At 38.4% G+C, this 133104-nt stretch overlaps 1 protein-coding gene and 1 long non-coding RNA gene across 5 annotated transcripts; one reads left to right on the forward strand and one right to left on the reverse strand.

The window, feature by feature from the left end:
- Positions 1 to 11416: 11416 nt before the first annotated feature.
- Positions 11417 to 16025, reverse strand: LOC135419854 (uncharacterized). Its single transcript, XR_010433188.1, has 2 exons — positions 15928 to 16025; positions 11417 to 14824 (listed from the first exon to the last, which is right to left on the reverse strand). It is a non-coding gene; the product is annotated as an uncharacterized LOC135419854 (long non-coding RNA).
- Positions 16026 to 16154: 129 nt separating this feature from the next.
- On the forward strand, positions 16155 to 88634 carry TPPP (tubulin polymerization promoting protein). Of its 4 annotated transcripts, none has more exons than XM_064666702.1 (5): positions 16155 to 16669; positions 28683 to 28937; positions 57196 to 57349; positions 69141 to 69331; positions 88501 to 88634. In XM_064666702.1, the coding sequence occupies exons 1-5, from the start codon at positions 16170 to 16172 to the stop codon at positions 88514 to 88516; spliced, it is 1116 nt and encodes a 371-aa protein (XP_064522772.1). In that variant the 5' UTR covers positions 16155 to 16169; the 3' UTR covers positions 88517 to 88634. The 4 variants fall into 4 exon arrangements, with proteins under 4 accessions (XP_064522772.1, XP_064522762.1, XP_064522782.1 ...); XM_064666692.1 differs by lacking the exon at positions 88501 to 88634 and adding an exon at positions 84277 to 84563; XM_064666712.1 differs by lacking the exon at positions 88501 to 88634 and adding an exon at positions 84277 to 84563 and having other exon boundaries at positions 16526 to 16701.
- The last annotated feature ends 44470 nt before the right edge of the window (positions 88635 to 133104 follow it).

Genomic DNA, 133104 nt, shown 5'->3' on the forward strand with positions numbered 1-133104 from the left:
GTAGCTGGGGTTTTCTACTAAATAGCGTCCGGAAGTGGATTGTTGTGGAATGTATGTAAAGATAATGATGATTTCTCTATAATGATTAATAATGAGTCCACCTAACTGTCTGTTCCTGCTTTGTGTGTTCACGATGTAAAGAAATGATGAATTTTTTTGAATGCCTTGTAAAAACACTAGCCTCTATTCTGCACCAACCCCTGATGGCTTGCCCTTCACTTACTCAATTGTTCGGGTTATGTTTACTAGTCTTTATTGACCTCTTTGTTAACATAGCTACTGTTGACCTCATTCCTTATCCAACAGAGATAAGGCCTTGTGTTCGGTTGCATCGTTATGGGGCAGCTTTCCAAGTCCAAATTGTTCATCTGTATTTGAAATATTTGTCTTTTGAGCTTTGTAATGAGACTTGTTTACATGGGGGAGGGGAGGAGAAAAATCTCTCTAAATGAATGCAGTAATCTCAGTAAAAAAAACTCCCAATAATTCAGTAAGAAAATAAGGAGAATGTGTTTTCCAACTGCTGTTTGTAGATTCCTGTTGCTAGGGTGCTTGATAATCACAGAGTATAACCCTGTCCCATGGTTACGGTTTGCCTATCTTTGCTTTTCTTGACAACGGGGTTAAAGACTATACCCTCATCACTTATCTGATTAGAACTGGCTAAGAAAATTAATGGTAAGAGAAAAAAAATCTTATGCAGTCCATATAATCATCAGGATGTTGGATTTCATTAATGAACTGTTAAACCTGTGAATGACTCATCGGAGGGGTGGACATGAAAACTCGCCTTACTTGCACTCATTTTATTGACTTTAATTAGGGGAAACATGTCCTTCAGTGTGATAACTTGCTGCTGTAAGAACTATGTTGTTGAAGAAAAGGGAAGCTTTTGCTCTTTAGAACAAGGCTGGCTGTTTGCTTCTTGCATTAAAAGAATCAGCCATTTAACCATGTAGTCACTGGACAACCAGACCATGCATCTCATTGCCCTCATCTGTATTACTAGGTTGTAGAAGACTGCTTCTTCTCAGTTCACTCGAACAGCTCTTTCATACTGATTAGCCAGTGTCAAAATGCATCCTAGGAGCTGCAGAAAGCAAGAGTTTTTCTTGAAAAATCCCTATGCTCTGTGCTTGAAACAAATAAAACAACAAAAAGGAAGAAGATAACACACTAACACCCGTGTCTGGAGGAAAAGAAAGCAGAGGTCAGAGAATACGTGACAGGTTTATTTACAAGTTACCAAAATGCTCCTTTGGCTTCTATTTTTCTCTACTTGATAATTATGTTGCCTGTCTTCAACCTTGTTTGCTCATGAGCTGAATCAATCCTCCCCGATCTCATTAGTCCAGCTGTTGGCTGTATTCTAAGCTATGTGGCTACTTAGTTGCATTTGACATGCTGTTCTTTCTTTTTTCTTCCAGCAGTCAGGACCAGAACAGCTCACAGGGCTTTAAACTCCCAAAGAAATCCAACTGCTGTTAGTCTGGGCTCTAAATCCCCTGGCTTGTTGTAATCACTGTGTAGTGGCATGCACAGTACTTGAAGCCCTGAAATGCCAAGGCTGTGGCTTTTATGAAGCTGAGAAATATACAAGAAATCAGCCTTTTTAAGATGGGATATTTTGATGCACTACCATTAAGATACAGAATTTTCATCAATGAATTAGCATTCGTTGAAAGATACTATCTCAAAAGGAGACTGAATAACATCTTTCAGTTACCTTGCCATGGCTTCTCTGTTCTTGGAGATATATTGGCCCCAAATTCATGGTTTGTGATTAAGCAATCTCAGGATTATTCTTGTTTTTTTACATGAGTAATAAGTGCTCTAGAAATGGCTGTTAAGAATTGTTTGGCTGTTATGCCTCTTTGGCAGCGCTTACTCCTTTTTTATGCTTATGTCCAAGCATAAGGCAGGAATGAAAAAATAAGATGCAGCTGGTCATCTGCTGGTCACCTTTCAAGGAGTGACTTTCTTCACTAGAGTTAAGGTAGTTAATCTGCTCCATATGATTGGTATAAAGGGCAGCTAGCACGAAACTGTTAATAAAGTTAATTACTGCTAACTACAGTTGTGAATCTATCATTCTGAGCACATTTTGGTTAGAGAACACCATTGATCATTTGACTCCGTTTGCTTGGGCAACTAAGCAATTTGAAGGGATGAATTACAGACTACAGTCATAATGTGACCTACATATGAATGACCAAACAGCATGGTCCCATTTCAGTGGGGACTTGAAAGAAAAAGACTTTAATGGACAAGCACAGGGTCCAACTTCCACTACTATCAGTAACTTATCCATTACCTGTTTTAGATAAATGTAAAATGCCTGTAAATGAGCTTCAAACATTCACTTAGCTGTATGTGAATTATACCCATGTTGAAATATGAAGGTAAATTTAAAAATTAAATGACAGTGCTAAGGAGGCAGAATATTAGTCCAGGAGGATCATTCTCTGGTTTGACAGGAATTAACTGAAGGGTATCAAGGAACACCAAAGTGAGTATTCCACCACAAAGATGCTCTAACCACTCCCAATGTCACAATATTCATTCTTTTAAAAATACTCTTCTGAAAAAGTAGAGATTGAAAGAACCACCATCAAAAACTAAGCAGTTCTGTAAGAAGGCTATTCCTATAATTTCCTTGAAATCCTTAGCCTTAAAATGGTCCAATTTGTTATGATCAGTCCTGTCTCAAATCATACAGTAACAGTGGTAAGTTACCAAGTTCAATTCCAAAAGACCTCCTGTCTGTACAGTTGTGGCTAAAAATAGCCAACATTACCACTTCTTAGTCTTACCAGGAATTTTTTTGTCAAACTAAACTCTAGATGTGAGAGAATCCATATCTGTTCCTGTAGGCTCGTGGTGCCAACATGACATTTCTGTGAAATTCCTTGGTTTGTCAGTTGGATTTTCTCTTTCCATGCCAGTACCATAATTTTCTTCCCTGTTTAACTGTTGTTTGTAACATTTTTCTGTTTATAAAAGGTTGTAAATATACTGGATTTATGGATGATCCAGTATATTTACCACCTTGGTCAGCTGCAGTGTTGCCTAGCTGAGTCTTGTAAACTTCCAGCGTTAGAGATATCAAACATCTCTGGCAATCTGGCTAAACAACCCCTCCTAGGCCAAGCTTGTCCTGATGTTTTTCCCAACTTCCATCATGAAAGTGTCAAAGCAGGACCTGTGTACTTCATCTTGGAACAAGTTTACAGCTCTAAAATAGCACATAAAAATGCAAGACATTTTTCTTCAAAAGATGTCCAACTATCTGTATTTCAAAGGGGAAGAAGTGTGACTTATTTCACAGCAACATTTATGCAACTAAACAAGGTGAGAATTTGTACCAGTTTGAAAAGTGAGCATAGCACATTATTTTTGCTAATTTCTTGCAGTGAAAATCCAGCAATCCTGAAAATGGAAATTTACTTTCTTTTCTCCTGCTCTCCTACCTGCTGCCTTTTGTTTAAGAATTTTCCAGACACATTCATGGCTGTCCCTCTAGGACTGGTTGGAAAGAGCATGCAGACTTCCATAAGAACATTATTAATGTCCACTGATAAAGGATTGCTCTATAAGGAACTGTATAATTCACGTAAAAGAGTTTGAAGACCTTAAGTAGTTTTAACTTTAGAAATATTGTTGTAGAAAAGCACACTATTTTTTTCCACAAGCAAGATACTTCTTCACTTCCCCATCTTCCCTTTTTCCTTAAAATCCTTGCTCACACTGCCTTTGAGAGGAGCATCATGAATTTGTGCCAGGCTGCATGTTCTTTGTTCTTAGAAATGACAGAAAGATTTTGTTGAGCTCTGTCAACCCCCTTCAAGTCACTATGTGAGAGAAAAATGTTGCCTTCTATTTGCAGTGTTGTCTTTGTGGGTTTAATGGGGATTTTCATGAGTTCTGTGGGGAAGTATTAAACATGGGTTTGTATGTTTATTTTATTACTGAACATTAGTATGCTAAGGGCACAATGAAGCAGATGATACCCTCTGCTTTGTTGCCTTTGGGAAGGACTCAGACTGTCACAGACTGGCAGCCAAACAGTTTGTTAGAACAGCAGCTTTAGAGTATGACATAATGTGCTTTTGAATCACTTCTGAGTTGAGTCAAAGGAAAAAAAAACAGCAAAAAATGAGTGATTGACCATGAATTGCCCTGGAGAGAGGGGATCTGCCTGACTGTCAGGCTGCTGAGGGGCTCTGGCCTAGATATAAGTGGACTGTGGCTTTTTCTTTCCAGTTTGTACAAAAGCATTTCTAGAGAGGATTCTACTTCCAATCTGAAGTGCGCTTCGGCACTGCTTCTGGGACGGGATCCATAACCCTTGTCTGTTCTCACCTAAAGCTTCATTTTGCTTTATTTGTAAGCTTAGTCTTCTGAATAATTTTAGTGTGGGTGAGCAACTGCGAAACTGCTAGATTACTTAATTCTTCTGCAAGTAATCCAGCAACTACTAACACAGTGTCTGTAAATGGATTCCTTGTGACTGTAGAAGTGAAACAGTGATGGAAATCAAGCACCTATCAGAAATGCCCAGGTGGTGCTTTGCCTTCTGCTAATTCTTCTGTAAAACAGCTTTCAACTTCATTGCTAAGCTTTGACTGTATATTTTAACCTCTTGATTGATTAGCTAAGTATAGCCTCAGTGTTTTCAAGAAGAGAGCTCTTAGCCATTCAATGTTTTCACATGAAGCCCAAAAGCTCTTGGAGAAGTGCTAATGTTCATGGGATTTTCATTCTCATTTCAGGCCAGGATTTCTGGAAATCCATCACCTTACTGTGCTGATTTGCAGATTTGTTTTCCCTCTGGAGCTCAGCTGAAAACTCTAAAACTTTTGTACCCTGTTGAACTCCCATTTGATCCAAGGAGGAGACTGGTGGGAGGTGATGGGGAGGCCGACCAGTATACCAGGAATGAAATTCAGCTGTAAATGAAGTGAGAGGGTGAATTTGGTCATACACACCAGGCAGGCTCTGGCCTTGTGTAAATGCAGCTCTTCCTTGCTGCTGTCAGGGGTTTTTTATGTATTTAAAAGAGAAGTAAATTTGAAATGGCTCAAGATATTTATATTCCTTGTTCAAGCAGAACATTGAAGGCACTGTAGATGGTATCATGCAAGAATTGCCTGGGATTTCTGATCTATTCCTTATTCACTAGAATTGCCTGACATACTCCTGGCCGGCAGGGAATGGCATAGGCATCACTGCTGTATTTTGGTCACTGTCTAGGGTTCTCCATATGTGAAATTTCATCCTGACCTTTCTTTAAAGTTTTTCCTTGATTGACAAAGTACTAGTTGTAATTATATTTAACTATATAAGTGTAATTTTTTATTTCATTAGTCTCTCTTGTGGACACCCGGTCTGAATACAAAGTTTTAAGAATGTTTTGTCTTCTAGTGTTTGTGGTTAGGTTTGTTTAAGTTCTAGAAATGTGAACTTTTGTATTCCAGGTCCTGAATATAAAGCTGTATAGACAAACTTCCAAATGGAATAGCTTCCCAGAGAAATTAGATGAAGGGAGAGTATTTAAGCACTGGAACAGATTCCACAGTGAGGTCTGTCTTTGGAGATAGCAGAGAAGTTGACTGAATAAAACTGAGCACTGAGCTTAGCCCTGCTTTTGCCATAAATGTGGAATGAGATGATCTCAAGAAGTCCCTTCCAGCCTAAGTTGTTTTATGATTGTTCTGAATACACCCTATTATTAAATAATAGAAATTTCTATTATTAAATAATAGAAATTTAATTTCTATTATTTTCACCATAACATTTTTTTGTGGGGGGAGGGGTGTTTAGCAGACTTCTCAAATTCTCAACCTTCTGAGAAAGTTGCCATTTAAAAATGCAAAGAATTGAAATTAATGGGCTGGTATTGATTGCAAAGTGAAACTGAATTTCTTTTACTGCTGTTCAGAAGTCTTTTTACATTTTAAAAATGTAAGTTAGTATTTAGAGAGAGAGGATATGTTCAAATTTATTTAAAATCTTTTTGATTTTCCTGTTCTATTAAGCTTGAGTTTATGAAATGGAATATTGGCATTTTATATTCTTAAGAAATCCATTTAGTAGTTAGTAGAAATTCTAATCACTCTTGTACCGGTTATCCTCTCCATTTGATCTTGTGCAATATTTCTATATCTTATTTTATATCTTCTTAACATTCTGATTATAGTGTATATTTTAAAAAGCTTTCATCCAAAGAGGAGTACCTAAAGAGGGCTTATGTGGAGTCTGGAGACAAATTTCGCACAAGGGCATTTAGTAATGGGACAACAGAGAATAATGGCCTTAAGCTGAAAGAGGATAGGTTTAGATTACATATTAGGAAAAAATCCTTTACTGAGAGGGTGGTAGGACACTAGAACAGATTGCACAGAGAGGTCGTGGACTCCTCATCCATGGAGGTGTTCCAAGGTAAGGCTGGATAGGGCTCTGAGCAACCTGGTCTAGTAAAAGAATGGTACTGTGCATCACTTGTTGCTCTTGTGTTTTATTGCTCTCTGTGTTTTTGTTATTTCTCTTTTCATTATTATTATAATTATTATAATATTTAAATTTATTTAAGTTATTAAACTGTTCTGCCCATGGGTTTTACCTTTTTCTGGTTCTCCTACCCATCATGGCATGGGGGAAGGGGAGTGAGTGAGTGGCTACATGGTGCTCTGTTGCCAGCTGGGGTTAAACCACAACATACCAAAACAAGGAGCACTGGTTACTAAGTCCTCAGCATGCCTCCTGGATTATTCTTGATCAGTAAGAATTCTCTAAACAGGTTTTCAGTGAGGTTCTCTGGACATACCTTTTCTACCTTTCTGAGTTCACAGTGATTTTTATCTTTTGTTTTTTCCTCATGTCCTACTTCTGAGGGTTATTAGACAACATCACTATTTTATTAATTATCCTTTTGCCTCCTTTTCTGAAAATAGTCTGTCCTTTGTTTTTCTAAACTAGGTACCTTGACAAGCTGGATGTTTATGTGCTGAGACTGTGATGACCTGCTGTTCTGCACCAAGGTCTAGGGTGTGGGTGACGTGAGAGGAGATCGTGCAGGGCTCTTTCTGCAGATTGATAAGAAAGATCTGACAACAAATGGCTTAATAAAATAGCTGTTTTAAGAAGACAGAATAAATAAGACAGAATTAAAAGAGGAATATAGGTAGTGGGTAAACCTTTTGTTCCTTCTGATGCTGAGAAGCACACAGCAGCATCAGATGGACTCTGGATGGGTTTTTCCACTGTATGCTATGCAGAAACCACCTGTGGAGACTATTTCCTCCACTTTGGTGCTTTGAAATAATGAACAATTTTCTTACAAGAAAGCAGCTCTACTCCTGAGGGTTGTTGAGGTGAGAACTTCTGGATGCACTGTTGGACATGGGCAAGGATGTTGAGGTGGTTCAGTGGAAGGGCTGCCTGTGGGCTCCTCTGTTGCAACCAGCTGCTGAGGTGATCCTGTGGCCACGGGACATGCACAGCACAGCCAGATGGCCACACTGGATGCACAGTGCAGATCTGCATCTGCTCATGTGGGCTGAGATGTGGATCACTAGCTCCTCTAACTACAGCAAGTCCTTTTTCAGTCAGGATCAGTACTCCCACTGATCTAGGTGTTACCAGCACTTGTGGTTTGTTTTTTCCCCCTCTGCATTCACTCTTACATACTTCCATTTATACTTAATTCATACCAGTCCCAATGTTTCTGTTTCTCTGCAATACTACATTTGTATGCTGCTCCAGGAAGTATAGTGAAAAATGCTGGCTCTTTCACTCCATGTTTTTCTCCCCTTTGACTCAAAAAAGATATGTGATCACGAGTTTTCCTTTGAAAGGGTTTACTTGAAAAAATACCTATTTGTGAAATCAGATCTCCTTTAAATTAAAACTCACTAAAATCCAATATACAGAGCTGCATCACTCAGCATACCCATCTTTCCCTCTTGCCATCAGAGGAACCGTAGGACTGGGTTATCTGTCTGGTGGCCATGAAACACAGTGCTCTCATTTGTTATACAAAATACTATCCTGGACATGAACTGACAGAACTGTTCTGAGACAGTCATTATGTAACCTGGATTTTCTTTTAGTTTCTCCTGGGTGTAGTTCAATATACGAAGAATGCCAGGGCAAAATTTAGTGGCTTTATTGCTGACTTACTTTGTAATGAAAAAAGTAGTTGGTGTTATATACTGTAAAACTTTTCCAAATATTTTTCACAGAGATTTCTCTCTGTAATGCATGATTTTTTTTTTTTAACTCTTGTATTTCATTTTGGCTTTTTGCATAGCAGTTTTCTGCTTTACCCAACTGGTAGACAAATAGTGCTTTAAAAAAATATTTTCCATTTGTACTTAATAAACCAAATGAATATCATGTTAAGCCAATTACTTATGAATCATTGACTTACAGGAGAATGTAAGAATTCACAGAGCCAGAGCTTCTGAAACTGAACTATAGAGCTCAGCTGAGATGGTAGCTGCTAAATCACAGCTTTCAGTACATTGCAGTCACTTGCCTTAAGGACTTTGATATCCTTAGAAACCTGAAGAGGTTGCTTCTCTGATTTCAGTTATTTTCACATCTCTCTGTCTTATGAGACGAATTAATTTTTCTGGGTCATATTAGAGGTTCTTCTGCTGTAACAAAAGAGTGTAGGAGCATATTAAGCAAATTTCCAATGTTGACACTTATTTTGAATGATAATTTAGTACTAATGGGTGGATTTTTTGTTGATGTTTGTGGTTTTTTCTCTTCCAGCACATCAACTATTTTTCCTCTGCATCTCTGATGTAGATTGTTCTTCTCCTAAATAGGTTATATTCAACATGAAAGTACAAAACTGACAAAATATGTCATGTTTGCTCTAGGTAACTCAACTGACATGATTTTAGAGATCATTTGACCAGGAGCATTTAAATGTGATCTGAGACTATTCTAGGAGAAGCCTGATCCCATGCTGAGGTCTGGTAATGCAAACAGTATAGTTTTGTTGTTTGTCAGACATGACGTAGCTGCTCCATGTGCGCACACACAAAAAAGAAAAAAAGAGAAAAAAGAGAAAGCAAGGACATAGTAAACCTCAAGATTTGAGGCTTTGAATGTCCTCTAGCAATTCATGCCTGATTAAACCCCATTTTAATGCCTGAGTTCTTTTCCTCCTTATTTGCTCTTGTTCACTGCAGGAGTTTTACACTCCTAGAACAAAAGTAGCAGAGCATGTTTCCCGATATATCCCAGGTATGCCCATTTGTAATCTGACACAAAATAACCTACCTGTAGCAGCACTTTGACACATGAGAGTATGAAATTACCTGTTGGAGATGTGGACAAATACTCCACTCCAACATCCTGTTATAATGGTGGTAAAAGTGGAAGAAGTCTATTCTAAACACCTGAATACAAGGATATCATGATTAACTTCAGCAAAATTTGAAAGAGAATATGTCTGTGCCTCTTAGTGTGGAAAGAATAGTCTCTACGTCTGGCAGGTAACAGGAAGCATTCTTGTATTAGCTCAAATTATTGACCAGAAAAGACTCTTATTTTACTCTAGTTGACCGATTCATATTTTGTAGTTGCTTGGCTTTTGTTTGCAACAGATGAATACTGAAATCAAGAGTGGGACTCAGCTATTCCAATACTTCTAAGGAATAAGCACTAAGTGGCCAACAGGACATCAGACCTAAATCAAATAACAGCACAGAATATGGGAACCTTTATTGTATTTGACCCTTTGCTTCATGTTGAACCACATGCTTCCTAAGCAGTACAGAGCAGATGATATTTTGGTGTGGTTTGTCTTAGTGTGGTTTAGTTTTAATCCGACTTTTCTATGGTTTTATTTAGTAACAGTAAATAAGAAAGTAAAGGAATCACAAATGAAATGCTAACTCCTTTTATGTCAATGGTAAAGCTCTCAAATTTAATGGGGGTAGAACTTCACATGTCAATTTTAGGCTGAATTACACTAAGTCCAAGTGTGGTGACAGCATATATTCATGCTGATGGGATGAGCTCTGACAAAGATCCGTTTGTCTTAACACCACTAGAAAACATAAAATATCACAACTAAATCTGTTGGATAGCCTCATTGTTTTGTCTGTAGCCAAGAAAAATAGTGACATGTGGTAGCTGCTTGGATAACACTTAACACAAATCTACATTTCTTATCACTCCATTTCGTAATCAATGAACACTTGTTAACAATAGTCTGTGACAAAATGTCACAGTAAAGGAACTCTTATTTTTACACAAAGAAAATAGGAATTTAGTGCCAGGGGCAGTCAACAACATTTGAGATGAACAAAAAGGTGACTTTAAGAAATGCTTCATACATTTTCATATCTGCTGACACAAAGTAATTTAGGCTAAACTGAACAAAATAGTACCCAGCTTCTTAGATGCCAGCAGCTAATTGCTGAGAGTACCTCTTCAGGTAGCTTCTTCTATACTGTGACCAGTCTAGGTAAAGTTTTCATCTTTTATTTTGACTTTTCCACCTCTCCTTGAAGCATTTGAGAATGTAGGTCACTAAAGGCAAAGCAGTGATGAAAAAGCCTTGCTCTAAGGAAACAGCATGGCATGGCCATTTCCATATAAATGCCTTTAAGTTTTGTTTATTCTCTTAAATGCAATGCTGACTCTTAGGTATTAGACTTCACTGATGCCTACCCTCTCTGCAATTTCAAGGTTCACTTCCTGGCCACTTCCCCTCCTGTCAAAAAGAGAAGTGCGATTTATATCTCCTCCTGAGAGTATTTTAAGGCTCTGAGATAACAAATATAGAGTATAATTGGGACTATATGTGATAAGTTGAATAAACTATCAAAAAAGAGACAGCAAAATGCTTTCAATGGTAAATTGAGGGAGAAAAAACCCAGAGAATTAATAAGACTGCAGCAACTACTTTCGTCTTTGTCTATTGTGTGGAATTATATAGAATATAGATACTTAGAAATGGCTAAGTGCTACAGGCTTTTGAATGTGCCATCTTTAACTAAAAAGTCAGTGGCTTTAACTACAAAGTCACTTCACATATAGCTAAGATATTCAATGAATGAAGGACATGCTTCTTGTCAAAGTCTTCACATCACTGAACGCTTCTCTCATAAAGACCTTTTTTCCTTTTAAGTAATGACTTCGTGCTACAACATTTCTATGTCGCTCAGATTTCTTACTGCAAAATGGATTATTCCCAATTTATGTCTGCAAAATATACACAGAGTGAAACTGAATATGTTGATAGCTCTCCATGGGAAGCCTGTACAAAATACACTAGTGGAATCCATATTTCTGGAATGTTGGTCCAAAGTAGTGGATGTGCTGCAAAATTTATCCTTTTCTAGAGCTGTTCTGCATTGTCCTAATTTTTATTCATTTTCATGTTTTGGTAGGACTGGGGAAGAGAATATAATAGAGGTTGGAACAGCATTCCATCTGAAAAAAAAGATCATGTGATGAGTTATTCCCAAAAAGGGTTAGCGTGCAACAGAGAAGAGTGACTGAGAAAGGGTGTTTTTAACTTTACACCTTTGAAGCTCTGTGTGCTCTGATTGAAGTTTAACTTTTGATTATAATTTTTGATCAAAGGTTTGGCAAATAAAAATTCTATCATTTTCAGTCATTTGCAGGTCTATGCTCTGTACTGAGTGACCAAGTTATTTCATTAATACATGTGCACATCTCCTGAAGTCTGACTTCTACATCTGCGTGATTTTAGTATTAATTTATATTTCAGTAAAATAGATGAGCAGTCCTGATTCCATAAATGCAATTGGATTAATTGCTATACAGTGTTACAGGCCTGCATATTGCAAAATACAGAATGTTCTAAGTCAAACTTTCTGTGCATGAGAATGGCCCTTTATGTTTGGCTACCTACTTGAAGTTCTGTCACATTGTTTATGCAATTAAATATTCTTTGCAATGTCATATATTAAAAAATGTATTGGTACTGCTAGTGGGTATCTGGCAGGCAGCTAGTTTTGCCCTCCTGTAAGTGACTAAGACTATACATGTGGCTGTACATAAATTGATAAAAAACATAATATGACATATTGACCGCATGTATGTTGCACATATAATGCAAATGGCAATGTTTATGACACTTGGTGTAACTTGCGAAACTGTACTTAGTTTTCACAAGATGGAAGACTGGAATAGGCTTGATTGATTTTTAATTTCTGTAACTATTCCAAGAAGTGATTAAAACAAGTTAAAAACTGAACAACAAACAACCCCTATTTTTATAAATGAAGAGACCACCTGGCACTTAAAAATTATTCCACAATTTTGATGGTAGTTTCAACAAAATTCTTTGATTTGCACAAATTTTCTAATTAAAATTTAGCATGTTTGAAAATTACAAGTGAACTAAAGTGACCTTTTATAATAATAATGTGATCTTGGTGATATATTTCCCTACCCAGGCCTGATGGCTTCAGAAATCCTTTTATTTACTATTTAATACTTCTGGCTCAAGACAGGATGCTGATTCACTGAGCACCCAGTGTTTATGCCATCTACCATTCTGTCAGCGTTGCATCTCATCTCTCTCAATCTAGGAACTAATGTTGGCCAGAAAGTTTTCCAATTCTGGTGGAACGGCCTTAATGTATTAGCAAAGGAGCTGCCTAAGCAGGAAAGAATTGTAAAGAACCAGGGAAGGAGGGAAGAAAAGCAAAAAAGTATTTAAAACAGCAAAACTTTTGAACAGAATTCATATGAGGATAAACGTTATAGAAACGACAGGGATGGGCAGCAAGTATAGAAGCTTGAAAAGAAGCTGTGTCAACTGCAGGAAACAGATCTGCATCCCTCCCAGAAGACTTTGTCTTGAAGTAAAAGAAGAACTGGTATGTTAGCTGATGGAGAGAATGAAGCAGGGAAGTATTTACAGTTTTATTTTTAATAGATCTGTGTACTTCTTGTAGTGTTGATTAAAATCAGTAACAATCTGGAATTCAGCATGAAATCTGTTTGTGCTTTTATTGTGTAGCTCTGGAAAGGATAACTGTAGAGCCAGTTTTCTGCTCTCTGTTGCCATCAGCCCAGAGGCAAGAAAGCTCATCCTTAAACTGCAGCTTGTAGGAATTTTGCATTCTCAAAGTCCCAGTGGGACCCAGGATATGGGCAGTACCAGCACTCTGCTCCCTTCCTGGGTTCTAAGGATAAGTACTGCTGCTGCAGTGGCTTGAGAGCATTTAACAAGAGTGTGTTAGAGAGAATTACATTTGATCAATCATATTTTCAGACGTCTATTTAGTAGAGCAAAAGGGAATTTAAAATGCTAGGTCACATTGAAAAATCATCAGGTCAGGTCTCATGGGAACTCACACAATGGCCTGTGCCAAGAAGAAAAGACGGTATCCTTCAGCCACAGTGAGAGCCTACAAACACAGCTGTACTAACCTCCTCGGGAAATGCAGCCAATCTTAGGATAAGACAGTGAGGTCTCGAGGTCATGGTCAAGGGTCTTTTTCTCTTGCAAGAGAATAGACTTCCAAAAGAGACCAAGATAATCAAGGGTTGGACTACTATCTGAATTTCTGTGAGGTCCTGTTCTGTGGCAGAGCACTGCTGTCTCATCAGTGTAAAACTGAATAGATTCTTTTCTGGACTGAGAAAAATCATTCTTTGTGCAAGGATAAGAGAGGACTTCTGGGAACTCAAGAGAATTAATTGTAAAAGTGTGACTGTATCGTGTAAAATAAGTGTACTGAGTGCTGAAGAAATCCACAACATAGAGGCATGTTCACAATCACATTATTTGGTTTTTCAAAAAAATGTCCAAGGCACACATAGGACCCAGTGACAACATTCCTGAGCTAAAAAATGAAAATAAATGCAGACAAAGAAGAACTGCCAAATTTACTTTAAAATATGGAAGAAGTTAATTTCCACACAGGATTAAGATGAATCTAGAGTTATATTACTTTATTAAGGTGGTGTGATAATATGCTATGTTGACCTTGGCTAGCCTGATAGGTGCCCACCTACCAATTCCCTGCCTCAACAGGAGATGTGACAAAAGGCTCGTGGGTCAAGACAAGGACAGGGATATGACTCAGTAATAACCATCACAGGCAAAACAGAGTCAGTGTGGGGAATTAATTTAATTTATTGCAAATCAAAAGGACAGAGTAGGATGACAGGAAATAAAACCAAATCTTAAAACACATTTCCCACACTGGTCCTTTCTTTCCAGGCTCAGCTTTACTCTTGACTTCTTTATCTCCTCCTCCCAAGCAGTGCAGAGGGATGGGGAATAGGGGTTCAGGTCAGCTCATAATGCTTTGTCTGCCGTACCTTTGTTCTCATACTCATCCCCTAGCATAGAGTCCCTCCCATGGGAGACAGTCTTTCACAAACCTATACAATATAGGTCCTTCCCATGGATTGCAGTTCTTCATGAACTGCTCCACTATGGGTCTTTTCCATGGGATGCAGTCCTTTAGGGAACAGACTGCTCCAGTGTGGGTCCCCAGATGGGATCACAGGTCCTGCCAGAAAGCCTGCTTCATCATAGCCTCCTCTCCATGGGGTCACAGGTCCTGTCAGGAGCCGGCTCCGGCATGGGCTTTTTCTTCATAGGTTCACAGTTTCCTTCAGGGAGCACCCACCTGCTCCAACATGGGGTCTTCCACAGGCTGCAGGATGGTTATCTGCTCCATGGGCTGCAGTAGCACATCCTGCCTCACCGTGGTCTTCACCACTAGCAGCAGGAGAATCTCTGCTCTGGTGCCTGGAGCACTTCCTTGCCCTCCTTCTTCAATGATCCTGGAGTCTGTGTGGGAGGCAGCTGGGGAGAACAATGATCTAGGCTGGAAGGACAGCCTATCTAACACACTGGGTGCCGTGTGCCCAGGAAAGATCCAGTGTGCATGTTTATGTGCTGCTATGTGCAAGGAAATCTGAAGCAGCAGCTGGAATGGGACTGGTTGGTCTGGGGAGCAGTGTGTGCAGGTGTCAGCAACTGGGGAGATCTGGGATCCATGGTCATTACTGGACAGGCTGCACATCTAAGCCAAACTACTGAGAGAACTGTAGTGCATATGAGTGAGGAGATCTGTACCAGGCACTGGAGTGGGGGCCATATGTCTAGGGTACAGCTGCAGAGGAGATCAGAGATCCAGGTATCAGCCAATGCATAGTGTGTGTCTGTGAGTGTGGTCTGTAAGAGCAACCAGAGTGGGATTGCAAGTCTTGGGAGCTTAGACGTCCAGGGTACAGCAGTGGGGGACACTGCGGATCCAGGTTTAGACTGAGTATCTAAGCTCAGCTATCAGAGAGATGCACATTATATGTATGCATATATTTCCTACTAATGGACTTGCATCCTGATTAGCCAAAGGGCAACAAGATGAGGCCATTGGTGCTGTTTCTGTGAGTGCTGAGTATTTCTGGCTGTAGTGACCTGTATAGCTGTCTATGTGTGTATATGCACACACGTGTTTCAGAAATGGGTTTGAATGTGCCTACCAAGAATACATGTTTAGTCTCACGACCAAGTACCAAGACAGGCTGGGGCATGAAGAGATTGAGAGCAGCCCTGCAGAGAAGGACTTGGCAGTGTTTGTGGATGATTTTGTTTTGTGCTCTTATGAGAGATCACAAGTGCATTTACCCACCTCTACCACAAAACCTCCATTGGTAGTACAGCTAATCTCAATCCTAATATGAAGGTGCCTTTAGAGCTCCTTTATGACATTCTGGGTCATTTCAATAATTGCCTTAAGTTGCTGAAATCAGAGTTCATAAGCTAGTTCCATAATAGTTTGCAAACTATTGTTAAGCAAGGACAGGTATATGACCAATTAAAAAAATTAGCCATATATCTCTTCTGCATTTGAAAAATCGAGACTCTCTTGCACACCAACATTTTGCTTTCCTCCTCTCCCTCACCTTTGCAGGTAGATTGTTTTAACTTTATTACAGCCCACCAAGCTCTGCGGGGTCATTGGACTCTGGCTACAAACCCACGAATGAGGATGCACAAGCGTTCATCAGATTTCTGCTGACTCCTGAACTGTCTCTGCGCTCTAGGATTTGGGATGGGATTGCTCTAGGCTAGGTTGGTGGCTGCGCCTCTCCGCTGTGCCAGCCCAGGCAAGCAGGCAAACTGAGGGAAGGCGAGGTTTTATGGAATGCCCACTGCGCCACACAGCCCAGCCTTTCACACGGTTTTCAGCTACGTCGACAACCCCAGCTTCAAGCACGAGCGGAAACCCGGCCCGAAACCTGCAGGACACAGAGGCCCCTGGCGCCCCTGGGTGTCTCGGGAAGGGGGCACAGGGTGCTCGGGGCGGCCGAGGCTCCACCTGCCGCCGCGCACCTGCCGCCGCGCGCCGGGCACCGCGCGGGGCCCAGGGACGGGCGCGGCGGCCCATGTAAGGCAGCAACGGCGGCAGCCCCCGCGCGCCGCCTCGGTCCGGGCGCGGGGCGGGCGCGGCCTCTCCCCGAACGGGCCGCGCGCGGCCTATGGGCGCTCGCGGCGGGCGGCGCCGGGCGCCCGCCAATGCCCGCACGGGGGGGGCGGTGCCGCCGCAACCGCCGCGCCAGCCCCGAGAGCAGCGGCCGCTGCCCACAGCGCCGGACGCAGCCCGGGCGAGAGCCCCAGAGACCTGCCGCCCCTCTACAGCCGGCGGTGAGTGCGGGGCCGGCTCTCCCGGGGGCGAGGCGAGCCCCGCGCTGCTGGGGGTGGGTGGGGTGCGTGTCCTGTGTCATGTCCACTGTGCCCGCTCCCTCCTTCGTATCGCGCCGGTGATCGATCGCCGCTCGCTTATCGAGGGCGCGAGGGTAGGAGGTGATGCCGGGGGGCTGCCGGCCCCGGTGCCCCCAAGCCGATGCTCGTCCCCATCGGAGGGGCGCCCAGCGCAGCCCAACCCGCCACCGCCTTTGCCGTTATGTAACGGCCGCGGGGGGCTGTGTGCGCCGCTCCCCTCCTTGGGCTTCATCCCCGCGCTGCCACCCCGATCTTCGGCGTGTCCCCCGCTCCCCTCCGGTCGCCGCGGGGAGGGAGCTGGCGGGGAGAGGGGCTGGGCGCGGGGCTGCACACCTTCCCCTGCCATCGGAGTGGGCTCCGCCAGCCGCATCCCCCGGTCGCCATCGCGAGGGACGCGCGGCCGCAGCCCCGTGGGGCCCGGGAGCGGCTTCACCGCTCATGGCAGGTCCATGATGGAGGTTGGCTGCGGGCGGGTGCCGAGCCCGGCGCTGCCGCCGCGGGCATCTCCCGGAGGAGCCGGGGAAGGAGCCACCTTGCGCACCACACACCGAACGCTCCGCTGCGCTCCGGAGCCGACAACAAAGCCTCGGCCGCCGTCGCTGCTGCTGCTGCTGCGTGCGCTTGTGTAGAGGCAGCAGTCCCCTTTTATGGAGACCAATGGGTAGAGGCGACTTGCCTTTCTTTTTTTTTTTTCCCCTTTAAATGATGAAGGAGCTCTGTCTCCGAGAGCTTCTCCTGTATAGCGTCCTCCGCGAAAAGCAGCATCAGGTGTGGAAGACTATTTAGGGGCTGAAGGGTAACACCCGCAGGTATATAGCCGAGTACGGTACTTCGGGGTGGAAAACAAGGACGGGACAAAATCCTGTGAATTAATCTGTAACCCTGGCTAGCTCGTTTGAAAATAAATACACCTTCTACTTGCCCGCCCCCCTCCTCCGGTTGCAAATAGTTCTCCAATCCTGGGTAAAAGCTCTTGTACCTTGGTGAAATTATTCCGAAGGGAAGTTGGATGTGCGCTACGAGGTGCTGAACACACATGTGAAAAGCGTCTTAAACGCTGACAGCTTCGATTCTTGCAGGAGATGCTGCTGACAACCAGTTTCCCTGTTCGTGTTTTGCAGGCTCTGCATGGGTAGTTCTGGGAGGGGGCAGTTTTTTTCGGGTTTTACCCAGGATTGCATAACTGCTCATGTTTATTTGAAAAGGAAAGGAGGAGCAAACCCAACCCCCAACCTGAAATGAAATACATGATGTATGTCTTTTACTGAGCCTTCACACTGTTTTCTCAACTAGCATTAAATATCATGTTTTAGATGGTTGGAAAGGGTTAGCATGATAATGTAACATTAAGGCTTGGTTTTATTTTTCCCTCTAGTGCTGTGAAAATTTGGGGAAAACTGGAGAGATACCTATATACCTTCATAGTTTCAGGCTTAAAATAGCATGGCTGTTTATCAAATGTGTACGACTTGTTTTTAAAATGATAATGACCATTTTTTCTTCCTTTAGCAATGAGCCACTTTTTAATGTTTTTATAGGCCCTACCCCAATGCAACCTTGCCTCTCCACAGTCCATAATAAAATGATGTTTTGAATGCTTTTGTACATCTTTGGGTCACAGTCAAATGCTTTTAAATAGTCTATCATTTGTAACTGCTGAAGTGTATGTCCAGTATTAAATTATAGTACAGTGTAATGCTTAGACAGCATGCTATGCAAGGATCAAATTGCAGATAAAGTTCACATAGGAATCTCCTGCAGTGCTTGCACTTGACTCTTGTAAATCTAAGAAAAGATATTTATAAATGGAAATATACATCCAGCAAGTAGTTGTTTCTGTGTCCAATTTAATCTGTGGATTGACTGTGGTCAAAAATAATGTCTTTTTATTTAATTTAATTTTTAGTAGATATATTCATTCCAGTTACTTTCTGTAGGCAACTGTATGATAGAAGTTATTTTTGCTTCTTGTATCTTGAGCTTAATTTGAAAAAAAAAAAAGGATTTTTTAAGGAGAGAGGGAGACGGTTATGTCAACTTATGTTAACATTACTGTGTTCTCATTGTAGGTAGAAGCAATTAATTGTAGTTAGTCTATCTCATAGTGCTTCAGAGAATAAGCCATACAATGGTTAAACTTGATAACTTTCTCTAGGATGATAAACTAGAATACAAATTAAAATAATATCAGATATTCTTCTTGCTTATAACACTTTGATTATGTAAGTCTTCAGTGTGAGGATGTTACTGTATTCACAAGCCTCTCTCTATATATTTATATACTATTATATATATTTCATATATGATAACAAGAACAGCCATTCTGTGGTGTAGTCAGTCACTCAGTGATGTCATGTCCTTTCTTTTTGTACATGCCTGCTGGTTGCAGGCTTGCATAAATGGAATGGACTCTTTTCAGCAAGCAACAAAGTTTGGGGTTTTTTGTCCCCCCAAAATCCATTTTTATACTATGCATAGCTGAAGTTAAATGCAGGTATACAGTTTTCACCCCTACTGTTTCTCTGCCATGCTGCCATGACCACTATGGGCATTAGTGCTTTTAGGTGCCTCTGCTAGTTAGTTGAAACATTTTGCTTATTGTTTGTATTGCATAGTGTCTGGGAGCTGTGGTCAGGGACCTTAACTAATGATTATGTCCGATATAACCATGGAATAAAAGCTTGAGCCCAGCCTCCAAAATATTATGATCCAAAATACAGAATAAGTGATGCAAAAAAGGAGTCAGGTTAAGAAGGATACACTGGTACATTTGTGCATTATTCAGCTGTGTACTTTCTCATTCTCATATGTTAGAGCAAAGGGAATTGTAGAACTAAATGTAATACTTGCACCATTCTCTGAGGGGCATTCTTGGAACATGTGAATGGCTTGTTTGTAGGGGATCTTAAAATGTGTTTGACTTGACTAAATTCTGAAACTATGCAAAAAAATCTACATCAACCCAATATGAAAAAAGTTATCTTCAGACTACTTAATTTTCACAATTTTTAAAATTTAAGGTAATATTTTAAAATTTTGAAATGGAGTTTTCATTTCAAATTCAAAGTCTTGTATGGGAAAAATCACATTATTTTGCCTTCTCCCAGTGTTTTCTAGCTGCTAGCTCTTTCTTCCTCTCATCCCCCTCATGTGCCGAAACCTCCACAAAATACATAATAACAAATATACCCTCAGCTGTAAGAAATTTCTGAGTGAATGCATCATTCTGCCCATCCCAAATTGCCCAAACATAGAAGTACTGCAAGAATTTGCTATTTCATTGTAGTCTGGTTATTGGAATACTTTGAAATAGTAGTGAAGATAACTGTACATTGAGAGGATGTTATTGGTAAAATCCCCCTGTATAAATATGGTCTTTAAGTACCCGGGGCCTGTACATGTGTTACAGGACAAGTGTGCGTATCCTGCTCAGGTTTTAGGACATCATTCTGAGTGGGTGTTTATCTCAAGTGCTGACAGAGCAGAACAGACTGATTTTTCTGCTACTCATTTTTCTTGACTCACAGTGGTATGTCCATCAAAACAGATGGGAAGTTTTTCTTTATTGTTAGTTGTTACGTGTAGTGGGTGGGCAATTCACTTGGCTGCTGCTAAGAGGGGTTCTTAACTGTGTCAGGATTCTGAGGCAGCTGTGAAGAAGCTTAGGCTCTTAGTCTTGCTAGTTGTCTTAAGGTTCCCTCTTCTTTTTCTTTTCCTTCTCATCTTTCTCCTGCCTCATGGTATTCTGAGGTATGATTTGAGTTTACCTTGCCCTGTATAGAAACCAAAGAGCTAGCAACCAAGAGTGTACAGACCAAAGTTACAATGCATTATGTAGGAGATGAAAAGACAAAAATGAATTTGCAGTATAACTGTTCTAAATAATCTTATGAAGTTAATTCCTGCCCAGTTTGACTAATCTCAAGATTAGCCAATATGCTAATGTGTCAGTGTTCACATATTGGAGCATTTGGCAAAATGAGCATAGAGAAGCTTGAAAAAAAAATCAAGGATGTAGCAGTTTTTGCTTGAATCTCTGAGGGTTGCACTCCTCCTTCAAGGTCTTAAATGGTGTTTTATTGGATCAATGCTAATGAAATTCTTGCAATGGAAATGAAAATACTAAGAGGTCTTGCTCAGAAAATTATTATTTCCTTGTTGTTTACTCTGTTCATTTTTAATTTAAAAACAAATATGTTTCTGCCTGTTTCATCTGATGTCACTATTAGAAGGACTAGTACCCAAATATTTCATCTTAGAGGAGCTTATAGATGTGAAAGAACTTACTGATGATTTAGCAAAGGAAATAATTAATTCTTATTTTATATCAAGCTGTGGGTAGTTGAAAAAATTCTGTACTTAAAGGTTGGTTTATTTTCTTGGATTTAGACAAAACTGAGTAGCAGACTTTAAGAACATAAGGGATCTTTGGACAATCTAATCTGATTCATGCATTGGTTATTTTCAGTTAGTTATCTGGGAGCAATAACCTACACTAATAGAAGTCTGTCTTTCAGAGATGTTTGATGAAGTGTATCTTCTGTATTAAATGAAGTCTAACGTGGAGACATGAGGACGTGAAGTATTTGCAGCTATTCTTGGAAGTTCCCTTTAGTATCTGGCATGGTTGATTGTCCTTCCTAAGGAAGTCATATTTCTAATTTGCACTGGCATGCCCTGAATTTTCAGCTGTTGAGTTTTTTTGAGTTCTTTGACAGTAAAGAGCTATTTAGTATGTGATAACCATTTAGTATGTGATTCAATTTCTCTACAAAGGTATTTGGATCTCTCATTCAAGTGACTTCTGTCACTTAAAGAATTCCACCAATGTAATTTGTAAAGTCTCTTCCGGTAAAACATCTTGTCTCATGATTTTGGAGCTCTTATATCATCTCCAGTTCTTTGATCAGAGGTGATGCTTTCAAGTCTGTAAGTCTCTGTTAGCTCAAATATATCTAATGCTGTCCCTGTCAATAGCATCAGTCTTGTTCTCTAGATACTTTTTACCTGTACCATCTTGCTGGAGTTTGAAGTGCTCTTGCTGTATAATCTCTGATGTCCTTTCATGGAGTGGATCTTCATTACTCATGGCTTTTCCAGAAATATTTTGAAAGGATTCTGTGGAAGTTCAGGTTAGTAATCTGATCTGGGTGGGAGTGATGTGAAGATACAATGTACAGAGTCTGAAGAAATGAGGCTAAGCAAGCTCTATGATTGTAGTGGAACCTGTACTCAACTAATCCTAAAGTGATGACAGGTCCAGCGTGTTATTTGGAGCTGTAAATTAATTGTATGGCTAACTACTGTGGAGAGCAGCTGTTGTCATCCGCTCTTGTTGAATCTGTGATTCCCAAGTCTTTTTTTGATGCACTGTGAAAAAAGACCTCATCTAAACAGTTGAGTCTCCTCTTTTGCTGTACTTTAATTGGTGTTGTATTCCCTTTCTTCTGTGAAGGCTGTTCTAGACACTGGCTTGTATCCCTGCCTGTGTGTGAAATTGCAGAATGTTTGTGTCCGAGTTATTCATATACCAGTGACTGCTGTCTGCTTAGGAAGAGTACCTAGTAAGTGGAACCCTCAAGTGGAATAGTGGCATAATGGAAAAAAAATGCATAATAAGAGTTCACCACTACATATATATTTAGTGGATGCCTGTATTTATACTTTTATCTTCATAGTTGAAACCTTGTGTGAGTGACAGTAACAATAATTTGTCAGCAGTCGAGCTAATCTCAGTGCTTGATAATATGTTTTCTAAATTTGTTCCTTTAATGGCATGTGTCATGGCATTTGTTCACAGTCTGAAATACTGTTTTGCTAAGGAGAAACATTGGACAGCTTGAGTAGCCACCTTTTTTGTTACTCTGTATGTGTTCTCCTGAAGATCATAATATAGCTGTATGATCTGCCCAGCCTTGCCCTTGTCCACAGTGCTAGATTCCCATACATTGTTATGAGAGCTTGAAGTTCAGACATGCAGTTTCCCATAAAACCCAGGGAAGCATTTATGTAAGTTAAAATGGGTTTAAATGCAGATAGAGTTGTGTTAGCTTTGCTTGTTTGGCAGTGTTCTCTGCTCATTTGCCTTCTGTGTTATTAGGGAAAATAGATGGCTCTCATTCACTTCAGCGTCATATGAGGAGGAATATACCCAGAACAGATCTCTGAAGAAAGTGCCTTAACTCTAGTTTCTGCAGGTAGATGTGAAGGAAGCTTTAAGAGCATTGTCTAAAGCATTGCATTTTCTTAGGAGGGTATTGCATTTCTCCATCTGTTTATTCTTTCCCTCAGCTTGAATGTTTATGCAAAAATGTGGGAAAAAAAGATTCCAACTGTTGTACTTTGTCTCTGCTGTTTTTATTTGGCATAAATAATTACAGACAGAAAATTAATGAGAATTCTCCTTCAATGCAATTTTGTAACATTTTTAAAACAAGGGGAAGATAGATCAAGTACTAAAATAAACCAGATGCAGTCAGACAAATGCCTTACACAGTTTCATAAGGTTATGAATCCAATTCACTCATAAAAATAGCACCTTCTATGCTCATTGAAAAGTTGTTTTCTTTTTTTGCTTGGATTGGCTGGAAGGTCCTAAGAAATTTTGGATGGCAACTATTTGTGGTGCAGTGGATAGGTTTTTACCAACAGTGCAGAAGCAGATTCTGATAAAAAATTGTACCCTAAGCACTTGCATGCTTATCAACACTTGATGTGCAGGAAAGATTAGCAGGAGAATGGAAGGTAAAAACAGGTAACACTTGACATAAACCTACTAGGTTATGTGCCTGTGGGCAGAATGCTTTTAGTATGCCAATTTTCTGAAAGCCAGGGACCTGTCAGGTTTAAGACTATCTAGAAAATATCTTTAGGAAGGCTGATAGTTTGGCTAGGCTAAGGATCTGAAAATGTAAACATGAAGAGGCTCATGCATTTATAAGGGAATGGCATAGAAATAGGAAGCTTATTGAAGCTTATTGTGGTTAAAACAAAAGTAAAATTGTTAATGTTAAAAACACGTGGTTCTTCAGGCCTTTTTGTAATACCAGACTTAACTTGCTGGCTGTGTTATCTGCCTTGTGAGGGGTCCACTATCTCTCTTTTTTGCCTACTCTATTTCTAATTCTCACTAAATCGTTAGATTCCTCTCTACTGTTTTGTTGAGCATTCATTCAAATGTAATCATATGCATGAGAGATTCTATCTGACTGAATAGAGAATCCCATTTTTCTTGGCCAGCTAAGTAGATGTATAGATGCTATTGCAGATTAATTGGTAATATTTCCCCCCTTTTGGAAGGTGAGGGTGCAAGCAAGACCAGTTGTACGAAATTTGCCTATCAGCTAGGGAATTTTTTGGTCTGAATGCCCATTGTGAAGAGCAAGAGTGTTGTAAAGCCTGCATGCTCATACTCGACTTAAAGACCAGTATAAATAGAACAGTGTTTCAAAGATACATTTTTTAACCTGCTGGTGACATTTTGCAGATAGTAGAGCAGTGTCTTTATTTATATTGCTGAGTGGCAAGGATGTTGCAGAAAGACTGGGGAACCTCCATTTTGGATTATATCTTGGTGGATATTTAGGGTACAGCTAGGGTACCATCTCATTCTACACTGTGGCCAAAGCTTTATTCTGACTAAGCAAAGCAGAACCTTGGACTTTGTGTAAAAACGACAGCAAAAGGAATTAAGGAACAGAAGGAAGTCAGGGATATAATTTGTAAATTTTTGCTGTTTAATTGTCTGGGGGATATGGTAGAAGCAATTAAGAAATTAGGGCTACCGTTGAGAACCTAAGCAGATAGTGCATTTTAGGGTGTAGAAGCCTTAGGAATTTACACTGCAGACTTTGGATGTTAGCTGGAGGATGACATTGATTCTCAGTGTAAATGTAACTTTGGGGTCTTGTGTAGTCGTGTTGCAAGTTGCGATGGAGCTGGGTGTTATGCCTGAGAAGTAAGACTGGCATATGCAAAGGTGAGCATTACTGGAAAGAGTAGATGTTAGTAGTACTATTATTGCATTGCAACTGTGCACTTGTGCTGTCATATCTTTTCTGCAAATTCATCAATCTCAGCAATCTCCCAAACAGAGGTGTGCTTGATGCTTGAATGATTCAGCTGCTAAAAATTTTGAACTGGAACTTTCCCTTAGTTCACAGGACTTTTGACCTTGTTTTAGCCATTCTTGGTTGATAAATATTCTAAAGAACAAACAAGTTTTAAAATAAGCTGCCTTTTTCATTAACATGAATGTATCTGAGACTGTAATAAGTATCTGCTGTAGTGTTCTAGTTGTGCTGTCTTAAACAATTACACTCATATAATTTCTGTGGCAGTTAATGCTGCAAGATGACTTCCATTAAAAGATGTGTTTTAATACTTTTTAATACCTGCTGCAAATGAAAGCAATTCAACTTATATTGGGACACTATATTCTTAGTGTGCTAGTCGCAAGCTAGACAAGGCAGATGAGAAAGTACGTGGTATAACCAAAAAAAAAAGCATTCAGATTTTTATATCCTTTTGATTTATTTTTTTTTTTTTTAGGAAAACATCTTCTGATATGGAGATCCTAAACTGGTTTAATAGATTTGCAGCTAGTGAAACTATATTTATATTTCCTTTATAGAGTCAGAGAATGTGCTCTTTAGAGCACTCCTTACACTGCTGTACCTGCTTTCTGTGGCTTCAATAATTAAAGCAGTGTAGAGTATGGGTCCCAGGATCCTCATTACGTTCTGAACTCCGGCAGCAAAACAGATATTTCTTCATCCCTCTGCTTTGGTTTCTCTGTGCCATGGCAGTGATGCTAACTTCTCTGACAAATATTGAATTGTCTACAACTCCTGAGCGGATAAGCCATGAATTAGTTCTCGGGGACAGGGCAGAAAAGGTGCCATGGTGAATTCTGACCAGGTAGGATACATGCATATTCATAGAGTTGCATAAGCTGAAATTGTTGGGAAAAATACTGTAGGTTCTAGTAAGTCTTCAGATCATCCTTGTTAGTGCTGATAAATGGATTCTTCTAAGAGCAATTCCCACAAATCTAAATCAAAGCTATACCAGAATTCCTGCAATATGTTGACACCTGGAGAGGATATGGATAAGCAAAAGAGTATAAATTAATATAATCTTTCAGTAGAGTTTACAGTTGGCTTTGGGCCTATTTATATGTACCTGATATTCTCACAGCTATAGAAAATCGATAACTGCAATTCACAGAAACAATAACTTCTTGTCCCTTCCTTTTTGGGAAGAATTCGGATTAATACATGACTCTATCTAGTGGAGTTTTCCCAGCTGTCTATCTGCAGAGGAGTATATATATTGTAGTCTCTGGCTGAAAGGCAGTTTGATGAAATTAGAAAACTTTTTCTAATGGGTTAGGCATGTGCTGAGAACACAGATCTGCACTTTCAGTCTCTTTTAGCATGAGTTAGTAATGACATCAGTGACTAACATCAGTTAGTTTGATCCCTAGCTTAATCTCTGTATAATGTGCTGTATTATTTACCTACTGCAGAGTGAAGGGAGGGACAAGAACTGTTTTTTCATGGTACTAAAGGAGTACTGCATGACAGACTGTAGCAGTTCATAACACATCACCTAATTGTCTAAGTATTCTGTGGGTTTCTGAAACTCCAGGGGTTTTTTGGGACAGTTGTTCTTTCACAAACCTGCTGAACTCTAGCATTTGCTTATACCCGTTTCTTATAGGGCTGCTTTTGGTGATGTGGACCTGCTAGGTTAGAGCCAGCAGTATTTGGAAAGGACGGGATTGGTGGCTAGTCTCACCTTTCTTCCTTCTACTGGCTTTGGAAATTAATATTATCTAGTTGTGTACATATTAGACTTTTTGGACGGTGATGAAAGGCATTTTTGGTTAGCTGTAGTTGTTATAGTTGGCATCTACACAGCTCACGCTTTTGAACAGCGGCTTAATTTTGTTTTAGTGAATTTTAGAATTGGTATTTTAGAGTAGTCACTTTCTTTTATCACTATCATCTTGCTGTGGCCGTGCAGCAAATTACTGCTAATCTTTACTTCTAGCAGAATCTAGCAAGAGCCTTTTGATCCCTTTATCCAGGAAAAAAGGGTAAAGAAGACTCAAAATGGCATTTGATCTTGAATTTTTGTCAAACAAGTTATTCTGTATTTCTATTGGAGAGATCATTTCTCCAATATGGCATGATGTCCTTCCTTGTCTCTAAAAATTGCTGTTCTTTGGAGAGTAGGCAGGGTGCAAAAGAAATAGAAATGGGAATTGGTTACTTTTTTAACTTTTTAATTAACTTGACATTTTCAAACTGGTTTTCCTCCCTTTCTGCTTTTCTTTTTATTTCATAGGTGCACATATAATTCTCAGGCTACAGTTAGTAAATTCCTGTCACATTAATTTTAATTTAGCATTTTGGTTTGTTGACCAAAACTCATGCTGACAGTGTAAAAAACCCAGAAAGATCCCCAGGCTTAAGATATAACAAGGTTTTTAAACATTTACTTGGATGTTTTCAAAATGGGCAATAGTGCTTTGACCAGCTCCATTTGCTCTAGCGTAAAGGACAAAGGTCCATTTGTGTATTTTTTATTAAAAGATTCTTTCTAATCACAAAGCTTAACAATAGCTGCTGCATAGCAAGTAGCTATGGTTAGTTCTGTTGTAGTGTGCAGAAAAGGGTATGCTGTAGTTATTCAAGTGACAGAGGTTAAACAGTATTGGAAGAGGTAGAATTTTAGAACCTTCCATTGCTAAGGTGTTTGTGTTGATGTATAGTATATAAGCAAAGGAACTTTTTATCAGATGCAGAAATAAAACCCTAACTAGAAATACATACCAATCTCTGCATATGTTAATCACATCCCATGTACAGCTCGGAGTTTAGAAGAAAGGCCAAAGTAAGTATGGTGGACTTATTTAATATTTGCCAAATTTCTGATACCTGAAGCACCTCTTTATGGGTTAAAATTTGTAGCAGCACCACAGATGCGAGTCTGGCAACAGTCTGCATGCAGCTGTTGGGACACGCAGACAGTGTACCCTATGCCTAGACTTTTTAGTGCCTCCTACTTCTGCCAAGTGAAGAGTGCATGGGCAGAAGGCAGAGGTTTCTGTGACTTGCTTCTGGCACGTTAGGGTTTTTTTGTTTGTTTATGAAGACACCTGAAAATAGCATTGGTGTTCTGTTGCTCAGTTTTAGATTTCATTTAAAAGACAAACCTACCCTACATGTACATAGGGTAGTCTGAAAGTTCTTCTCTGCAGTAATACCATCCCTTCTCAGAGCTCCTGCATCGTGGATGTGTTCCTTCCAAATGAATTCCACAGCTGCAGTTCTTTGTGCCTAAACTTGAGAATTGAATGTTTTTGTTAACAAGAGAGCCTTGCCTAAGCATTTCTGAGGCCGCCTTACTTGTTAGTCCTTACATAAAATAACATTAATATTTTTGTTACACTTTCAAAATATTTAATTTTTCAGTTTACAAAAAAAAAAAAGCCACAGTCCAGAAAATAAAGGGATGTTTATTCTTCCTTCAGAAAGACAAGTTGATAGTAATGCCTACAATGTAAAGGGCATACTTTTATTCAAATCAGTGGAGTGACTGTGGTGATTGCCATTTAAGAAAAAAAAAGGAAGCAAACGTGTTCTCTTGTTGGCTGATGCAATGATGGTGAAACTAGGTTTGTGCTCGATTTTGGAACGTTCTTTCCCTATCTTTTTTTTTAATATGCTAGAATTTTTTCTACATGGGCAGAGAGTTACCTAGTTCTATGTTTAGGCTGATGTTTGGTGATAGAGGGCAGTGAGTTCTTGCTAACTTTATAGACCATTTATTTTGCATACGTTGTGACATGACTGTAGCGTGTAGATTGACAGAAAGTAAACTAGTGCAAATTAATGTAATGAGTTTGCCCTCCTCTTCTTTGTAGCACAATGGCTGACAAATCAACCAAGCCAGCAAAACGCTTATCCACCGATTCAACCAACTCTCATGAGGGAGCTACGGCAGGAGAAATAAGTGCTCTGGAAGAGGCCTTCAGAAAATTTGCTGTCCATGGTGATACGAGAGCCACAGGAAAAGAAATGCACGGGAAGAACTGGTCAAAGCTGTGTAAAGACTGTCATGTGATAGATGGGAAGAACGTAACAACCACAGATGTTGACATCGTCTTCAGTAAAATCAAGTAAGTGCTTTTCTGCCATAATTTCCTTGTCTCCCCCACATTTTGTAGATATCATCTAAATTTACCTTCTGTTGCTTACAGATGTTGTGAGACACTGTTTGTCTTTGTCAAAATTGATCTCTTTCATGTTCCTTTACAAAATTTTATTGCTTTGTCTGAAAATATGGCTTTCAGCTTATGACCTGCTATTTTAAATTGACTGCAGTTTCACAGGTGTTATACTATACAAGCAGGTATGGTGTGATCAGGACAAATGCAGGCTATTCCAAGAAACTGCAGTAAGTGCTGTCGGTGTTTTCTGAAGGATATCTGAATGAAGTCAGGATGATCTTGCCAAAGCTTGGCCTCAGAGGACTGAGGCTAAAGTGGAATATGTGCTAAAAGTCAATATTCTAACAAGAGTCCTGATGTCCAGCACAGTGCTAACTCAAATTTGAAGTGTAGGGCTATGCCAAGCTGATGGTGAATTTTGGTGGAGACCGATGGCTGTGATGAATTGATTAAGATTGTCTTTGTGGTCTATGCTTATTCTTGTGACCAGACTGGCACTTTAGTGAATCTTTCTCTGAAGCCTGAAAACCTAGGCAAGCTTGGTCAGAAACTCATCAAATCTAAGAGAAGGTATTAATCTGTTCTGGCATATTCTGTATGAAGCCCAAATAATTTTTCTAGTTTTGTTTTATATGTAGAATTGGATTATTTTTACCTTCCCCGTTCCCCTGTTATCTGATATAATAATCTTGTCTTTTTTGCTTTTTGTTACCACAGTAGCTGTTTAAATTGTCTCACACCTCATTGTGTTGAGGGTCATGCTTTTTAAAAGAGTCCCTTAATTGTACTTGTAGCTTGTAGTAACACTTACTTGGCTTGTGCTCTCAACTGTGTTGTAGTGCTGGGGAGGATATGCAAACTGAGCTGCTTACAAGGGTAGTTGGAAAATCTTGCTACAATCACTGGCCCTTTTGAGTGCATCAAAGCGGAGAAAGGCAGAGAAGAAAAGACAGTCTTGGAAGTTGTCCAGTGTAACATACACAGAATGACTTTTTTGATTGATTTCTTTCTTTGTTTCTTTTCTCCTTGGGGATCTTATCTAGGCAATTGAAGACACTATATATCCACATTCTTACTCAGTAAGAATGTATCTTGTATCAGTCCACTTTCACTTTGAGACCGTACTCATATTTTCTTGGAAGTTGTGTTGCCGGAATTAGATATACTATCAGTGAACTGGTTTATTTGAAATGTATGTTTAGGCTGTAGAGTTTTGTTTCTTTCTTGATCTATGATAGGCAACGTTGGCATTTATTTTCAAATGTTCTTTGACTTTCATCAGCTTAAGAATTTGTCTTATTATTTCCTTTAATGATAGATATGATCTTAGTGCTATTTTCTCAAATCAGCTTCTGGGCATGCTAGTGATAAGACGACCCCATGATATAGCATTAAAAATGTGCAACATTAGCAGATAGAAAGAAGTATTGGTTTTTGTGACTGTTGGGGTAGAAGGAATCCAGTCCTGTTTCACAGGAGTGAGTTCTGAGGTGGCAGGTACCTGAGGCTCCAGGGGAATGTCAGCATATGCCCTTGCTGCTTTTCAGCAGTCTCAACTCAGCTCCGGGCTTCTTATCTCTGTCTCTGGGGAGAGTGCTAGCTCAGCAGTTTCTCAGACCTCTCTCCTGTGACCACTGTCTCGTAAGATGGACTTCATCCTGGGATTCTTATGGTCAGTGAGATGGGGCTGGTGGATTTTGGCAGTTGTAGTCTGGCCAGGGAACACAACAAAGACAAGATGTGTTTGTCAAACCCAACTACAGTTGCCATTTAGCACTGTGTTAAAACTTTCATATGTATTTTCTGTTGGTTCTTATCAACAGGGTTTGTTTTCTAGCCAGCTGTACTTGGAGTTTAAGACAATGGCATTTGTTGTTCAGACACTAGAAAATAATTAATCTAGTAGAAATTCTTTGGGTTTATGAGTTACTGTGTATGAAGCCTACTTTTGTCTTGCTAACTTTCCCAGTCTTTATTTATTATTATGCTACAGATACTGGCAAAATAGGTAGGAACTACATGTTGCTGATAGCCAGGGTAAAGTAACAAGGAAATTAATAAGAGATATGTTTACCTAAGAGCTACTGAAAGATAATGTTGTATTCTCTGATTGGTAACTTTCTCTGCTCCAGGAGAGATTTTATCTCTGAAGTAATGAACATTTTTGTAGACTTAACATCCCCTCTCCAGCTCCACCAAAGCAGGTGAACAAAACTTCTGAAACTTTTGAGCAGTCCTTGATACTTCTTCAAAGCTGTGTCTATCTTTCAGAGATTAGTTAAGTTTAATGTTGTTATAAAAGTTGAAAAAATTCCAGTGAGCCTTTGGTACAGATAAGAAAAGAAGTTTTTTCCTTCTGTGTGAAGATGTCAGGTCAGGCTGAAATGTAATTTGTCTATTTATCTTGCATAAAAGGTCCACTGAAACCTTCATGTATGCACAACATTTATATGTACTTCAGGATAAGAAGAACAAATGCAAAGAATCCACAGTAGTACACATGAAAGAATTATTGCTAGAATTGCATTCTTTGGTAAGAAAACATGCAAACTGGGTGATCTCTTCCCTCACTGCAAGGATTTTTGTTTAACAGTAATTTGTAAGTTCTTAAGGGTCTCATAAATCCTTTGAATTTAGTGGATTGTAATATAAGTTGTTGTTTGTTAAAAATTGATTTAATGGATTCTTTTTCTGCCTAATTTTTTTCTTTTCTATTTTAAAAACTTTCTATTGTCAACACAGAAAATACGAGAAGTGAAGCAACAACGAATTTTGCAATGGAATTACTTGAAATGAAAAGCTACTTGTGAGAGTAGCCACATGTATGAATATTTATAATTTGCATCCCTAGAGAGTGGAGAAAATACACCTACATTTATGCCAAATGTTTGGATTGCATTAATACAGTTGGGATAGACTGCAGTTTCTGTAATAAGTAGAAGAGTAATTTATTTTCTTTTTAGGTTATAAAACATACAGTAAAGACATCTCTTACAATATTGCTAACTTTCTATGCATGTTGCACCTGGAAAAGCAAAAGAAATTGTGAAGAGTGAATTACAAAGTTCTGCCATATCTTATAGAATGAAATCTGTAAAAAAATGCAGCAACAAAAGTGTACATTACTGTAAATGTAATTATGCAGTAACTTTTTGTAGTTTCACATTCAACACTTGAGATGATGTACTCCTTCCTTCGTATGTTCATTGGACTTCGTAATACAGTAACACTGGTTGCAGGGTAGATTTTAATTTCAAAGCAGTTACTTGCTTAAAGTTATGCAAAAATCTCTTTTGCTGATTGGTACCAGGATAACTCTTTCTCTTTAAATGGCGAAAATGAAGCAACCTCTTCTCTGAAAATCCTGCTCATATGATTGTTAAAAAAAAGCCTGAAAATACTTCCTAGGAAACTTTTAACTGGTCCATATATTTACTGCCATACTTGAAGACAAGGATAAGTCACAGTTATATTCTATGAGAATGGAAGTTTTCATGAATTACTGTATCTGAAGTTTGCATGACAGTGCCGAAAGTGGTACTCCCACTTTTTTTCGTAATGATAATATCTTCAATTTCCCTGTAGCTCAGGTTTCTGCTAAAATATAGGGGTTTAGTATAAGTATTTTAGTAATATTAGATCATTCTAAACATTGATTTTTCACATACTATCTGAACGTTATATAGACATCTTTTATATTTTGCAAATGAAGAGTGATAATGCCATCTGGGCCTACTGTGTTTAGAAGCATGCAGACATACAATAGCATTTGAAAATTCATGGGTTTCAAGAAAGTGGGTATTCCATGGATATGTTTTTAGTAGCTGAAACACTTACCTGCCTTCTTGGAAAATTTCTTCATTAACTAACCATTTTTTTTCTGGTACTCTTCCAGAGTTGCAAAAATTTGTAGGCTGTTTGTTTTGTATTGCTCTTGCAGAGTGCAAATATGGATTTAGTGAATCTTGTTGCCTTGGAGAAAGCAGGTACATTGGTGACACGGGAGAAGGGCACTGAAGGATTCTGTATTTGGTATGAAAAGCAACACGTGGCTGAATTCTTATTCTAGCAAGACAGTGAGACACAACAGTCTAAGAACTTTGGGATTTTTGTATTAAGGAAAGTAGAATACCCAAGAATAATAGATGCTACGGATCTCTGACTAGCATTCCAGCGTGTTGCCTTAGGAACTTAGATTTCTTTGTTTAGTGGGGTCAACAACTGCTCTGGGAAATTTGATATGTTAGCTATGCCATACACATACTCCACTTGTTGTATATAGTGAACATGGTAATAGTAATAGCCCTGATATAAATACCTCTGCTCTTATTTTAGAAGTGTTACCACTCAGCACTGCAAGAATATGTTTTAAGCACTGCCATAAAACTGCTGATTCTATGACATTATTAGATAGAAAAATAAAAATATTTCTGTTTATACTGGCATGTTACTATGGTTGCAGGCACGACTGGATGACGTCACGCTTTGGATCCATTGTGAGCATTTATTTAGGTAGTTGTCTCCATGGAAACATTTGTTTGTTTTGATGTTACTATGTGTTAAATTTTAAACAAATTTTTGTGGTTCTATACTGCATTGTTATTGAAGACTAGTTAAGCTACAGAAGCTTTGTAAATATACCTTACTCCCTAGCCTCTAAAATATTCTTGGTAAAAGATCAAGTGAAAGCATAATTGTCCTCTGAAATTCCATTAATAGTTCCTGATGTTGCTTTGACATGTTTTCTTGTTGCTGAGGAAGCCATGTATTCTAAAGGCCAGAAAACTCTCCTCCATCTTTTTGAGTAAGAAAGGTTTTGTTCCCATGGAGAATCATCACAACACACTGTATTGTGCCCTGAGTTTTGAGCAGTCCCACCCGTCTGTCCTCACAATGTCTTGCACACTTAGCTGCTTAGCCTGGTTCCCACAGCCTGGATCAGTGAGGTCTCTACAGGAGTGCTTCCACCTGAGACCAGCTGGGCCTTAATTCAGCAGTAGTTCACTATTGCTGCAAGACTGTGAAAGAATTGAAATGGATAATGTTTGCCCTGAGAAGCTGGCAAGAAAACTCTTGGCAGGAATGGTACATGCTTTCCCTATTTGTCAATTGTAATGTAATTGTTGTCTTTTCATTGTATTGAACAATTATAATACTTCTTGCTTTCTTAATATATTTGAAAGGACAAGTACTTTGACACCTGAGCTCATTCAAAACAAATATCTGTCCAAATATCACATTTCTCTGAAGTAAATTGTTTTTAGCAGAGATTTTACTGAAGCCTTTCTTAAATTTTTTAAATATGTAAATAGGTATGAAGTGGTCTTTATAAATAAAGGAAGCACATAGTAGTTTTGAGATGCTCTTCTCCCCCTTCTGCCAAGAGGCATAAATTCTAAACTAAAACAGTGATTGCATATGAGAAGGAAGATGGTTTTAAATTCACTTGCTGTTACACAGGTTTGTTTTGTGCATGTGTAACGGGTGAATTCTGTACTCCTAATGATGTATGCTAATTTTGATTTTGAAAACATTGTTTTTTGTGAGCAGACATCACATGAAAACCTATAGATACAGTGGTGGGCGATTCATTTCCCAGCTGATATGGAATGCTGCATGATGTTATACACAGTGCTATATATAGCTGCTTGTTTGATATTTGCCACAGTTTGTAGCATATTCCACTCATGTGCTGCAAGAACTTCTAGTGGGTTAAAGCAGAAGTAGGTCTTCTTGAGTTTTTTTGCATGTCAGCCTTATTTAATCATATTGCACCATTATTTAAAAATACCTGTTTTTCATTTATAAAAGCAGCCATGTGAAATCTGTGTTAGTTTTACTGATTAACAAGCAAGTGTTTTCTAGAATGTTAAATATCACTGTAGACTTTGATCTCATGGATTGAAGTAGATGATGATAAAGGTGTAGAGGATGAGGCAGCCTTGTCTGCAGCAACCACGTGACTGCAGAGTTTAAGATCATTAGATTAACAGCAGAATTACAAACCTGAACTTCAGAAGGGCAGATCTCAGCCTGATGAGTTTCTCATTGGAAACTGCACTGGAGACCGGAGGCACCCAGGAGGAGGAGGTTGATCTTCAAGGCATCTTCATCAGAGCACAAGAACAATCCATTCCCATGTGCAGGAAGTCAAGCAGGCATGGCAGCGGGTTAGCGTGGATATACATGGAGCTTCTGACGGAGCTCAACCACAAGAAGGATGTACACAAGAGGTGGAAGCAGGGAGAACCTATGTGGGAGGAATATAGCCCATGCATGAAGAAACTGCATGAGGAAAGCCAAGGCTCATGCCAATCAGTATAACTTCAGTGCCCATGGAGGTTGTGAAGAAAATCCTTTTGGAAATCCTTTCTCAATACACAAAGGACAAGAAGCCAGTGTGGATTTGCCAAGGACAAGTCATGCCTGATTGACCTAATTTCTTTCTCTGTGAAATGACTGGCACTGTGGGTAAAGGGGTGTAGTACACAGTGATTATGGCAAGGACTTGACCCCAGTCACATCACACAAAATTGGTAATATATGGGCTGGAGAGCAGGTCAACAGTCTTAAGAGGCAGCTCTGGAGGTGGTGATGTCAGTGTCACAGTTTAACCCCAACTGGAAAATAAACACCCTACAGCCACTCACTCACCTCCCTAACGTGGGATGGAGAAGAGAATCAGAAGAGTAAAAGTGAAAAAATTCATGGGTTGAGAGAAAGACAGTTCAATAGGAAAAGCAAATATTGCTCACACAAGCAAAGCAAGACAAGGAATTCATTCATCGCTTCCCATTGGCAGGCAGGTGTTCAGCCATCCCCAGGACACTAGGGCTCTATCACATGAAACAGTGACCTGGGAAGACAAACACCATCACTCTGAACATCCCCTCCTTTCTCCTTCCCCAGGCTTATATGCTGAGCATAATGTCATATGGTATGGAATATACCATGGATCAGTTGGGGTCAGGTGTCCTGGCTGTGTCCCTTCCCAACTCCTTGTGCACCCCCAGCCTCCTGGCTGGAGGAACAGTGGGAGAAGCAGAAAGGCCTTGGCTCTGTGTAAGTGCTGCTCAGTAACAAAAACATCTCTGTATTATCAACACTGTTTTCAGTACAAGTCCAAACCAGCTCTTTGTACTAGTCACTGTGAAGAAAATAAACTCTACTCCAGCCAAAACCAGAACAGATGAACAAACCTTTGAATGTGAGGTGACAGCAGTCCTTGCATTGAGTGAGTTGTAGCAGCAAGGAAGGATAGCTGCATAAGTCAGTGAGTAGCTAGCAGGTCTAGGGAAGGGATCCTTCCCTTCAGCTTGGGCTGGTGAGACGGTGTCTAGTGCTGCGCCCAGTCTGGGGATGCCCAGTGCAAGAAAGATACCGATACACTGGAACAATCCCAGTGCAGGGCCGCCAACATGGTCAGGGGCCTGGTCATGGTGTATGGTGACTTGTGGAAGAAAAATAATGAAGTTTCTCTATGTTCCTGTGTAGGCAATAGAAATTAACTTGTTCTGAAGTTAGAGAATTTTATAGGAAAAAAGTCTGTTTATATGTATGTTGTTTGACTCCTAAAATACAGACATGAGCTAGAAATCCTCCATCTGGTAAAGAGGATTAATATATTATAACTGTTGTAATTAAGATATATTTAATCTGCCTATGTGTATAAAGCTACTAAAAGAATTAAGATGTTGTCTGCTTAGAATGTGATGGTGGTGAATGTTATCTAGAAGTTTAGGAGGTCTATTTTATGACTGAATTGAAACAAGTCTCATTACTGAATGATTGTAACGTTAAATTCAAAAAGGATTCAACAACATCCCAGCTTAAAAAAGAGAATGTGGATTTGTACTGTCTTCCCTTCTCTGTTGTGTCTTCACCAGCAATAAGAATGTAAGACTTCTCCTCAGAGAAGTGTTAATACATTGTTTTCAACTTTGTGGAAGACTGTGGTAATCAGGCTGTTAGACTTGGGGGCTAATCTTGGAGAGAAGGAAAGAAAAGGGGCCCTTGTAAATGCCAAGTGGGCAACACCTGATCTGCCCTTAAGGCTGGGCGCTACATGGTCTTGATGGAGTTAGACCTGGGCCAGGCAGGTTTGACATATTAATTTGAATTTGTTGCTGGAAGTGATGTCACATACAAGGCACCTTCTTGATATCTTTTGCTCTGGCTCTGGCTGGACTCCTGGCTGATGAGAAGGTTTAGGTGCTGTATATAGAGTTCGGACTTGCAGTTTTAAATGACCTGAGTGGTGTTACTGGGAACCACTCCTTTGAAAGTCATCACCAGGATTAATGAACTGCTTTCTGGCTTTATTGAAGTGGAGTTGCTTATCACTTTCTTCTGTGTATGTGTCTGTGCATGTGCTAAAATGAAGGAACATGAATGAAACCCCAGTTTTTCTTTGAACCTTGATCTCTCTTTCTGACTTTGTGCAGATTTTTACTGCATGTGTATGTATTCCCATGAACTTAAAACCAAAATAAATATAATTATGGTATGGAGCTCTGGTATAATCCCTCTTCCCCTCAAAAGGAAAACCTTTCCCTTTGAGATTTTTTCCCCCATTTTATAGTCAGCTTTAGGTTCTCATTTTTGCAAAGGTTGTAGATGACCTTGCTAAGATTACAGGTGTTGGTGCTGATTCCTAAGGATCTCAGAACATGGCAACTTTTTCTAGGAAGATATGCTGTTAGATACCGAAGTTTTATGGCTGAAGGAGCAAATATAGGAAACCATTCAGCTTCAGTGAGGAAGGATGACTACAGTTGACAGTGTAGACAGGAATACTGTGGCTAAGATGTCTACTCTTCTGGTGAAGAGTAACAAGAGCACCTCACCTCCTGCCTATCACCAGCATTTTCAACAGTGCAGATGCTCTCAGCACTGGTTATTAAAAAGACACACTGCCTCAGGCAGGAAGGGAGAGTTTCTGTACTATTTTATTTGTGCCTGATATTTGTAATTCAGGCACAGAAACCTCAGAAAACCTAACTGCAGGGTTTAGCATCAAGGCAGTAAGTTTCTGCCTAAGCTGTGGAACAGCTTTAAATCAAACCTGAATCTTTGTGAGTGGTGGCAAGCAGTGGAAAATATCCTCAGGCAAAATTGTTTCAGTGGAGCCACGAGTTCATTGTGAAAACCAATGCACTCCATGTCTGTTTTGAACGTTTGATATTCCTGGAGTCCAGTAGCTTTTCTTGCTGCTTTTACTTCCCAGTAATTGGTTCTGGAGATCCTTTTGGGAATGGTGCCATGTTCTGCGCAGAGCCGCACGGCACACGGGTATTGAGAGCTTGGCAGGGGCTGTGCTGGCTGCTGAAAGGAGAACTGTGCAGCTGCAAGTGTGTGGTGGTGCACTGACCTGCTTGTCCAGCCCTTTGCATTGTGCAAGGTGGATGCTCCAGCTTCCTTGGCATTCACTTGGTGCTTCAAACTATGTGCTTTGTAAAAGGGATGGCAATGCACGCTGACAGCAATTGGAGAACACTACCTTAGCAGCACCGAATCGTCTTCCTTCTTCTTTGCCTCACCTTTGTTCTGGAAGGAAGAGTCCTGAAAGTGTGGGAAATCTTGTATTCTTACACTGTTAGCTTATTTTCATGATTGTAGCACTAGCTTCATAGGATGCTCACAAAAGCAAAAAGCTTTCTAGATTTCTCCTTCTGTGGGCAGAAACAGAATACTGTAAAGAAAAGGATAAGCCACCACCATAATCTGTTGAGTAGGAGTTAGTCCTGCAGACCTGTTCATCTCTTTGTTTCTGCTGATACAGCAGAGCATTGTGTACCACTCAGTGCGATTTATGATCATGGGCACTAGCAGCTGCAGAACAGTGGTAATCTTTGGCACCAGGCTGTGACTGTCATGACACATGACAGCACTTGCTTCATTGTCCAGATGTCTTGGGTCTTTATTCTATGTCCTCCAGTTGCAAATAGTGTTTAAAAATAAAAGTAAGCTAACAAATTGTTATTTTGCTATCAATGGCTGTAGGTTTTTTATGCTATGTAAAAGATGCAACTGATAGCTTTCATATAATTATAATACTTTGTACAAGATAAGTTGTTTTTCTTTCAGTTAACAACAGATAATACAGTGATACTGTAACATGATAGTTCATTACATCACAACTGAAAAATTAGTATGAGAAAACAAGATGGGTCTGTGCTTATTGTCTGGAATCTCACTCAGTTATACAAGATCTCCAGATAAACTCATTGCAATTCCCAGTCCAGTACCAATTAACCCTGGATTTGTCTGCTTCATGATATTCAAGTGTTTGTTACTCAGCGTGGGGTGATGTTTGTTAAGCTTCTGAATGGAATTGGCAGTGCTGAGAATGGAGAGTTTATCTGACCCAGACCAGTGTGAGAGTAATATGAGGCTACTGATGAGAGGACATAGAGGAGAGGGTGGGCAGCTCTTATCATCATATGCAGCCTGTATTTCACAAAAATGCGTTGTGTGTGTTCGCTTCTGCAAGAACAAGCCTCTGTGGCATGGGTTAGCTTAAAAGTAATGACTGCAGTGTTTATCATTCCTATCCAATCACTCCCCTGTGCACAGCAACTGCTACTGCTACAGCCTCAGCTAGTTTGTGTCACTAGGGGAACATAAGGAACTCTGTTTTGAAACTCCTTATGTGCAGTTTTCCTGCGACTCAATTTGAAACAGGTAGTAACCTTTCTTCCAAATTTAAGTTGTTTACATTTTCTTCCTGTGATGCATGCTGTATGGAAATAGATGCCTGGAGCAGTTGTAATCCAGTGGAGATCAGCATGTGTCATACTGTTCTCATTTGGCATGGTGCCAATGGAAGGTTTTGTAGGTTTGTAAGCATTGATTAGTGTTTACAGTTCTACAAGAGTGTCTAGAGGAGGACGTTTTATGTGATTTTTTGGGTGCCTTTTTTTTAGCAGAAGAAATTAACAGGTGAGCTGATATTCTTAAAAGAACCAATAGATAGGAAAAGTGAGAAAAAGGGAGTAATTTGGCATTTATAGGTTTTGATTTTTTTTTAGTCCAAAGTGCTTTGTAAGTTGGTATATAGGTTTCAAGCCTAAGAGAAAAATAGGAGAAGGTACTGAAAGATAGCTATGGTGAAAGAAAATATATACCCCATATAGCAGCTGATAGCCACTCTATTAAGTGATAGTTTTGTGTATATCCAGAAATAAGGAATTTTGATTCTAGGTGTCAAATGTGATTTGAGCTTAGGACATTTTTAATGCTAATAATTAAAGATAATGAGTGGTGTGAATGCAAATCTGAGGTCAATGACTGTAATCTGATTAGATTTTTGCTCCCAGTAAGTCCTGGTACTAGTTTAAGAAGAACAGTGAAGAGTATTCAGTTTAGTAATTACTTGAAGGGATCAATGCATTTGCCATATGTTTCAGCAGTTCATCCTTTATTAACAAAATATAAGTAACTAAGATTTCATAGTAAAAATGAATAGAAATTATTTCCTTACTTTTACAGAAAAATTGGAACTGTGGTTTCCACTTTCCAGACAGGTTACTTTTCTTCCATCACTTCACCTAATCTGAGAGTACTGGAAAAGCTTTACATTATGCTGAAGTGGAAAACTGCTGAACTAAAATGCATAGAGCTAGTTTAATCTTCTTTTTTTTTTTCCCAAGACGTCAGACTGTGACCCTACTGGGTCTCCTCTAACCAGATGAAGAAAGGTATAGAAAGGATACTGGGCAGTTAAATAAACTCCTTCTGTACTGGTAAGGTGAACTCTGTGTGCTGATTTAACAGTCTGGTTTTGTTTGATCTGCAAATCCAGCTGACTGCAACTTCAGTCAGCATTTGGCATTTTGAACAGTTTGTCTGGTTTTGATAATTCCTTTTCTGATGAAGTTCTGTGTTCTGTGCTCAACAACAGAGTATCTCATGCATGCTTGGGAGATTGTTTCTTTTATTCTCATTTTAGATGCTACATTGTGTCACCCAGTCATTGGCTATTTTATGTTCTAGTTTTACATCTTCAAGTACTAATCTGTGAAAGGCACAGTGCAGATCGACAGTGAAGTGACCGTCACCTGAGGTAAACAGTAGAGCTATCAGACTTCAGGACTACCCATAGAGAACTGGATTTCTTTAATGTTAGAGACACTGACTTGATGTTATCTAACATGACACTTCCACTTTTTGAAAGTTTTTCAACTTCATTCGTCAAAGCCTTGAGATGAAGAGGATGACAAGATATACTTTCTGAAGATAGTTGTCCAAATAACTTATGCCAAGTGTTGATTAGATTCCTATATGTGCTTGCTTCAAATATAATCTCCTAATCTTGGAGAAGTCATTTGCTGAACAACACAGCTTCTGCAAGATACGTGGTGATTTTTAGAGGAGTTACTGTATTGACTAACCTCTCAACAGCATTATTCATTGTCATAAGCTGTTGTTTAAGAAAATGAAGCATATAGAGTGTGCCTGATTTGCATGTAGTCAGAAGAATTCTAGCCAGCATTTCTGCTTGTCATCTTTGTTGAGCTCCATTTGAAAATCTGAGGGGCTTTTTGGAACTTGGAAGAGTGAGCAGATTTGACTTCTGATGCCTCTAAAGGAATGGACGCCCTACCTCTGCTGCAGGTTAGAAAGGCACAAAGCGATGCTAGTTTTTGTAGCTGTGGTAATCACAGAACTTTGTTGACTTTTGTAGGTGTAGGATACTCTGTAGGTGTAGGATAAGATGTTCAGGAGTGCATAAAGCTTGCTTTGATTGTATTCTACCCTATCAAGCTGTGTTTAGTAATTGAAGTAGAGCACTGGCCTGAAACATTTGCTGTTGAATTCCTCCTGGAATTTGCTATCCTTACTGTGAGATGTTAACTATAAATACATGCATGAAGTACCTAAGCTAGTTTTAAATTAACTACTTGTATAAACATTCCTCTTATAGAAGGTTTGTGATAAAAATGACCAGCACGTAACCCTGCAAAAATGTTTGTCAGTTGCTTGTTTTGGGAGGTTTCAGAGAAGACCTGCACAGGCTGGTATATGCAGTGCAGCACATAGAGCTAAACAGTGTGTAGGTACATGGCATTGTCCTAATCTATTGGTTTTGTATCATCCTTTTTTCCTGCAAAAAAGGAAAAAAGTGATCTACCCTACTGGCAGCACTGCTGGAATGTGAGAGACCATATGGTGAATGAGATCCCATGGAAATTCATCAGTGGTCCTCATTCAGAAGATTTTATATCACAAATAAATTAGTATGTACCTGGAAGGTAAGACAGTTTTCTAATATATGCACTGGAGTAAGAACACAGAAGTCTAATACTAATTGCACCATTAACTGTCTCATGGCTGGGCTTGGCGAACGAAGATTAGGGAAGGCTCTATCCACATTTGTTGCAGGCATGCTGGTGGCTTATGAGGCCAATACGTGACAGCCTTGTGCGACTGCATTGGAAGAAGATGCCCGTTGGCCTGTGGTTAACCAACCAGGTGAAAGTGGAGATGAGCTTTGTTTAGGCCACCTTTTCTAGTCCCCTCTCCGAGTGGAGCAAGCAGTGCTGTCCTTGAAAAGGCTGCTTGGTTGTTCAGGGTGCTGCCCCAAGAGACTGTCATCTCCAGTCAGTCTCAAATGACCAATATCCTGAACCACCTGTATGCAGGGTTGGGTCTGCGGCTGCCACTGCACCTTTCACCTGCCGTTTCGACCCTCGCCCGTCACTACAGGACTTTTTGCATGTGGGTAAAGCCTTCAAACCTGCGCAATGGATTTTTTAGGTGAGACACAGTATGCGTGGAACTGAACCCACCCTTTAATCCTAAGGTTCATCTACCAGGGCCGAGCAAGCTTGGACGGTGGCAGCAAGGTCCTCAGGACGTAGGTTTGATTAGAGTGACCTTCTCTTAGATGGATGGCCTTACAGGGCTAAACGAGCTCCATCTGCCCAGGTTTGGGATTAGAGTTGTCCTTCTCCTAGGATGACTGCCAGAAGGCTAGTGAGCTCATCCTGCCCAAGAAATTAACTGTCTACTATTTAGAAAACTTACTGTCCCATACCAAAGACTGTGGGAGTGGATACGCTGAATATTCTTGCATCAAAATACCATTCTCAGCAAATGACATTTTGAGGCAATACTTGACTTGTTGCCTCTGCTGGTGAAATCAGAAGAAGAAAACATTAGCTTCAGAATTGAGAGAGTAATTCAGGAAAAAAAAGGATGTGAAGTCTTAGTTACATTCAGTAAATAAGAACTGCTAGAGATGGCTAGTGTAAGAATGTACTAATTCCTGTTTGGAAACGAAACAAAGCAGAAATCAAGAGAGCAGCATATCTTACCCAGCCCTGGCTTGATACCTTCTTTCAGTAGCTGTTGATCTAAATAAATTACAGATTTCCAAAAGAATGCACACTTGTTCTTTCATAGTCTCCTTGTTGCTTTCACAAGTCATTGCAACATATTGGAGTCTTCCCAATTATTTCTTGGCATTTTGGTTTGTGATGATGATGTCCGCAACATGGAAAGCTGTGTGGGAACCTCCATTTGTTGTAAACTTTTGCATCTTTTGAATAGAGAAGTATGATGTAAATGAGAGAAGATCTATATTGGTGTTAACTGTCATAATTTTCTGCCTTTCTTTGGATTGGTTTCAGATGCACATGAGTCAGCAGTGTAAAAACTGAGACACAGATCTTTAACAGGGGAGGTGATAGATTCCCATACAGAATTTGGTCATTGTCTGTTTATAGCTTTCACAAAGTGCCAAGACATTATTGGCATGGACTGTTCTGCAGATTCTGTGGTACAACTGAGGATTCCAGTAGGAAAAGATGTTCCCCTCTTTGGACACAGAGAGAGGATCAATCTCTCTCACCCAAGGAGGACTGCATCAGAATCAAAATGGCTTCTTTCTGAAGCTGTATGTAGCTTTATTGTAACTACTTGTTTGGCAGACTATCTCTAGAGTTAGGATTTTTAACTTCAGCTTAGATTTTTTTATCAGGAGATGGATAAAACTCCATGCTTTGCAAACCCTCTGTTTTTTTCTCTTCAATCTCTGCTTTGCCTGTGTTGAATTGTTTAGGTCTCAAAGCTCAAGGGCATGCTCTTATTATCTGTGAGGTATATTGGGCTTTCTGCAGATGTTCTTGGTTATGATTAGTAGGGTAATCTTCATTCAGATTGATGATTGCCTTGTCAGTTGCTGCAACCTTCTGTTGAGATGGAAAGTACATAGAGATAGATAGATAGCTCTTTTGAGGTATACAAAATCAGTAAGTAGGCAGATACATTCGCTATTTTTTCCCTAGGATGTACAAAGGTAGATATATATTTCCACAAGATATGGTAAGGAGAAATGATAGAGGCATAGTAGAGGAACTTACTAAAGAATATTCTCTGCATTGGCAATAGTATACATATGGAATTATCTTTAGACATGTGAGCTGTAGAAGAAACGAGGCACCACTTTTCTCAAGTGTTACTTGGCTTTTGCTGCTGTATAATTTAGCCTGAACATTTTCCAGGTTTAGATGCATTTTTTAAAATAGTTTGGTTCTCTTCAGGTGAATTTACTCTCCTACTCTCATTGTAAATTGTTTGAGAGACTGTTTGTCCACAGTCTACCTATTTTTCTGTCTTGCTTTTTGTTTTGTAAAATGGGAATGAGACTGCTGGCACTGCAAACAATTGGATCCATAACTGCTCTTTCAGAAGACATGAAGATAAGAGAGATAGGGGGAGCTGAATGTTGTTGTGAATTTTAGAGTTTTAACATAGATTGAAATCTCCTTTACAAGGAACACACATAGAATGGGAGGTTGAGGTTGCACAAGACAGGAGACTGTCTGCATATTTAGAACTTTACTGTGACAATCCAATTTTCCCTTTCATATGGGAAGGCAGTCTTCCAGTAGGGGGTGAATATGCTTTCTCCTCATTCTTTTGGTTATATTTTTGTTTTGTTTGAAAGAGAAAATGTGCTGTTTCTGCTGTGTGCATATGTGCAGTCTGAATTCACCTTTCTTGAAGGCTATGATTTGGTCCTTGGCTATTGGTTATGACAAACGGATATTCTTGTGGCTTTCTCTGAATATGACCTCTGGATATGTACTGATATTGTGGTTAGTGTTTCTCTTTCACTTGATGTGTCATTCTTGATTTCACACCTTTCTATCTCCAACTGTGGTCAGTGATTCCTATAGAGTGAGATTGTGCTGGTGTCAGTTAACGCCAGCTGTCTATTTTTAATGCTGCCAAAAAATGTTAGCTGATATACATACATCCATGTTTTTTCCCTGTAATCAGGATCACTGAAACAACCCCTCCTACATACACACAATTTTTTACTTACCTGAATATATCTGACCACACAGGAGAATTCGCTATTATTGAGCTGTCACTGAGTTCAGAAATTTCTTTTGTGGTTGTATGTGATATGACATGGAAAAACATCCAACCTTGTGAAATTTTGAAAAACTGGAATTTTGCTGTTGTAAAGCCATCTGACAATGATGTTTTCTTACTGAGACAATCTGATAAAACTCTCTTGGTTTTATATTCTGTGGAATTAATATCTAAAGGAAAGTTCCACCCTGGATTAGATGAGACTGATGCTCTGGCTGCCATAGTAAAATTTTTGTAAGCAATGAGTTGCTTACTGCTGAGATGCAGTTCCCAAATACATCAAGCTGTGTCACTTAATGTTTATATTTCAGAAATAGCTATGTGTGGCAGGAAGAATGTAGCAAGGTATTATGGGAGATGTAGTCTTTGGTGCTCTCACGCATGCTCAGTAGAGTGCTTGAATGTTTTTGGTTGAGATATCATGTGACACGTTTTGAGCGCTGTGCTTAAACCCCTGCCTTTTGTAATAAAGTTTAATTCTGCTCTTGCACTCGATGGAGTAAGGAGCGGAGTTCGTGCCCATACAAGCACCTCAGCTATGCAAAACTGTTTCTGAAACATATGTATAGTATTTCTTACCTATAGTATTAAATGATATTACACTTTTCTCTCAAAAAAACCCCACCCCAAACCAGTCTGTAACTGGAAATACTTACTTGGAGGGTAGGGAGCTATGTCCTGGAGCTGGCTACCTCAGCTCTCAGTCAGTGCTTTCTAAATTTCTTGGCTAAGAAATACAAGTAAACTTGCTGTGTCTTGCAGTATGGTCATTAACAAACAGCTGCCGTGCCTGAATAGTAGAATGAATATGCTCTATTTGAGTTCAAGGTTGCTTTATTCATCCCTTTCCCTTCATTTTTCTTTTCTTCAGCCAGGGAGTTTTTTCCTTTAAATTTACCACTGTAATTTCTGAATGGGAGTTTTGTTGGAGCCCTCACTGAAACAGTGTTGCACATATCTTTCCCCACAGGAACAAGTTTCAGATGCACTTGCAGTTTTACTTGAGCTTCATAGTGACTTAAAAACATATCCCCACAATACTCACCCTTTGCCTTGCCCCTGTTTTACATTGTTCTTTTCATGTTGCTCTGATGTGGATTGGCCCAATGTAGGCAAAATGGCCATTTTGGTAGCTATAAAATTCCTGCCCGGGAATTAAAAATCCCTCATAATATTAGACATTTTATAGATACAGAGCTAGTCTTTTTGCTGAAACATCACAAAATCTCAGGAGGAAAACAAGAAAGAAATTCTAGGAAAGTTTGCAGCACATAAAAGTGGGTGTTTTTTTTAATGTAACTTTAAGGAAAAACTGAAAGGAGAAAAAATTTTGGATGATACGTTGCTAGAAAGAAACTTGGATCCTCAGTGTTATTCCAATAATAAAGACTTGGATTCATTTATTATTCTGTTCCTTGTCAATGGTTTACTTTCAAGGTCCAATTCAGTTCTTAATGAAAGCATAATTTAAGTTCTAATATCTTGAGACTTAGTGAGTTAAGATCTTACTACGTCTAGTCCTATTTAATAATGCCATTGTTCTTTGACCCCTTGTGTTTGAATTTTCTCTAAATCGAGTCAGATGTCATACCATGTAATCATTCAATATCTAGTTCTTAGTGAGATACTGAGCTTTTCTGTTCTGAGTCTCATTAATAAAATCAGCACTGTCTTATGAGACTCTTTGTTTTCTGGTGTGGAGATTTCATTTTTCTTTCTTCTATCAAATGTCATGTCCTGTTCTTGGTTAACTGGTCTCATCAAAAGAGGCAACGTCTTCCCTGAATGTCAACACAGTGAAAACATTGATACTGTATGTAGAGAGAAAGCAGGCAAAAGCCTGAGGAGACTGAGTGCTAACATGAAAGTTCACTGTTATGTCTCTTTTTCTGTCTTGAGTGTCATGTATTTATATGAATTCAGGTTAATAATGTAAGTCCTGAAAAATAGCTAGTAATCTGAAAGCTTTGTTCTAGTCATGCTTATGAACAATTTTGTATAGTTTCTATGGATTAATTGTTTGGGATCAAATGCATTCACTTTTTCTTAGAGGATATTGGGCCATGCAGCATTGGCCTTGCCCACAGTCATGGCTTGCAACAAATGGTGTTCTAGTTTTCTTTCAACAGTTTTTGTGTTGGATATTGTTTCATTGTATGTTGATTGGTCTCATTTCTAACAAAATATTTTCACACTAAGTGTAAAATCAAGAAAGTGAATCAAAATAAACATAGCTGCTGGGGTTTTTTTAGTTCTGGGACATGAATAAGGCATGTTAGCTCACATGGGATTGCTGGTGAGCTCTAGAAGGATGCTTTATCTGTTTATCTGATTTTTCATTCCCTGGGTTATCAGACAGTAAGTTCATGGCACTGCTTTAAATTGCAGAGAAAGTACAGGTGATGGTGGTTCTTTGCCCTGTCCTCTCAGTGGTAATGCCTTTGCTGTAAGCCCCTGCACTTCAACAGCAGAAAGAGCTTTTGAAACTGTAGTGGCTGTGTCAGCTTCTTCAGCTTTCTGAAGATAAAATGGTAAGTATTATTATGTGACAATAGCTTACCATTAGTTTGTGTAGTACACTCAGCCTGGGAAAGACTGCCAGATTAAATGATTAGCTATTGAGAACTCTTAGTAAATCTTCAGCTATCCTTAGATGCTTTCATTTATTTGTATGAGGCTGACTTAATGAGTACTGTGAGATCATCCTCTTGGATTTTTTTATTTTGGATGGTTCAGCAGTGTCTCTGGTATGTGATCTGTATTGGGTTGTTATACTGTGGTTAGTTTCTGCTCCATTCCCCTATAATCTGCGTATGTGCCTAGCCTAGTGCATATCTTTAAGATGACAAGAACCAAAGAGAACAACAAATAAATTGAGTCCTCTGGAGAAGAAACGAGCATATATATGCCAGAACCCTGATTGTGAGGCATTGTCTTTCTGCTTCAGCTCTAGTTTGTCCCCTACCATTTGGGTCTAAGACCTGTCTCCAGCCTCTTGTTTTAATTGCTCTGAATTTCCTACATCTTTGTGTAGTTTGGCTAACCTTTCTGCTGATGTCACTTGCCCCTGGCATGTCCTTTATTGTCTTAACTTCCACCAAGTTGTGCTGACAAATAGTGCCAGTCCTTCATGCACCTAAACAATGGATTTCTGTGTTACTGAATGACATTATCTGTAAGTTGCATATCACTTACTGTATTCTTTCACAGGAGTACACAGCATTCCAAGCAGTGATACAATTACTGTCTTTTATTAGTTGTGTGTGTACAGTTTTTACATTCTTTACGTTGAGTCCAGGGGATCGACAACCAAAAAAAGATCTCTCTTCTATAAAAAGAAAAGTTGAAATACTCCCAGAGTACTTGGTAGCACCTGCTTCTATCTCTTTTCAAATTCAGGTACAATGTCTGTCACGTGAAATACACTTGCAATACCTTCGATGTAAGTTGGGGCATGTGCTTTTTTCAGGATTCACAGAGTTTTTCTTATACTTCTTTTGGAGCTTTTTATCAATAGATAACGATCACACAGATCTTAATTTTTAAATATTCAAATGTAACATTATTTTTGGTCCCTTAAACTGAAAAAAACTCCAAACAAATTAAATAAGTGGATTCTGCTAGTCTTTTCCTCTAAGCCATATATAACCATCAGACCTACCTTCTGCTTGGACTTTCTCTTTTCCTCATTCTCTCTAAGTCCCATTAATCTCTTTAACCCCTTTAGTTCATGCTGGGATTTACTTTTTTTGGAAGCATTTACTTGTTAATGTTTTTGCCAAGTCACGCTCTTTCTCCAGTCCCCCCTTCGTTCCCTTCCCAATCCTATTTTATCTGATGGGCTCATAGCTGTTGTGTTTGTCTTTTCTTGAACTTCAGGTTTTATTTTAGTGGAAACAAATTTTCACTGTAAGTGAAGCAGATAGGAAGGAAATGCCACAAAAATAAAGCCAAAAGGAGAGAAAGGTTAACTTCAAGTATTGGAAAAGAGAGTGTTCATGAGAGAAGCCTAAAACATTTAAGTTGCGATGAAGCCTGATGAAGATATTGCTGGTGGTTTGGTGAGCTGCTGAAGTCTTGTTGCTTCAGATTTTCACAGTGTGACAGTTATCCCAGTTTCAGATACTTAGAACAAACTAGGCACACTCTGCTTTACCTTTGCTCAGTAATGAGACAAAAAGCACCTGGAGGGAAACTGTCCCTTCCAGGTTCAGTTTCTGAGTGAATGATGTGAGGTGTTCTGCCCTTGCTGCCCACTCCCAGAGAGGTTTCTGCAAGTCACAGCTATTGCTGTGATATAGTGAGAGAATTTTGTACTGCATTTCACATTGTCTTGTTTTTCTTTCCTAGAAAATTGATAATGGCATTGCCTTGTGGTCAGGGGGTATATAAAGCCATCTAGTCCACCTCCTAAAGTCTGACTTGGCCGAGATGTTAGAAATTATAGAGAGAGACTAATTGTGAAGGTCATCTGGATGTCTTCGTTGTCAGTCCTACTCTTTCCTTCGAGGGAATGCACTTGTGGTAAATAACCGTGCACTCTAAGGTGCCTGTGTTCCAGAAGCACCCACTACGTTAGCTAAAGATCTCTGTTGTAGCTTCTTCCTAGGATCATTTTTCTGAGGATATCTTCTAGAAGAATATCTTCTTTCCTAACAATTTGCCAAATTACTCCTGCTTATATCAATATACGGATGTCTAATTTCAGTATTCCAGTTTTACCCATTAATTGTGCAGAAGTCTCTGATGCAAGGTGATGTGTCAAGTTTTGTTATCTTAATTGTGTGTTTTAAAACCATCTCTCTTTAGAGCTGTTAGTGCAGTGCAAAGAACCTGATAGTATTACCATTGCTTTCTTCCCCTGCTACTGTTGCTTTCTTCCCCTGCTCTTCTGTCTTCAGCTGTGTTTGTCAAATTTATACACAAGCCTGTGCTTTGGGTTAGTCATCCATTGTTCAGTTTTATCCAAGAAACTGTGTTCTCTTTTTCATTTATAAGTTTTTTTGCATTGTATGTCTAATTATTAAAATTTCATTCTTGACTGGTACATAGCAAAAAGCAGACCTTCACAAGATATGTTAAATACTCCATTAGATTGCAAGGTTCTACCAGCCTGGTTCGCTACCTAGGGGCCTAGGTTTAGTTTGGGATTTTTTTGGCTATGAATTATGGGGCTGATGGCCAGTAGAAATGCTGAGCTGTGTAGCCCAAAGAGAGCAGAAAGTGAAAATTGTAAACTACAAACCCCCCCCCCCAAAAAAAAAACCCCAAAAACTGCTAGCCCTATGGCATAATCTGCTTCCAGCTTAAACAGCCTTGGACTTTGTGGTGGTAACGTTACAAGCAGACATTCTTGGAAAAAAAGAATACATCCATTAGATGAGGGATGTACTTTGCAGAGACCTGTGCAAACCTGTTTTGCTTCAAAGATTTTGTCTGTAGTACCCTGTAACTGTCAATGTGTACAATACAAATACCTCTAAGAGTTGTTATTGATGCACATTATGTTCATCGACTACATCACAAAGACTTGTGTTATTACAAGTAATAAGAAAGAATGAGTGTCTACTGTACTAAACGAACAGGAGTGGATGCTTTAGGAAATATCCTACTAATAATCATAAAGTTGCTGCTGTAAAGTGGTAAATAAGAAAAGTCTTTGTGTGAAAATCAGGAAGTTTCAACCGTAGTTAGTGTTTAGGATGGCTTAAGATAAGAGAAAGAGCTAAAGTGTGAAGTCTAGTCTGCATGTCATAGGAAATATGCTTTTGGTTAGCCCATAGGGTAAAAGTCTGACAATGGTCTTGTTCTCATTTATCATGACACCTTTATGTGATTAATTTGAATAATTTCAATGATTAATTCTGATAATTTAGGAATGCTTCTTACTATTTGTTAGTGTTGCCCTACATGGATGTGGGAGACTACTACAAATCAGAAATGGCCTGATTAAGCTTATTGTGCCGGCAAGAAACTGGGACAACTAGGCTACTCTTGCATTTTCTTACCAATTCAATCCTTTGTTCTGTCTTCTGAATGAATGAGACTACCTTGGGAAGGGAATATATATAGGGAGTACCTATACACTGTTGAGTTTTACTTGACTGCTCAGTTGACTGCGACACCCAAGTCCATAGTGAATTTAGAATAAATAAACCTCAGAAACAAAACTCCCTGAATGAGAGTTTGTGGAAAAATATTTGTTGGGCTCCCACCTCTAGTTATGCTAGAGGTTTTTAGACCCTCATCAAACTTTCTATACTCCTTAGACCTTTGTGGGTAGATGATGATTTCCACAGCAGAACAGTCCTGGTTAGTGTATCCTGCGTAATCCCATCTGGCCTGCTAACAAAAATAGAAGCTTCTCTGAGTATTTCTATGTCTGCTTTCCCCTCTTCAATCTAAGAAAACGGAAAAATGTCCTTTTGGGGTGGGAGTATGGGATGACTTTTTTTGGAGTAGCTCAGAGATTATGACAGGAACTATTAAGTTGGAGACTTTGTTTATTAACACCGAACTGTATTAGCACTATGAAGATAAAGATCTGTAATATTGGTCAAGGATTTTGTGTCTTACTTATGTGGAGTGTATTTGTGTAGCTTTTCTTTTCAGCTAAAATTGTAGACAACTGTTAATTCAAATAGTACTCAAGTCCAAATAACACAGAAGTATGAATTTGCAACAGTACACTTTCACACTTATGAACTCAGGACACTGCTAGTAGTAATATTTGCAAATGAAAACTGCATAATTTGCTATTCCAATCTAATTTGGACCAATGTTTGATAATTTGCACTTTGTTTACTGTGCTGATGTCCGGACTCAGAACTGATGCTTTTATAGATGTGAACTTGGACTTCCAAGAGCAAACTGAGGATTCCAAACTTTAGTTCAGAACCTCCCCATTTGTAGTGGTCACACGTGGAGAGACCCATCAAGGAAGGGAAGTGATGAGAAGCTTCCTAAAATTCTTCTGAGTATGTTCGTTCCGTTCCCAAATGTAGGCATAGATACAGGAGGCTGTCATTAGTATACCATGAACACACTGTTTCTGCCACCGAAGGATGATGCATTAGAGTAATTCTGTTTTTTGTAAGAAGCAGAGCTTAAAATAGAATGGTATGTAAGAATGAATCCTTTCTAAATATAAAGGCTTCTTTGTGTCATAATAAAGTACAGGGCTTTAAAAAGTTTTATTATTAATGTCCCTCATATATATTTTGTTCTTTTCATTGAGGTGGCCAACTTTATGATGTCTGGTTTTGTAAAAGCCTTTTTTTCTCCCCCACCTTCCCTCTTTTGTTACTATTTTCCGTTTTGTCTCATTTTCTGGTCAGTTTTAATTTTCATTTCCAGTGTCTGATTTTTTAATATTTTTTAAATCTAAAGTATTTTATCTTCTTTTTGGGTCTATATTAATTCTCTGGAGTGCTAAACCTAAGAGAGGAGTGTTAAGAGTAGAGTGATCACCCTTGGCATACTTTATTGTAGACAAGTTGTTTGAACTGGTAACACTTGGAAAATGAAAGTGATGTATTTGTTTTGTTATTTCCATGGAAACAAGATAAGTATAATGAGCTTCTGAAAACAAGTTACAAATATACACAAAGAAGCTGATTCTTTGAAGCAATTGGTTAATAGAAAGAAATTAGTTCATTTGAGGGGGTTATGGTTGGGGGCTTTTGTGGTGTGTTTGTTTTTTTAGTTTGGCTTCATGACCTCTGAAAAGCTGGTATTAGGAAGGGTTTTCTGAATGCGAACAGGGTATTAAAAATGCTGGAAATAAACTGGGGGTATGATTGCCTTATGTGTTATGCAGTGTTCATAGTATTATAATTTTTCATACAATAGTTTGGGTTGGGAGAGGACCTTCTACAGGTCATCTAGTTGAACACCACTGCCCCTACCACCTCCCTCCCTCTCCCTAGTGAGCAGGGACATATTCCATGAGACCAAGTTGCTAAGAGCCCCATCCAGCCTGACCCTGAATGTTCAGGGGCATCTACCACCTCTCCGGACAACCCTCCTAAAAAAATTCTTCCTTATATCTAGTCTGAATCTTCCCTGTTTTAGTTTACAACATTACCTTGTCCTATCACAACCGGCCCTGCTAAAATCCCTGTCCCCATCTTTCTTATAAGACCTCTTTAGGTACTGAAAAGCTGCAATAAAGTCTCCTGGAGTTTTGTTTTATCCAGGCTGAACAACCCCAACTCTCTCAGCTTTTCCTCATGGTAGAGGTGTTACTTCCCTTTCATCTTCGTAGCCCTCCTTTGGACCTGCTCTAACAGTTCCATGTCATTCTCATGTTGGGGGCCCAAGAGCTGGATGCAGTGCTCCAGAGGGGCAGAATCACATCCCTTGACCTGCTCGTCACTCTGCTTTTGGTGCACCCCAGGGTATGGTTGGCCTTGTGGGCTGTGAGCAAACATTGCCAGCTCATGTCCAATTTTCCATCTAATAGTACTTTGAAGTCACTATCCATAGGGTGTTTTTATGGACCTGAAGGGGGCTGATCCTGTGGCTTAAGAGTGTGTAAATTGAAGTTTGTTGAGAGACTTCCTCTGTCATTTCTACCTAGTCTGTTTTCTCCTATACATTCAACCCATGACTGTAGACAGAAGAGAGGGTAATAGCATGCTGTCCTGATTAACAATAATGATGACAGCAACTGCTCAGGGGTGTAGGATTGCTACTTGGTAATTTAGACGCTGGTGCATAGCACATGTTCCATACCTGACAAAAAAAAAAAAAGGCCAGAACACGTAACTTAATCAAGAGTTATGTTCCTAGGGTTTTCCACAAGACTTGATGTATGATGCAACTGTAGAGTTTTTGAGTTAATTATGGTGAAGTACAAGTGGGTTTGATAATATTGTGATAGATGGGGGGGAGAGTGGGGATATTTTTGGAGTCTAGAAAAAGATAATGAATTTCAAAATCAAAGCTGATTTATTTAGAAAACTTGGGATATAGTTGCAAAAATTCCTTTACTTTCAGTCCTGTTTCTAGTGTAATTCCAGTTAATGTTGTTTTCTGGTAAAGAATATCAGCCAGAGTGCACATTTCTTTTTCTTTTGAGGTCCAGCTGTAATACTACATTGGTCACATATGTGTCCAATTTGTTGGTAACACCTTAAGTTGGAGGGAAAAAACCCCTCATTTCCTTACCCCATGCAAGTGACAGGGAAAAGACCAAATGTGAGAGATAGGTATACCTGTGTCTTGGACCAGATGTTCTTTATTCTTCTCAGCAGCCTTATTTATGTATTTGTCCTTTTAATTAAAAAAAACCAAACAAACATGCTCTTCTAATAAGTGTGCAACCAAAAATTCTTCATGTGTTAATAAAACCCTGAGATCAGTTCAGTTGGTTAGAGCATGCTGCTAATAATGCCAACATTGTGGGTTTGATCCCTGTATGGGCCCTTCACTTAAGAGTTGGACTCGATGTTTCTTGTGGGTCCCTTTCAACTCAGAATATTCTGTGAAAAATAAAAGAGTCAGCTTGAATTTCAGCACGTTTTGCTGAAAGTGATCATTCTCTTTTCTCTTGTGATGATCCTGACTGATGATCCAAGCTAAATCTATGTGCCGCAGAATATTACCTTTGAAACGTCTATATGGTAGACTTGGCCATAAATCTGTAGCGAACAAGGGACTTAGGGTGTTGTTATGCTGAAGTTTTGCAGTGATTGCTGGTGCTGTCTTTTTCTAAATGAGAGACAAACCAAAATGAAGTCTTGACCTCTTGAGCTGGTTAAAAGTTCTTGTATGTGTTTCATCAGAAGCGGGATGTTAATCCTATTAATGAAAATCCTGGAGAAATTCCAAGTAGTTAATTGCAGTTTATTCCATGTGTCTTTCTGATTAATGAAATACTGGATTATATTCTGCATTTTTACTGTTGTGATGTTCTTGTTATGTAAAGCATTCTGTTAGTGTTGAATTTTATTGTGAATAACCAATTTCTCCTTATTTTGAAAGCCTGGGATAAAATTTTGTTTTGTGTTTAATTAATTGAAGTAGGAGTCACTTCTAAGTAGGAATCATTTCTGGTGGTCTCTAAACCAGAAATCTCACTTCTTTTCATCAATGGAGGCACCCTTCAGCTGACAGGGACTTGACCACAGAAGGTGTCTAAGAGAAGATCAAAGATAAATCGATGACAGATAGTTGAATTGCTCTTCACAGTGGCCTTTTTGACACTTGAAATAAAATTAGATTTCTATGCATAGTTTTTCTAGCCCACTGTTTCTGTTGCCAGTGTACACTGTCTCTATCCTAGCATCTATTGTTTATTCCTACATAAACAGCTGTCACTGTTGAAAGGACTGGTCTGGGTTGTGTGGTGGTGGCTGTTTTTTTTTTTCCTGAAAAAAAAAATTTTTGCTTGAAATGCTCTCTAAATTGGCATAAAAAGAAATGCTCAAGCAGCATGTGTAGTAGCATGTTTCCCAGCAACCTGGACTCTCAAATATTACTTTGACTTTGAGGGTTTTGTAATGTTGTAAACATTTTCTGCTTTTAAAGATGGTCCTATTTAAGATTATATCAGTGTAAGTATCAAAACATCTTTTTGAAAATGTTTCTATTAAATTTTAGCTTAAAACATATGGCAAAATTTTGGGGTATAAAGTCTTATCCAAAAGATTAGGGAATCTGTAATTTACTAATACAGGAACAGGTGCGGTTTGTGTCTGCTGTAATTCATAGAAAAGAAAAAATAGGAGTTTTTTTAATGGTGAGTAAATTCACTAATGCTGTGGCCTCATACCTAAATATAGTCCCTGTATTAGGGAATAGAATGGACCAGTGTGTACTCCATAACATTATCTCCTCCCTAAACTGAATATTTAAAAATTCTAGAAAACAGACATGTATTAACCTGCTTTGGCTTAAATACATCTCTGTAGTAAATGCTGAGTTTCTTTGAGTTCCATCAGTTGAACCCTTTGGTCTGGCAGGCCAAAAAAGATCTGTGGGAATGACAGTATAAATTGGTGTTTGTAAAGTGCGAATTTCCTGTTGGTCAGATTTTGCACCATACACTGCTATAGCAAAATCCTCTCCACTAAAAGTAAATGTAAGCAAGTAATTTACTAATGTGGAAGTATGGTCTTCCTATTAGAGAAAACAACAGCAAGTATTCAGCTCTGAATTTCTGGGGGCTTTATGAGTTTATCAGACTGCTATTGTGTTTTCCGTGCACCTGTGAATGTTTTTTGACGGTGATGGTCTAAGAAACAAAACAGGTATTGAATTTAAATGTGTCATTTAAAACATTTTTCAGTCCTTAAGACAGGAGGAATTTCAAGTTTTTAAATGCTTTTCAATAGTTTGCTTTACACAGTAGCATTATTCTTAATTTACTTGTGAATACATGAATTGTGATCTCTGAATAATATGATAAACAGTTATTCAAAGAGGAATAAAAAACAGTAAATAACAAGACTCATGTAAGATTCTTCAGTTATTGTCGTATGCATGCAGACTTTACATGTGATCAACCAAATGAGGCTATACTTGACTTGATGAGCTGCAGGCATTTTAACAGCAGATCAGGTCCCTCTGTTTCCTCTTTATTTCTGAACGTTCATCAAGGGAAGTTTCTGAAGTGTTGTCCTATTGATGTACATAAAACACAAAAGTGATGTTCCTAGGATATGTTTTATTTGATGACATAAATAGGCTGCATGGGTCTTCCTGTTCTGTTGCAGTTTTCTGTTGTTCAGTGTGGTAAACCAAAGCCATTCTGCTATTCTTGGAATGTTTTTTGTGCTCTCTTGTAATTTCTTTCAATTGCTGTTTGTTTCAACAGGGGAAAGTCCCTCAGAACAATTACTTTTGATCAGTTTAAGGAAGCTCTTCAAGAACTCGCCAAGAAGCGATTTAAAGGCAAGAGTGAAGAGGAGGCACTTCAAGAAATGTATAAACTAATTGAAGGAAAAGGCCCAGTTATATCTGGAGTAACGGTATGTTACTGATCTGATGGACAGACTGTTTCTACCTGTCCTTTGTTCCACTGCAGTGTTGTTGTATTCACCTGCTTCCCTTTACAATCCACAAATCCAATTCCTCTGGAAGCCCACAGGCAACAACTACTGCGAGCAAAGATTATGCAACAGCTGAGTATTGCACTGCTATGTATTCTTGTGTGGCACTGTTATTGCTTCTGCTCAGAATTGTAGTACCACCTAGCAGCACTGTCAGGAAACTTCTGAGCTCTTGTGTATGATTAGAACAAAGAAATGTTCATGAAGGGGGTGTATACAAATCAAAGAGAGTAGAAGGAAATTAAATTTAGAACCTCATTAAACAGTTCTAAGATGTTGTGTGAAATGCCAAAGACTAAAGACATCATAAAATACATTTAATTGCATCATGTGAATCCCAGAACACTGGAAATCTGAGAAAAATTATCATATGGTCTTTGTTTTTTGTTTATTCCAAGTCTGTCAGAACTATAATGTTCTTTCTTTTTCATTTTAAAGTATTGGTATTAAGCTTTATGTTTGAAAAGGAAGTTATAAAACCTACTCTACATAAGTTTGGTTGTCCTTTTAAATGCTCAGGCTAGGCAAGCTTTTAGCCTGTAGGACATACTGGAGTGTTTACCATCAGCTTGAATAGTTCTGTCAATTTAGTTCATCTGCTTAAAATTTGTGATCCTCCTGAATTTTGGTTTTAGAATGGTGAATGAAAATATAATCTTTCCAGAAATCTGTTCTGTACAAATGATCCGTGTAAATGTCAAGTGGAAAGATCTCTTTTGAGTTACAGATTTGGTTCAAGTTCCAGACAGAAAACTTAACTATGACTACTGACACATTAATCTAAACATATTACGGAAGGAGTTGAAAGCATGATTAAGTGAAGCTTGTGGATAAGAATACTTCAGCAGCATGTGGGGATTTTTGTGTCTTAGCTTCTTATTTTTTGTACTGGGTATTTTGGGGAGGCAGTTAGGGGAGGGCTTATGTCTGTACTGAGTGGCAACACTGCTTCAACAGGACAGCTGGAAAATTTACCTTCGTATGAGGATTTTAGTGTATGTTGTGATAGAAGGTGTTTTTTTTCTTTTTCTGTTTATTATTTTTCTTTTTCCTTCGAAATGTTATGGAATTACAGAAATCCCTGCTTGATGTGGTTGAGAAGGCTCAGCAGCCAGACAGTGAAACCGAGTGAATTTTGGGCTGCTTTCTAATGTGCAACAGAAGATGTATGGTTGGCTTGGTCACACAGGAAGAAAAACAACAGAAAGTTATAGGGGTTAATGAACCTGGTAGCTTTATTAGCTCATTCGATCTGTCAATAAAATATACAGTGCAGGTCATGTAACTTTGACAGCTTATAATCAGACATGTAAATGAAGTCTAGGGCCTTTTAGTTATCCTCACTTCTACCCAAAGGTTACAAGAGCAAGACTGAGGTTCTTTCTTTTTCTGTACTAAAAGCTATGTGCCATAACAATATTGAATGCATTTCTACACCTCCTGTGGAACAGATACTTGCTTTGGTCATTGCTCACTCTTAAAATGAAACCGGTTGAACTTCAGTGTATATTCATCAGGGTCCCTGACATAGAAATGCAGAATAATTTCAACTGCAAGAGACCTGGGTTGATGTCATTCAAACCTGCTGACAGGATGGCAAACTTCAAATCCAGATCAGGGTATTTGGAGCTCAATCCAGTCACATTTGCTGTGAGAGTAGTGTGGGGTGGCAGGGCAGTACAGCAGTGACAGCACTTTAAAAGCTAGGTGATGGGTGCTTAGGGTAATGGTGATGTGGGCAAGATCAAATTCTCACAAAAATGGACCTGTTAGGGAAAGAGCAGGGAAGCCAGAGTGCAGCCCACAGAGTGTGGTAAATGAGACAAAACAGGTGTTGCAGCAGAAGTGCAAAGAGGCCTAGAAATTCCACTTAAGGCTATGTGGATCTGCTTGAAAACTGTACAATGGTAGTCTGAAAAAGCTGCAGGATACACTGCCCAGCACATGGACATCCATTAGTAGAAGTCTATAGGACTGCCATTAGCACATCAGAGTCCTTGGCTCTATAGGAAGGAGTCCTATATCCACGTCCTGTGCTTCAGAGCTCCTGTGTCTTCCTGGAGGTCATGGCAGTGGTTGCCTCTCTTGTGGGAAATGTGCTGTGGTCAAGACCCTGAGGGTCCAGATTGACGGAAAAGATGAAGAGAAGACTGACATTGTATTTGTGGAAAACTCAACCTACACAAAGTGAGGAAGGAGTGACAGCTAGAGGAGACCAAGTGGATGGAGACTATGGAGATAGAGAAGGCTGGGAGCTTGTGACTTCTGGCAGCAGTCGCAGATCTATTCCACCTACAATTCTCCAATTTCAGAATACATATAGTATTCTAGGCACTGGTGAGTATCAACAAGACCCATCAAAGTCAGCTGAGCCTGAACTTAGTGTTCACACAAAAGGGAAAAAATGAGTTATAGTGCCAACCAACACTATCTCACTATGGGGACAGACAGGTTCTTTTAAGGATCCTTGGTGGAATGAGAACTGGCCACAGGTTTGTAGTTATAATTAGAGCTTTATTACTATAGAAAGATTTTTTTCGTTACACTTAATTTCTAGCAATTAGGATAGCTTTCATATTATTACCTAAATTGCAGTTACCTATACTTTTCAGTCACCTGAACACTCTGCAGATCAGGTCAAATTCTTAATAATCAGTGTACAATATAATCATCATAATCTGGACTCTAACTTTAAAAAGTATGTAAGAAGAACAATGACAGAGGGAGTGTCATGATTGTCTAGCCTACAGTGAGGTTCCCCCCACTCTGTTTCCTCTTCTACTGAGGTGTGAGTGTCCCCTGTAGAAGGACAAATGCCTTAGCAGTCTGTCTGCTCTAGGATCTGCTTCAAAAACCTTTTGGATAAGCTGATCTATTTGTACCTCTCAGTCTGGGCCTTTGGTCTATACAAGTTCCTCAAGTTAGTGGATTCTGAAGGGTCTGCCAGACAATCAGTATGCAAGAATTTTGGCTGCAGGTGGCAGAAGGTGGCAGCAGGTTGATGATATTTATCTCTTCCAGTCCATTGAGTACTGCCTACAGCAGTGCTAATGGTGCTGCTCCCATCATATATCAGGCCTTAGCATGAGCTGTGTGTTAGCCAAAATCTGAAAAGGAGTTGAGTGAACAGTCATGGGAGGCATCCCTGACTACCGGGGGATCACGACTTTTGCCATCCTGAATATGAGCATCTTGTGCACTATTACATTTCCTTGTTCTGTAATGGGTGTCACCATACTCTGGCAACAGTGCTGTACCAGGTGTCAGAAGCAATGGGTACCCGGCACAGGTAGTTACTGAAGATTCCTCTTGTCGATGATCAGGGCATGTATTTTCTCATCTCACCTGATGTCTCAGGAGTTTTATTGCTTGGTGGATGCCAGGATCTGAGATTGTTGCAGATGCACTCACAAGATTTGTTCAGCCTTCTAACGTGGACCTCTTTGTTGTGGGTACCAGGAGTACTGCTCTGGAGGTAACCTGGAGCATATAAAGAGAGACTACAGAAGTCAAGGGATGAGGGTGTAGAGGGGGGAGCTCTGATCTTATCTTCCCCAGTCCAGGAAGGAGAATTGGACTGTAGAGTATGGCTTGTGTTGAAGAGGAGGTTTTGGCTTCTGTGGCCAGAGGAATGAAGCCTACTGAGCAGGGATGGAATAACTCTACCGAAGTGTAGTATCTTTGCAAACTAGATTTACTAATCTGCTGGGAAGATTATTAGACTGGGTATGGAAGGTTACCATAATCTGAAGATAAAAGATCATAAGGGGCAGAGCAGGTATGTCTAGGTGACAGTCCTGACAAAGGAGGCTCTTACCCATCTGTAAATGCAGCAGGACATGGGGCCCATCTCAAATGCCTGCACACAAAAGCAAATAGCATGGGAAAAGCAGGACAAATTACTAACCTCACTGAGATTCTGCAAGTGTGGTAAGACAGCTCTCCTGGCTGGAGTGCTGCACTGGATGAATAGAGGCCCTTCAGGAAATACAGAGGGAAAATGAGGAAGAGGGACTGTGATCTATGTAAAGGTTTATCTTGATAGCATCTGGCTTTGGAACAAGTCTCATTAAAGACTGGTTATAACATTAAATTCAAGGATTCAGCAACACACCCATTGAAAAAAAGATTACTCTGTGCTATCTTCCCTATTCTGTTTTGTCTTCACTATCAGTAAGAATATAAAACTCCTCAGGGAAGTGTTAACACATTGTTTTCAACTTTGTGGAACGTCATGTTAATCAGACTGTTAGATCCCATGATTTGTAGTGGCTTGGAGTGTTGAAATGCTGGAGAGCTGAAGTTGAGGGCTAATCTTAGAGCGAAGGGCTAGGGTTAAGGTTGGGTTGCTTCTGTGTGTGTGTGTGTCTGTGCATGTGCTAAAATGAAGGAACATGAATGAAATCCCAGTTTTTCTTTGAACCTTGATCTCTCTTTCTGACTTTGTGCAGATTTTTACTGCATGTGTATGTATTCCCATGAACTTAAAACCAAAATAAATATAATTATGGTATGGAGCTCTGGTATAATCCCTCCTCCCCTCAAAAGGAAAACCTTTCCCTTTGAGATTTTTTCCCCCATTTCATAGTCAGCTTTAGGTTATCATTTTTGCAAAGGTTGTAGATGTTAGCAGCAGATCAGTAATTTTCAAGACCTTGCTAAGATTATGAGTGTTGGTGCTGATTCCTAAGGATCTCAGAACATGTTAATTACATAAAGAAATCTCCATGGCAACTTTTTCTAGGAAGACCTGCTGTTAGATACTGAAGTTTTATGGCTGAAGGAGAAAATGCAGGAAGCCATTCAGTTTCTGTGAAGAACTGAGGAGGGGTATCTATCAGAGTGTAGCCAGTAGTGGTATCTGTCAGAGTGTAGCCAGGAATACCATGGAGGTATTCCATCTGAGGATATGTACCCTTCTGGTGAGGAGTAACAAGAGCACCTCACCTCCTGCCTATCGCCAGCAGTTTTGGCAGCGCAGGTGCCAAAAGACACACTGCCTCAGGCAGGAAGGGAGAGTTTCTGTACTATTTTATTTGTGCCTGATATTTGTAATTCAGGCACAGAAACCTCAGAAAACCTAACTGCAGGGTTTAGCATCAAGGCAGTAAGTTTCTGCCTAAGCTGTGGAACAGCTTTAAATCAAACCTGAATCTTTGTGAGTGGTGGCAAGCAGTGGAAAATATCCTCAGGCAAAATTGTTTCAGTGGAGCCACGAGTTCATTGTGAAAACCAATGCACTCCATGTCTGTTTTGAATGTTTGATATTCCTGGAGTCCAGTAGCTTTTCTTGCTGCTTTTACTTCCCAGTAATTGGTTCTGGAGATCCTTTTGGGAATGGTGCCATGTTCTGCGCAGAGCCGCACGGCACACGGGTATTGAGAGCTTGGCAGGGGCTGTGCTGGCTGCTGAAAGGAGAACTGTGCAGCTGCAAGTGTGTGGTGGTGCACTGACCTGCTTGTCCAGCCCTTTGCATTGTGCAAGGTGGATGCTCCAGCTTCCTTGGCATTCACTTGGTGCTTCAAACTATGTGCTTTGTAAAAGGGATGGCAATGCACGCTGACAGCAATTGGAGAACACTACCTTAGCAGCACCGAATCGTCTTCCTTCTTCTTTGCCTCACCTTTGTTCTGGAAGGAAAAGTCCTGAAAGTGTGGGAAATCTTGTATTCTTACACTGTTAGCTTATTTTCATGATTGTAGCACTAGCTTCATAGGATGCTTCTAGACTTTTGACACAAAATTTGAGTTAGAGGTTCTGTTGCGTCCATAAAATGCATGCTGACTTAATTGTATTGATCCTGTTTTTCTGCTGCAAACAAGCCAAGACAGTGCAGCAGCAGGGCTTTCAGTGAATGTGTTTTTCCTCAGCAAACTGCTATCTTCTTCCGCAGTAGTGTAGACAAAATACATGGTTTTGGTTTCTGTGCTCTCATTTCCTTTTTACTGTAGTTCCTTTCGATTTCCTAAGCATTGATAGTTCATCTCTAATACTGATTCACATTCTTGAAACTGATGAAATGGGTTGTGTAAAGTGCTCTTTGATTCACCAGTTATCTTGAGGTAGAAGGCAAAATTTGCCCAAGTTTGCAGAGTTGTCTTTCACGAGAAAGGGACAAGGGAGGAATGTGGTACTGCTGTTAAAGTTTTCAGGGTATAAAGACTCTGCAGCTTTCACTTCCTGTCTTTGATCTGAGGAATGTTCTAGACAGACAGAAGTTGGAACAAAATTTGAATGATTTGGATAATTTGGATGAGATGTTGGATTTTTTTGTTTTGTATATTTACCTGCAGTATGGTCAAACACTGGAAAAATTGCTGAGAGAGGCTGTGGAACCCTTGTCTTTGGAGGTGTTCACGACTTGACTGGAGAAGTTTCTATACAAGTTTTTTTGATTCTTACTATGAGCAGGGCTTTATGCTAGATAAAGACTCATATTCAAAGGTTCTTTCCAACCTAAATTGATTGATCAATGACTTTGTGATTTTAAGTTTCAATAATCCTTAGGGACATAGTGTCCCCCACTCTTTCTATGCTTTAGCAATGACAGTAGTGAAAAATTTTTTCTCATGTCTCTAGTGTGAAATCTGTGATGCTAGTTGGAACTTCACGTCTTCCAAATCATACCTATTATTGTTTACTTCTGAACTGTAATATTACCCCTCTGTCGAGGACAGGAATAAAATTTGCCTCTCCTTTTTTTCTTCTGAGTCTGAATAAACACCCTTCTGTCATCTTTTCCATGTGTGCCGCATGCTCCAAGGCCCTTGCTGTCTTAGCAGCACATTTCTGTAGACAGCGACACAAGGTGAGGGAAAATACTGAATTGCTAAGAAAAAATGCATGATTGCTTTAAATTAGCAAATCTACTGGTCCAAGTAAAATGGCTTCTTATTTTCCCCATAGCTGGTCCTGAGGCTGTGGCCTGTTATGATCTTCTCAGTGAGATTTTAGTGTGTGAGGAGTTTCAGTTAAATGAGGCGAGAGGCATACATACCTTTCCTGACTCAACTGAGATATTTTTGTGAACTTGGAGGTCATTTGACCACATCTTTGGTTGGAAACTGACAGCGAAGGAGCAAAAGCCATTTTTAAAATCTTTTTTTTAAGATTTGGGGGAGCACAGTGGCCCAGAGCAAGATACCAGTAAAAAAAGTTTGATGAATAAACATGTCTTCTGTCAGTGATCTCTTCTTTTGATAGAGTCCAAGACACTGAAACTATAGCTGCTGACTTGTGTTAATGGAAATAACAGTGAAGAGAAGAATGGTTGATCTTGGAGAACAGAGAAGTCTTGCTATTTTTGGAAAATTCCTTTGGTTGATTCACTGTATAAACTCATTTTGGAACATTTAATGATTGTATGTGATTCTGTTTTGCTAAGTAAATCTTTTTTCTTAGGAGAAAGTTTAAAAAAAAAAAGTTCATGTGCATCTTCTGTGATATGAAAACTTTGGTTAACTGTATGAATGAGAATGAAAATGCTGGCTTCTGTGATCTCAACAGAAAGGAAGGGAGGAGGTTGGCCTGAAGGAATTTATTGCCTTTAGAATAATGTAAGTAGAGAGATTATATAACTTACTCTAGAAGGTAAACAGTTCAAGCTATTGCATTATGACAAGACAGAATCATTTGTGTGTGATTCATTGTGAAAAAGAAGAAAGAGCAGTGACCTGCTAACATGGAAACTGTCTTCATCCAGCCTTCTGTGCTCTTCACTATATTTCTTCCTACATTTCTCCTCACTTAGGAGGGATGGTCAGCTTTCCCACTCCCTTTTTTTTATTTGCCTCCCAGTACCATTGTGCAGTTAATAATGAGCAGATGGGTTGCACAGAAGAATGAGCTCACAGCTACCCTTTTAATTTTTTTGCCTTTTTCTCAACTTCCCGTTTAGTCTGCATAGTTGGTTTTGTTGTTCAGAAACAGAAAAGGGATTTTGATAAAAAGAGTTGGTTGCACATTCACTTCATAAAGGCAGTTCACTAAAAAGAAGTTATCAACTCATAGAGGAATCTTTATGAATAAACTTCTAACCTTAGGACACTGAAAGTAATGGAACAGCTAATCCTAGAAATAATTTCCAGGCACATGAAGGACGAGAAAGTCATCAGGAGTAGTCAGCATGGCTTTACCAAGGGAAGGTCATGCTTGACCAACCTGGTAAACTTCTACAATTAAATGACTGACCCAGTACATAAGGGGAGTGGATAGTGTCTACCTGGACTTCAGTAAGGCCTTTGATATGGTCTCTCATAAGAGTCTCACAGCCCCTCAAGCTGGTGCTGTAGTGGTTGGATGGGCTGACAGTGAGGTGGATTGAAAATTGTCTGAATGACTGGGCCCTGAGGGTAGTGATGAACAGTGCAAAGTATAATTGGCAACTGGAAATTAGTGGTGTACCCCTGCGGACCATACTGAGTCCAGTCTCATTTAACATCTTCATTAATCATCTGCATGTTAGGGCAGAGAGTACTCTCAGCAAGTTGGCTGATGACACAAAGTTGGGAGGAGTGGCTGATAGGTCATGCAGATGTTGCCACACAGAGGGACCTAACAGGGTGGAGAAATGGGCTGACAGGAAGTCTCAGCAAGCTCAACAAGGAGATTTTCAAAGTCTTGCACCTGGTGAGTAACAAGCCCCCACACCAGTACATGCTGAGGGCCACCCAGCTGGAAAGCAGCTTGGTAGAACAGGACCTAGGGGTCCCGGTGAACACCAATTTGAATGTGAACCAGAGAGGTGGTCTTGCCACATGGAAGGCTACTGGTATCCTGGGCTGTGTTAGAAGTATTGACGTGCAAACAGAGGGAGGTATTCCTTCCTCTCTGCTCAGCACTGGTGATGTCTCATCTGGAGTGCTGCGTTCAGCTCTAGGCTCCCCAGTAGAAGACTGATGTGGAGCTACTGGAGAGAGTCCAGCAAGGGACCATAAAGATGATGAAGGGACTGGAGTATCTCTCCTATGAGGAAAGGCTGAGAGAGCTGGGAGTATCTGACCTGGAGAAGAGAAGGCTCAAGGGTGAATCTCATCCATACTTGAAAGGAGGGTGCAAAAGAAGATGGAGCCAGACTTTTTCAGTAGTGCCCAGTGACAGGACGAGAGGTGATGGGCACAAACTGAAACATGGGAGATTCTGTTGAAACATCCAGAAACACTCTTTTACTGTGAAGGTGACCAAGCACTGTCATAGATTGCCCAGGGAATTTCTTGTGTCTCCATCCTTGGATATATGCAAAAGCTGTCTGGACATGCTCCTGGACAACTGTCTCTAGGTGAGGGTTGGGGGTTTGGGCCAGATGACCTTTGGAGATCTCTTCCAGCTTAAACGTTTCTATGATTCTGTAATATACAGTACCACTAGTGCTTCTGGTTGAGGAGTCCAAGATGGATATGAAGTCGTTGTGTATTCTACTCTGTATTTACAAAGGCTTTTTTGAATGAAAGCATCTTAAAAGGATGCTTATATTGCACTTGGCCTTTCTGTGTAATGTTCACACAACCTTAAAGAGAAAGTAGTATTTTCTTTTTAATGGATATGCATTCGTCATAAGAATGATGAAAACAAAGAAGAAAAATGAGAAATGGGGTGTTCTGCATAGCCTTGTAGTGGCATCTTGTTATCTCTGATCTTTTATAGATGATAGATGTATCAGTTCAGGGAGTGAGAGGATAATGTGCAAGGAATTAAAATTGCTTGAATTTTGTATTGTTGGAAACAAAGTGAGCCTCCCATTTCATAGAAATTTTGCCAACAGCAAACCAACAGGAATTGCCATCTTTCAATTGTAATATTCCATCACATATGGGAAGGGGCACACCAGTAATTTTCCATGCAACTTAGGAAAAGGCTGCAGTTCTTACTGAGTAAAAATCAATTATGAGATAGAATATTTGCCTTGCAACTACTGCCTTAATATTCATTTCACACATTGTGACTTCTGTGATGCAGGAAGCCTTCTGATCCATCCTGGGCTGAAAGACAACAGGATGCAGGATCACATCAGTTTTTGCTCTGGATTTGTACTCTCCCTGTGCTGGGGTTTTAGGTTTTGTTTAACTGTTTTTTGGGACAAAAAGATCATATTTTTTAATCTGCCAAGCTGTTGCCCACCCTCAGTTTTCTTTGTTGGTCTGAAATATGTTACTGCTTTCCTAGGAGACTAATAGGAAACATAAAGGCTTTTGTGGCATACTGCAGACTCGTTACTATCATCTTGTTGATAGCAACAAGATGGTGATACACCTTGATTTTCTGATAAGTATCTGTGTTTTTATTAGAATGCAGGTGTCTTGATATAAACAGCACATTTCTCAAGTTTACCACTGGGAATGCTATCCTGGGAATAGTTTCCTGGGAACATCCCTCCTTATTGACATGGGACATTGTTTTAATCCTTGTTTGACTGTTTCTTCTTACATGTTAATATGTATGCATTTCCTTTCATATTACGCTCACATAGGTTTTATTATGTATGTTACCAGATATGTAACTGTACAAAAATTCTCATGCATTTTTATTGTAATTTGTGTATTGAGGCACAAATTGATGTATTACATACCTTTTGCTCCATGCCTTTGAAATAAAGGAGCAGAAGCTGTAGTCTTTCTTTTTGAAATAGTAATTAAACTTAACACATATTTATTTTCCTTGTATTTAAATACCACTACTTTACAGAAAATCAGTTTTACCTAGATGTGCACATACTGTATTGTCCCATCTAGAGAGAACTCTCAGAAACTCTGGTTGACTGCCTTTTCCTTTGCCAAATTAATTCTCAGGACAGATTGCTGTTCTTAGAATTTGTAATGGTAAGTTTAATTACTATTTGAAAAATTGCCTGTAAGTGTAGAAGACCTTTTTCAGAAAAGTTATTCGAGGAGGGGGGAATTTATGTCACTCAAGGAAGCTTTGCTGCCTGGGACAGAACATCTTCCCATTGACAGTTTGATGTTTTTTCTTCTCTTGCCTTACAGAGAGGTTAACTCCTTGAAAAGATAAAATTCTTACAGACAACATTGGAGGCCCTGCGAGGGGGGGGCAGGCAAGCCTCTGAAAAGGCCTAGAGAGGAAAAAGCAGCACATTTTTTCATGCCTGCTGTAGATAGCACCATCATGTCAGTGTTCTTGGCTTTCAGAAATAAATATTCCTAAATCCTTCTGCTGCTGGTATCTGGGATACCTGCGTACAATTTTCTCTCACATTGCCCTTGGATATAATTTGAATATTTGAATATTACTTTTGTCTTTCATTTAGAGTCTTCCTGGTTATAAAGTGCTACCAAGTCAATGTGAACAAGAAAACTGTATGTTTTAAGAGCTAGCTGTGTTGGTTTACTTTTTCTGTATTGATAGAGCCAGGCTTTTATGCTTCAATGTTGACATAATGGATTTTGAACATGGCTGTTTCCTATGACTTCTTCATATCTTTGGTGCTTAGAACTTTATTATTAATCAGAAGTATCTCATACTCAAAGTCTCTTCCAAAAGGTTTTGATATAATTTGTCTTATTTTCTTCTTTGCTATATGATTATTGTCATTGTATGTAATGGCAAGAAAGAAATATTTTTTGTCTCCTTTTGCTGGAAATGAGTATTTACATAGTCTTTGCCATTAGCAAATATTTAAGTGTTGGTTACATGTACAAATATCTGTATTAAGAATAATTGATTTCTGATGCGTGTTTTTGTTTTGTTTCTTTAATAGAAAACCGTTTCATCTCCAACTGTATCACGCCTTACAGATACTTCAAAATTCACGGGTTCTCACAAAGAGAGATTTGATGCCAGTGGGAAAGGAAAAGGCAGAGCTGGCCGAGAAGATCTGGTGGATAACTCAGGATATGTATCTGGTTATAAGCATGCAGGCACATACGATCATAAAGTACAAGGAAACAAGTAAGGCTGAGGGTTTACAACACAGAGGGGGATAGAGTATATATTTGTAAGAATGATGTTATGAATCCCACATTTTGGTTATTGTGAATGTTGAGACTATATTGTCAAGAAGTTGTCTTCAGGAACTGGAACTGATTTCAACATCTGCTGAGCTACTAGCAGCACAATGCCACTTCATTACATTCCTCATGCATATATTGGCAAAAATAAATAAATATATAGGTACAAAAATACATCATTTTGTTGAGATTTAGACAAAAAAACCCCAACAAACAACAAAGCCAAAGTCAAGAGCAGTTATACCACACTTTGTCCGTTCAAGCAAAGTATCTCAAACATTCCTAGATGTCCAGTTGCCCTGAGGATGCCAAAAAGAACCTCTTGAAAAGAGGGTCTTTCATAGCAGTCTTTCTGAAGAATATCCTATTACTTATGCAGTTGAATTTGACTATTGTTTTGGATTTTTTTTTTAAATGTCTTATATGGGATCTGGCACTTTCCTTAAAATATTCAACAATATACTATTGGAGAGTAAGTGGTTGTAGTATACTAGGTGCTATCCTGTAATTGTCATACACCACTCATGGAAAAACTGAAAAAAAGTTATTTCTAGGACAGTATAGGTTCTAAAGTATTTTATGTCAACAGAAAGAGGTGGAAAATACCAGCCCTTACTTTCCTCCTGTCTGTACTTTGTGCTTGTTACTGTGTGTACCGTAGCATGGTTCTGACTGGCTGGATTTGGATGGAGCTATTGTACTAACCTGAGAGGTGAGGAACAAGACATTACTAAGAAAGTCTGTTAAGGCTTTTTGCAGTCTCTTTTCAAGTTTGCACTGCCTCACATTGGAAATGAAGGGGGCATTAAACTAATAATGCTTTGAAATACTGGTTTTGACTAAACACTGCCAATCAGATGAATGAATTAAATGAATGTTATTGTGCACATATGTTGGCACATAGTTCCTTTAAACTCTAATATATGTAGGGACATCTTATAGCCCCTTGGAATAAGAACAGTTACAATTAATATCTATGTAATTAGGTGCATTTTGCCCACAAAAAATATGCCACTGTAGGTGGGCTACTTTTTATGTTAGATTTGTTTTAAGCCAAGGGCTTGGATTCTTTGTTCACTTTTGCTGCCCAACTTGTGAGTAATTGTATTGCTGGGACAGCTTTCCACTGTTACCAGGAGAATCAGTCCCACAGGCTTAAGGTACAGGCAGCTGAGTGTGACCTTCCTGGGGCCCAGAATACCAAAAGAAATTAATTGGAATGAAAATAAGCTTTTTTTTAATATTGGCTGAAAAGTGGAGAAAAGGCTGCTCCAGTTTTCTGCAGGAGCTGAACAAGTACCTGATGTATTACCCTGATTCTCTACAGTTATGAAAGATACTCAGTATTCAAAACCAACTGCTTGCAGTTCTGCTTTGCTTTCTTTCAAAAATCATGCACTGATTTTCATGTTCAACTCTGAATAAAGGTTAATAGATGTATTGCTCTCCCTCTCCCCCCTCCTGTATCAGCATCCCACTCAGAGTACATACATTTAGGTGAGCAGTGTATGCTGTCATGTGCCTTGCAGGTCAACAGTTTGTATTTGGCCAATGTATGGAAAGGGAGCACTGGTTTTCAGCCCTTACTTTGTTCATGCTGTGTTTTGCTGACATTGTGTGGTAGCCCTTCTTGTAACTTTGCCTTCAATAACCCTTTGAGCCCATACATCATCCTGGAATCAAAACAACAATAGCAAACAAAAGGCAAGGACTTCCTTGTGGACTTGGAGATCTTTTTGTTTGTTTATAATTTATTTTGGCTTTTGTTTTTAAGGGGGAGGGAAGTTTGCCAAAACTCAGCACACGTTCTTGTAAATATTTAAACGGCTTTTCCCATGGACAGCTCTGGAAGATTTTTGGTGTATGTAAGGATGCTCAGGATGAGAAGCATCCAACTTTGTGAACCCTTTCCAGGAGTTACCCAGTGTTCTTGAAGAAAAATGTCCACGGAATGAAGGATTATCCATTCGTGTGTTGCACTGGTGACCTGTCACACCCCAAAGCAGAAATTAGCATACTTGATACCAACAATGGCAGAATTATTCTGGCATGGTAGTGAACTGTCTAAATGTACAGAACCTTCTTCTATGTCACCAGTGCCTGTGTATCTGATGAAAGCTCCAGGACAGCCCTGTTTTTTTATGAATAAAAAGGCTGAGCCTCTAACACTTGATAAAGCCTTCAGCTAAGCTACAGGTAAAACCAGTGCCCCTGTTTATCCCATTGACTTTAAGACTTGACTCATAACTCAGTGGTAACTGAAAAGATCTGGACCCAGCCTGAATAAAGGGTGAAGTCCAGCCTTCTGCAGAGCCCTGTCAGCACACTGTTGGTCTGGCTGTTTGTTGCTAGCTAGCTGCCTTTTCTGGCACATCAAGTGACACTGAACCTGAGGGGCACAAGGGACAGGCTTTCTCAGGTACCCAAGTACAGAGTGTCAATAATGCCATAATGTTACCACGTAGGAAGAGTGATTGTTTAGGAAAGTTTTAAGGTATAATTAGGTTTAAGTTGTTAGTTCAAAGTGAGTGAGACCAGGACATTCATAAGATAGAAGGCATGCAAAGGAATTGAGAGTGCAGACAGATCCAAGCTGACACTGTCTAGAAATTGAGCTACTCTGTTCACTTAGAAGAGGCTGATGAAACGTGCTGGGGTTCTGCCAGAGTTTACTTTGCACTGCTTGTGCATTATAAAATCCTTGCCATGAACCAAAGCACTTTGTAAGGACGTGAGGCAAACTTTGAAATTCTTTCAATGGAATGGTAAGCTTGGGATCAGGACCCGAGAAGATGGTTCAGATAGCAGTATTTTATTTTCAGGAACACAATTCTTTGTTTCTTGTTCGTTTCTACAGTCTGATAGTTTTAAACCTCAAAGTGGTGCATGAAAAGAAGTCATTCTGATATGACAGTTACAAAGAAAAGTTGCGGTTGGAAAGATAGTACTTTGTAAAGATTTTTCTCTTTTACTATACTTGGTGTGAAAGATAATGGCTATGCGTTTTAGGGGTTCAGCCACCTACTTAGGCTTGTACTTTTACACTAAGATCTGTCAGAAATTAGAAGTCTAAATACTAGCTTGATTATTAGCTCTTAAGTTCCAGGCCTGCTTGGGAATGAGGCAAAGTACATTTTCTTATTCGTCTGCTATTCCCTCAACTCTCAGGACAGTAAGTACAGCTGGTACCTCAAAGGTTATGGGAAGGGACAGCTGGGAAGGTGCAGGAGGTGCCCCATTTTCAGCCCTTGAATTGTTCTAGAGCATATTGTCTTCCTGTGCACCATGCTGCAGACTATAACTAATGTCTGAAGTAAGGACATGGGTACCTAATAAGGTTTACTCTCATCTCTTTTTTGGGGGCATCTCAACTCATTCTATCTAAATTTCCAGCCTGATTTTCAGCAGCTTACGCTATGCAGCACTGTCCTATGCGACAACTGTTGTTCCTAATTATCTTTGTTTTCATTACTGCAGAACATGCTACCAAAAGAAACGTGATCAGAAAGTTTGGGTACCTTTTAGAAATAACTGCCTTACAGAACAAACTCAAACTTTATTTAAATACTATGGCAGTACACAATCTTACCTGTATGTCCACTGAGACTTTACCTGACCATCAAAACCTTTGCAAGATTGAGGACAAGAAATAAAAACCCTTATTGAGGCAAATGAATAGTCCTTACGAATAATTTTCTAAAAATAACCTATTTTTAAAATTAAATATGCAGAAGTCAAAAGGAGTTTTCTTATTAGTGCTTGCTTACTAATTCCCTCTAGTCACTCCATGAGCTTCAGTTGAGAGTTTTGCAACCATCAGTGTGGAAATACCAAAAATAAAAATTATTGCCCTGCTCTTTGTGGTTATCAAAGTTATCACAATAGTGTTACAAAGAAGCAAACATTAAAAAACTTAATTTCTTTCAACAGTCCTATGTGAACACCTGTCATTAATTAGAATTAAATATTTGGAATCCCAAGGGAAATGTTGAATATTGGACAGTGACTAAAATCTAGCCCCATTTTCTTTTTTAGCCTACAATATTTCTATCTACTTTTCATTTAGGAAAGGAAAAGCACAATTTCAAAACTACTCACATATCACAGCTTGTGTTTTTTATCAGCATAGAGATGGTCCTTCAAAGGTATTTTGTATTGAAGTATGTATTTTACTGACTTTACCTAAATTAAAAATTCCTCTGACAGTTTTTTTATCATCATACAAAGCTTTATTCACAAATTAGCATTTCAGTCATCTATATTTCCCCTCTATTGGCTCAATTAATATTTTTCATGGTAGCTGGAATTAGGCAGAACAAAAAGGCAAATGACTACTGTGGATTTGACTTGCAAGTGGTAGGTATTCCAGCCATCTGTAACCATTTGTAGAGAAAATCCTCATGTATCTTCCTCTAAAACCAAAACTTTAAAGTTGTAATTGATAGGTTTTTTTTCCTTAAGGCTTTTCATAGTTATAAAATTAATTTTAATTCTTTGTGCCTGCATGTATGGTATTCAAAGCATAACATAACCCTGCCTTCAGTGATGCATGTACTCTGGGGGCATGTGCCTGACATCTGTGAATAAGAATTCTCTGTTTGCACTGGCCAAAAGCAAACCTTTTACCTTCATAATAGAGCAAGTGTAACGTGTTGCACTAGTACGTGTCCTCTTAACTGACTGTTAGCCTTGTGTGTGTGCCAAAATGACTACACCTTTGTGTACGTTGTTTGTAGTGTGACTATCATGTTCTTGGCTCGTCAATTAGTTGGTAATAAGTAATGTAATGCACAAGACTTAGGTAGGTTTGTGTGTGTGTACACATACTCTTTGGATCCAGCTAAATAGTTAAACCTTATAAGTATTGATGCAAATCTTAAATCTTGTTAGGGCCAAGTTCTAGTCCTGCAGCCAATGCTGTTCAGCTTGGTCAGTTGGGGACATTACCATTCTCCCTTCATAGCATGAAGTTAAAGATCTAAGGAGACTTTTATGGTTTTACTTGACTACCCTGTTCCTGTTTTTGAGGGCAATCACTCTTCAGCGATTCTGACATAGACTTGGTGTGACAAGAGGGGTTTCTCCATAGTGAGGTAGTAGGAGAGAGAAGGTGAAAGCTTTCCTCTGAGTGTTCTCAAGAAACCATTTAAAATTATGCTCAGCATGGATGCTATATTTTTCTTTGCCCAAACTTTGTGAAACAAGTAGACACTCACTACATACACATAGTTGTTCATCTGTTAGTAGGTATAAAGTCATTGTATAATGAGACAGGAACAGGAAAGAGGAGTGGCATACAATGTCAATGGACTCAAGTCTTTTTTTTTATAAAGATAAAATTAAATACCTAAAGCATAATGACAGCTCTCAAACTTGTGTGAAATTCTCAGTCTGAAGTACCTGAACTTGAAACATGTACTTCCTGTATTTGGAGTGTTGGCCCATAAAATAGCATGTAGATATTCAGTTGCTCATTTTGTGCACCCTTAAGTGCCCATTTGGCTTACCTAATATAAACTGGAAATGATGGTCAGGGTTGTTTTTTTAAATCTTCAGAATCCTAAAACTAGTGAGAGACCCATAGTTGCATTCATGCTTGCTCATTAAACTCAAAAACAATGCTTTGAATGATGTCCCAGCTAAGAATGGTGCTTCTGGAAGCAAAAGAATATTGCAGATAGAACCTCCATGTTTTAATTGTCCAAGTATTTTGTTTTTGCAGGGAGAAATAACTGTAATATATGTGGTATTTTTTCATGTTTTTCAGTATATTAACCTTGCCTATATTGCTTCAAATTCCCTATGAAAAAAGTGGATTTCAAAACAAGTTTAAGATATAACTCTTTGCTTTGTTGTCAGAAAACATTTGAATTGGCTTGTTTCGTTCTAACTAATTGATCATCTACTCAAGACAGACTTTGGCAAGGGCAATCCTGATAATAAATAAAAGGGGAAAAATCCAGCCTATTTGCTGGATAATTTTGACAGACATTTGCAATGTTGATAATCTGAAATGATTTTTTAAAAAATAAGTTCTATTTCGTTTTCATGCACATGCACACAGACACTACTTTGGGACATGTTATATACATGAGGGCAAAAGTACAGAAGAGGCTTTTTTTTTTTTTAAATACCTTACATTTGGCAATTGACATTGAAATGCCCAGCTGACTAGCCTGATTTGGAAAAATGTTAAGCACTACCATATTCCATTGCAGCTAAACAGCCAATGAATTAATTTTCAAATGTAGTTATACAGCATCTCTCTTTTGTGAGTTACTGTAAAGTTTATGGCATTGTATAAAGTGAGTTTTAATGTAAACATTTGTAAAGGTCTTAAAGATAGCTCTTACCTTGAAGAAGCCCTTACCTTCCGTTATCTTTATGCAAGATTTTTCTATTACTTTGCACATTTTCAGAAAAATATTAGAAACATGAATAAAGTTAAATTCAAATTAATTACAAATTTGTCCTTAAAAACACATTAGGTTAATCCATTTTTGCATTTTGATCAGCATCTATATTATGGATGAACAACAAAATAATAAAAAAGATGGCAATCTGTATCCCCACAGAGATGAATTATTTTAAGTTCCAGTTTACATCAGATGAGTTTCTGTATGCTTGCATTTACTCAAATGCTATTTTTAAACAAAGTAATTAAATAATGTGAAATAATGCAGCCTGGGCTCTGTTACAATAGGGTTATATTAATACTATTGAAATGCTGCGTATATCTGTAATATTCATGCTAAATAGGTACTAGCTTTTTACAAAGGCTTTGTGTAAAGTCAGTTAACCTACAAACTGATGTCCTGTATAAAATCGTGTTGGCAAATTACTTTTGTTAGCACTGTAGTGGTGTATGAAAAGGCAAGATCATAGACAATAACAAGTTATAGGGTGCAAAATTGTGTTTGTTTTTATCTTTGTGCAGAATATATCAGCTTTGGCAAACTATTGCAGCAGGGAAAATTTTTTGTATAATGCTTATAATACAAAGAAATTTGTCTTTACATTCTGTAAAGTAGAGAAATGGTCAATGTTGGATAAGTATATTGAAGTTTATTCTTAGCAAGGTTTTTTGTTTCACAGATTTAAATATTAGAGGTGAAATATATATTTATACAGAAGTATAATTTTTGAATGTTTGAGGTTGGTTTTCTTCAGTCATGAACCATTTATTTATCCACACTGAGCTTTATTCCTTTGCTAACTTGTTTAGCTGTCCATGATGTTCCAACATCCATTTATAATTTGGTTTAGATGTTTTGATTCTTGATTTGCACAAATCTGGATGTGCATGCTGTCAGGACCTGATCGTAAAATGTAGAGGCAAAACTATTTTGTTTTTGATTACCTAGAGCACTAATTAAAATTTAATTGTTAAGCAGTTGGGATATGGAGATAGGTCTTGACATGGTCTTCCTTGGAGCACTGTACAGTATGATAAAAACCTTCAGTGATGCTTACTAGTTTTTGTTCTTATTTTCATTTGTCTTTCATCAACCAGGAAGCTGCTGTGTGCTAATAATTACCTGCAATTTTTATAATTGCAGGCATTGCAAACATTAACATTCAGCTGTACTAGCCTACTGTATTCACTGTGAAATTTTCAACACGGTAAAAATTTTACATGATCATTTAACCTTACAAGTTTACTTTTTTTCTCACTAATTTTACACTGAACCTTCTTTTCATTATTGCAAATGATCAACTTGAGCATAGCATTTCTTAATCTTAACTATAGTAGATAAACATGTCCTAAGCAAAGATTTTTAACCACTTGATGAAAGGGGCAGGCACCATCCAGTGCAAAATACACTGGGCAAAATCTTATCCCCACTGCAGTCAGTGCCAAATTTCTAACTGGCATTAGCAAAAATGGAACCACTATTACCAAGAGGTTAATATACTTAGTAACCATGACGAGTGGTTATGGGGGAGCACAACAGTGATTCTCTATTTCCATGTCTTTTTTTCTATTAATTTAAAACTACTACTTTTCAATCTTTAAAATAAGTAAAAGAAACTTGAAGGGGGGGTCATATGCTACTAGTTTGTACTAGGTTTTTTCAGGAAAAGGAAACAAATTTATATATATATATATATATGCAATATATTTTTACACTGTTTATTAATGCTAGAAAGTATTAAATGTATCACTTTATCTGTGTGAATGTTAAAGTAATGACAATGTTATGGATGTTTTAAACCTTTTGAAGTTGTCTTGTTAAATTTAAATCCACATTAACAATGGAAAAGCTACTTTGTCTGCAACGTTATTGTTGATGTTTTAGGGAAAAAGTTCAAGTACAGCAGTTGTTTTGATTAGCACTGTAAAAGCTTGGCTTGAAAAATTGTAGTGAAATCTATATTTTAAACACCATTTTTTAAAGCATAGCTTCTCATAAAGTACGTTACTGCTGTTGACTGACTGTATAAAATTGTATCTTTAGTTGGTAAAGTGATCAATAAACGTGTTACTATGTCAGTTTTGGGATTTATTGAAGTAAATGGTATTTGCTGATAAACTTTGTTAACAGCTGTTATTTTACAGTTCAGATGTTAATTGCTACTGCATATATAAATTACATCAAACTACTCTCTGAACAGGTTCTGAGCAGAATCTATTTCTTCTTTACCATTTATTTTCCTAGTTTTAATAATGACTAAAGGTGACCATTGATATTTTGAAAACTCTAATGTGATACTTGAATAGCCATGATGATGGTGATCCACCAAATGAGACCTGTCAGGGATGAAACAATTTGTTCCTAACCAGCTACGTAAGATAGACTGATCCTCAGTCCAAAAGCCTGAGTTACTTCTCTCACCTCCTCTAAGTGGTGTTGAAAATATTTTACTTGTAAGGAAAGTAATTTGCTACATAGAACATTGTTTTAATAATGTTACATCCAAAAGCAAATATGGACCTTTTCTTTATAAATAACAATATTATTCAGCTTTTCATTAGCAATAATACCATGATTTTTTCAAGAAACAGAAGACAGAAGTATTTAATTAAACTCAGAACATCATAATAATGTAATTAATAATGTCATAATAGAAATAAACAGGCACAGTGCTGCTCAAGAAATATAGCAGTCAGTTGTTAATTGCCAAATTGAGCAAGGAAACATAACTAAACAGCTTACAGCTACACTTTTGCAGTTGTTCTCAAACTGGAAATGGTGTTCTCTGTGCTCACACACTAGACAACTTTCTTTAGAAATGCCTTTTCAGTGAAATCTAATACAACTGTATCCTGAGATAGCTTTTCTTCCTGCACAGAAAACATGTACCGTCCCCTCCTGTACTCCTTTTAACTGTGAGCATGTATGGTTACTGAAACAGTTAAGAAACATAGTGAAGCAGAACCTTTAGGGGTTATTAAAGGAAAAATCAATATTTTTCTTTACAGTTGAAGAAGTTTTTTAAAAAGGGGGAGATAGTACTTGTGTGCCCTATGAGAATATGACACTAAGATCTGTATTTTCAAGAGTTAAGGATTTTTTTTTTTTCCTGTGGAGCCTTTAGAAATGCCCACTCACTCCAACACACCACTTACGCATGACAACTTTAAAATGAAAAATAAAAAAACATCTACTAGGATGTGTTCTCTTTACTTCAGGAATACAATTATTTGGGCTAGCTTTCTCTATGTGGAGCTACTATTGCAGTAACTATGCGCTCCTTCTCTCGTGTCCATATGCCAAATGCAGGCTGAACTCCTCTGGTTCTGTTGGCTGTTCTACCAGAGCTGGGACTACATGGAGGAAGGTGTGGAGGGAAAAAAAGGCCACCTCTGTCAAATTGAAATCTTCAGGAGACTTATAAAACCTGGTCTTCTAGTTAACCTTTTTTAATTTCCTCAGCTTTCTTTACTCACTGCACTGATTTATTAATAATGTAAACTGACCCGGGAACATTGAAAGGTCGCTTACTTGTTCATCCGTATTCATTAGATTCCCCTCTCAGTCGTCTCTTCTCCACAACAGTATTTCATATATATGGAAGGGATCAAATGCAGGGATGTAGGTGGTCTGGGGAGGAACAAGCACAGGAAAATAGAAGGATGAGGGGCTGGTCCCTGATCTGTGCAGTTATAGGTGATGCCCTGGACCTCATAAGTGGCAGCTGCCCTGTCATATTAAATTTCGTTTCTAACTATTTTTTGGATGAGGGGATTCTTTATTCTGTGTACACATGTTCATATGGAGGTCTAATTGCCAGGTCAACTGCAGTCGACCGTGGGTCACAATAGCCAGTGTTACCTGTGGTGCCAGCAACTAAGGGCAGCTGAGGCTTTGTGTGCCAGCAACTAGAACGAAGATTATGAGTGATAGAAACCCATGTGGCTGTGGTGCCAGCTACTGGGTCAAGTGAAGAGCTGAATTACTACCGTTTGACTGCCAGCAAATATCAAACAGAACCTGGACAGAAAGAGGGTGAAGGGGCTTTAGCATCAGTTACCAAAGCAGTCATAAGACTGAGCCAGATACGTGTATATCTCAGAGACAATTGGAATAACATACTGAAGGGACTAGGCAGTCCAGAATGACTACTGAGGAGGCCACAAGTCTGAAGGTGTGTCTCTACACAGGATGCAATTGGAGATGATAGAATCCATGTGCTAGTTACTCATCTGGCTGCGTATCTAATCCCAGTTACTCAAGGAATAGAGTGTAGTCTGTGGAAGGTGGGAGGGGGATGATGACATGGGACTGTACCAGCCAATGGTATAGCTGTGATCCTTATAGACTTATGTGCCCAGGTGCCAGAGCAGGGGAAAACAGGGATCCAGGCACTAGCTGTTGGATAGACTTGACTGGAGGGAATCACACTGAATATATACATGTTTCCTACCATCAACCCTTCATTCTAGTCACCCATAGACAGGCTGTTGGAACTCATTTTGATTTTGCTGGTGGTGTTGGCTTTGTTTTTTTAACTGTGAAGGGTTTCTGGCTGTATACATCAACAATACTGTTGTGAAAACAGCTTTGCCTTCCTTGCAACATTACTAACATGTGTTGTTGCCTGTAGTGTTATGAAAAAGTTGATTTGTTGTGTTTCTCATCTGAAAATAGCTCCAGTTAAATTACTTAAATTGAGTTTCGAGGCATGTGCATGTATGCTAATTCTTGCTAGAAATTAACGTTCTGTACATTAAAACAATTCAGGCAGCCAATTTTGTTTGCTTCCCCAGCTAAACTAAATGATTTTTTAAACATTTCAGTAATATTTTGGTGGTTTTAGTCTATTTTAGTACTACTAATTTGAACTTTTACTACAAAGCAAATTCTTTAAAGGAACATTTCTTATAAATGTCTTAGAAAAAATTCTTGTAGTCATATATTGACATTCAGTGAGAGTAGGTTTCGTATGTTGAAGTCACTGGACCAGTGAAATGTGAAAAATATAAGATTTTTATATAATATTTAGATTTCTTTGTATGCATAACATATCCACAGTTATATACATATTAAAAATTGGTATGTTTCCCATTATTTGAAGATCTCCCTCTGTTCTTAGGCACTGTCACCAACATGAAGTGATATTCTATGTTAATTTTAGGTCCTATTTTAGGTAATTGCCATGATACAGATATCCTGAAGGATGTAATCTTCTTTTACTAAAGTAAATCTTGTCTGCCTTAAACCATCAAAGGAGCATTTTGTTCCTTGTACAATCTTTGTTTTTGCTTTCTCATTCTCAATCTCATAAACAATGGCTTTCATGCTGAGCTGTGTCTCAGTCTGCTCTTCTCAGTTTCTTGTCTGTCTCTCTATGACATCCCACCCTTAAGGGCAAGGAAGCACCTAAGATTTACGAATGCTTTCAGTCAAAAAGAATAACAAAATTCAGAGGATCCACAAAAAAATCATGAAGTTTTATTAGTAAATTACACGCTTGGCATGGAGATTGGTGTGTTAGTCCCTGACCTACTATATAAGTACATGGCAGTGGGTTTTAGATAAAGGGGTAGGGTGAAAGGGAAGAGAGAAAAAAAAGAGATGAATTAAAGAGGGGGAGAGAAAGAGAAAGAAAAGAAAAAAGAAAGAAAGAAAGAGAAAGAAAAAGAAAGAGAAGAAAGAAAGAAAAAAGAAAGAAAGAGAAGAAAGAAAGAAGGAAAGAAAGAAAGAAATCAATCATCGGTTCAGCCAATGGGATGTCCAGCACCCTGGGGGTGCACACCCAGGCCTGGTGGGGGTACCTTTAAATATATGTGTTTTTCCTCCCCTGAAGACAGGTTTCTTGCTTTCTCTGCAAATTAGTTACCATCTGCAGTCTGTTCTTTCAGACCTTTCTGGAAATAGGTCTCAGAAGGCTTCAGGAGTCTTTGGTGGTCTTGTATCCCCCTACTGGACTGACTTTTGGTTGGCTGTTCATGCTCGCTTCTGTGCTGACCCTATCTTTTGTTTGTTGTGTCTCCAGGGACTAGAGCAAGGATGCTTGTCCCTGCCCTACCTCCATATGGTCCTCTTCTCCAATCCCATCTGGTTCTTTCAACAATCCTGGGTTGGCTCCATGGCTACTGGTTGTTGGTGTTTGAGACATACTCATTGGCCCTTTTTCTTCTGGGCTTCTACATGCTCTTGGGCCATAATTTCATCTCATTTAAACATTACTTGAGATAATTTTAGATCAAGTAGTGTTTCTAATTCTTTTTGGAAGTAATATGAGATTGTCTTTAAAATTTTGTTTTAACTCAAATTTTTTTCTCGTCTGATAATCCACTAGAAGGCAGACTATATTGCATTTTAATTAGTGAAAATGTAGCTGTTTTCCTCAAATATTTTACACAAACCAGAATGTCATAAATTATGATTATTGATGCCATAGGTTAAAGTAAGAACACTTTATGATGTTGCTAAACGTGACTGGAAGTTGAGCAGAAAGGCATCAATTAACCGTATTTGTGATGAATTAAGACGTATTTTGTCACCAGACTATGTAACTGGGTTGTGAGTTTTGTTCTTGGAAACAAGCAAATCCTGCATTTCATGGACCTATGAAAGGATAAATCTTTGTCAGGATATTAAAAAGAATCCTGCAGGTGGTGCACAAGGTATAAGGAAGACCTAACTCCCACCTAGAAGATGTTTTCCATTAAAAAAAGAATTCATCACAAAGAATTAAAAGTAATCCCAAAATCCAAGATTAAAATTATTGATGACAAACCTCAATAAAAAGTCCAGGGTACAAGCAAATTTCACCTCACTTTGCCAATGCAAGTCTTCTTGCACTTCTGTGTACATTCAATGACTACATCTGGAAGCAAACCAAATCTTTCTGCTAAATAGACAAAGATTTATTTCTTATTTCTTCCAAAGACTACACTGTGTGTTGTTGCTAGACAAGAGCAGAGCGAGTGTGAACTACAAAATACTTAGTGCATGACATTGAGCTGAAACCCAAGGGTCCCATCCATTTCTCCTGTCACACAAGAGGAAGGAAGCACGGGGGCTTGTGCATCAGTTCCATATCATTTCCACTGCAGGATATGTGTCCATTGTGTCTCTGAGGATTGTGGGGTAGAAGAGATTTAGTAATCTCAACAGAACTGTGAATCAATGTGTAGCAGTATGGATGACACCTCATCCATATAAATCTGCCATATGTTCCTTTTATTTATGCATCCATAGTTCAAGATACTATTTTGTGCAGCCCATGTTATTATGATGATGATGATGATGATATTATTATGTGCAACTCCAGTTATTAGCCAGATTCCCTTAGTTTTACCCAAGCCATTACCTCCCTCTGCTCCTGAAATACTCTCTCATACACTACTTGTTAAGCAACTGGCAATTTTTGGCCAGCCTGCACGAAACTCAGAGCTAGCCATCACAGGCATACGTAATGACTAAAGACTGAAGCCTTTTCTTCAGTACAGACACAATAGAAAGCTAAAAAATTCCTTCTACTTGAAGGCTCAATTTGAGTTTCATTTCATTACAGAGATTGAATGTCTCTCAGAGATGCTGATGGTCACAGAATAATAAACACAGTAGAAAACATAGATATTTATTACGTAGAAGATAATAATTTGCACTGTGGTAAACAGAAGCTTGAACATGCGAGGCAAAAGAATTAAAGTGCTAAAATAGATACATGGATGGGTTGTAAAGTTAGCCTCGACAGTAATTTTAAGATAAGCCTCAGCTTCATCTTGACATTTTAGATTTGGGTCTTTTTTAGACAAATCCTTAATCTTACTTTCTGAAAATCAAACTTTGCTACTTCTTTTTCAGGTCCTTGTTTACTGTTGAGATGTTTAGCTGGTGAAACATTAGATAAGTATTTATACTCTAGCAAAGAAAATTAGGTTTGCTATCAAATAACTACAGATAATTTAACATATGGATATACACTAGAATATGCAAGAGAAAAGGGTGATAATGGATCACCTAGGCAATCCTGATTTTCTACGTCTGACAAAATAAAATGTGGTAATTTTTGAACAGAACTGAAATGCAGCTTTTTAAAGTTGAGCTGCTGACCAGGTACTCCACACTTATTGATTGTTTGGGATTACAAAGAAAGTAGGTGATAGCAGACTTAAATTTCTAATTTTATGCTACACTGTATTTTTGCTTTTTTCTGTAGACTGTTGACACAGTATGCTATATTATTTTCTTATAGCATGTCATTTTAACACTACCATGGTTAAAATTGCTTTTGTTGATTCAGAGCATAAGTACACTGGTTGCATGCAAAACACTAGTGTAATCTTCAGCGATTTCCACCACACTGAAATTTCATGCTCTAGGCATAGGGATTTAATGCCAAATTCCAAGTGAATTCCAAATACAGGTGATTGAATATAATGTAAATGTCTTGTGCTCTCTGGTTGTTTGTTTGTTTGTTTTTGTAAAGCACCATAGCTCACAGAAGAATCCTGCTGTATCCAAAGGGTGGGGCGAAGGAAGGGTGGAAAGGTAGTTCCAGAAGCAATGAGAAAGAGATGGTGTCCTTGGAACCTGAAATACCATCAAGTTCCTGTACTTCTTAGTACTTCTTCCAATTTGGATCAAAAGAAATGTTGAAAGGGAAATCAGCAAGAGCTGTTTCCTGTCTGTTATGTAAGACTGAGCCTAAGTTTGCATTATGACAATACTTCGTATTCTAATAAAAGTTTAGAAGAAAATATTAAGGTATCTGTATCAGGACTATTGCTGCAGATTCTTTCTGGTTTTGGTTAATTCACGGGATTTTTCAAACCTTCTAGCAAAGGACATTCTACATGTTCACTGGATTGTAGTTGGATATTCTTGCAGTTATGGCAGAAACATTTTATTTTTATTTAGAGGTCTGTCAGAAATTCTGTGAGTGATCTTGTTCTATTCATCTCCTTTATGTTCCAACTTCTGTTTTATAAATATTTTTTCCTGCTTATTATCTGTGTCATTTTTCACCGCAGTTCTGCATGTGACTCCACTAATCCAAATTACAGCTCCAGAGTAGAGTTTAAATGAAAGACAATAATGTATCAGAAAATTTTCCAACACCATCTTGAGAGTAAAAATCAAATTTAAAATACAAAATTGTATGTAATTAACTTGTATCTTAATTAGAATCATAAAATAACTCAGTCTGTAAGAGACCTCTGCATGCCCTCAATTGTCCAAACTTCTATTCAAATGGCCTCTAACTTCAATGTCCCACAAAGCTGCTGCACAGTGTTCTGTGCAGTCATATTTCAAAAATCATCCCTAGGTACTTGACCAGTGGAAAAACTTAGTCTCTTACATACAGCTGGAATTGTCTTTGTTGCCATGGAAATGCTAGCTGCCTGTTGTCATTTTACTGTGTATATTTGTAAAAATCTGGCTTCATCTTCTTCATACGCCCCCATGTGGAAGACAGCAATTAGATTCTCCTCCTGCTCCCCTTCACCCAGCTTTTCTCCAGGCTGCACAAAACCACATCTCTCAGCGTATTCCTTGTATATTATATGTTCTAGCCTGTACCATCTTAGAGGATCTTCTCTGGACTCTTCAGTTTTATGACCTCCCTTTTACTGGGGAATCTGAAGTGGAACACAGTGCTGCCTCCTAAGTGTTGAGTAGAAGGGATATAATGTCTTCTCTCAATCTGCTCTTGTTAATGAAGCCCAACATGTATTGCAGTCATGTTCCTCTCATTATCCAGGAAAAGCCCAAATTTTCTGCAGAGCTGGTACCTAACTAGTCAGATCCTGTACCTCCTCTAGAGGTTTATTCTACCCAAGGTACTGGACTTTGCATTTGTCTTTGAACTCAGTGATATCTGCCAACTCCTCAAGCTTGGTAAGGTTCCTTTCTAGCAGCAAGCCAAGTGCAGTTTGTTCTTTGCTATACTTTTGTAAATACCAAACTCCTTGTAATCTAGCAATTATCTTTTTGCTTTGGGATGGAAATAGGAAAAGTAACATAAATTTGCACAGAATACATTTATTCAGAATAACTTGCTCCACTGACTCATCTCTTTCAAGATATCTTCAAGATAACTGAAGGTGAAAGCCCTAAACATAAGCTGATGGGTCTGCTTTAGACGCCTACGTTTTAACATGGTGAGGAATTTATGTAAATTCAGTAAATGACAGTGGTTTTTTTCTTGTTCTACAATTTCCTGGCTGCATGTCCAGAAAAACAAATTCTTAAGAGGAGCAAGAATAGAGATACTAGAGTCTATGGATTCTGCACATGAGCAAGTTCTACATATGATACATGCTGAAGAGTCATTTCAGCTGAATAGAAACTAGATAGCACAACATCTTGTTGGAAGGCTTACGTTGCTTAACTTTCTATATGCTCCCCATAGCTTTACAGAAAGGAGTCTGATGAAAGTATTTCAGGCAGTTATAGGTCTGGTAGAAAGATGCAGAGTTTTTATTTTACATAACAGTAAATCATTGTGAGAGAGCTTTAAAAGTGTGGGACTAAAAACCTGCTAAGGTAACCATCTCCACAATTAAAATCAGGTGGCTAAAATAAGTCTACTAATTTAGACTAATTAGTGGCAGGATAGTCCCCCTGAGTGAGAACAGCTCAGAAAGATACAACAATCTGCTAGGTAAGAAGGAGACAACAGACCACTGCTAAAATGGAAAACACTGGGCAAGCTAACAAAGATATTATGCTGTGTTTATGTGAGCATGCATATAAAAAAAAATAAAGTTATAAAAAAATGCAGAGAAATATGTAAAAACAAAATACTAAAATTACTGTAATTGTAATGACTATCTTGTAATCCTTTATGTCGACATAACAAAATGACAGTAGCAAAACTAACATGCATAATATGAACTTGTTTTTTATTGCCAGAGGGATGCTTAAAGGCACAATATGCAGCTGCATAAGCACAAAAAACCAGCACAATGGAAATTTAAATGCATCCAAACACCACTCAAACCAGATTGTCTCAGAATAGCAAACCCATTCTGAATACATCAGAAATCCTTTCTCCCCTATCCTAACTAGTGATACTCAGTTCCTAAAATGTTTGCAAACCCCTTCCAAGTTTAGAAAAAAGCTAGTAGGAACATAGGATGATAGTGTTGAAAATTAATGTCCTAATGAGTCCACAAATTATATATAAACATCAAGAGACTAACTGGCAACATGTGATGCCAGCTGAAAAGCCACCACCAAAATTAAATTAATGCACAAGAAGTGACAAGACTTATTAGATGTCTCTGACATATCTGTGCTGCTGAGCATGCTACAAGACAGCTATTTTTAAATGAGACCTGATGTACTGGAAACATTCTAGCCACTGAAGCATGAAGCTGTATATAATCAGTTCACCACACTGTGAGGCTGCAGTACTATCGTGTAGTACTGTGTATCTTCCAAAATACTTGAGAAAAATTCAAATGGTGAGTGAAGTCTTGTAGATTTTCTAAGAGTTTGACTACAATTTTTTCCTGAACTCACCTAACTATTTGCTTTTGAATGAAGCTCAAAGTTCTGTGACAGCATTGCAATATCACTGTTTCAGTTAATGCGTTTGTACCTTTTAATTTCATCTGGTCAATTCTGTTGCTGACAAAGACTTAATTTTAATGCATGATCTGTACTAAAATGTACCAAAGATGCATTTCACTCACAGTCACTCACTGGACAATCATCTGCAAAAGGAATTGATTAATTTAGGTTTTTTACAAGTGTTTTAGTCAAGAAGTTAGAGCAACACGACAAAATCTTAAACTGTCTTTTAATTCAGTAACATCATGAGTCAATACTGAGGTAGGTAATAAATGTTAACAAAAAAAAAATGTGCACTCATGATAGCATTGTAGGACATGAAATCGATGATAACATAGCAACTATACACAAAACCTTGACAAGTCTTGTTATTCTAACCATTCTGCAGAGGAAGGAAATTTTAATTTTTTAAACGTGCATGTCAGGAAAAGGTTACTTCTTGATGGTCATTTTGATAAAATCTGTTATATTACATGAGTTGCTGAAATTATTTTCCCATTGACAGCACATGCTAGAGCTATAAAGGAAGCAATAGGAACAAACTTGCTGACTTTATGTTAATGATACTTTTAGATTATCTAGGAATATAAGAGAAGCATGACAAATATAGGACAACAACATGCAACAGCAAAGCATGTAGGAAATTTAGGTTAGTATTTTACAATGAACATTTTTGGCAATAGAATCTGTAGCCAAAATTGATGACTAACTTCAGTAGCACTGGGACTTCATATGTAATTAAGAAAGCTTCTAAATACTTTGTTTGCCCATGATAACTATTCTTTAACTTAGACTTACACCTGAAACAATGCGATATTTATAGAAAGGTAAGCAAGCAAACTGTCTGCTTTGAAATTTGGTAGCAGGGAAAAATTGAACTTTTACTTGCAAAAAAATAGTACAGAAATAACTAGAAATGTCACAGAAAACATAGGAAAGTCTCACAGTTAACATCCTCTCAAAATATGCATCTTATTATAGTGTTTAGTCAGTAGTATAAGTTATACTAGTAACTATTAATAAAGTAGATGTGTTCACTGTGGCCTTTGATATCAGTAATAAAGCAATAAACTACAATATGGATGACAGATTGAAGTTTACAAAGCAGTAATACCAGCAATTTGTTTTGCAGCTCCAGAGGCGATTAAAAACAGCACAGCTTCCCAGGAGACACAATCTAGTTTTCTTCCCTGATGCTGCTGTGAGCACAAGACATTTCAAAGGAACACATGCAAACAAGAAGGAAATAAAACTATCTTCTCAAAACGTTTGTGTATGCAGTCAATTTGTAAATGGGGTGCGTGCATACATCTGAATTTAATCAAGTCATATCTTTATAGGACAGCAATGTAAAAGCTTAAGTGCAGAATATAGTACTGCTTTGTATTCCCTGAGTTTTACTTTGAACCCTACTTCAAAACCACTTTAGTCTGAACTAATTTTGTACTGACAAAATAAAGTCCAGACTGATAGAATTAATGGAGTCTGATGTTTTACAGAAGCCAAAGCAGTCTAAAACAAGAGCATTTTACTTTAGATGAGCATGTAGTCAGAAGAGAATTACAAATTCTGTTCTCCTTTAATATTGGCATTCATAAGCCTGAGACTGTGGCATATCAAGAGGATTTTATCTAAAAGCTCAAAGACTCTAAAAGAGAGGAAGACAACAATCCTTTTCCTCTATTTTTTTTCATTCCATGCTTCCAGTCAGAAGTTGTCAATGCACATATTTTTTACCTTGCACAAACTCTTGTCTTCTCTGGATTCCTCTGCAAGCTCATGCAGTATGTCAACTTGCCAGAGAACATGTCTATCAGGAAAAAGAAGACTCTCTTCTCTGCTAGATTAATGAACTGACTCACAGAATTGTCTGATGAGTGCCAGAGATATGGAAAAGGAATGTGCAGGACTAGGTGGCCAGGAGCCATGGTTGAGGAAGGGAGGACCTCTGCTATGGGAAGGGAACAAAGAAGGAAGATGCAGGAACAAAAGCTATCCCTTGCTGCAGCAGCAAGCCATTCATTTCACTCCCATTTTTTCTAGAAAACAACCCGATTGTTAAAAACATGGGAAAAAAAAAGCAATTTTATTTTTGTATTACCATTACAGAAAGCTATAAAAAGTAGAATTAAAATTAGCAAATTTCATTTTAATTACAAAAGAAATCTCAGGGTAATGCATGGCAATCAGCTTTTGGAGCAGCATGTGAAACCTAAGTGCTTGCTATTTCTCCCTTGACACTTCCAGTCACTTGTTTAAGTTCTCATACCACTTTCTACATTATATCTCTTTAATGTCAGGTGTTACATCACTACAGTAAACCAAACTGGAAAGCTGATCCAGCTGAAAGATAACCACTTGGGGTATTTTTTGATATTATAATACATATATATATTTATTTTAGAGTTCTTTCAGCACTCAGCCATACAAATGTCCATCTTAGTGTTTTTGATAGGGAAGCAGCAGATACATTTATTTCAGCAACACTGCTTCTCAACTTCAATTCACACATAGACAATTGCTATCTCACCTGAGTCAGAGAAACTTCAAAAGTAATAATATACTGATGCCATTTTTCAGTAAAAAGGCTTAAGTAACTCAGATAATTCTAAACCAGAAACAACTACTCAGTATCCCCATGTGAAGCACCTGGGGTCTCCATGATGCTGCTGAGAGTTCTGTGATTTGCTATTTTTGAGTTTTTGTGAAATCACAGTTGCTATTAAAGAGAAATTCCTCCACCTGTTGTCACTCCAACATGCAGAGGCAATATGTCCTTCTGCATATTCACCTACTGGTGCAACATAATTTTGTGAAAGGCAAGAAGGTTGAAATATTTATCCAAGTTCTACATCTACTTCACTCAGACTACTGCCAAAGATTTATTTGTTTATGGGTGCTCATTTTGAAATAAACTGAATCCATGCATGCTTTCTAGAGCATACTCTGAATAGCTACAGGAAAATATGTTTTAGATGCTGATGATCAAGCGCAGAAGTAAAATTACCACCTCAGCATGAAACCCACCATTTCTTATCCGTCTCTTAGGATAAATATCTTAGGAATCAGGACCTTATTAAGAATTTCAGTGATATGTTGGAACTGGAATTAGGCACTGAAACTCCTTCATTTCACAAATTGCAGCGTTACTCTGGACAGCTGACACTTTCTTGACCTTGTCTCCCTTGACTCAGTGTGTATTAGTTATATCTTTCTTACCCTAGTTGTTAAACCCAACCAAACAAAGACCTTACCTCCCAACTAACCAATGCATTATGAGAGAGATCTAGGGATTTCAGGTGACTACTTTTTTTCAGAGAATTACATAAATGAGTGATTTTCTCCTGCCAGAAAGGAGCAAGGATGACAAATTATCTACTTCAGAACAAAAGGGCAGACAGGGTGGGAGCATGACTAGGAGCATGAATAACCTCAGCATATTTATAAGAAAGGCAGGTAATATCTTCTACACATTTTCATACTTAATATGGTGAATACAAAATACATGATGAAGCTGTTCTGCAGTATGTCAAGAATTCTGACAACATTTTTAGTGCTAAAAAAAAATTGGAAACAGGTTAATTTCTTGTTGCTACAATAGAGGCTTTGTAGGTATTTTTTTAATGGTAGAACTAGTAATATATGTACTAGTAGAACTAGTAGTATATGGTAGCCATTGCAAAAAGATGCTAGAAGGAAGTATGACATCTTTCAAGTGCCACTTAATATCAAGCCAGCACTTGTGCAAAACTCTGCATATCCACTTTCCAGGACAAAATAACCTTTATGATTCCAACTTTTCCTTGTAAACAAGTATTTATAGCAGGTGCATATTAAGCAAATTAAAGCATTATCATCTAGTATACAGGGAAAACACACATCGGCTACACAGACCTGAGCTTCATCTTCCTCAGGAATGAACCTATGGTGCAATAAAACCTCAGTTTCTAACTATATGAGGGTTTTGACCACAAAGAACATTTTAGATGTGTCTTATGAGACATCAATATTCAACTTTTTTTTAAAAAGGTAAATGTAAAGGTAATCTGTGAGAGAGAAAATGGATTGTGCTTTCCCTGGGTTCTCTGGTAGTATTGGGCGTATCTCCGCTGAACTCTGTGACAGTATTTCTGTAAGAACAGGTACAAAGAAAAGATACTTAATACAGTGCAGGGGAAATCCAGGGTAAAATCTAGCCAGGATACAAGAAACAAGGTATGTATTTCTAAATTGGGAACTCTTTCTCTCTGTGTATCCAACACTGCTTTATACCCCTCCCATAGTTTAACTCAACATGTACCATTTTATTTTGTAAAGACTTTATAAGCCTTAATGAGCTTATTCTCCATATCTAGGATGCTATTCCCAAGTATCTTGGGCTGTTGCATTATTACATCCTTTTTAAAAATTTCAGGTTTTTAAACATTAAATTATAAAAAACCACTTTGTATTTCATGTTACTCAAAGTTCAAGAAACAAATCAAACATCTTTAAACACTGAACTATGTCAATAGCACATCTAAAGTCAGCTGTTAAAGCCAACTGCATCCTGGTCTGCATCAAAAGCACTGTGTCCAGCAGGTTGAGGAAGGTGATTCTCCCGGAGTACACTGCTCTGGAGAGACCCCACCTGGACGACTGCATCCAGCTCTGGGTTCTTTAGCACAGGAAGGACACTGACCTGTTATAGCGAGTCCAGAGAAGAGCCACAAAAATTATTAGAAGGGTAGAACACCTCTCCTCTGAAGAAAGGCTGAGAGAGTTGGGGTTGTGCAGCTGTAGAAGAGAAGGCTCCAGGGAGACCGTTTTGTGGCCTTTCTGTACTTAAAGGGGGCTTATAAGAAAAATGGAGACAGACTTTTTAGCAGGGCCTGTTGCAATAGAAAAGGAGGAAGAGTTTTAGACTAAAAGAGTAGATTCAGACTACATATAAGCATGAGATTTTTTATGATGTGAGTGGTGAAACATTGGAACAGGTTGCCCAGAGAGGTGGTAGATGCTCCATCCCTGGGAACATTCAAGGTGAGGTTGGACAGGGCTCAGAGCAACCTGGTCTAGTTGAAGATGTCCCTGCTAATTGCAGGGGGATTGGACTAGATGACCTTTAAAGGTCATCCTTTAATGGCCCAACCTATGATTCTATGATCCACAAACTACTAAATCGACGTAAAGGGTTACTAATGTCAACTCAGCCAAAACAAATAATAACAGCTGCTAGCACTTTATTAATTACCTGGAAACAGATGAAAAAGGGATTGGAAACAATGCAAATTCCTATGCAGGAATTCCAAGCCTTCTGGCTTACTTAAAGGAGAAAGACAAGGCAACCTGAGGGCTTTTTTTCCACAGACTAAAGTTAAGAAATTTTAAGTCCTGCTCCTCCCATATCGACCTTCCTTCCAGATATGTCCTCCTCTTGCTTTATTCTGCATTGACTCTGGTAGTAATTTAGTCAACTTTCATGGAATCGCACAACAAAACCAGAAGAATGCAACAGCTTTTCCCTGGGTTACCAAGTTGGATTAGTATACTGCATAAGCTGATAAACACCAGATATGGTGAAAAGTAAGAATATATAGCACTGGAAATGGGGAAAAGAGAGAGAAGAGCAGTGAGGAAGGACAAAAATGAAGACAAGACACCCCCATACATCAACTACCTAATAATTAATCTTAACCATATTAAGAAATCACCTATCTAAGAGGCTGTCTCTCTTGCAGTACATAATATGCATACATCTGAACAAGTTACACATTCTGATTTTGTAGAGATTTACATCCCTTGAGCACACAGACAAGGTATTACCTAAAATGCAAGATGAGAAGAGACTTAACCAATCAGCAAATTATAGCTGTTCTGGTGTACAGTGTACACAGCAGTTAAAAATCAGTGTGATCTTGTGGTATGGATGTTTGTGATTTTTTTTCCTGGTGACTCTGGACTAACAAAACAGTATCTGCATTTTCTTCTGCTTGAGAGCAGGGTTTACTGGCTGCATTTATAGGCAAAACACAGAACAGTGCTTATGATTAAATATTCAGAGAGAACCACAGGGGCTTTCCTCTCTTAGCCTGCTTGATTGCAGCACGTCTCACCACTCATGGATAACTGTAGTGGGGTATGAACTGTTCTATTGTACATTCTGAGTTTATTTGTTACATAACTGAACCCACTGTCTCTTGGTTTCCCTCAGAACGCATTGATGCCAGGAAAGTGGAGTATACAGGTTGCCCCAGGCGTGAAAGGCTCCACCACATCTGTGATGTGCACCTGACCTGGTCGGGGTTGTTATTGGATTGCCCATCCCTTCCAAAAAGTACCTCTAACAGCACCATTTCTCTCAGGTGTAGGATCCCTTTTTCCATGGTCTTTCAGGTTGTTTTATGGTGGTGCTGCTGCAGGATATCTCTGTAAACAAACTTTTCTCTTACACCTGTTAGAAGCCGTGCCCAGAGAGAAAGGGGTTTTGACTCCCTCACAAATGCCTGCTTGATGGCCACATTCTGGGCCAGAGCTCCCAAATACCTTGCTTCGTTGCCATTCAAGTTGCAGGCCTTTGACCATAAGGTCCTGAACTCGGATCAACCATGTCAGAATGGGCTTGTTCGGGCACTGAGTAACATCTTTTCACAAACTGTGCAGATTGTCATATGACAGGGATTCCGCGATAATCTTGGGCTCTGTTTACTTCAGTGTTTGTGAGGGCCCTGGTTCCCCGTCCTCATCAACCGGGCATATCGACTTGGTTATTACTTCTTCCTTTGCAAAAACCCCAAACCTAGATTAAATGGTCTGCTGACATGAACCACTGCAGTGTCATTTTAATGCATGAATTGTTGATTGGGGGAAAGCGACACCAGTTAAACTTTTACTGTATTACGGTAACTGTTGCCTCTCAGGTTCTCAACGAGCAAGAGCCGAGGGAGCACTAAGATTGCACGTAGTCATCTCTAACCCCGCCCGCTGGGAGGGGGATACAGGCAGTGCACGCCGCATCACTCAAGGCAATTCCCTCCTCCACATCCTCCTCTCTCCCTCTCCTCCCTCCCGCTGCCTCCCCCGGACACTCCAGGCCGAAGCCACCGCCCAGCCCTCCGTGCATCCGCTTCCCCGCGGGCAATCGGGACCCGCCAGAGGCCGCAGGGCTGGTGTGGGGCTTCGTGCCTCGGCCCTACCTCCGCTCCGCTCCGCTCCAGGCGGCACCTGTGCGGGGAGGGGGCCGGCGGGAGGGAACGGGAGCGGAACGGCAGGAACGGGACTGGGCGCGTGCTCGTGGTTCTGTGCGAGAAACGTGACCGGCCCGGTCTGTGCTGGCTGGCCTTGAACGGCCCCTTCCAGCCCGAAGTGCTCTGTGATCCCGTGGAAATGTCTGTCAGTACCAGTGAACTCTGGCCGTTCGCCAGCCGGTGCGGAATCACCGCAGTGTCCTCCTTGCATCACGTGTGTGTGTGCAGCGCTGTTCATGAAGGCGTTGGCCACCCTTTGTAAACCCTTAACTTGAAATATTTATCGGTGATGAGACAGTAGTTACATTCTGGTGTTAAATTACATACTGATAGAAAATAAAATAAGTTTTAACTTGAGGGACTTCCTGAATTTTTTTAACTGCTATGGGGAGATTTTGAGCTATAATACGTTTATGGGCCGTGAATGCAGCTGATCAGTTTTTACTGAGTGTCAGTTTTAAACAGCAAGCTTACACTCAGGTTTAGTAAATTAATTGCAACCATGTTGCTATACTAAACAAATATTACTATCTTTAGTCCTGAAAATGTCCTGTTGTTTTACCTGCCTGTACTGTCAGCCTTTTAAAAAGCTGATACAAACTCTTGAGCACAGATTGTCTAAACTGGTTTTATTTCTGTTGGTCTTCTCAAAATATTTGTTATATTGACTATGAATCAGATATATTTCCTTTCAGTATCAATAGGGAGTCTTTCTATTGGTTTAATGAGAACAGGATTAATGATAACAACAAATAAAAAGCCTGCTTCTGAATAGTGGTGAATTTCTTAAAAAGGGGGGGAAAAAAAGGAAGAAACTCCTAACAGGATCTGATCTTCTCACATGTAGATAAGGTGCTTACAAAAGTAAGCTCATTACAAATCTATACCATCAGAGTTAGGCAAGATGAACCTAATCTCATACTGGCACTGCCTTAAGAACTGGTAAGTGTAAAATCTATGCAGGTGTGGTGAATTGGGACAGATGGCCAGAATGTATGTAGTTATGTTAATATGCAGATGGGTTATTACTGTATTCCTATATAACCTGAAATATAGGTTATCTTTGTGTATAGTGTATCTTTGGCTGTTTATGTATTAAGAGATGTTAGGAAGAAGGAAGAGAATCAAAGGGCAAAGTAGTTCCAACATTAATACCTATCATTGTGTTTAACATCTGACTTGTGTGCTTTTTTTCTCTTAATTCCATTAAATAAGACCTTTATTTAGATTATGCTCTTGTCACTTGAAATACCTGTATACTGAATCCAAAACCACAGAATCATAGGATATCCTGAGTTGGAAGGAACCCACGAGGATCATCAAGTCCAGCTCCTGACTGCACACAAAGCAGCCTAAAAGTTAAACACATCAAAGAGCATTGTCCAAACACTTCTTGAGCATTGACAGGATTGGGGCCATGCTGACTTCCCTGGGGAGCCTGTACCAGTGCTTGACCACTCTTGCAATGACAATGTCTTATCTAATACCCAGTCTAAACTCATGCTGACGGAGTTTTATGCCATTTTCTTGCATCCTGTCTCAGTTTCCTAGTGTTGTTTCTGCTTATTAGGAGATATTTGTAAAGATTTTTCCCTAATTTCGTTGTTCACAGTAAGCATCATTGTTCCTTATAAGACTTTCTGTATCTCAAGCACCTTATTTTTTTATTTGATCTACTTTAGACTATCTGCCATTATTTATGTTATAGGGCTTAATTTTGTCACCAATATAATATACGGGTGATTGACCATGTAAGTTTTTTCAATTCTTGTTCAGTTTTTGGAAATGGAATAATATTTTATTGCTAATGGAATATACTCATCAATCTATTAGAGCCATTATCAGTTACTTTGACGTTAACATGCAATGTTTAATTTACATTTTTTAGGGTACAAGATAAAAGCTCAAAAGTCAAATTTGAAAAGCAACAGAGCCAAATAAATATGAACACCTTTAAAATAACTTATAAAATTAGAGTCAGGGGTTTTTTTTGTGTTATCATCTTCAAAGCAACCAGTCTGACACTCTCTTGCTGGTAGGTCCAGGAAAGATTTCTTCTCTTTTCTCATGGCCAAGGAAAGCTTTCAGAGATTGGCCTGCACTTTTAGACCACTACCTATCCTAAATAAGCTAGGCCTTTGGTACAGGTTTGTCCAGGTTTTGTCCAGATTGTAGACTAATGCTAATCTCAATTCCAATTCTGTAGGTATTAGTTTAAAGTGGATGAAATGGAGACAGTGTATTTACTATGTACGTTGCCCATTCACTTTAAATTGAAATGTATTTTGTTCCCATTTTATTCTAACCATGTGAATTTTGTCAGGAATGGGAGGAAAATATTCTATAAAGTAACAGCTATAAGTGAATATGCCAAGTGTGTTGGGTACGGGAGTCAGCACCAAACATTTTCCTTTACAGATTTTCTCCTGATTTTTAGTAATACTTCATAATGTAATGTAGCCCATGCGGATTATTCTTAAGCAGTGGAAAGGCTAATCAGATTTTTTTTAATTTTTAATGTTTTCATGGTTCATCAAAGTAATGGATATGAAGACTAAGAAATTTTCAGATCAGTAATATTTTAAAAATGAGTGTTGTTTAGACACAGCTAGAGTAGTAACTTAATCTCTACCATTACAGAAATTTGCAACACAAGTTTGATAAAATGAAAGCTATTCTCACAAGATAAAAATAATCTAGTTAGTTCCCAGAGTGCCTTTGACTGGACATTATCAAGGGGAAAATGAAATGTTACTGTCTCCAAATCTTTTTGACATCCAAATCCTTTACATTCCTATTAAAAATGAACAAAACCCTACTGCATATAAAACTGCTAAGAAGTCCCTGCAATAAAACACAGTGAAGAGAGGATTTTAAGTAGAGTTTGAAAGCTGCTGGTAGAAAAAAAAAAGATTCACAAGAAAAGAAAGTGGTGTTATGCAGAGTTCTTTTTTTTTTTTTTTCTCCTGGATAGAATGACTCAGAAAATTAAATCTCCCACATTTGTGTGGAAATTGTATTCTACTCATACACAGAAGGGTTAATGTGTTTAATCCATGTTCTATTCAGTGTATTTTTCAGTAACATAGTTGTACAAATAATGCAGATTTTTAAAGAAATTAATACTTGTTATTATGTGAAGGAAGTACAGGAGAAAGTATTTTGATGTTCCGCTGGTGTTCAGAATTTCTCTTTAAATATAGTTTTAAGATGATAATGTCAGGGACTGTTTGTTTATATTATCTTGAGTAGGATTTTTTCAACAAATACATACCAGCTAAGGAGAACTCATTGTGTTAAAACAGACATTGTAATGCATTTCAGTGCATTGGTGAGATTTTTTTCATAACGGAGGTATGTTTCTGTAGCCATGCATGGTTCTGAACAATGTGTTAAATGCTGGAATTTTCAGAGCAGTATAGACTATTTCTCTCAGAAATTTTAATTACAGCCAACATATTATCTCCTTTAAACAAACTAAGGCAAAAAGGAACAGATTCATTATATTGCCAGTGTAGAGACTTAAACACAGTACTTGGTACCAGAGTTTCTACCATCTGAACATCTAATTCTAATGTCGGTTACCTCTTCACCAAAACAACTGGCTGTTAGTTGTGTTCACCTGTCCCTCTGCTCAGGACAACTGCTGTTCATGAAGTGCTGATTTCCTCTCTATGTGCTTAATTTTTTGCTCAGCTAGCAAAAATGATGCATAGCCATTATAAATTAGTCTCTGTCTGTTATTCTAACACTCATTTGCAGCTCTTCTGCAAGTGTATTCAACGAAATTTCTGAAGGCATTGCTGGAAATAAGGACCCAACGGACAATATTTTTTCTTGATGATTGATTCCTTACCTGCTGTTTTTGCCTTTGAAAAATGTGCCCCAAAGAATTTCTGTGGAAGGCCTAAAGGAAAACAATTTTTGAGTGGAATGATAGTAAAGCTAGAAGATACACTGTGTTCAAGATAAAGAACTTTGTTTTTCTCTTGAGTCTAATTTAGGGGAAAAGAATGTAGAAGTACTGAATGAAGACTTATTGGCCAGATGAAAAAGGGGGAATTGGAAGATATTAGGCAAGGTTAAAAACGTCTGCAAGATGTTTTTTAAAAAAATCTGTGGATTGAAGATACTGTTATTAAAACAGCTACAAATATTTTACCTCAGTTTCAAACTCATTGAAATATTTTTTGATCAGTCAGCTCATGTTCCACAAAACAATTACCAGTATGGGTTGGGTAAAGAAAGACAGAGGGGTTAAGGACACCTAAAAATATCTGACACTATGTAATCATAAAATCATCCTACAAAGTGTAGCAACTTTAAGAATTGTGTAAGTGAGTGGAATTCATTCTTGCCTTTATTCCTGAGATTCATTCCATACCAGACTAGGAGCCCAGTTTGTGCTCTGTGTGAGGCCATTTCTTTGTCATGGAAAGGATCTCTTGAGATCATCTGCCCAGTCCCCCTCCCCCTGGTTCAATGTATGGTTACTTAAAGTAGGTTGCTTAATATATTGTCTGGCCATTTCCAAATATCTCCAAGAATGGGAATTCAGCAACCCCTCTATGCAACCTGACTTCACCATAAAATTGTTTTTTATTTTTCTTATATTCAAACTGTATTTCTTGTATTTCAGTTTATGCCTATTGCTTGTTGTCCATCCACTGGATACCTCTGAGAAGAGTCTGGCTCCGTCTTTATATAGAGTGGGATTGAGTGCACCCACTCAGATTGATGACATCAAGCTGAGTGGTGCAGTTGATGCAGGAGGGAAGGGATGCCACCCAGAGAGACCTTGAGAGGCTTGAGTGGTTGGGCCTGTGTGAACCTTGTGAAGTTCAACAAGGCTAAGTCCTGCAACTCGGTGGAGGCAATCCCAATATCAGTACAGACTGGGGAATGGGGGATTGAGAGCCACTCTGTGGAAGACGACTGGAGGACAGATGCTAGTAGGTGAAAAGTTGGACATGACCCAGCAATGTGCACTTGCAACCCAGAAAGCCAACCATATCCTGGTCTGCATCAAAAGCAGCATGGCCAACAGGTCAAGGGAGGTGATTCTACCCCTCTACTCCATGATTCTATTATTCTATACACCATTCAAATATACATAAACACTTGATAAGATCTCCCTTGAGCTTTCTCTTCTAAACCAAACCTCAGCTCCCTTGGTCTTTTCTCATTTAAGTAGCAATTTGTTTCCTTGACTCAACTGATACAAACTTTCATTTCAATATAAAGGTATGGTTTTGTAGGTCAATAGTACAATGCCAGGAATAATTTAGAGACTTGAGAAGTCATTTCAGAATTCTAAAGTCTTCTGGTTGCAAAGCCAAGTGTATAACTTACTGTGTTGCATTGTGTATCTAGAGAGAAAATAAATCTGGAATGTTGAGGTCTAATTCTCAGTTCAGATCTGTATTCTGCATTGTGGTAAAGAAATCGTGAAAAATCAAGGTGAAGGTTTTTTTCCCTTTTTTTTTTCTCTTTTCATTTGGAGATGACAGAAAAATTGGAAGTTGCTGCAGGCTTGAAGTTCTCATTGAGCCCTGTGTAATAGTGGTCGGGAATGAGTGATGTTTGGACTACTCCAGCAGGTTTGAGTCAGTGAAAAGTCACATATAGGGATTAGTTTCCAGTGACTGTGTACATTAGTTACTCAGCTGTTTTCTTCCACCAGTTAAACAGACACTGTATAGCTTTTAAAAGTTCAATTTGTTCCTTAAAAGAAGACTGTCCTGAAAATGTGATTTTGCCGAGGCCATTTCTACACATTTTGCAGGTGACATTTACCAGCAGTGAATCAGTGTACCCTAGGGTCTGGAGCAGAACACAGAAAGATATAAAAAAATCAAGTATTCACTGTCATATTATGGTATGTACTTGTACTGATCTGGGGACAGGGTTTGCTAAAGAATGTAAGGAAGGTAAGTACTAGAATTCTTTTTAATTTCTCTAAGTTCCATTTGCTTAATTCCTCTAAAAAGCTCTTAAAAACCTGAATTTCATGACTGAAATCATACAGTAAATTAGAATTCACCAATTTCCATTAAATTCCGAGTTCTAGTATGTACATATATGGATAGACTTTATGCAGATATGTATGTGTATATGTATATAAATATAAATCAATAAAGCCATTATCTTTTCTCATTGCTATTTTCTCTCTTGGGTTCTTTGGCAATTTCTATTGCCCGCCAAAGATATTTGATAGCCACTAATAAAAGTCTATATGCTTTAGTGAATATGAAGTCAGAATTGATTAAATTGATTAAAAGACTGAATATATTTTGAAGACTGAAGTGTAAATAAGCAAAAAGCAGTGATATAAGTGCAATATTTTAACACTTTTTTTTCCTAAATATTTCTACTAGAAATATTTCCTAAATATTTCTACTAAAAGCTCAAAGGAGTTGGTCATCCAAATAAGGTTCATGCCACAGTTTTTACTTATTTTTTTCAAGTGATTTGACAGAAGCTGTAGGCAGATTAAGGCTATTTATAACAAGTTAAAGAGGTAATAAGACATTTTGTGCCATATTATTTCAAGATAGGATGGGAAGGAAAAATATTTCTTACTGAAATTATGAAATAGCTTGTTAGAAACAAGTGCCACCCCAGAACCAGTTACCATAAAAATGCTTGGATCATGTGGTCCTTTTGGCAAGAATTTTCTGTCACAAAGTTAGGAATCTGGGCTTGAGTATTGACCACTATTATTCTTTTGAAAAATTGTGAAATTTGAAAAGTAAAGTCAAGTCTATTATTTTATTTCTTAATTCTCAGTAGTAAGTCTTTCCAGGTATCCTGCAGTATGCAGCAACCAAGGAACCTATGTGAATCCAAATGGGGCTACAAATAAAAAAATATCTGCATGGAGTTCAGGTAAAATGTTTCATGTAAAGAAACTTACTTGTTTTCTTTCTTCATGCAAATTTCACCATTCTACTCTGCAGAACTGCTGCACCTTCTAACCAGCAAACATGGATCTAGTCATTTGTGTCTAGTAACTGTCCCAGCTTCTATATGAGGAAAATGGTTTTCTGATGTCTACTCAAGTCTTATGCTCACACTCCCAGCCAACTGGACACCACATTTAGCTCAGTGTTAATATCATTACTAAGAGTGTTAATATACTTTGCCTGTCAGCACTGCCTTAACTGAAGCTGTGCAGCATGAAATCTGTAGTCTGAACACTTAGAGGCATGCTGGCTTCAGTGTCTTTTGTTTTGCGAATGAAATTGTTTAATACCATTGCATTTAACCTTATGGTGTTTCTATTGTTTATTAAGATAATGAATAAAGATCAGGCAGGACTAGACCTTTGTGAGGAAACCTGCAAATATCCTTAAATGTTATAGCAAGGAGTGGTGGTTACTCAGCAGATGGTGCTCTTCTGTTTCAGTTAATTATCAGTCAGGAAACTTGGTTGTTTTTTTTTTTCCTCAATCAAAACCAAGGTCCTGGTACAACCTGATCAGAAAATGGAAGGTGTATTTTGAAAAATAATAATAATTTAAAAAATCAGGTTCTTATATATAAGATTGACTACTGGAAACTTTCCACTTACAGCCAGAAAGAAATCAGTTTATGAGTGTCATGCGACTAGTAAATTAAGAACTTTATTTCCTTGGGAATACTGTATAATTGAGATACTACAACATTTAAGTGTATAAATTTAGATTGAGTGTCACAAATCAAGAGAAAACACAGAGTTCAAAGGCAGCACAGCAGCAGTCAGCACAGCTGTGTGGTGTACAGTGTGGGCATGAAATCTCATAATCACTTGGTATTTTAGAATCAAGTTTTAACAACAGTGCTGAAATGGACCTGAACAAAATTTCTTTAGCTTATACTTCCATACCTGTAATGCATCTAAGCTAACAGCCCCTGATAATATTCTTGTAACAGTTTTTCTATGTTGATAATTCATTTCCAGAAAGGATATTGTACTCCAGATCCCTTGCTGGCAGTATAATGTAATTTCTGTATTTTATTTTTCCAGTAGATGGCAGTAGCTGTTTATTGGCTGATAAATTAGCACCATCATAGTGCACTACATGAACAGTAAATCCCAAGTACGTTCCTATGTAGGTACTTAACACATAACTGATATGTAATTGCATCTGTTACAAGTGTGTCGCCTGTTTTCCATATCTGAACATAACATCTTTTCTGAATAGTTTCCTTTTGAATCTGTTCGTTTGCTTAGAATTAAGTGACAGTGTAAAACTAATAAATCTGTTATAGGGCTACTAAGGGTTAAGGACAAATATACCTCAAAGCATCCTTTGGTTCTGAGGTCATTGGGGTTTGCCTACATTTGAAAACTGTTGTGTGGTACTTTGAGTTGATTTATTTTACGATGTCTTGTATTCAGATTAGAATGCTTTATTGTAAATTATCTGGCATTAAACTGTGCTTTTATGATTGACACTTTACCCAAATAATATTACAAGTTTTCTTGCACCAGAGCCAGTATGGATGATTCTATGTTGCGAAACATGTCATGTTGCAAGACCATCAAAACCTACCACTGGTTTTTTTATTATGTTTTGCTGTTTCTTGGCTTTCTGTCCATCCATGTTGTCTTTTCTGTTCTGGAGGCATGATATAGAAGTTGTTATTGTGCTGTTTAAACACTAACCTGAAGACTTTTATGTGGTTATGCCTATTTCATAAGGAGTTCACCAACCAGAACTCTTGGTGCTTTGTCTGCCGTGTATGATGTTGGATGGAGTTGTGTACTGAGAAGCTTGGAGAAGTGACTTTTTTTCACCAGAATGTTCTGCAGTTATACAAACAGTCAGCATTATACAGATGAAGGAATACATAGGATTAAATGTGGTTTTACCAAATGTCTCATAAGTAGATGTTGGATAAGAATTACCATGACTTGGTATTTTTATGAAAAGTTTGATAGTATCTTACTAACTGGGCTTTGGCAGTCTCAGTAACACAAATACAAGAATGTCAGACACACTGGGTCTCAGAAACCCTGATAGTGACATGGAGAACTAGAAGACCCTGGAAAACACTGAAGAATCAATCTGAACCACAAGCAGGGGACAAAATCAGTGCATGGGGCCAAATCCAGTAAATAGAAATTGATACAGTGGAATATAACTTTAGCACAGGGAGTAGGGAGGTTTAAAAAACTTAATGGCACTAGCACATTTTCCCAGCTTTTTTTGTTTGTTTCATGGATTAAGCACCTTCCTACCACCTTGCCTGCATCCTGGCTTCTATTCACCTTTCCTGCACACCACCTGTCATAAGTACATGCAAACAAAAACAGTGTCTCACTCTGTGTCCCAGATCATGGTGCTTCATCTCTTCAGTTCTGCCTGGATGACTTTTAATTCTCTGAAAAGGGTGATATCCAGTGGACTGTTTTAAAGACACACATACAGAGAAGAGAGACTCAGAAAGTGATATCTTTGAGAGGATCAAAGTGCACATATAACTCTCAGGTTTTCACTAATATAGTGTCAACATGTGTCTTCACAATATTCACAGGAACCAGCAGATTGTCAGTGGTCATTCATTTCTCCATGTTGGTAGGGCAACCAGTTTTTACTATGCTGCTTCATATCTCACCTGGGGAGTATCTGTGCACGTGAGGAAGTTACCTATTTCTGCTTTTTGCCTTATAGATCTAATGCCACGAAAAAGAAAGGGTGAAGAGAGTGAAAGGATAGTGAATGATGTTGCAAAGGCAAACAACTTCATGATATACATAGCAAGGTAGTCACTTGAACATCCATTATCCTAGGAAAGTCTAGGCCAAGATTTTTATAAGATTTGTTTTCATTTTTTGGTATTGCTATCTGTTGAATAAAAGAGTTGACTTTTTACTGTTTTGAGTCATTGATCTTGCTTTTATTTCATCATCATCGTAACATTCAAAGACTCTGAAACAACATGGAAACTTCAACCTTGTTACAAGAACTGTATTACAAACATACATGAATGTGCAGCAAAAATAACATTAAATGTGGTAGCACTTATCAATCTGATTAAGCTATGATAAACAGTACACTGAGTCAAGAAGACATGTAGCATTCCTAAGACATGTCCTCTATGAAAAAGAAGCATACTGATGAAAAGCTGGAATTAGAATCAGTGTATGAATGCAATACATCCCTCATTTTTTGAATTTGTGTCATTTCACTGAGTTCTCCTTTCTGACTTACTAGGCTTGCTTTTTCTCCTACTCCCTTGTGCAAGGTTCTCTCTTACTTGCTCTCCTGAGCTTCTGCAAAACATATAAAGCAGCAATCAAAGGGAACCTGTTGTTTTTCTTTTTTTTCTTCTGGAATCTCTGTCTTTCAGTCTTTTAGATGTGCCACTGTATTGTGTCTTGGTCTTTTTTATGTATCTCATTACTGTAGGTAATACACAGATCAAACACTGGCATACTGCAGAGGAACATTTTTCTCTCTTTATAAACCTTGGGATATAGAGCAAAAAAAACCCCAAACATTTTTACAATTAATAGACTTCTTTGATTTAGAGAATGCCAGCTATGTGAAACTATTAGTTTTTGACTGAGCTCAAAGCCACTGCCTTCCTTTGCAGGTGATCCTGATTAACAAGTTACTCTGCTTTGTGTATGTTGGCAACAACTACCTGTGTTCATCACAATTTTCCCCTGACTGTCTGACTTCTCTTTGAAAAAGAAATGGGGTTATAAAACCAAGATGGTAATAAGACCAAAAAACTTTGCCAATGACAGAGGAGCTTCAAGGTTGAATGAATTTGTAATGTAAGTACAATTGGTCAGGCCTGCTGGGCAGTGGGTGTGTGCACAAACAGCTTTGTCAGAAAACAAAAAGTGAGTGGAGTCCAGCACCAATGACAAACATATCGCATGGTGTCCTGCTCCAGCTGCTGTGATAAGCATGACAGAGGCAAGGTAGGTTACTGGTGAGCAGTATGCTGCAGTAGATCATTTCTGTGTGGAAACTTGCAATTGTAAAGGCAAAGTCTGTTTTTGGATGAGTTAGATACCTTCGACTCCTGGAAGTGACCAGCTGCCCCATTCTCATAGGTATCTTCCACACCCCAGCAAACATTGATCACTCCTACTACTTTAGGCACAATGCTGAAGATTTGCTTCTTTGAGTGGAGAGAGAGAAGGTAGAAAAGTTGTGCTGGCCTCACCTCAGACTGAGTACCTGCTCTAAACAGGCCTATGGAAAGCAAGACATGGCAAGATCGTAGATGTGGCAAGCTGCCCAAGATGTCAAAATGATTTGCTGTGACCTTGCTCCACGACAACTTGATCAGTTCTAGGTGCTGAGCAACTTGCCAGTCTGGATGAATATTGCACCGTCCATGATGTATTTCCAGTGAACACTGCACCTTTCACATTGTTGTTGGACTAAAAATGTGACAGGCCTTTGGCTTCTAGACTAATCCCTTCACACAAATTCTATACAGTTGGCTGTGTCTGACCATGATACTGATGGTGTCAAGTTTCTGGAACACAAAGAGAACTTAGACTTTGGCAGACACCAAGAAGACACTGCCACAACAGACTGACCTTTCCTGCTCTAAGTGTTTCTCTCATGTGCACACACATCTTGATTTCCTGGAAGGAACATTTAAAATACATGTAAACTTTGTTGAAATGCACTGCTTTTTCTGGAGATGATAGTGCTTCTTTGGGTGTATAAATAGTGTATATGAATAGATTTACACTTTTTGTGTAAATCACTTAGCTGCTGAAATAAGCAAGTAGGTTACTACATCCAAGCAGAAGTAGTTGGCTCCTATGAGTCAGCTAGCTCCTTTTGCTAGTTACAGCCTCTAAAATCTGTTTACAGAGCTGTTTGTATGAACACTCCTTAGGCTTTTCATTCATACTTTTTATCCTGATCCCATCCAAGCTTGTTTTACTGTGAGCTTTATGCTCAATGTGGAGTATATGAACAAATATACTGCTCTGGGGAAGACTGACTGTGTGATAAACATTACTTAGTTTGAATCAGAATTAAAATTCCTGCCTTAATGCAGGAATGCTATAAATGCAAAAATACCATAAAAGTATTTCCTTATATAGTAATTTGAAGAATTCATTCTGTCTCTTTTTCTTTATCAAAAAAGTTATTTTATGGCAAATACCATAAAAGTATTTCCTTATATAGTAATTTGAAGAATTCATTCTGTCTCTTTTTCTTTATCAAAAAAGTTATTTTATGGCAGCTCTGTGCAGTTTTGTGCTATAAAAATTGGGTTATTCCTAAATGCCACAAGTCAAGCAAGCGAGGCAGAAGGCTGGCTTGGCTGAACAGCAATCTTCTCTTGGGAATAAGACAAAAGGAAGGTGTGTGCCCAGTGGAAGCAAGGTCAAGTGATATGGGAAGAATACAGAGGTGCTGCTGCAGGAAAAATATTTATTCATCCAAAGCTCAGCTGGAGATGAAGCTGGCCAGAAATGTGGAGGACAATAAAAATATTTTTTTTCAGATATAATAACGGCAAAAGGCAGTTACAGCCCATTACAGGATGAGGATGGTCACCTCACAAACAGGGACAGAGACAAGACATGTGTTTAACACTTTCTTTGCCTCTATCTTCAACACAGATGATGGACCAAGGGGGTCTCAGTGCCCTGAGCTGGAGGACCATGACTGAGAACGATCAACTCCCATCTGAACCTGAACTTGCATGGAATCTGCTGCTCCAGCTGGATCCTTACAAACCTATGGGGCCTAATGGGATTCATCCCAGAGTCCTTAGAGAGCTACCTGATGCTGTTGCAAAACCTCTCTCAATGATTTTTGAGCAGTCTTGGGAATCCAGAGGAGTCCCAGCTGACTGGAGGCTGGTGAATGTTGTCCTGATTTTCAAGAAGGGCAAGGAGGACCCTGGAAACTCCAGGCCTGTCAGTCTCACTTCAGTGCTCAGTAAAATCATGGAAATTATTATTCTGGGAAGTATTGAAAAATACTTAGATGACAACGTTGTCATTGGTCACAGCCATCACGGCTTTGTGAGGGAGAAGACCTGCTTATCAAACCTGATTTCCTTCTATGATGAGGTAACCCACTTAGTTGATCAAGGGAAACCAGTTGATGTAATCTTTTTGGATTTCTGCAAAACTTTTGATACTGTCTCTCATGGTATCCTTCTGGACAAAATGTCCAGCACACACCTGGATAACTGTGGAACGTGATGGGTGAGCAGCTGGCTCACAAGTTGGGCACAAAGAGTGAAGGGGTAACATCAGGATGGTGACCTGTCACTGGTGGGGTTCCACAGGGCTCCATCCTTAGCCCAGTGCTCTTCAACATCTTCATTAATGACTTGGACGCAGGACTCAGAGGAATACTAAGTAAGTTTGCTGATGACACTAAATTAGGAGAAGCTGTTGACTCCCTCGAAGGCAGGGAGGCCCTCCAGAGTCCTCAACAAATGAGAGGACTGGGCAATCACCAACAATATGAAGTTCAACAAGGGAAAGTGCCAGATTCTGCACCTGGGATGGGGCAACCCTGGTTGTTTGTATAGACTGGGGAATGAGAGGCTGGAGAACAGCACTGTGGAAAGGGACCTGGACAATAGCAAGTTGAATATGAGTCAGCAGTGCCCTGGCAGCCAGGAGGGCCAACGGTGCCCTGGGGGGCATCAGGCAAAGCATCACCAGCTGGTGGAGGGAGGGGATTGTCCCGCTCTGCTCTGCACTGGTGCAGCCTCACCTTGAATATTGTGTGCAGTTTTGGGCACTGCAAGATAAGAAGGATATTAAGCTCTTAGAGAGCATCCAAATGAGGGCAATGAAGATGGTGAAGGGCCTTGAGGGGAAGCCATATGAGGAGCGGCTGAGGTCACTTGGTCTGTTCACCCTGAAGAAGAGGAAGCTGAGAGGAGACCTCACTGCAGCTACAACTTCCTTGTGAGGGGAAGAGGAGGGGTAGGTACCAATCTCTTCACTCTTGTGACCAGTAACAGGATTCAAGGAAATGGCTTGAAGTAGTGTCAGAGGAGGTTTAGGCTGGATATCAGGAGAAAGTTTTTCACCCAGGGGGTGATTAGGCAATGAACAGGCTCCCCAGGGAAGTGGCCACCAAAACTGCCAGAGTTCAAGAAGCATTTGGACTATGCTCACAGGCATGTGGTGGGATTCTTGGGGTGTCCTGCACAGGACTAGAAGTTGGACTCGATGACCCTGATGGGTCCCTTCCAACTCAGCATATTCTATGATTCTATGTTATTTATGTCATTCTGTGTATCCAGCTAGCTCCAAGGCATGGAAACGTAATGAACAGACTCTAGCTGCAAAAACCTTTACTATTTTTCAGTTTTTCTCTAATAGTTTTTAAGATGAGGAAAGGACATGCGCATGCTAGAGTTCTATGGGACATAACTAACAAATAATTATGATCTGTGAGTGATTGGGAGGCAGACGAGGATGCCACATTGAATTTAGATTCTCAATATTGTTTCCTACTCTCTGCTATAGCATTATTCAGCAGATGGAAGCAATCAGTATTGAACACTATATACATGTAAATTGTGTTATTTGCTGTCTTAGTTCTTAAAAAACCCAGTCAAGCACATTGAGAGCAGTATGAAAAGTAATTAAGATGGTATTATTCCTCCTTCATTGTCATGAAGTCTGGAGGTGCTTGTGGTTGGGCCAGGAAACAGATAATTTCTATTCCAGAGCAGCTGTTTTGTTCCTTTAGTATTTGCAAATGGAACTGGAGCCTATCTAAACACAATTTTTTCTTGACCACGGGGAATTCACTTGTGATAGTTCAGAGATCATCATTGTCTTCCAGGACTGCGCCATACAGTTCAAATGCAGATTCAGCAGGTACTAAACAAATGAAAACAGCTCAGCTGACAACTGTTGCAGATGTAATGAAATTACAGGTGAGAAGAAGGAGCATTTGCTTCAACAAAAAATATATATTTCACTAATCAGCTAATAGAATTGTGAGGGGATGGTTTTTTGTCAGCAAAGAAACAACTGAGACAGGTTTCAGGCAAATGCTGACTCCTGAAAAAAAATAGATGTGACAGGTATGTAGACAAGTCACTAACATGTATCCTTTCAGGATTAAGGAAAATTCCTGCTTTTGTTTTTTTCACCCATAGAACAAAAGGTTATTTTATTTGAAAGAAAAAAAATGTTGAACTAGTGTTCAACTGAACTAATTGGGTAATTCACTTAGTTTGTGAAATCAAAAAGCAATAAAATAGTGCTTTTCTTCAATTGTAACACTGACATGTTCACAATGGTGCAACACAGACGAGAACTAGATTAGAGTTTAAAGGTTTAGCCTCTCTACATCTCTATGTGGATGTGAAAAGTAAGATTTTTAGTTTTGTTTAGCCAAAGATCTTTGTTTAGCAACATTGTAATTCCAAAACCACTGAATGAATCTGGTATCAGGGTTTTTCATAAGAACTTGAGATTTTGACCTTTATTTTTCCATTCTTCAACAGGAAGCAAAGCCTTATGAGCATTTCTCTTCATCAGTTGTCTACTTTTGAATCAGAACTTCCAGATTTGGTACAGTAAGCAGAAGATATCCAGCAGTCCAGACATCTCTCCTAGTAGAAACTTACAATCCTAATAGAAACATTTCACCCACAATGGGACTTGATGAATCATAGCACTGGAAATTTGTCAGTCAGCTGCAGCTGGAAGGCATGAGATTTGCAGAGGAGGGAACTGATAAGCCATCTTTGCTAAATAAGGTTCTTCCCTACTATGTTGTCTTCTTATAAAATCATGTATTTCAGTAAGTTCTCATTCCTGTATCCTAAAAAGCCTCCTAAATGATACAATTCAGTTCCATTTTAAGGTGTGTTTAGCTAGCTTAAGAAATAATGCATTTTTAAACTCTCACATGAACTGCGTTTAATCATTGCCAACTCTGCACAGACTAGCTTCTGCTTCAGTGTTTTCTGAGGGTTTCATTGCAAGCTGAATGAATTGTTAGAGGTCCCTGTCTTGAGACTAGAGTATATATTGATTAAAACACAAAAATGAGTATGTTCTTACATTCTAGTATCAGGAATATAATTTACTCATGTCTAATAAGACAATTGATAACATGTTCAGTGATTCAGATAAAACCAAGACTGTCCCTGCTGGAGAGTTTAATACTTTCAAAAAGATAGTACATAAATATTAGTAACAGGAAACTGCTGTTGTGCAAACACTGTTATATCCTCTGAAATTAAGAGGTAGGAAGCACTTACGATTTTACTCACATGTGCACATGCAGACACAGGCACATCCCCTTGTAGAAGAGTTTAAATGTCCTTAGAATTCTTACATTTTTGGCTCAATTTGTTTCAGATACAAGCTTTGAATACTCCACCTAACTTGCGGGAAATCCTTTCCCTGTGTTTACAGATGGGGTTTTTGTGTGTTTACTTCATGCAAGCTGAGAACAATGGTGGCTTTTTTTTTTAATTCTTTTTATCTTTTGGAATCGTTAGAGGTCCCACAGCTCTGCTGTCACTAGGTCGCTTAGATAGTTGAGCTTTTCCCAGTTGTGTGTACTGTAACAGAGCACCTCTGCTTCAATACTTAATGTCTGACTTCAAAGGCTTCATCCAGTTTTTAGAGCTGGCAGAAGCATTACATTTTTATCGAAAAAAGTAAAAAACAATTTCCTTTTCTAGACACAGCTTTTCAGCTGAAATAACTTTTTCTAAGGTGCATAGTTATGGCAGAGGGATGTGGTTTCACTTCTTGCATCTGGTGACATGGTGTCCTGTCATGTGTCCTGCATTAAGTTAAATGACACAGACATGCTTCTGCATTGGCAGCACATAACTTAAGATCACAGGCACACCCTGATTACAGCCATCCTTCCTTAGGATCTGTAGCTTCATAAGCAATAGGGAACAGGGCTGGTCTGCTCTCAGCTCAGTTTTTGAGGTAGTCAGTGAATTTAGGCAATCCACTGTATCTCATGGTATCTTGATTTGCAAATGATAATGATTTAGACCTCTTTCCACTACATATTAAAAAATTCTGCATATGATCCAAGTAAGAGTATTGTTCAACTTCTCATTTTGTAAAAACCCAGGGTTTAAGTATCCTCATCTGATCTGGCAATCATGGCTGCTCCTAATCCCAGCGAATATATAGTTTATGTTAAATGAAATATAAGCATAATAGAGACAGAAATGTATCACTCAGACATCTAGATTCTTTATAGATCAATTTTTTAAATTTTGATTTTTAATTGGGTTGTAATATGAGTTTAGCTAGATGATGATGATGTGATGTACCGATGATGAATGGGAAAATGTTTCTAGTCAGAAGAGCTTAACATTGACATGAGAGCATTTACAAGTCATGATGTACATATAATCTTGCAAGAAAAAATTTGTTCAATTTTTAAAAAATTATTTATTGCCAGTAGTCATCTGTATAGTGCAAGAACCTAGCATATGAAGCAAAACTTCAAATTCTTTTTCATTCCTGTGTTGATGAGTAGTATTGTGCAATTCAGCTAGGAAAATGGAAGGCGATCATAAAGACTTTCTAAACTACTAGTTTTTCGCTAGAAGGTAACTCATGTACTTTCTAGAAAAATCCAAAGAAATAGCTGGGCAGCAAATGTGTAAGGATGACCCATGTCTTTTGCTTGTAGTTCAGTTTATTTATCAGAGAAAAAAATCCTTCCGAGATATGGTATTTAAAATATATTGAACATAATATCCATTATTTTTACTGTGTAAACCAATAACTCAGTAAATACTACTAGTGAGTTTCTTAAACCTGATGTACCTGACTTATGTCTTAGCTTGTGTGTTAGTGCCTGGGGAACATTTTTCCCTTGTTGATGCATTTCCCTTTAGACATGATATTATGGGGGTTTGAGCATATCTTAGCAGATTTTGAATCTCATCTTTTATTTCTTCCAGGTTATTTTTCCTTGCTTGTAGGATTTCTTAAGTGTGTTTGATAGACCCAAAATCTAGGTCTGGTGTGGTTTTGCTGAAATTTCTGTTGTCTTTTCAATTGTTGAAGTCTACACCAATGCAAAACAGCAGTGAAGAGATGTAATCCTGTATCAGCCTGGTCATTTCACATGAAAATATTCTTTTATCAGATTGTTAAAACCCTACAGGTCACTTTCATATCTGAATGTGATGATACTGATGGACAAACTGGAATTCCATAGAGCTGAAAGTCCACACTGCAGGTCTTTACAGGAAAATGCCTTCTGAAAAGAAACAAAACACGTGTTGGTGTTAGCTGCCTGTTCTGTGCATATGTCTTTGAATGTTCTTCGTGCAAATACCTGCCAACATACAGTATGTTTAATATGCAGTAAAAACAATAACAGTATCTGTGTTTTCAACTTGCTGACTTTTGCATCCTGCGCATTATGCTTTTGTGCAACAGGGATTATCAAGATTTCTCTCCAGTTGCACTCAGTGAAGTATCCTTCGCTAGATATTCTATCAAAAATTCAAAGTTTTTTTCCAGTGGGCAGTGGGCACCTTTTTCAGATTTTACTCAGTAATTTTGCCAGCTTTAATGGTAGGGTGGCTGCTTTAAAATCAGTGTTCTGACTCAAGTTTTTCCTTTTGCTTCTCTGTTTATCAGTTTCTTTATACAGTCTGTGTCTCTCATATTTTCATTGGACATCAGATTGGTTCATGTATTTAACCAAAACCAGGTAATGTGCTGATTTAGTGGGCTGGGAGAATTCCTTTGAAATGCTGTGCACATCAATTTATCTGCTTTATCTTAATTATGAGTAATGCTGACTGAATAATTGGATATTACCAATACACATGTGCAACCTGACCTCTCTCACATCTGAGTCCCTGATTTCTTTGACTATTTCAAGTGGTTGGGTTATACTGCTTAAAACAGCAAACAGAGAGGAACTTGCAACATCGTGCTTTCCATGGCGTGCTTAATAAATGGCTCATTACCTGAGCAATAGACTCACTCAGATAATGGTGCAGTATGATGGAATCTTTGACTGTAAAGCATATCCTTTTGTCCAAAGCCTAAAACTTTGGATATGTCACTATCACAGAGTGCAGCTTACACAGCAAACCTGGAGCTACTTCTGATTAAGCTGGCACGTCTACAGAGGGCAGCTCAGTGCCATATGAAAATACTAGTCTTAACTGACATCAGCTCAGAGTCCACTCTCAATAACATATGCTGCTTCCCAGTAAGAATAATTGCACAGCAAGAGAGCTCTAAACTGAGGTAGCCACAATGCTGACCCCTTGGCTAATTAGTTTTGAATTAGCATAAATATCTTGATGAGTCTGTGCCCTGTGCTGCATAAAGGTATTCTATAGTGCAATGCTTATATGTTGTGTCATATTGGGGTTTTGAGCATATATATCAGAGACACATATGATAAAAGAATAAAACTGCCCTAACTAATTCAAGTCTGCTTGTAATTTCAGACTTCAATTCAAATATTTCCTGGAATGCAACTGGTAAGGAGCATGCTGCTTCATTTCACTGCTGATAAATAACTAATTATTCTTCTCCCCCAGAAAAAACATTGAGTCAGCTATCACAACCCTGGAAAGAGCAGAGCCCACCTTAATTATATTAAGGTTGCAGCCTGCTATCTCGTCAGTACTCGGCACAGGTCTGTCCTCTGCTCTTTGCCCTGAAAATAGTACTGTAGTTGTGCTGTACTCAGACTATATATAGAACTTAAAAGATATCAAGGGTTGACCTTGACCTCAAGCCCTCAGAGAGAATTAAGCTTTAAGGAGTCATGTAAGGGAAGGTAAAAGAAGCATATTAGCCCATTTGCTTCTTTTTGAAAATTTTATTAACAATGTTTGGGGAGACCACTGATCAAATATTTCTCTAACTGTAGTATTCTATGTGCATTTATTGAAAAAGCCAAGGGAGCCAATGGGTGCTCTGATGGTTTTGTGTAACTCTGTTTCTCTACATTGAATATTTATTTTGACAGTGTTCTCCATTAACAAGAAAACCTCTTTCCCTCTGCTTTTCCCCACCTAAGCTCTTCAGCACAAATGACTGCAAGGTTTTTTCTGCTTTTTAGGAAAAAAATTGCCAGTACATTACTGGATTACATAAAGTGTGTCACAAACTAAACTACCAAGAATTGACTTGCATACTGTGAGCACTCATTATAAAAAAAAAAAACCCTAAACAAATTTTATCCAAATCTAGACAAGATTTTTTAATGCAAAAACTATGTAGCCATGATGTGTGATAGTAAAATCAATAGCAACACAGTGCCTTACTCCAGCAATAACTTTGCCTACAATAATAAGTTCAGTAATAATAAGTTTTCATGGACTGAGAGTGTGTGTGTGTGTGCCCATGTTTGTGTGTAAATTGGTCTCACCTTGCAAACAAAAACTCTGTGTCTATGCTCTCAAGTGTATAGTTGCTTCTTCCCAGCTTTTGGCACTACTCCTTTGATGACATGGTAAGACGATTCAATTCACTAACCAAGCCAAAATATGGTGTGTTTAGCTTGAATAAGCTCACAGTGCAGACAAACGCCAGAGTTAACAGAAGGTGAAAACAGTGTTTGTCTAGAAAAGGAAGATGGAGGAAATAAGAAGTGGAATCTCTCCTTCTCAGTGTTGAAAAATGATTAATTTGGCTCACTGTAATAAAACCTTCTTTAGCTATATAAGTAGACTGCAAGTACAGTGACTGTTCTGCAGAGACAAGGATTATATCAATGGAGAACATGTTCTAATGCACATTTCTCATTTCTTTAACTTGTGTGCTTACGAATTTTTAAAATACAGTCATTGGCACGATGGCGCACAGTCATTATTAAGCAAAATTTGAATGCAGTTGGAGGAAAGTTACACATAACTGTTTGTGGGAGTCCAGGAGAGGTTTGACTACGAGCAGTGGAAAAAGGACATAGAAATATGTGAGGAAATCTGTGGAACCCCTGAGGAAAATACCTTCTCCACGTTCGTCTGATGAATGGGACTGTTGATACACTCTGTATTTGTGGTCATGTTTGATGTTTGTTGTGCCCTACCCTTCATTGTACTCTTATTCCCCAGTTTTTTATAAAATCCCTCGGTGTTCTCTATCCCAGTTCGTGCCCTTTTGCTCGATTGGTTAGGATTTGCTGCATTGCAGTACCTAATTAATTAGTAATCTTTTATTTGATTATCTCCTCCTACTTTTTCTCCTCATTGGTCCATATTAACATGCTCCTCCCTAACTCCCCCCTAGTCGTACCCCTTTTTCCAGCACCTTCGCTTCCTTCCTTACTTAAGCCGAGTTCTCCCCTCAATAAAGTGCCATTTTAGCCTCCATCTCTGAAGCGGCCAGAACCTTGTTCCCTCGGGCTGTGACAAATATTCACTTATTATGGTTAAAATCCTGTATTTTCATCTACATGTAATATATATAGCGATGCAGGTATTGTGCTCGCCAACAGGCATGAATTAAACGACTCATTAGGCGGCATATTGCTAAACTCTGTTTCTAAAGAGTAAATACAGTTTGCCAGAAAAGAGGAAGAATATTTGCTGAAGTTCCATTTCTAAAAATTATCTCCAGAATTTTTTTTAAAATTTTGTCATTGTTCACAAATCATTTGAAGGTCTGAAGTAGAGAAACACATAGATCTTTCTTTGAACAGTCCTACCATTGACAGTAGAACAATGATCAAAAAATTCTGTCTAAGATGAAGTGACTGTTCACTCAAATCTTGCTCAAATTTTGGCTAACACACAGCTTATGCTAAGACCTAATGTATGCTGTGAGCTGTGCCATTAGCTCAAAGCAAGGTGACAACACGTAGGCAGGATATAATGACCAGAAACAGCTAAAGGTCATTGTGAAGCCACTATCACCTATAGCTTGTGACCTCCTACATAATTCTTGCATTAGCAGTTGACTGGCAGTTGCTTCAGAATCCACTGAAAATGGATGGAAATAGACCAAACTTACAAGCTGGAAGGTATAAATACATCAGGTTACCCAAAACATTTTTGAGGTGGATTCAAAAGCAACTGTACTCTCAAACCTTTCATGGGATACAGGGGATGAATGCATCATGAGGGAGGAGATAAGATGAGCATTCTCGCATTCAGCTAGGTATATATTGTTCATAGGTGCATGAGTTACAAGTTTTGATTTAGAGGTGAATTAGTGAATTCCTGTGTTCAACTATTCTATACAAAGGGGATTGAGCCCTTGTTTGTCAAATATGTTGGTTTTCTTCCATGATGAGCTCATAAAATAAAGTTCAATTTGCAGATTATGTTGTCCTGTACATGTGAGAGATCCAAAGAGACAGTGATAAATGCACTAAGAACTCTGGGACATTTGGCCTTACTTTAGAAAAATCACTAGCAAGTGGGGAAGAGGAGGCAGATGTTACAGAGGGATGTAAACTTGTGCTGAAATGTGCTGGACAGGTCTGTTGGAGCCTGACCAAGTCCCATGTGTGATACTTGTGCCCTGTATGACAGATAGCCAGGTAAAACTAAATAGAACACTGCTGTTTCCATTAATGGAGTTACAGGTCAAATTCCCAAACTTCTGGTTAATCCCTTTAGGGATGTCTGGAAATTCAGAAATATAAATTTAGCAAAGAATATTTTTAAGTCATCTTATCTTTACAACACTTAGATGTTAGAGATGCACCTCATCCTGTTCTGATTTCACTTTCCGTGTGAGCCCAGATTCTCAGTATCTTAGATCAGACAAAGGTCTCCTACTTGGAAGGCTTTAGTTTCTTTATTACTGCTTTAATTTGCCATCCCATTGCTTCTCAAGCATAGTCCTTCCTGGAGGCATTGAGTTTCCCTGCAGTGTGACAAACGTCAATAATATAACCTGCTAATTGTTGCAGACAACCTAATACATACATTCAACATAAAATGCAAACTGGTATTTATAATTTTATTCAGTCTTTTTCTCTCTCTATCATAACTTTTCCAAACCTCTACATTCTGTCAATTCAGAACACTCAGTATTGAATTTTACTTATTATCATTATCCAAAAGTATGTACTTCTGTTATCTAAACTTAAAAAACCAAAAACACAACAAGTAGAGTGATTATTGCCTGACAATATGTTTTTCCTTATACATCTCTATAAGAGAGAAGCTTTAAAGCAATACAATAAAGATTGGATTTTGACATCTGCACATCTCAACATGGTAAATAAATAAAGGAAATGCTGTCTTGTTGGAGTTTGAACAAAGATATGAGTTTGAACAAGGATATGATGATTTACCCAATGGAAGATTCTTGGTTTCAAGGTTACTTGTCCATTGTGTGCTAGATTAGGCAATGTTTAATATACTGCTTCCTGTCATGCAACAGGTCTGGTATGGGGAAAGAATTTAAGGTACTTGTAGGAAGAGAAGTAGATGAAAGCATCCCACTTATCCAACTGTGCTTTTAGTAGCCAGATTTTTACCTGAAGTGGATTAGACACCAAAATAAAGACTGTTTTGCACTTTTTTTCTGATCACTGATACGAGCATAATAAAAATAGTGCAAGTGAGTCCAGAGGAGACCATGGAGATGATCAGAGGCCTTTGATCAGGTGCTTTGTAGGAGCACCTCTCCTACAAAGACAGGCTCTGAGAAATGGGGTTGTTCAGCCTGGATAAGAGAAGGCTCCAGAGAAACCTTAGAGCAGCCTTCTAGTACCTAAAGGGGGCCTACAAGAAAGCTGGAGAGGGACTTTTTCCCCATATTAGGAAGAAATTGTTTCTTGTGAGAATGGTAAGGCATCGGAACAAGTTGCCCAGAGAGGTTTTGGATGTCCATCCCTGGAAGCATTCAAGGCCAGACTGGGTGGCACTTTGAGCAATCTGATCTAGTGGAAAGTGTCCCTGTCCATATCGGGGGACTGGAACTAAATGATCCTTAAGGTCCCTTACAACTAAAGCTGTTCTATGAGTCTATATTGCATGTGAATCACAATAGTATTCTATACATTTTGTATTCAGAAAGGTATCTTTCTGTGTTATACTTTAGAAATTCAAAATTTCAGAACTGAATCACTTGAAGGTGCATTTTTTAGGAATGGACCTACTCCAGCACTGTCCAGGCTTGTAAATTCTCCCACTTCAACTGAGTTAGTAAACTCTTGAAAATAAATAACAAAAGGTGTCCTTCCTCAATTTTTGTTAATGAAGATCAGCACTCTATAGAAAAATGAAATAATAATAAAAAGGTTTTGAATTACCTAATTATAAAACCTGTTCTCACCTATTGGCTACCGCTCAGTTTCTTAACCATTGCGGTGCCTTAATTATACTACTTATCCAGTTGCCATGAAATCTGTATGATAGATAAGACAGCAGTTTCAGTCTAAAATATATTTTGTTTGGTACAATATGTTCTTATGAATATAACAAAACTATGCCAGATTTATTCACACCAATTAGTTCCTTTCTGCTATTCCTTTTACAGATTTAGGAGGAGACTAAATTATAATATCAGACTATATGTTTTCCCATGTATTATTTGGTCAAAACTTTAACACATCCTGCCATATTGTACTTTAGATTTCATGACCCCTTTTCTTTATTTAGCTCATCATCTATCTTCAGCCTTCCGAGGATAAGAACAAGGTAAGGAAAAGAACAAAGAGGATCAATAAAAAGAACAGGGAAGGCCTAAAGCCTTATATATAATCATAACAGTGAGTCAACAATTGTGCATCTTGAAGGCCTAGATGGGACAAGATCAGTATTCTAAAATTTCAGAAACTACTTGGGTTTAAAATAGAATCATAGAATCACAGAATGGTTTGGGTTGGAAGGGACCTTAAGGATCATGTAGTTCCAACCTCCCTGCCATGGACAAGGACACCCTTTACTCGACCAGGTTGCTCAAAGCCCCGTCCAACCTGACCTTGAACGCTTCCAGGGATGGGGCATCCACAACTCTGGACAACCTGTTCCAGTGCCTCACCACCCTCACAGCAGAGAATTTTCCAATAATATCCAATACAAATCTACCTTACCTCAGTTCAAAGCTATCATCTCTTGTCCTATCACTAAAACCCCTTGTAAAAAAATTCCTCTCCAGATTTCTTTTAGGTCCCCTTTAGGCACTGGAAGGCTGCCACAAGGTCTCCCTGAAGCCACCTCTTCTCTAGGCTGAACAGCCCAAATTCTCTGTCTTTCCTCGTTGGAGAGGTGTTCTGTCCCTGTGATCATCTCGGTGGCCCTTGTCTGGACCTGCTCCAACACATCCATGTGTTTCCTATGCTGAGGACACCAGAGCTGAAGGGAATACTCCAGGTAGGGTATCACAAGAGCCTAGAAGCAATGATAGTTTTGAATGCCATTGTTTTTGGGCCAAATTTTCACTGGAAACACATTCTACAAGTCTGTAAATGAGTTGCAGTTCAGGAGAATGAGAAAGTCTAAAACTAGTGGCAGATGCTGAGTTGCAACAAAATTTGCTGTAATAGGAACAAGTGAGAGAATCCAGTTCCTCACCTTAGTTTGACCCTGTCAATCAACAAAAACATGATAGAGAGTCTGAAGTCAGCTTTTTCTTAAAAGACGTGGGAAAGAGTTGTTTACCTGTAAGACTTATTGCCCTAAAACTTTACCAAATAGTTTTGCTTTCCCTTCTTCAATTTAGTTTTATTCTTTACATTAAGGATAACGCATGTAGACAATTTCAAATTAAAAAAAAAAAAAAGACAAAGTAATTAATGTTTAATAGAAAAAGAACACGAAGCACCTACACTGTCTTTTTGGTAAAACTGAAGCAAATTTTTCTTTATAGCATTCTTTAAGAATTTTTATGGGTTGATTAGTTTCAAAGCAAAAACCAAGCAAGGAACCAAACAACCAAACAAAAACTAAGGCAAATTTCTGGATGCTAAGATGTCTGGCTAAGGTTGGAAAAAATCTTAGTTAAATCAAGACTTTTAGGATTCAAACTATTTCATCTGTTCTAGTGGAGTTTGTAACCTTTTATAAGCTTTCTCTTTTATTTTTCAATAATTATCTTGTCCTAAGATTTTGCAAACTATTTTTTGACTATTTTTATATATAATAAAGTCCAGCATATGAAGCCTTTCTTTTGAGGTTAATTTGTATGAAATAAATAAAATGAGCAGAACAAGTACGCTCTTCTTCCCTCTGGGCCTTGTTTGATCACCCTTTTCCATCAGTACATACTGCCTTCTCTTTCTTTGCCTACAACTAGGTAAAATAAGGAGTTAGAAGGAAGAGGTAAATCTAAATCTCTTAGAAAAGATGAACCATAAGGAATGTACCAGGTCTTGTGGAGGCCAAAATATCTACATAAATTCATTTGGAGGTTCAGGTCCTTGGTGACTTATCTGGAGTAGGCACTTACAAAAGTAATTGGGGAAGAGAGTGTGTGTCTCATACACACTTTCATTCCTTTCTCTGTGCAAGATACCTACCATGACAACATTCTCAACCCTGTCAGAGCATGACAGCAAACATGGAGAAGAAACAGCCTAAGCCTGACATGAGACAGATGATGGGCAATGCTACTGATTGAGTAGTAAATTATTACCCTCTTGAAGCAATGAGGAAATGATGTATATAAGTTTGGCCTCTGAGGTGTGGCTCTGGGACACATTGTCTCCTGTGACTCCCCCTCACATTATGAAGGTTAAACACCAACCTTTGCTTAGGGCTGTGCCCAAAGGTATAGACTACCTTTTGGAAGCAAATTCAGGCTTTTACTTCTGTAAAGCAGAAGTGTGCTGTCAACCAAGATGTAGGGGTGCAGGGCAAAGGCTGACTGATATTCAGATATTCCTGAATCAGTTTTGCATCACTGTACTTGGTCATGGCCGAAATGTCGTGGCTTCTGGAGCTCTAGCTTCATAAAGATGCAGATGACATTTAGTTTCGCTGCATATTTTTTTGGCTGTTTTGGCTTTCCCAGAAGTGGGCTGAGCTTTGAATGTCAATGAGGCAGTTAACCAAGGCAAAATTATGATGGTAGCCTGGGCTGCAGAAAACTTTCAATTTATAAGACTTACTCTCTAAAGGATTGTACATTCATTAAAAAATTCATAATTTGGGCAATGGCCTTTCAATCCTGCTCTGCTTCCAATATGTATGTGGTTGTGGAAGCTATATGTAATTTAGTATCTCGACTTTTCCAATATTCTCTCAGATTTTAGTTTCACTGCCAATGTGGATGTATTACTGTATCTTAGCACCATTACATAGTGCTGTTACTTAGTACATCACACATCATGGATATGCTCCTAGGAATTTTTGATTGACTCTATACGTGGCCAAATAAAGCTCAAAAATAATGTGAATACATTCTACCCATACTATTGGTTACTTAGAGTATTCAGTAATTACTTTGCCATAATATTCTACAAGGTTTCTGTGGTGCATTTCTACATTATAGGAATTTTACTGTGTAAAATATGTCTGCCTGAAACTAGGAAAAATGTATAGGCTTCTGACTTGCTTCAGCAGTCATTTCATCCTGCTTATTCTGTATTTCAAGGCTTCTGTATGGCTTGGGGCAGCCATTAGGAAGAAGTCTTAATATCTGCAGTATCATAAGCAATTTGCTGGATGTCCTAAGCTGGTGGGTCACTGGAGGCAGCAGTGTGAATACCCTATAGTTTTCAGTTTGCATATCTCTATCAGGCTAAGTTGTTAAGCTTTGGGGCACATGGTAAATATTTTTCTTGAGAAGAAGAGTGGAGAGGATTTCATATAACATCATGCCTTCTGGTACTAGTAATTAAGGAACCTACAGATACAAATTGATGTAATCAATATGAAAATGAGCATCCCAGAGCATCCTGCAAGTTGTTATTAAGCCTTCATATGGATTACTTCAGTTAGTCTATTCAGAGAGATTCCCAGGTGAGAGCTAAAGGTCATAAAATGGCCCTTTGCTCTCCCTGGTTAATGATAGGCTACGGCCAGTAGAACTCCCTGATTCATCAACAGTATTCCAATGTCCTGAAATACAGAGGGTAATGAGGTGTTAAACAATGATGCACAGTGCTAGGTAATAACACAAAAAGAGAAACATATTCCTAATGGGAATATCCATGCACTAATCTATCACAGCAGTTGGAGAGCAATTTCCTATTCTTTTGTCTTGGCTATGGTTACTAATACCCTCCCTTTTTTTTCCTGGTATGTCTCACTTTGATGTCAAAATAATTATTAAACAACTAAGTACCTCCATTTGGCAAATGGTCTTTACAGAAAGTCTGCTCACAAATATAAAAGGGTGGGAGTGAATGACACATAAGTATACCTTGTAGTAGTTTGTGAAGATTTGCTAAAATACCAGCAGAAGCCCACACAAAAAGAAACTGTAAATTGACTTTTAGTAATTCTATCACAAGGAACAATGTGTATTGTCTATGAAGTGTGAGTAATTTTTAGTAGTGACCTACTCCACAAGAGTCCTTCTAAAAATTAAATGTGGTTTAGCAACAAAGACACTGGGGTCTAATGTCTTCCTTTGGTAAATTACCAATTACTAATGCATACGGAGAAAACACATTGCATCTGCCAATCTTTACTCAGGGGTCTGGGCACTAACTTTACGCAGTTATGTGTTTTGTCTGGTTTACATGTATTTTTTTTCCTGTAGAAATAATGCGCTGAAGTATTTTTCCTCCTTGGCATAGTATAAAAACAACCATATATGTTCTGTACAAGTGGTTCCCACTTGTTTGTTGAGTGGTTCACAGGAGTAAGACACACAGACACTAGAGATGAAATATAGCATAGGACCCAAATAAATAGACTATCTACTTGTGCCAGAGTGCAGTTCTGCTATCTGCATGAAACGTTATTGGAAGCAGATATGTTGAGCAGCACAGTGCAGGGATACAGTGAGAGTTCTGAACAGCATTAGCTCATCCTGTTTGTTTGGCCTTGGAAGCCAGAAAGTGACAGCAGTGGCTGCTCCGGAGCAGTGCGAGGTTAAGGCTCATGGTAGGAAACTCAACCCAGTGAGATGCAGAACACTGGCAGAGGTTTTCATGTGGCACAGGCAGATTCAGAAACTACAACCTGCAACTGCGCTGACTGTTATGTGATGTTTTAAAGAAAGCAGTTGTGTGTCTTATTTGTCTGACAGTAACTATTTTTTTCCTTTTTCCTTTTGCAAATGTGAAAGCACTCACTGGTATTTCTGTGTATCTGTTCCACAGCTTGAGAAAAAGCTTCTCCCTCTTAGCTGCAGATTCCCCTGTACACCTACTATTATTTTAAGGTAAAGGAATGAGTGTACATGAATACCAAGATCATTGTGCTTTAAGTCATCTAAGCTTATCAGAGCCACGAGACTTCATTTAAAGGTATCTCGGTCAAAGTTTCAGTCCAACTAGAGTATTTCCATAATATCCATCTAAAGTTAAAAGATATATTGACCGTGGTTATTTGAGCTTTTAATCTGTTAAAGCAACAGGGGGGAAATGTTACCACTGAAAAAGGTTTAAGTGAATGGTTCTTAGTGTTATTTCATTTCTGTAGTAGCAGACTATGTATACACCTCTCTTTCTTCAGTGGCAGTAATTTCTTTATCTACTGTTATGGTTCAAAATTCTGACTTTACTAAAATGAACAAGAGAGCATCAGAGTTTCAGGAGCAACAAAATTTGCTTCTGGAAAAGCAAAAACATACTACAGGCTCTGCCTAAGGAAATTTAGGCTAGTTTTAAAATGAAAAGCCAGCAAACTAAAATGAATGGGTGAACAGTGACTAGCAGGTAACTGCACTTAGTACTGTTTATGCTGCAAGATCCATTTTTACTTGCTTAATGAGTAATAGAAGGAAAGATAATATTAATTTTCTAATGTTATTGTTCTCATTGTAATTTGCAGTTTTAAAATTTTTATAAGTCATATAAAAATCATCCTTTTGTTGCCTTGATCCCTTATTATTGATGCTGTACATTGTTGAAGAAAACAGGAACATTCTTTCTTAGAAATGTAATTTTTTCTGTTCAAAAACATCTACCTGCCAAGATCAGATTGTTGGATAGCTGTGATACTCAGGTATGCAATTTGAACTGTTCTGGGAGTGGCAGCTAAAATGAGTTTGAATGACAATGCCTGTTAAAGTCAGTCTTCATGGCTATGAGCAAACCAGCTGAGAAATCCCAAATGCAAGTAAAGTATTCACAGAATTCAATGAAGTGTGCTAATGAGATGGCTGAATTATCTTGCTTTCATTAATAGCTACTCTAAATGGCCTCCTGAGCTACCCTAGATATGAACCACAGATGCAGAAGAAATAGTCAGCAGAGCCTACTTGTCTAATGCAAATAAAGGCAATGCAATTCCAGGAGGATGTAAAATAGAGGAGAAAGACAGGATGGAAATGATATCTGCTATTGCTCGTAAGAAATCAAAGACTGGAAAATTCAGTAAGAAGCCGTTTTCCTATATCATGCAACAGCGTTATAAAACTGAGACTTTCAAGCTAGTAGCTGAGGCTTGTGATGCTATATTGCATTAAAGGACCTAGAAAATGTTTTCCATCATTCCCAGTAAGCCTGTGACAGATTCAATTAAATGAACTAATAAGTCTGTTCCTTATATTCAAGGTCTTATAAGCAAATTATTTGACATGAGCATGGCAAAGTGCAGACATATAAACAACTACAAAATATTGCTCAAGGATGTGCATCCTGTGATAATAATATCATTTTTATTTCTCCAAACAACCTAGTTTATATTTATAAAATAAGGTGTATTTCCTTAAAAACTCATTTTGGCTGAGCTTTTGAGTTTGTTTCCTTAACTGTACTAAATCGATTGATTTCATGTAAGAATTCCTGTAATTTCTACTCATTTCTGTATGCATGATTTAAAAGTGTTGGATCTTTCCCTTGTTCTGTTGCATGGGGTTGGTTTTTTGGTTTTGGTTGGTTTTTTGGGGAGGGAGGAAGGGTGTTTTTTGTTTTGTTTTGCTTTTTTTTTTAGTTTTTCACTATTGGAAATAAATAATTGAAAGCAAAAGCAAACATTTCTTAACAGTTCAGTTAAAATAATTTATTTTTCTCAGTTTCTAATTTCTTGTTATGTCAATATTTAATTGGTTCTGTGGTCATTATAGAACTTTTTTATGTATAGCTAAAATCTGTTAAAAAAATAGAAGCACAGAAAAGCCCTCTCTTGAGTGTATTCAGTTCCAAAAAAAACCAAACAACAACAAAATGAAAGAAGGAGAACCCCCTTAATTTCTAGATACATTTATGATCCCAGGCAAAAGATTACCTAATTTCACAAGCAAAAATACTGCTATCTGCCTTCCCAGAGTCTCAGGTGCGGAATAGCCATTTGCCTTCCTGCCATGAGCTGTCAATCTGCTTTCAAACATATTTTCTATAAAAAGTATTTTAATAGTCATAATGAAATCTCTATATATTTAAATCCAAAAATAAGTGCAATAAAGCAAGTTTTCTGAGGAAAAAGACATAACATTCTTTTGAATGAAATCTTATAGTTTTTGCTAAAACATTTCAAATATACTAGATAACAATATAACTCCTAAAGGATAATGTGCAGGAGAAAAAAAAAGTCCTACAAGTAAACAGATCTTTTCCCTAAGTGTGTATTCCCCATGCCTCTGTGATATTTTTGTTGGGGTAGTCACTGTATTCAATTTCCTAAAGCAATACAATTTACAAAGACCCCCAAGAGGGAGAAGAATGACTGAGATTATATTAAGCTTTGTGTTTGATATATGGGAAGTTACTCATAGCTGCAAGGAAGAACAACATGTAGAAGTGGCTTTGTTGTTGTTGCATTTGTTACATTGCCAAAATTTGAGTTTATTGAGTCCTACAGTTCAGTTTACAAACTAAAGTGATGTCTTATTTGATCTAAAATAGGATCATACTCTCATCAGTTCAAAAGAAAATACAAGACATTTTTGTATAACTGTGAAAAGGCAAAGAGATTTTAGCTTTTCAAACAGTGCTTCTGAGAATAAGTTTTCAACTGATATGGTTTTCTTGGTAGCAATTGACTAAAAACTTTTGAATCAGTAGAAATCAAGCCTGTAGAAATCAATCACTCCCTGGTTAAAAATGTTTTGAGTTCAAAAGTATTTAAACTTCAATTGTAGTAAGTAAACTTCCAATTTAATACGCTTTAAAATATCCAAGTGACATGTTACAGAAAGTAGTCAGGGAAAAACATAATTGTGAGAAACTTCAGCAATGATGAAAGACAGTGCTGATTAAAGCAAAATATTTGACTGGGGAGGATCTGAGCAACCACTCAGAAAATTCCCAAGTAAATCCTATAATCTTATGGATAGGTTGTATGTAGTTATGTTTTGTCAACTCAGAAAAACCCCCAAAAAACAACAGTGAAACAACCCTGGCAAGCATGTAACAGGAATAAAGAAGTTTTAGAATGATTTAAAAAAATAGGAAAGGCAAAAGAAAAAAAGAAATGACAATCTTATTTAAAATATTTTATTCACTATCTTTAACTTCAGTCCACATTCTTCTCAATTAAGAGTATCATTGAGATGGCTAAATTATGAAAACAAAACTCCTTAACCCTACTTTCAAAATAGAGAGGCACCTCTATTTTTTTTATTTTGGAATATCCTGAGTTTTCCTATGGGCAGCTCATGCCTTTCGATTGAATACAGAATGCTGAAGTGAATATGGTCCTAACTGAATATGATCCTAACTTCAGTGAGGTATATAATGTAAAGTTAAATTAACCCATATCCAAATCTAAAATATTGAAGTGGTAGTTCAGAATGAGGCAACACTGAGGAAGCTGGGAAGCATGGGAAAAAATCTTGCTCTAAAGAACAAGTGGGAAGAATTATATGGTTTAAGAGAAAAGAGAGTAAGAGGGTATATAGTAAATGCACATGGGAAAATAACACAGGAAACAAGATGGAATGTTTTGTTCTTCCTATCAATAACAGGAACAAGGAAATATTCTGTGAAATTGTAGGATAATAAACTCAAAACTCATGAACAGGAAAAAAATCACTCAGTCCATAATTACAATCCTACAAATTAGAGGTGGGAACAATAAAGACATTAGTCAATTCTTGTGGGCACCAGCCACATTATTTTGAGTAAAAAATAAAATCACTGAACACTGTGCTCTGCAAATATAAATCCTGTGGTTTTTTTTTTTTTAAACAACTCTCCAGGCTTAAATGCTTTCTAATTTTATGAAAATGTCTCTTACTTATATAGAGCCTAATCATCCAAAATATTGTCTAAACTCAGCACCTGCTGCTGATTTTAATTTTTTTTTTAAACTGTATTGCTCATACACTACTGCATTCTATATCAGAAACTTTCTGACCTTTCAGAAGCCTCCCCTATAATGAGAAGCTGACACTATTCAGCTTCTTTTTCCATTGTTATATTACTTTCTAGGTCATGAAGCTTCTTCATGTTAAATGTTAGTGATGAGCACCACTGCTAGAGCTAAGTGTGATATGATCATAAGAATATAAGATTCAAACCAGTCACCTTTTTCTCTTACTGTGGTAAATACCTGTTGCTTAGTAAGGAGTTCAAGAACAGGATAAGTATGCCTCTGGTTTCTTTTCCTGGAAGGAAACTGTGTGTTTATTCCTGGAGTTTTGTTTGAGTGTTGGCTTCCAATTCCTATTACAACTTTGAGCAGTCTGCAGGTTTTGAAGGGGCTTTGGAAGTAGTTAACTGGGATTGTCTTCTTCTTTCTCCATAGTTTGTAATCTAGAGAATATCAAAAGAATTTAAATTACTTACTTCCACTGAAATACTTTTGGGCCTCTTCCTCTTTCCTGTCTCCCACAGCCTACAAACCATTATAAACATATTCACATGGAAATAATTGAAAAGTAAATATGATTTTATGAGTAGTGCCCCACATTAATATCACCTCCTAAATTATGATAAACCTATTTAGACATAAAGAGAGCAAAATTTAATCTACCATAATTTATTATGTGAGAGAAAGAAAACACATTTGCTCAAGAGAAAAATAAAATGCAGAGAAGCCTGTTAGCATTTCTTGTAGATCTATCACCATCAAGACTATTCAATCTTATCTAAAGATTATAAATACCAGTATAAAAAAAAGAGATGATGTGACAAGAAAATTGATTCAGCCTTAGATTTGGTGATCAGCCTACAGTATTCAAGGATGCAGTACCCTTACGTACTGTGTAGATCCAAATTAATTAATTATTGGATCATCTGATGTAGAACAGAGATATGTTTTTATATCACACTATTTACATTTTGATGTTTGTATTTTAATGCCACTAAGGTTATATATAATGACTCTATCAAAGTGACACAACATACACATTGGGATATTATAATTTCTCTTAGCAATGTGAGAGCTCTGTGCAAGTAGGGCCAGAAAGCCAAATCCTGTCCTTTGAATCACAAATATGTCATCCTTGATGCTCAAGAAGATCTCTGATTTAGCTGAAGAGTGAAAACTATAATATGCAGTGTTTACATCTGTACAGGACACTAGTTTATAGTGCATTATATAGCCTGTTCTTGCTTACTTTATTGCTTTAGAAGGTACTTGTTACCTCGACAGGGCCATGGTCATTTTTACCCTTGATCTCACAAGGAGGAGTGGATTAAAGGCAGTTGTTGCAAGGTCACTAGCACAGAACATGATGATGCAAGGAGATGCAAACTGATTTATAACAAACCAAGACTCTATTGACTGACCCAACAGATGGACTGTCATAGTTGTTGTACAATAGAATAGAGAAGTAAAAACTTGTAGCTTGTGTGGTTTCTTTCAGATACACTGTTGAAGTAGCATTCTCTCTGTCTCTCTGCCTCTCTCTAACAATTAGTTAAAAAAAAAAGTAAAAATGGACATGTAGAAATACAGCAAGGAAAATTTCAATTTAATTAAGAGGAGAAAGAAGTAAAGCATGTGGAATATTGAGATCATAGTTTCAAAAATTTTAAAATTATTTTACTGAAACTCAATAAGGAACGTATGAGTTGTACTTCTCAGTGATTCCTCTTTTCACAATAAAAGTTAAATGAAGTATAAATAAGAAGCAGAAGTAAAAATGAAAAGTTTAATTATGCACTGTTTCCTACCCTGTATTGATACTGATATTAATATCAAGAACAGTAATATAAATTTTTCTGGATCCCTACAATAATTCGATGCTTCCTTTGATAAATACCTAATTACTCTAAGAGTCAGAGAAGGAAAAGTTAAAACAAGATATGCGGTAAGGGGCACAGGGAAAAGTAGAATTTTGTTGATGCCCAAGTGTGATGCTGGTTTCCTAAGTATGGCATAAAAAAATCCACTCTTGCAGGGAAAACTTTGGGGAATATGATTAGGATATGTGAATAATTACCACAGCTGCTTGCAGGAACACCACATTTTCAGTGTTCAGTTCATCAAGGTGCTAAGCTCTTTTTTTGCAGATTGCAAGAATCTGTGGAGACAAATACTATTGAAAAAGTAGGGAGAGAATCAGGCTGGAAGGAGGCCAAAAGAGGACTACCTCAAGGTTACACTTTGGGGTCCATCTTGTGTAATATTTTTGTCAGTGCTTTTAGCATCCACAACAGATTTGCTGATGATGCAAAGTTTGGAGTCCATTCAGATGAAGATTGTATTGAAAGGACATCTTGATGCTGAGGACTCAAGTAACATTAACATAATGAAATTCCACACTGTGAAATGATAACTCAAGCAATAGCAACATAATGTAAGCTACAAGTTCATTCATTGGAATCAGTGGAAAAGAGTAGCACTTGGGTATGTTACCTGATTTCAGGGTGAGTATTGTGATAGGTTCTGGGATGTAGCCATCGAAAACAAATATTCTGGCATGCTTCAGGCCAATATGTTTGTAATGACGAAGTATTGTGGCCAGCATAAAAAGCTTAGCAAAACCTCACTTGTGTGTGTCCTGGTTGGTTCTGTTCAAGAAGGATTAGTTGAAACTTATTTTCAAGTGTATGATTTCTTTCATAGGGTAAAACTCAACAATGGCAAAGGACAATGATCATTCAAGAATACATAGGTTGTGAACTTTCTGATTAAATTTAGGCTAGAAATTATATGAATATGCCTAACCAGCATTTGAGATAATATTTTCAAGACAATATGTGGTACATTTATGTGGGAAATACACAACATGTTGTCTGTAACCCCAGGAGAATGGGATAGTCTCATGTTTCTGTATCTCTCTTCAGTATTATCTGCATTTCCATGCATTTTTCTTCCCTTTTTAAGACTAGGATACAGTCCATAAAGCTTGACGATGTCCTGAACTGAGATTAAGCTAATGAGGGCCTTTCAGAACAAGTACCTCTGATTTTAATATCACCTCACTTCAAGACTGCAGTGGCTTATCAAAAGGTCCAGCAAGGAAATAGAAGGAAAACAAAAAGAATGTGCATCCAGGGGCCAAGTGATAGAATTGAATCCTTTGTCCCTGGAACAAATTCTCCAACAGCTCCTAAAACTGGATGTATCTTGTGTCATTATATCAAACAAGGTGGCTATGACAGTTAAAATTTAGAAAGGTTTCCCAAATTATATCTTTACTATGCAGATTCTTATTTTCATGTAGCAGATAAAATTAATACTGCTTCTCTGCAACTGTGTAGCTTATTTTTCTGTATTTCTAATAGTGTGACTTTCTAGGAAGCAGCAGTTTAAAATACGTTTTTCTGACAAAACCTGAATCCACTGCATAATTTTGTTTGTACAGCATCATGAGTAATATTCTCATAATTTCCATTCTTCTTTTCACTTTAGAGTTATCATGATTTGATTTTAAATAGCATCTTGAAAATTCCATAACAATAATTCTGATCAAGGCTTCCAGATGCCAAAAATTTCTCATAGCAGATTGATGTAGTTAATTATCAAATATGTTAGTGTCAAATTATTTTCCATATTTACACAACATCACTCTTCCTGTTTGTTTACTTACTCATTTACTGATCTTAGTGAGGTCGCTTATGGCTGCTGTTTTGGCAATGTGGAAGTGCATGCCATGTACAGGCTGCACCTTGTGGCCTTTGGAACTTCGATGAGATAAGCAGCAACCCAGTTCAGATTCCTTCAATTCACAGTGGAGTGCCTTTTGACTTCAAAGAATCTCTGTCACTTTTTACACCAGTAGCAATGAACTGTCTCTTCCCATTCCCTCCACTACTGTCCCACTGACTACAAAACATGTACCTCATTCTTTTTATAATATATGTAATAAATATAATACATAATAAATGTTTCTAATAGCCTAAACTGATTGAAAAGTAGTTTTCTTTTTTTTTCCCTCAAAAATTGAAGTTTCAACAATTGCTTTTACTTCAGTGCAGAAAAAAATAAAATCAGAACCATATTAAAATCTTCCAAATCATGATTATGGCATTCACTTGAAGTATAAGAGTTCAAGGTTATGTCTTTGCATTGAATTAGGCAGATTATTGACATTGTCTGAAGTTTTTCCTTCCTTAGTGGCTTTGGCCAGGAATGCCATTCTGATCATGTGAAAACTTCATAAAGAAATATTCATAAAAATATGTATGTTCTGCTTAAATGTTTTGATTTTTATAAGCTGGAATTAGCTAACAAAACTCCCCACTACATCTAATGCATCATTCTTAAATAGCAGCAGCTTTTAAACTAAACATCAACAACAAGGAAATACCACCTGCTATTTATGTATTTTTTGTTGATAAAATTGCCATAATCAATACCTTAAGCAATAAACTGTGTTGGCAGATTTTGTTTATATCATAATTAATTATTTGACTCTTTGGTTTATGTGATTTAAGTCCAAAGTAATTGTTAATTATTACATGATTATTGCTGCTTATCAGCCAAGGTTCACTCTTTTCTTTACCACAGTCAAGATAAAGGAAAAACGTGCTCTCACAAAATCTCAACTACCTTCTAGAAATATGTCAGAGGAAACTTCCTTTATGTGCAATGACAGAGGAAAGGCTTACATTGGGCCCTTTGGCATTGAGAAGCATCCTGAAGGTAGGAACAGCTTTAAACTATCAGCAAATCCAAGATGCTTAGAGAAGCTCTGTCCCAACAGGTTACTGAGTGCCCTCAAGCCCAGGCACACTACAGGGTCACTCCTGCTGGAATAAGCTTTGTACTGCAAAAGGTAGGTTAATTTACTCGTGTTGCTGAGTAAACACTGGCTAAACACATACTGGCTAAATCATCCACATCCACTCCACGACCTACCAGTAGAAAAAAGTATGAATCATTACAGGGCAGTGGCTGCTGCCAGCTGTGCAGAATTCAGCACTTAATTCATGGAGGGCAGGGAGAACAGGAGTCAGTTTGGAGAGGCTGGGGGTTGTCTCCACCTGTCGGTATCACAGCTGATTTTGAACAATCAAGATATGTGCCTGCCAAAATGGGAGCACTGGGGATGGTGTATTGACTCTATAGCTGCCTTAGGTGAAATCAACTGAATTTCTTCCTGTGGACATGCACATGTTAAACTAGGCAGTGAAGGCACAAACAATGGATTTCACAAAGGCAAGGTCTATGGAGAA

The sequence above is a fragment of the Pseudopipra pipra genome, chromosome 1 (assembly GCF_036250125.1).
Source record: "Pseudopipra pipra isolate bDixPip1 chromosome 1, bDixPip1.hap1, whole genome shotgun sequence".
NCBI lineage: Eukaryota > Metazoa > Chordata > Aves > Passeriformes > Pipridae > Pseudopipra > Pseudopipra pipra.

Bases quoted from the DNA above. Each gene is read 5' to 3' on its own strand.
- TPPP (XM_064666692.1), top strand. From the start codon at position 16,170: ATGCCCACTGCGCCACACAGCCCAGCCTTTCACACGGTTTTCAGCTAC. The intron at 16,670-28,682 runs GTGAGTGCGGGG...TCTTCTTTGTAG, and splicing joins CCGCCCCTCTACAGCCGGCG to CACAATGGCTGACAAATCAA. The intron at 28,938-57,195 runs GTAAGTGCTTTT...TTGTTTCAACAG, and splicing joins ATCGTCTTCAGTAAAATCAA to GGGAAAGTCCCTCAGAACAA.